Source organism: Apteryx mantelli, chromosome 3 (assembly GCF_036417845.1).
Source record: "Apteryx mantelli isolate bAptMan1 chromosome 3, bAptMan1.hap1, whole genome shotgun sequence".
Classification (NCBI taxonomy): domain Eukaryota; kingdom Metazoa; phylum Chordata; class Aves; order Apterygiformes; family Apterygidae; genus Apteryx; species Apteryx mantelli.
The window spans coordinates 44,025,876-44,166,693 of NC_089980.1; the positions used below are offsets into that span (position 1 = coordinate 44,025,876).

Sequence of the window (140,818 nt, forward strand, 5' to 3'; positions counted from 1 at the left end):
CAAAAGCATGGTCTGACAGTAGAGATGCAGCCTTGAAGAAAACAGCTTTGCAAAGAGGCGATTTGCCCCCACAGCCCTCAAGCCCTCCTTGGGGATATGAAGGGCAGTCAGGACCGCACACCATCTGTCCTACAGCTTATGTTTGGTATGCGGTAGTCTGCACCACCACTGGGAGAGCACAACGGTTGCTCCACAGGTCAAAACAGTTGAGAAACCACTGTTCGAGGTCTTCTCAGGAGCAAGAAGCATTGCCAGGAGTCAACGACTCTGCCAGACTGCAAAGGACTGAAAGGGGCTACTAGGAGAAGGAAAGACACTGCAGGGAAATAAGGTGATCTCTCCCTCTCAGCATCCACCCCAGTACATGCTTGGGGAACAGGGGAGTAAGGGAATGAGGCTATCCCAGGACCACTTTTTTTCAGGCAAAACAGACAAGGGACTGCAAAGGACTGAGAGGCTGAGAGAATAGGTGCAGGAGAAACCTAATGAATTCATAGACCAGGAAGGCACAGAGTCTCAGTGGTTTATCCAGGTCTTCTAATGCTTATGATATCTCATTAAAATAAGCCACTGTACTGAAGGAGGATTAGAGGGCAGTAAAATTATATCTATCTTTAAAAATGGCATTAGTGGTGATCCTGGGAATTACAGACCAATGAGCCTTACTCTGAATAGGCAAATTAGCTGAAAAGATCATTAAAATGCAAAAAATAAAACATCTAGCAGTGATATAACAGGAACAAATCAGCACTGCTTCTGCAAAAGTATTCAAGCCTCACACATCTACTAAGATGCTTTATGCATGTCAGCAAAACAGCAGATAAAGGAAAAGTGAGGTGGTTTACTTGGACTTTCAAAAAGCCTCCATCCACACTCCTTACACTGACTGGCACCATTTGAAAGCAAAGCAGTCAAAAATAAGATGTAAGCGGCTAATGATGATCAAAAGCTGCTTCAAAGAAATGCAAAAACACATTCAACGGTCAGTGACAAGCGAGTTGTAGCATGACAGTCAGTCTGGTAAAGGATTTCAAATGCTCCAGCACCTATATGGATAATAGAGTTAACAAATGATCAGAGAGGCAAGAAATATTTTGTTATCACCCCCTCTCTTTATGCTGCTCTATTATCAGAGTACCTGTGCAACCTCTTAAAATCACACGAGAGTGTCTGTGTTCATCAGTCTTGGAGAAAACTGTGTGGAAAGCCAGTGGAGCCTGTGTTATCAGTCTTCATCTTTCTTTCATAAATCTTATGCTATTTAATGGATATGAAAAGGGGGAGGCATGTTATTTCATGAGCATCTCAGCTTGCTTTCTCCCTAGAGATTTTCTAGCCACATGGTTACAGAAAAAAGCTGGAAGTTGCATTCACTAAAGTCTTTTAAATACCCACTTAAAAGGAAGCTCAACCAAAAAAAAAAAAAAAAAGGTCATAACAGCAACACGACCTTGAAGCCGATCTTGTTTTGGAGCTCACTCTTGCCTTGTGATCCGTTGGGGCAAGCCATCTGGGGACTTTAACAACTGTATGTGAGTGGGGAGCACAGAGCAGGCCCTGGCAGTGGCAAGCAATGCCGATAGGGAGTGTGTCTCTCCTTGCCAGATATGGCATCCCAAAGGGATGGGGAAAGGTCCATAAGGCCAGTGCAACCTGGCCTAAGTGTCGCCAAGGTCAACACAGTACCTGGCTACATAAAGGACAGGATAAAAATAATAGAAGACTGATAATGGCCTGTACCTACTTCATCGTTGTGTTATCACACTTCTGTCCCAGTTCAACCCTATTTGATTGCTGCAGCATTCGGTGGGATGAAGCCTGGGACACACAGAGGTGAGTCCCATCCTCTGGGTTTGACTGTAGCCACTCTGTCTCTAAAATGATACAGTAGAAATCGAAAGTGTAGCAAAAATGATTAGAAGTCAGTAGAGCCTTCTGAATGGAGAGATGGGGAAACTGAGGCAGGTAATACAGAGAGAAGATGAGTAAAAGGCATGTGAAAAACAGATAAAAAAAAAACACATGGAAGAATGGAAGTAAATCATTCCCTCATATACACTCTCCCATAATACAGGAACAGAGGACATGCAATTAGAGTGACAGGCAATGCATTTCAAAATGATAAAAGGAGAGACTATTTTTATACAATGAATAATTAACCTGTGAAGTTCACTGCCACAGGATTTTACCAGGGACAGAGGCTTAGCAGCACTCAGAACAGGAAAAGCCATTGATATGAATAATGAAAATATCCACTGTTACACTTGACAGAATAAAATCTCTCTGTAAGGGTTTTTAACTCCTCCTGGCCCAGTCTAGGACCTCTGCTTTTTGACTAGGAAGGGACAGAAGAAATGTCTCCTGGGCACATGCTATATTCCAGCCTATGGATTCCCACTGTAGCAGCTGCGGTATCCTTCTCTGCAGCATTTGGTACTGGGAACAGAAAGGGGGTGGCTACTGGTCTGAAGGGACAGCAGAGATGTTCTCACATGATGATTCTAATGTTCCCATAGAAGTGATTTTAATTGCTTTTCATTTCCATCTCCACATTGTTCAGCCATCTGCTAGGTACCGCGGCTAAGAAGCTTGATGTCTCTGGAGGAAAGGAGAATTCTGCCTGGTTTCTGCCACACAAGACTGTTGCTTCATCTCTTACAAATCTGACCAAAGTAAACCCTCTTTGACAGAAGAGTTGGCCAGTTTTTGGCTAGTTGTGTTGACCTCACCCATACCTTCAGCATTTTCATATTCAGGTAAGTCAAAGTTACAAAATACTTCAGTTATGTGAAGCTGCAGAATAAACACTTGCGTGCTAATGAATTTTGAAAGGACGTACAGAGCAGACTGGATTTGTTTCTGTGCCATTTTGCATTCAGTATTTACCCTCTGTCAGAAGACAAGTTGCATTATCCTTTCTTTCCAGAAGGAGAGAGTGTGGCAGAGCAAAGTGGCTTGCCAGCTATTCCAAAGAGCAGAGTTGGAATAGGTCTCCTAGATCTTCACCATAAGACCACCTTTCCCTGCCTAGGGCTAATAATATGTTAGCTCTTGCCTCTGTGGATAATCTTCTGTCTGAAGCATGCAAAACATTTCATCATTTCATCAAGATTACCCAGGCAGCCCACATCCCAAGGGAACAGGTGGGTGAATACCATCTCCATTTGGAACTGAAATATTAACAAGGGATTTAAACAGTACATGTGAGCACAAAATGCAGATCCTTAAAACATCCCTGCAGAACCTACAAGCTACAATTATTGCTCCATGAGCAACTAAGAGCTTTGCAATACATAAATGAAGCATCCCTCCACCTGCCTCATTGACTCTGCTTGGCATTTTCAGAGCACAGCTGCAGGAGCCAGTCACCGTGAAAAGCACAGACAGGAAAAAGTGTTGCCACCTTCTCTGTGATATTGTAGCTCAGTAGGTAACAGGCACAGCCATGACATGGTAAGTCCAAGTGTGGTTTCTACCTCAGCTCCAGCAGGACTGGGGAATGACCCATTGCCACCAAGTCTGGTGTGCAGCTTGGTGGTTCCTGTGAGATTTGAGCTTGACTCCCCTAATACGCCCCTGGGAATTCAGCCCAAATTTCCCCCAGTCAGGGCGAGGCCTCTAAGACATACCCTAAGACTGGCTTGGTGACACCAAAGCCCATCTAACCAATTATCTTGTCTTCATCAGGATTTAAAGTGGATGCATAGGACAGGAATAAAACAGGGTGAGCAAAAATGGTACTTTCTGTCAGTACTCTCTTAGCCTCCAATGCCTGAGGTTCAGGGATTTTCCTGGGCCAGACATGGTTTCTGCGTATTTAGTAAATATTTCTTCCATGAACCTATCCAACTTCCTCTTGAACAAATGTAAACTTTAAGCACACACAAAACCCTGTGGCAAGGACTTTTACAGCTGAGCTAGATGATGTGTGAACAGCAGCTGCTTTCTGTTTTGAACCTACCAGCTGTTAGCATGGTTCGATAAGCACCTGGTTCTTGCATTGGCTACATGAGAAGTGGAAGGCCAGTGTGAGAAGAGACTGTTTTGACCATTGCTTCCTGCTTTCAGGATAGGATTGCAGAGGCTCAAGGGGAAGGCAGTGTACAAGTCCTAGAGGAAGGCTGGATTAACTGTGAGCTACTCTCTCCCCATCAGAGAGCCAAGCTGCTTAATTCAGGGCACTGCGGGGCCAGGTGCATCTAGGTGAGGTATAAATCAGCTCATCTTTGCAGGTCCAGGCGAGTGGTGGGCTCTCACACAGTAAGCAAGATGGCACAACTGAACCCTGAACACCTGGCTCCCAGGTATTGCTGATGGATGTACCAACTAATATCACAGTGTCACCCACAGGGAACAAACCACCACTATGTGGCACTAGAGAAAAAAATTTAGGAAGAAACTAAGATCAGAATGTGAAGCAAATAGAAAGCAACTGTTTGCCATGGAGTGCTATTAAAATATCAGAAGAGATGCTGAACTTAGGCTCAAAGAACTGTACAGTATAAACCAGGCATGGGGAATAGTCCAACACCCATGGAGGTTGTGATAAACCCAGGAAATTATTAATCTGTCTAAAGAAAAAGGAAGAAAAAGATAAAAAATAATCTTCTTAAAGAGGATAAAGAGGCTTTTTATAACCCAAGCAGCAATGTATCAGTGCTGTTTTTGTGGATTACTACAGGTGATTATATACGCATATAAGTAGGATGAAGTCAGAAGAAGGTTGATCATTTTCTGGGAAAACACGAATTAAGGAGATTTTAGAAAATGAATAAAGAGCTCCAGATAAGGCTCTAATGGATCAGAGAATACTGCAGCCATGCTGCTTCTGCATTCAGGTAAAAGCTACCTGGGGGAAACATTTCATTGGCACTTAACCTGTTAGTCAGTTGATCTTTCTAAAACGTGCAGCAAAGGCATGGTGCCATCACACGGCCTACCGCTTGGGACTGCCAGCCCTTGAAATGCCACTTCTCGTGCTTTCTCGTGCAGCGCTGGGAAAGAAAGGAAAGAAAGCCCGTGGTTCATCCCAAAGCAGCTAGGGAAGAGCATTGCTGCGTGCGTGGTTTCCCCTATGCTGCCTTGCCTTGCATTGCATCTGGTCTTGATTCTTAAGGCTGCAGATCCCCAAAGTGGCTGGCTTCTTCACTGACTACAGGCCAGCAAGGGACAAGCACCTGGTTTCTGACAACTACACCCTACGATGTGGGCTGAGACCTTACCAAACTCATTTCACACAGAAGCTGCCATGCATTTGTCAGGCCTTACTAACTTTAGTTGATGAGGATTTTGTAAAATAGCAAATAGACTCCCAAGAGGAGTTAGAAGACCCGAGCTTATCCTCACCTGAATGAAGCAGAGTACAATTAACCTTTTATTGCATAAAAGGTTTCCTTTAGATGATAGTGGAAAAAAGGAAAGCAAATAACTTCCAGTCCTTATCCTGTGACCAAAGTCCCACTGTGTCCTTCACAGCAGGACTCACGCTGGGTTGCAGGGTGACTATTTGAGCAGAGTCTCTGGACAAAGGATCTTGCAAAAGTGGAGTTCAGCACAGGGGAAGGTTGGAAATACAGTGTCTGTCACTACAGAGGTGAGAAAACTAAGAATCAAAAGCCAGGAGCATTTCTGCAAGAGAGACATATCCTCCCAGTCAATAGTGAGGAACAGAGCTCAGGGGAGAGGAGCAGAGGGAGCTGCGTTTGACAGCTAATGTGTTTGAGCATCCCCTCAGCTGGGCTTGACACAAGGGAACAGCATGAAGTCCCATGGCCTGTTTTATGCAGACAGGATGAGCTAATGGTTTGTCTGGCCTATGAATCACTGGCTGTGCCTGTGAAGGTCTGAAAGACAGGCTCTAGAATGGCCATAAGAAAGCCGTTGCCTATCTCCTGCCCACAGGTCCCCCTCGCAACCAGGCCGAAGCACAGACCCATGTGCCTGAGGGACATACTCCAACCTCACCTGAAGACTAGTGCGTAGTCATCCTGGAAAGCGTGTTCCTTCTCCCAGCAATCTGCCAATTAAAAGCACAGATACGGCAACCTTTACATTTTAAAAAAAGAAAAAGAAAAAGAAAGGCCAGTCCCTGGCAGCAGCAGGGGGACACCTGAATTTGGTGTCTTAACTGGGCAGGACAAGGGGGTTTCTCTGTTGTTTCTTCTGCTGCTGTACATGCTGGGTTTGCAACCTGCCAGACGGAGGCATGTTGGTAAGTCCTGAGCTTGCAGCGAGAAGATTGAAGCTTGCACAAAGTATGCGCTAATTCTAGAGAGGCACCAGCTGCCCAGCAATGAAGGGTGTCTTCTCTTCCTCACTCCCACTTCCCCAGCAGAGGAGCTTTCAAAGCATTCTGGCATATCTTCAGTTCAGCCTGTGTTTCAATAGACAAAATATTTGTACTCACCTCTGCTTCCAGCTTTATGCCAGAAAAGGGGAGCCCGAGTATCCCAGTCCTACAAGCTAACACTACAAACTCTGGGACAGATGATGTCTCTGGAGATCACTGCAGATTGTCCCACATTATTGGCTTTCCCGCAATAGCCTGCTCTGAGAAAACAGGGCTGGTTGTTTTCCCCCACTTCTCCAGGCTCAACTGGGGACAGAGGGAGAACATCCCAGTGCTTCTGACCTATTTGTCTGCTGCTTTGTGCTCTCTTGGTGTCACGCAGGAAACTCATTGCCCTTGTGCCTCAGTTTCCCAAGGGGAAAATAAAAAGACCAGTACTTTTTTTGCTCTCTTTCCCAGAGAGCTGCAATCCTTTACTAATTAGCATGTGCAAAATGCTTTCAAGCTCCTCAAAAGGAAGGTGCAAAAGAAGGACTAAATATCATTAACAGCTTTAAGGAGAAAATTAATGAGGTGTTGGCTCTTCATGAACTGCAACTGCCACCCTGCTGAAAAAATTCTGCTTTCATAGCAGGTATCACCTGCATCTCTGTTTCTGGAACGCTGTTGTTGCTTGAGACATTAGTGTCCAAACAGAACTGCTACCAGCTCCTGGTGTTTGCTCTCTTGCCAAGGCCTTTGGATCTGCCACTCAAAGCCTTTCAGTACATTTTCCTGGAGCTGCCTGGGATGCTGGAGACAGGAGATGGAGATTGGAGGGGGAGAGCCAGGAAACATTTTAAAGGGTGAGTTCTCTGCTTCCAGGTTCCTAATAACAAACGGCAATGGGAGGCAAAAGTTAGCTAATGTCATCAGTCTCTGAATCGGATGGCTTTGAAGGCTTCTCCAAGCAGCTCATCCAGATTATGTCTGCTGCCAGGCGCCCGTTGCCGGGATTTTCAAATGGCAGTTTTGGGTCCCTGCTGCTTACAGGGCTGGCAGCCACTCAGGGCCTGCAAGAGAAGTCATAAAAAATTGCTCTCAATAATTTAAAAGTCAGCTCTCCTGCTGAGTACACTTGGATTTGGAAGGAGTCTTTCCTCAACGCAGACAATTCACCAAGTGGGTCTTGCCTCAGCTGGTGTACCTGCTGCCTTGATATGCCAAACGGATGCTGGGGGGGGGGGGGGGGGCAGCAGCATGTGTCACAAAGTGTTTCCCTCAGCTGAGACGAGGACATGGGAGGTCCTAGCTGTGCCCCAGGCTCCTCCAGGGCAATGCATTTGGGGCTGGATGCTGGGGATTGCCCCCACAGCCGGGCTCAGCAGCATCCTCTGTGCACTCCTATGGATCTGTGCGCAGGAAACCCCAGGAGAAGAAAGGAGATCCCTCGCTGCAGTCCTTGTCTCTAATTCACTGTGAGCTCTGCTGCTGGCTGCAGCCTGAAGCAGGGGAATGGCATGTTTTTTTAGAGAAGGATCCAAAGGACTTCCATCTGCAAATTTCCCCTCATGGGATGCAACCCACCTCACAGCAGCAGTGTGTCAGGAGGGAGTTCCTGTGTGGAAGAGCTATGGGAACCAATTCTTTCATGGTATTTCAGTGTCTTCAGTCCCCACCTGGTTCCTCCTTTAAAGGAAGTTACAGCAACTCTAACACATCGGAGACTGGTGCTCTGGCCCAAGGCCTCCTCACATTTCAGTGAGATACAGGCCAGTTTCTCGATAAAGGGCTCAAAAGAGCGTTCGCTAATATGTCTGTTGTTGGTAAAGCAGTGTGCCATAGCACGCTGGATTGCGTGTGAACCAAGGCAAAGCATTTCCCTCTGAGATAAGCAGCTGTGGTGAATGTGAACATAAAACACTGTGTGCTCTCCACCTGAGAGCAAAATATGGCTAAGCCATGTTTGTCTGTTTTAGCAGCAGCTGGTATACAAATTGTTTTTGTCTATTTGCTTCCCCTATTACTTTTAGACATCTCCTGTTTTATAACACCTCTCCAGCCTCTTCCAAGCCCCTGACAGCATCTCTGAAGCAGCATGCTTCATCTCATTTCAAGGACCGCCCACTGGAGGTTGAAGCTAAATAGTTTTACTTATCTCCTTCTCTTTCCAGGTTGTGAAATCTGGGAACAGTGGAGCCCTTTTGTAATGTCATTAAAATGCATTCAAATCCCACCTGCGTGTGCCACGCACAGTTCAAGTCCCAAATTAGAAAAGAAAATGCATGCCTTGTGCTGCAGCCTCTTTCCCCCAGCATTTGTCTTCCATGCTGTAGTCTCCCCACTGCCTGCAAATGCTGCACTCACAGCCAAGATGATGGCTGTAAGACGCAGCCTAGAGCAGCACAGCTAGTTGTATTTGGCCTCATCTTAGAGATGTACATGCTGTCCCAGTTTCAGAGCCATCAGAGGAGCATGGAGCAATCATATTCTTCCTGGAAAAGAAACAAGACCAGTCAGGGCAGCCACTATATTCCTAATCTGTGAGGCTGAAGAATCAGTTTCCCAGCTACTCTAGCTAGAAAAGACAGATGAGCTTTGGGGCCTTTAAACCTTTCCTCAGGTCTGAGGCAGAAGTAGAGAACATCAAGTTCTCCAGGTCATCGAGGACAGAATGGTGAAAATAGTACTGATTTTAACTTCTGTACACTAATCAGCCAGACAATCGGAGAGGAAAAGGCAATAAGGCTCTTAGCTTGCTGCACACAGCCACTGCCACTGCTGTCTGCAGAAGGAAAACTTGTAGCAAAGGGAACTCGCCTTTTACACGAGCATCCTGATGGTTGAGGTGTCACCCTTGAAACAAGCCACAGCATATCATACCATGCCTGAACTGCCTCCCAGCTGGGCTAAAAAGCCACCTGGACTGTATCCACATGGCTCTGTCAGAGCAGCCTCTGATAAAGCCATGAAAAGGACAGGTAGCTCCTGCATCCCCCCAGCACAGCTACCTCCCAGGAGACTGCAGAAGCAGGGCAGGGGTGTGCAGACATGTTGCCTATACACAGGGCCCTGAGTGCTTGGGAGGATGTTCTCTGGCCATGCCCAAAGCTGCCAATGGGGTGAAATTCTTCTGTCCTTTATGTTTAATCCTTCAAACCAGAGTTTCACCTCCAGAGTTGATATCCAGAAGACATTTATCATAGCAAACCATGACAAGACCTTGTGGGCCAAGATAACCCTTTTGGGACACTGCTGGCCTTTCTGTGGTGTGGTGTCCCAGGCTAGATTGGCACAGCTATGTTGGGCCCAGACAAAGGCGATATAGTATCAGCCACAACCTTCCCAAGCATAAATTGCAGAGAATTAGCACCAAATAACTGAAAGAATTACAGCCTCTACATGGGCTCCCACCAGTCTTTAGACTGTGTTTAACCTGTATACATGCCTCCTGGGGGATCCCATATTTGAACACAATGTGGATGGGCTAAAAAAATTATACTGTCAACCCTGAAGCAATGCCATAGGGCTGCCTATAAGGGGAGAGCTGGAAGGGGCTCTCTGCAAGGGCAGAGCCCCTTTAAGCATCACATCTGAGTGTGGGTCCCAAATCTTGCTCCCACAGTCAGGACTGCTCTGGCTCAGGGAAGGGCAACAGTGCCCCAGCTCAGTCACAGCTGGTTGCCTGAGCCCAGCTCCCCCAAAGGGTCTGAAACACTGCTGACACTTTGTGCATCAGCAACATAGCCTTTGTGGTTCACCCAGAGCTGGTTCACTCCAGCAGGAAAGGGAATCTAATGCTCAGCACTGATTTTAGCAAGATGCATATCCTGGGAAGCACAGTCGGCAGTCTTGCTTAGTTAAAGGAGAGATGGGGGGCACTCCCCCACAGGCTGCTCTGACACTTCTGCTCCAAGGACTTGCAAAAGCTGAAGGGGGTGTGAAGACTCTCTGAAAAGAGGACAGTGTTGCATTGCCAGCAAGTAGAAGGACGTGGGACTGTGCACCTGGTGGAAACACAGCCTTTACTTGCTAGCAATTTCACAAAAAGTATGTTCATGCTGTGTCAGAAGAATCCCATCAGCAATTGAAAGGGAGGATTTCAATCAGAAATCTATCACCTGTAAGGACTGCTTTTGGGGCTGAACTCAGAAAGCAACCTGCAATCTACTTTCTATTGCTGAGCAATAATGGGGCCAGCCCAGACAGAAAGCATGATGGAGAAAAAGTGAATAAGGCCCCCAAGCACTGGGGAGAGTGGAAACAATCGGAGCACTGACTACCGCAATATAGGCCAATGCCACTTCAACCTCCTCTGCAATAATGAGCCCCAGCTCTCTCTGCTCTCTCCATTTGCCTCACGACATTCAGCTAGTGAGCAAACATTTTCCTGACCACAGACTAGATTTAAAAACACTTTGGCTGCAGTTTATCTCAACAAATAGAGGACCAGGAGCTAGTCTGAGTGTGTGACTCTGCTCAGCTCTGCTGAAACACAGCTTGGTACACAGCTGCTTTTGGTCTCCCCGCAGGATTAGCATCCAGAGTACTCACAACTTGATGGATAAGGTGCTTTCTGACCATTGCTCTATATAGTGCCTAAACCAGAGCCACGGCAAGTTGGTCAGGCTGTTGCTGCCACTGACAAGAGGAAAGTCAAGGAAATATCTACAGGTGATTTGGGAAGGAGAGCAACAACTTAGTCACTGTGCACATCCCTCCTGTCACCAGATACAAGCAGTGAGTGTGGTTCTCCAAGGCTCTACCTCTCTGGCCTGGCCTTGACTCTCTCCCCACTCCTTCTCTCCTCCCAGGACTAGGCCAGCTCTGCTGTGACACCTCTACCAGCTGCCTACACTGCAGAGAAGCCCAGAGCTGCCTTTCAGTGTGTCAATTGGGGAGAGCATCACCACAGCTGGCTCTGCCCAGGCACTTTGAGATGAAGAGCCACATGCCAAAAGCTGCCTCACAGACAGACCCTTGCCCTAGAAGGAAGCTCAAAGGACACCACATCCAACACAGGACAACAACTCCCAGCTAGCACCTGCCAGCTTGGAAGAACATCTTTCTCAGGGTGCTGAAGTAGATGACTATTGTCTTTTACAATCAACTTTGTATTCAATGGAAATCCCCTGGAATTGATTAAATTCCCCAAATCCTTGTCCCAGTAGGTTCAGGGTTCTTTCCAGTGGCTTGGAAGGAAGAGAGGCCACAGTCAGTCTGGAGAAAGGCTGTAATGTATTTCAACTGAAATAACACAGGAATGGCTTCTTGGAGCCCAGAAGGATTTCTGGTGTCAAACCAAAAGGGACACAGACCAATTTAAGACTCTGGAGTGCCCCATGTGGGCAGGAAGTGGCATCCCGCTCTCCTCACTATGTGGCGCTCTTTCTCCATCCCCATTAGACACTGCACTTGCTGCTGGGTCCTCTTGAAGCCAGAGTACTGGTCTAGCTGGCCCCTTGATCTGGCCTGGTACCTCTGTTGTTCCTGAAAAGCTCTGGAAGGCCACAGTAACACCCCTGTGCAGGGAGGCAAAAGGGACTGTGAAATCTCAGAAAGTTTTATGTAACACTGGAACTGTTTCTCAGGCAGCTGTGTTTGTGCCATCTTTTTATATTTCAAGTCCATTCCAGTTCTTCTCTTTTTTTTTTTTTTTTTTTTTTCCCCAACAGTAGCAGCAGCAGTGTACTTAGCCTGGTAAATAATGCATACTGCTCTCGCTGCTATGCAGACAGACAAAGGCAGGTAGTGTATCAAAGAATAAAATTGTACAGCGAATTGCAGTGTAATAGCAGTAATTCAGTGCCCAGTGGGTGATCAGAGATTCAGAGAGTATCAGAGACCCATGCCCTCTGCTGACTGGCAAGGTAACTGGAGATACAGCACAGTGTTTGACCCTTGGATTGTTTCCAAGCTAAGTGGAGCCATAAAAAATTCAGGAGACCATGCTGTCTCCCAGCAAAATGGTTTGTGGGGTGGATAAATAGATGGATTTTGTGTCCATGCACACACAGTATATTTATGTGGACACATAGAGATAATCAAAGAAATACTGATCAAGACCCAGACTAGTTATATAACAGAATTGCCTGGGGAAGCTGGAGGTGTATCTGGGTTGTTTTTTATCCTCTGCTTCAGAAATGAAGGAAGTCTTCATTTCTGGACCCCAGCTCAGGAAATCTCAATTCATTTCACATGCAGGCTGGCGGCTAATGATGTGTGTGTGTGTGTGTGTGTGTGTGTGTGTCTGATTTCAGCTCTTTGGCTATCTCAGACTTGGGGGCATTCAGATTCCTTGCCAAGTTCCCATTTTGGGAGCATTTGCCTCCACCAATCACCCGAGAAGTCATTTGAGGAAGGAGAAATTATATCAGGAGAAACAATGTTATTTTCAGACTCCCTAGTAGACCCCTCGATCAGAGGCAGTGAGAAGCATTGAGCAGCATGTTCCCTTGGAGGTCAGTAGACACCTGGAAGGATATAATCACTGTCCTTCTACTTAAAGAATACAAACACATGCAGGGATGCAGAGGGCTGTTGCCTCCCATTTGCAGACATCTCAGAGTAGGAGCAAGCTCCTTTCTCCTGCCTGTTTGGAGGAGCCCCCAGCATCCTCCCATCCGCACAAGCCTCTGTCCCACCTTGCAGGGGAAAATAGAAACAGGCGGTCAGCAATATCTTCCCAGGAGCTCACCATTGCAAGGGGGCCTGCCCATAAGGCCCTGCAGTAAGCACCAATATAAGCAAGAGGGGGATCAAAGCAGGAGTGTGATTGGAAAGGACAGCACTTAGCGCTGTTACTATGCACTTTCTATTCAACAGCATCCTGTCATCTGGCAAACCACAGAATGCTTTACAGGGCAAGTCAGTCACAGGCCCTGCAGAAGGGGAAGGACACAGTCTGACTTCTCAGAGAGGTGTCTGAGCCAGGGAATATATTTACATGGCTGTCCTTTTTCATAACAAGTGACAGTTCTATTTGGATCAGCCAGGGCACTCAGCAGCCTTTTTGCCATATGACAGGCCTCTAGAAGAAACAGTGTAGTAAGAGGCACAGATTTGCCTTCTCCCCTCTCTGTCAGCAGTGCTACAAAATCCTAGAGCATTTCATTACTCTACCTGCACCTGGAGTCTTGTAGGACGAATACCCCGTAGGATCCTGATTGAAAACATGGGGCTTTTTATGAACAGTGGATCTGGCTCAGTTTCACCAACTGGGATGAAAGGAGTTAATAACCCTGGGACAAGGATCCGGAAAAATGCCACAATGAATGGGAATGTCAACAGGGAAACAGCAGACAATCAAGCACTGCCCCATTAACTCTTAAGGACTGCCAGGCAAGGGAGGCAAAACAGGTGAAAAGGAGGTGACTGGAGCCAGGAGCAGAGGCCGAGGGCATCAGATCACTGAGCCAGAAACCAGCTGCCCAGTGTGGGGTCAGAAATGCGATCCCAGCCTCTGCTGCCAACACAGATGCGTGGGTGAGCACTGCTTCAGCAAGCTAACCTTATGACTCTAAATCACTGCATCCCAGTTGCCTAGTAAGTACCTTCTGGCTCCAAGGAGCCCGTTCAAGGGGAAAAATCTCCAAGAAAGGGCTTAGGCTCTTCTGAATGTAGCTGTGGGCCCCAGTAAAACATGGTTATAAAGCCAGTCACCCTATTTTGAAGTGGCATGGAAGCCCAGGGAAGTCACCCCAAGAGACCCCACCCTCCCCCACACAGGTCAGAAGCAAATTCGTTCTGGGGAACTGTGATAGCCGTGCTTTTCCTCACCCAATACACACCAAGTATTAAAAGCAGGGCATACCATTGCACTCAGCCATGTCCACACAGCTCCTTGTGACTTCCCGGGCAGTCGGTGGGGCCCTGTGCTGTCTCTTTCCCACAGCTCCTGTCTCTGTGATGGATGCACCTCCACTGGACTGCAGAATAAGCTCAGCCCACAGGGTTGTGGCCCCGATAAGAGAACACTTCATAAAGCTGGTTAGGTTTCTCTCTCTGTTCTCAGATATTTACAAGGGAACCATCCCCACAATATATCTGAGTGGTTCATGCTCTACAATATATTTCTTTTTATAACTGTTCACCCTACTCTATAGATAGGAACTATGCCTACACAGCTTTTTAAGCACTTGAGGTGATGCCATATGCTCATGAGAGGCCAGGAATGCTTTCACAGAACAAATAATATAATTGACTGGGGCAGGCCTGGAAGAATGCCTCCAAACTGGCACCAGGCATAAGAAAATCTGGGCTGACTCGCCCTGGAGGAATGGGCAGAGACTAAAGTGGGGGGAATTCTCCAATTTTCCCTAATTCATTTATGTATATATGCAAATATGTACCCCAATTCCCAGGTTTGCAGAATGGGGTCCACCCTTTGGACCTTCAGATCCCTCTTGGAGCACATGTCTAAAGGCCTTTGTTTCTGTCCTCCCAGGTCCTCCAGACTAACACAGCGTGATTTGGAGTTCAGCATCATGCCACAGCAAAGCAAGATCTGTGACTGCACACTGTGTCTGCCTCTGTGAAAGGCAGGGCTCCATCTGTTCCCACTGAAATCACTGTCCTGTGAGGACAAGCCATGATCTTGCATAAGGCACACAACTCCACAGAGCCCTTCACATATGATCTAGGCATGTAGAACATGGGATTTTATCCAAACGAGATCTATCCATGAAAGCAGCCATCGGCCCTGGCTACAGAATTCCTTCTTGGCTGAACTGTGCACTTCAGTGATGCCAGTTTTGTCTCAAGGTAGGTTGTTCTGATTTTCATTTAATTAATTCCATAATCTCAAGCTGTTCCCAAAATCTGTATAGAGCCTGTCAAGGTGGGAGCAAAGAACATGATGCACACACATTGAAGATGCAGTCCGTTGCTTCTCTATATTTATCTTCCCAGAGGAAAAAAAAAACAACATCCAACAAGAGCATCTTTCATCTGTAGAAGTCTGATAGTGTTTTCTGTCACTCTTGTGTTCGCTGGTGGCATTTAAATCTGTAGTTGTCCCAGGTCTAGCTAGGGGCAGACATGACTGCATTGGAATTTGTGTCCTCTGGTCATCATCACAAAGATGCAATTTAATTCCTGCAGTTAGAGGGCAGGCACTGGGAGAAAAAAGGGAATGTATGTGTTGGTCCTATAGCAGGGAGATGGGGGGAAAACAAAACCCTTGACAACACAGGCAGCTTTAAGGACAAGTTATCTGCCCACTGTCTCAGTTCAACATGCCTTACAAGCCACTTATCAGGTGGCCTCCAGCTCCCCACCCTCCTGCTGCTCCATAGCTCAGATCTAGCTCAGTGCACCTCTTGACTTACCTTCTGCCCCTGGCATATTCAGCCCTTTCTTCCTCCAGAAAGCCAACACAGGACTTCTGCCCCAGCCCTGCTGACATTCCCTGCTTATTCCTGTATGCTGGGATTCGTTTCTGTCCCAGGGATCTCCCCTCCTTGGCCCTCACAGCAGCAAGACACTTCTCTCCATCTCTCACACAAGTGTCTGACCAGAGCACTGATGAGACAGTTCATGGAGCACAAGAGTCACTTCTGCCTGCTTTCACCTCTGCTTTCCCCTGCAGACAGCTTCTGTCTCCACACAGGGCAGTGATTTCCTTCCTTCTGTGATCCAGTGACTGGCTGCATTTGGTACAGCAGGGCTGGGATGGGAGAGGAAAGATGGGCTAAGCTGGAATCGTGCTACATTGGGGGCACTCTTTCTTGAAATGTCCCTGGAAGCTCCCCTCCGGTATCATGATTCATGAGGCATTGCCTGACAAGCTGAGAAAAAAGATGCTTGGGGGATGGAGGATGGCTACCCATGGTAGAAGGTGAGGGTTCAGGCCAACTGGATTCCATGCTAGCCCAGCTACGTACTCACTGTGGAGACTGGGCCAGATACTGCCTTGTTCTTTGCATCTATAAAATGAGATGTCCAGCCTGAGCTTCCTCTCAGACTTGTCAGAGGACTGATTCATTTATGTTTACAAAGTACAGCGAATCTTGCAAATGGGAAAGGGAAAAAGAGGTAGGAAGGTAGTAAATCAGGAGTGCCTGGGAACATGCTCTTGGACACATCCTGCAAACTAGCACAGAATGGCTCACATCCATATTATTAAACTCTCTTTACCTCCAGAACAGAGTGACCTCATGCAAAACCCTACTGAGAATGGTCCTTTGCCCATGATAGCTCCCAGGCTATCAGGCCTGGAAATTGTTTGGGACAGTCCTAGTGGGACTCAGTGAAAAACATGCCAAGGTGCATGCTGACACTTAACACAAATGATTGAGTTGCTGTTCTGGGAACATTCCCTGACATTGTTTAATTTGCTAGTAAAGACTTAATTACTAGCAAAGACCAAGTGCCTGTTCTAGTAAATTACCCTCCAAGTTAGCACTGCCCTGATAAAAATCAGCAAATGTCCCTAAACCTTCTTGAAAACTTTGATTCTTCAGCCCTCAGTCATTATCTTTCCATCTCCAGAACAATAGTGGAACAAATTATTAAATAATCAATTTGTTATCACCTAAAAGATAATCAGATGATAAGAAAAAGCCAGCAGAGAGAAAACCAAAACAAATCATGTAATTTAACTTTCTTTCTTTGCCACAGTAACTGAAATAGTGGAGAGAGCAGGTACAGCAAAACAAGCTATCTTGATAGTAAGGCTTTTTGAAACAATTCTGTATAATAACTTTTATGGGTATGCACTCTGAAAAGACCAGGAGGACATATTGAGATGGGTCCCAGGGATGCCTGACCACTTCTATCAAGGAGTTTCCTCAATGATTTAGATCACAGAATAAAGTATGTTTACTAAATACATTCCTGGCACCAAGTCTAGAAGACCTTGCAAGACTGAAGGCAGGACTGGAAATCAAATGATCTCGACAAGTTGGAGAATTGCTTCACAATCAGCCAGATAACATTCAGTAAGGACTAGTGCAAAATACTGCACTGAGAAGGAAAAAAAAAAAAAAAATGCACCAGTACAGAAATGGGGAGCAACTAGCTAGATAGCAGCACTGAGGAAATGGACTGAAGAGTTATAGAGACCATGAACTGAATATGAATTGACATTGTGAAGGTGTTGCATAAAAAGTTAAATTTAATTCTTGGCTGTATTACAAGGGTATACTGCATGTAAGACAAGGGAAGCACTTTCTTACTTCCTCCATACTCCCAAGGCCTTAGTTGGAAAAGCTTAGCCCAGATTTGGACTGGAGGAAACTAACAAACAGGTGTAGGAGGGGGGAAATGCATAGGGTTGAAAGATGGGGGTTTAGTCTAGAAGAGAGAAAACAGAAGGGGGGGCATAATAACAAACTTCAAATATGTAAGGTCGTTAGAAAGAAAATGCTGATCAATTGCTTCCCATGTCCCCTAAGAAAAGATGAGGATGTCACAAGTTTAATTACGTTATAAACAGGAGGGAAACCTTCCCACCTGTCAGTCAATGAGCAGTAGAACAGGTACCTAGGGTAGTGGTAGCATCCCCAGGATGTTTTAAGGGCAAGTAAGGCAAACACCTGCTTGGGTAGTGTCCACATATCTGACCCTGTCTCTGGGCATGTAGATGGACTAAGTGACCTTTGAATGTTCCTTTCAGCCTGATATTTATGTAATTTCTGTAGTCTCTAATGTCACTCCCTCACTCACTTTGTCTGCAGGGATGCTACCCCCATCTCAGTGGGAGATAGCCTAATCAGAGACCCTGAGCAGGGTCTCACCAGGGCCTTATTCAGTCTCATTACTGGTTGTGTTATTTGGCGTTCAACTGTAAGTCATCATAGCCAGTGCCCTCCTGTGTTAGACCATCCCATTCAAGTGCTTACTAAGTCTAAAAACTATTTCATTTTTTACCTTTTACCCTTCTTATGTGAAGAGTGTTCCAGAATCTGACTGCTCTCACAGCTAGAAACCTTCTGATTTCCAGCTTAAATATACTTGTGTCCAGTCAGCAGCCACTTGATATGGAGTAGTTTTAATTCATATTCATGTCTTTAGATATTTAAAATTACAAAAGCTGATGTCATTGCATACAACCAACTTTCAGATCTGTTCTTCAGGATTCAGAAAGGAAAAGATTATAAATTTGCTAAGGAAAAGGCACAAGTTTCTTTTCTTCTTACATCAGCACAGAGAAGGCGACCTAAACAACATTACAAAGGAAACAAAGATGTAACACAGGAATGGCTTGAAGAGGTGCCAGTTCAGGGCAGAACCAGGAGATCCATGACTGGGTGAATGGCATATTGAGGTCATCAGTTTGATGGATCCAAAGGGCCAGCAGAAGCAACGCTTGAATTAAAAACTGCTGCTTGTAGTGGTGGGAGTAGTGGCTTGCCTGTGAGGAAGGAACCAGCTCCCCTTTTCTGTCTTCCCAAAATATGGGACAACAACAGTCACACTCATCTGCCATAATACGTGTGTGTCTCTATGTGGAGAAGTATGCATGTGAGAACTGACAGTCCTCCCCTGAATCAATACTCAGCTTTGTAGAGTAGAAATGATTTCTGCTGAATTGATGGCTATTTCATCCCATTGCAAACCATAACAGATGGGTTTTCTTCAGACCTCTGTGCATTTTAAAATTGTATTTACACTCACTAAGTTAGTCTTCTGTCTAAGAGGGAAAAAATAACAGTCTCCTGCTTCATTTTTTCCCTTCCCTGGTGCTGTGCTTTCCTGGGGCTGCTGGCTGAGTCCGACTCACCTCCTTTCTTCCTTTTGATTGTTTTCTGTTTCAAAAAAAGTTATCTGGTCCTTGTCTTGGAGACAGGAGTTCAGGCTCCTTTGGATTCAGCAGAGTAAGCTCCATAACATAAGCAAGCACTGGACTGGGAAGTGGAGAGATATAGGTACTCTTCAGTTTCTCCACAGAGAAAAAGAGACTGATACTGCTACACCCCCCCCACACACACCTCCTATAGTAAAAAATGTAATTTTTTTTAAAGAAAAGTGAAACACATAAATAAGGTATTATCACTCCTTCTAAGACGGACATCTGCAGTCCTGCCACCCTGGCAACATTGCAGTCAGCCAAGGGTATTTAGCCAAAAAGAAAATTCAATGTGTTTCTAATAAATGCTTCTGCTGCCCAATTTCCCATTTTTTATCAGCAAATCATTCTGCTGTTCTCTGTCATGTAGCAGTCATGTCCCACCTCAGAGACAGATGCATTTCAGTGGCATTTTTTTTTTTTTTTTTTTAATACAAGATAGCAATGCTTCATAAAAAGCTTTCTGGGATCAGGACAAAAGCTGCCATGGGTACCTAACAGTATGCTTGCTATCTTGCAATGAACTGGCTAGCATGCACATATGACTAGCTCCTGGTAGATCAAATAGCTGGCTTTTCCTAGAGCTTCTTTAGCTTAAAGGTTTGGGAAGGAAGTCCCAAGAATAATCTAAAGTTCTCAATTGTTGTGGCATGCAACGAACAGTAGTCTCTTCTTTTTCAAAGAGATCATACTCTTTCTAGATGAGCCTCAACCCACAGCAATACAGGAGCAGGACTGGAACGGACTGAGCAATGCGAAAGTCCAAAATGGGATCTAGCTGGCTCCTCTGCGGGGGCAAAGTGACTGATCAGTCTGGATTTGCCCTCTGACAAACCCAGAGGGCATACCTTGCCAGACAGCAAACTGGCGACCAGCACCAGGACCTTCCCTGAGAGAGGAGGGTGCGGGGATCTTGAGGGATGGAAAGGCAGGACCAGGCTCAGCACTGAAAGGTCGCAATGGGACTTCGCTCCCTGCTGGTCCCTCTGCACCCCACATCCCCTTCCCCCCCCCCGTCACTAGAACCGGCAGAGCCAACTCCAGCCAGCACCGCCGAGCTGCGCCCCACTCTGCTCGCCACCGGCGACCCTGCCATACGTCCTACGGCTGTTCTCATCTTCCCCGATATCCCCGCGGGGTCCCTAAACCGCAGCTGCCCGCCCCTCTGCCGTTTCCCGCCGAGGCCTGCACCCATTGCGTGCCTGCCCCCCCTTCCCTGCCGCCACCCCCAGGGCGGCCGGGTCGGGCCGGGCCGGGCCGGGGACAGGCCAGGCCGCGTTGCCCTCTCCGGGGCAGGCAAGTGGAGGCCAGGCCGGTGCCTGTCCGAGCCCCCGGTGCGCCAACATCGGCGTGGCGGGCACCGCCCCCGGGACCCTGCTGGGCCAACGGCCCTGCCCAAGGGCCGGGGCGCAAACGCCCCTCACAAAGATGGCGGCTGCCCGAGAGCCCAGCCCCTCACAAAGATGGCGGCGGCGGCGCGGACGTGGCCGCGGCCAGGCTGCGGGGAAGGCACCGGGCGCATGCGCGGCGCCGCCGGGGCCCGGCACTATGGGCAAGAAACGAGAGGGGCTGAGTGTGGCCTGGGAGGTGAGGTGGCCGTGGGGTGGCTCTGGGGTGGCCTTGCTCTGGGATGGGCTGGTTACGGGGTGGCTGTGGAGTGGGGTGATGTGGCTCTCGGGTGGACTGGTTATGGGGTGGCTGTGCATTGGGGTGAGGTGGCCGTGGCGTGGCCTTGCTGTGGGGTGGGGTGGCTCTAGGGTGGCCTTGCTCTGGGATGGGCTGGTTACGGGGTGGCCGTGCTCTGGGGGTCGGGTGGCTGTGGAGTGGGGTGGCCATGGGGCAGGGTGGCCGTGCCAGGCAGAAGTGTTTCCCTGGAGCAGCAGTGGGAAGGGGGCCGCCCGGCCGGTGCCTGCCCCCCAGGTGGGGCAGGGACGGGGCATGGGGCAGCGCTGCCCTCCTTCCCGCTCTGGCCTTGCTCCACGTCACCACGGTTGGGTGCAGCTGCTGTTTTCCTGTGTGAAGGCCCTGTGTGGGGCTCTGCTGGGACCAACCTTTGCTGGGCTCTCCTGCGTGCAGAAAGCACAGCGCTGAGCTTAACTGTGACCATGGCCATTATTTTGGTCTTATTAAAATTCCCTGTTCAGAGGCTGTGATGTGTTGATTTAATAAAGCATCTGTTAATCGGCAGAGTGCAATGCAGCCCTCACCTGTGAGAAATTGTCTGATATGAAACCAGGCACCACAAATCAGCCTGCTCTATGGTTGTTTCCCATCAGTAGCAGCTGCTCTCTAGCCTTGCTCAGAGACAGGTTTGCTTCCCTGGAGAAGTGCTGGGTTCTTAGTCCCAAACACTGAACTGAGCAATTCCCTTTGATGCTTTTGCAGAAGTTTTGAGAACATTAAGAGGCGCTTGCCCACAGTGACCTGTATGGAGAGGCAGTTCAGCAGGTGTTTCAGTGCAGGGTGTTGGAGTAAGCTCTTGCTGCTTGCTACTGCATCCACGCACAGCCCAGTCTTTGAGGGCTGTGATTAAATGAACAGTGTGGTGTGCTCAAGCTGTCTCTTGAGCAACTCTACAATAGTAGGTAAACCAGTATGCAAGATGGAGGAGAGTGCCAATACATCACAAAAAGGAGAAAGGGAAAAGACTTACTTTTAAAAGTATGCCTTCCTTCTAAAACCATTTTTATTGCTACCCTTGGGTGTTTCATAATCTTCAGAGTGGCAGGAGGTCTGCTGTCATAGCAGTTAATTTGTATTGACAAATGGGGTACATTTGTTAAGGTCTCTCTGAAGCAGACTTCGTTCTGGCTCCTGCAGTGACCGGTGCTATCTTGACTGTTAAAGAGGTAGCAGGGGAGAGCCCACAGTTCAGGTCTGTGGGTTGTAAATGCTTTGGGGAGAACAAAAGTCAGAACCTTTCTAACAAATGGCAGAAATGGGGCAGAACCAATCCAATGAATCTTGTTGATTACCTCTCTGTCCCTAAGTCTTTCCAGTGAGCTTACACAAAACAGACAAATGCAACTGGGGCAGAAAGGCTGAGAAAAGGACCTGGGGCATGCTGTGTATGCTTCATGTGCTGCTAATGAAAAATGTGAGTGTCCTATTGTGCCATACGACTGGGAGTTCAGTTTATAGTAGTGTTATGCTCTACTTCATCTAATTAGGCCTTCATTGGAGAAGACAGACATTTCTGGGCACTCTAACCTAAATGCAGCAGCCAAAAGGTGTCCAGGGGGGAGTGTTCTGACAGTCCAAGCTTCTCCTCAGTAAGCCTAGCAGAAAGAACTGAAATAATGAATTTTTAGTTGTTGTTTCTGGAGATGTGACAGCCAAGGTGAGATGAGATGTTACCTTCCACAAAAAGAGGTGGTAAAAAGCATAAGCCCTTCTCTGAGATCTCCTGATCACAGAATGAAAAGGGACTGGTTTTAGTTGCCACAGAAAATTACTGAAAAATATTTGGGGACTTTTGTTATCTTTAGATTTTTGAAAGTTGTCATGATAGAACAAGCTGCTTTTGAAAGGACTGTAGAACTACTCATCTTGGGGGTGTTCTAGGTGAAAATTTAACCTCTGTACAAAATTACTACTAAAAGATAAAATCCTTTCGCTTGCAGTGAAGGGAAGATTACTGAATGGAAATTGGGGAGGAAGAAAACAAAATTACTTTAAGCCAGAGGAAGAGAAGTCTCTGTTTTAGGTATATCAAATGTCAGAATGCTTGACAACTATGATATTGATTTTATAATTTAAACTTTCTTTCAGTTCTTTATTACCTTCTGAGCTGTTATGATTGTAAAGAAAACTTTCCAAATGAGTCTTAATATGACATGATGCATGTCTATCTCTGAAAGGCCTAATCTACGCAGTGTCATGCTTGTTTAACTAAAGTCATGATGCTAAATGAATGCAATTTTCTACGTGGACGCTTATGTCTGTTTAAATCTGCATATCCATTTAGCTTGCACTTACAAATTACAGGTGCAATTAATATGACCTGGTTGAAACAGATATAAATGTGTCTCTGTAATATTGTGGTGGTTTAAACTCATGCCACTTTTGTATAGCTTTGTTGTCTTCTGACAAGTGGTCCCATTGACAATACTGAACTACCCAGAACTTCCTTGATGAAATCCATCAGGAGAATGAAATTAGGAAGACTCTGGTCAGTTCTGTGACAATGTAGGAAAAACTGGGAAGAGCTTAAAGAGTAACAAGGATGATCAAAGGTGTGAACAACTTGTGCAAGAAATGACTAAGTAGAGAATGTTCCTGTAAGCTTGAAAACAAATGACTGAAAGGGGATCTGATATAGGTCTATATTCTCTCTACACTACTTGTGATTTTAAACAAAAAATGAATGTTCATTGTCTCTTCAGTACAAAAATTAGGGCTATCAAATGAAACTAGCAGATGCAAACTCAAAGCAAACCTGTGCCATACCTGTGCAAACCTTCCCATAACTTGTGACTGTGATGTGAAACTCCTTGTCATGGGATGTTGTAGCCCTTAAAAATATACTTGGGCTTAGGCAGCACCTGAACATGTTAATGGAAGGAAAAAAATTGCGGGATTATTAAAGGCAAGGAGAACACCTTGTACTCAGGCAGTCCCTGACCTGCAAATGCTCAGTATGTATTTGGAGAAAGCATTGTTACATGTGTTGCCCAAGTCCTGTTTCTGACAGTGACTGATCAGTGTCTAGGCAAGAGTATTAAGAATAGGGGGAAAGGCGCATGTAGTCATTACTCAATAAAGCTGTTATAGAATTTTTCAAAACGCTGTGGATGGTGCTGTGTGGTCACATCTGTGTGACATCCTGCAATGCCTCTGATACAAGCTGAGACACAGAGTGCTAACTGGATAGGCTGTGAAGGAGAAGATGCAGGTGGGATCCAACCCTCTCTCCTTTACCTAAACAGAGGGTTGATCTGCCGGATTTATCTTAGACTTTGCTGATTGATTATCTTCTATTCTGTAGTAGCTTGCCTGGCAAATATTTCCAAGCATGCTGTGGGCACAGCATTTATGAAATGACTTGTCAGTATGCAGAATGGTTCTACGAGCATGGTGAAATGGAAGTGAGTCCATTAAGCACAAGTTAGCATGTGATTTTAAACAAAACTCATCTCTGTTGGACTGATTTTAATAATCCAGACAAATTTGTGGATGCAAGAACCACTAATTTCCTTGTGAAAAGAACTGCTCAGGTGTACTGGCAGGTGACAGGTAAGCATGAGGAGAATTCTCAGTGAAGGTTTTTTTTTCTTTTTCTTTGCCCCCACCTCTTCAGTTGGCTTTGATCTGTTTTATGTGAGGGTCAGGAGATGAAAACATCATTACCTAACGCTGCTGGATGTCAACGTATGTGTGATATGGCTCTTTGCCAGCATCTTAATTAGGGAATTCATAAAAGCGGAGGGAGGATGCCAGTTCTTGAAAAGTGCTTTTAGTCTTTCTGCTGGAAAGAAAGCTTTTATTAATTCATTACAAAATGAATTAAAAGGGATCCAGCTCAACTCTGTAAGCAAAGCTCCCTCCCTCCCTCTGTACTAACCATTTTGGATGGTCCCAGCAAATGAGATTTGTAATAAACATATAAGTCAGTTTGGACTGAAACCCACTCTGTGTTTCTCTGGTTTGAAGAGGCCTCTAGATTTTGTGCAAATGTTGTCAGAATTCAGTGAAATTGATTCTGTGCCTAGTCATACCTTTTGGAGTAAGGGAGGCACCTGGCCTTAGATCACTGTGTGTGTACAAGGCTGCTGGGACTTGATTTTCCAGAGTGTTTCATGGAGAGCGGAAGGGCAGTTCTATATGCCCTGAACTGCTATCTGGATGTTAAGCACCTGTTACACTTCCTCCTTTTAATGGGCACTACCTAAAGATGTTGCTGTGAGTAAAGTCCTTTATCCCTGCTACAGAGTGAGCTGACCCTGAAGAGTTGTAGTATGAGCTTTCCACATGCTGCGCTTGAGCTCTGTCCCAAAGGAACATCTTCATGGAAAGTGTGTGTGTGTGCACGGGGTGGGTGGGTAAGGAGAAGAGTTTGTTCTTCACAATTTATTCACAACTGTGCTGAGATTGCCACTAAAAAGATATGTTAATGTGAAGTGCAGTGATGGTTCAGCATCCTGCTAGAGAGCTCAGCTCTTCACTTTCATGCAGACCTCAGACAGGCCTAGGTTTGTACCCCAACTAACCTCTTAGTGCATTTGTTAGCATGAGGGAAAGGTTTCCATCCACAGTAAGCTCAGGTGTGCACCTGTATTTAGAACTGCTCTCTCTTGAAGAGCTGCCCCTGGGCATTTTGCCGAAGCTTTACAGGTTCCCTTGAGCTACAGCCGTACAGGCTGTGGGGCCCCTAGGAGATTCCTTGGCAGCCCTGAGAATAAGCAGCAGAATAATTCTCAGACAGGTTGCTCTGATTTCTCCTCTGTGTTTATTTTCTCTTTCTCTATTTCCTTTTGCCTTGCAGTGAAGAGTTGCTTGGATGGCTTAGCTGCTGAGAGACTCCTAGCATGCAGGAGCAGATCCCAAATCCCAAGTGAGGCAATGACACTGGCATATCAGGATACTGCTCTGCCCGTAGTTCGGGCTATTGTCTGGGGCTCTTCGTGTAGATAAACCACCTCCAGAAGGCAGATAGTGTTTTCTTAATTTGCAAGTAGGGAAACTGAGGCACAGTGAACGGAAAACATCTGGTAATCCTTTTGTATAACCCCCTTATGTCCCAGACCAGCCTGAAGAAAAGAAATAATGGGATGCCAGAGAGAAATGTTTTGTTCCTTCAGCAGTTAGTTCCTCCTTCCTTGCATTTGTTGTGATTATTTTCTGTCCCTTGTGTCCCCAGCTCAGCAAAGCTGATGGTGCATTCTAGGGCTTGTAGTTAGTTAGTGAATTACTGTTCTCTGGCAGGGGAGCCAAACTTTGGTTTTGATTTAAGAGCAGAAAAACAGCTGGAACTTTTAAAGTATTACGTGGAATCTGGAGGGTTTTAGTCAGCAGAAAGTAAGCATATTGGCAGAGCTGGGTAGAATATCCCCTTATTATGTCTCATGAAAGCATGGGCAGAGAGCGTACTATAGAGAGCGACTGCAAACCGAGTGGGAGACCCAGTTCTGGAGGAGAGGAGGAGGAATGCATTGACGTGGCTAATTTAGTGGTGGGACTGGCAGCTGACTAACCAAAGCTCTTGTTAAATTGTATTATTTAATATGATTTTTAAAAACTGTCCTGGAAAAGGCATGATGCTTTCTATAAGTTCACTGGCTAAGGAGGAGCCAGGTAACATGCTGAAGTACTTCTTGCTGTGTTTGTGAGGGTTTCCAACACATAAGGAAGCAGACATGCAGTCATTTGCAAATGGTAGGAACTGGTGATGGAGATAATCTGTTCAGGGGACTGAGCTTTGAGATTGATTGAATGAGCATGCCTCCTCCACTCTGCTGCACTTGGCCATTAAATTAACTTGCTGATAAATGTGGTTGGAGCTGACTTGGGTGAAGTCCTTGGTTTACCCTGAAGCAGATTGGGTTGTGGTCAAATAATGCATCCTGCTGACACAGAATGATGAGCAGCTGGGGTGAGTAATATTCTTAACTGGCACAGCTGGATATGGAGGAAAACTATCTTCATCCTGAGTCAATGTGTTTCAGGTAACATGTTCCAAAAATATCCCCGTTCCCAGCCAGGCAAACCCAAGCGTTGCCAACCACAGACAACATCTCTTCCCTCTACCTTGGGTTTGGGGAATGTGACTTGGTACCAGTCCTTGGGCTCAGGGGAAGCTGGGTGGGTTCCTCTGGGGGTCTTGGGATCTCAGCAGCCTTGGCAGAGTTATATAATAAATAACAAATGACTTTAAAACTGCAGTCTAGCAAGATGCAAAGATTTGAGCCTTGTTTTATGTGCCCCCCCCCCCCCCAGCTCTAATGTGATCCTTGCAGTGAGACAGTTCAGCTGGCTCAACTGCTCTTTGCAGTCTACCTTGCTCTCCCCTTTCCCTCTCCCATCCTGCTTATTTATAACTCTTGCCTGCTTTTTCTGAGTGTGTGTGCAATTGTGGATGAGCTGAGGACAGAGCTCATCCCCAAAGCAGTATGAATTAGGGATCAGGGCCTTTAATTTTGTTTCTTGTTTCACTGTTGCTGGGAATGTTCATGCTCTGGGCCATCTCAGGTTGATGTCCAGGCAGCTGGTGTGTCATTCCACCTAGTTGCTTTAACCAGGACCCTGCTGTCTCTTAGCTTCTGGCTTGTGAATGCTGCCACCATAGAGAGGCTGTGCTGCCAGCAACCTTGCTGGACTTGGCCTTGCTTGGCAAGCCAGACTCAGCAGGGGCATTGTGGTAAGTAGCTGAAAAGAGAGGTCATTGCCACCTCAGGACATCAGGGCCATTTTCTTCAGGCTGGGATGTTGTGTTCATATTATATGATTAGTCCCACTGTTTCCCTGCTGGAAGCAAGCCTAAAAGACAAAGTTTTCCTTGTGATGCCTACACTCTGGTTGCCAGACATAAAAGAGGAATGATTCCCAAGAGAACTGTTTGGCCACAGTACAATTCCCTCTTGTGCAAAGGCTCCCCACACCCAAGCAAGTAGATCAACTAGCCTGTGTTTATCCAGAATTACCCCCTCTCCATCCCACAGGAAAATACTCTAGTGTGTGTGTGTGGGGGGGGGGGGTAACCTGCCAGGAAGACAGCCAGTTTCTCTCTGCTGTAGCAACATGTTGCTGCCAAAACTTGGTGCAGGCTGGAGGTGTGTAGGCAGGGTGGAGGCCGTGGTGAACATGTCTTAAGGATTTTGTGCAGAGTGCTGCAGTGACCTTTCTGTCCAGCTCAATGTTGTCTGTGTGTAGCTCAGGATCTTTCACCCTGCAGGCCTTGTAGATTTAGCTGTGGAGGTAGGAGGTGGAGTGGCTGGACTGTGATCTTTCCCTTCTGAGCAGGGGTGGATCCATATCAGCTAGTAGAAACAATGAGGGTGATTGATGTGTTTTTCAGATCGATGGGCTGGAGGAGAAGCTGGCACTCTGCAGACAGAGTATAGAAGAGGTGGATCTTAAACTGCGCAGGGAGAAGCTCAGCCCTGAAGGAAGGTATTGATGATCGCCTCCTTTCAGAGCTATAGCTGTGCACTTCAGTTAGCTGCTGTCCCATTGTGGTACTCAGCAAGGGCTCCTGGATGGATTGGAATTTGTGTGGTTTCCCATGACAAAACTGTCTTCCTCCAACTTGGTGCTTAGTTGGGGAACTTACCTGTGTGAGAAGTTTAGTGATATATGGAGAGAGCTGATCTTACAGAGAGCCTCACTCAAACCTGCAGTGCACCCAGCCAGGCAGTGCATGGACCTCCCGGTTTATTTGCAGAACTAGCTCCAAGCCTGATAAGGAAACAGCTCTATAAGACAGGGAAAGGTTCCCTATGTGCTGCTACTCAAGCCTTGTGGGGGGCTGCCTAAGTTGAGACAGAGAAGATGGGTAGCAGCCACTACTCAAGGCCAAACCCAGACTGGGATGCATTTGGAGGAGGGCTGAGGGAAGTGACTCTTAACTCTGCCTGTGTTGCAAATATGCCTGGATGTAGGGATGCAATGATCCACTGCCTTTCCTTGGGAAAGGAAAGAGAGGCAATTCCCCTGACATCTGTTGCTGACATAGAAGAGGCAACTGTAGTCTTTTGAGCTGAGATTCAAGCAAGGACTTTAATCTGGACTTTTTCAGGAGACACAGGCAGAACCTGACATCTCTCTGGAGCGTGAAGCAATAGAGAAGTCTTCAATCCTTAACAGGGTGCAAAAGCCAGGGCTTTCCCCAACTGGAATCTCCAAGCTGATTCTCAAATCTGTGAGCCTGAGGACATGCCTTTCCTCCAGTCATCAACATCCTATTGCTCTGCTCCTAACAAAGAGTCTGGAAAGCTCAGTTGTAGACCCAGGAAGGGAGCGGTCTTGTTGGTCCCTGTTTTCTGCTCTACAGGAGCATGTCCTATAGAACTCATTTAGAAATGGCCCCAGCAGTGACTCACACACTGAGATTTTCCAGCCTCAATTTATGTTCTTTGCTCTCCCTTTCCCCTCTGTTATTTTGCTCTCCAACTGCCATGCCTTGAACCAGTGCATCGCTCTCTTTTCTCCTCCTTTACTGGAATTTTATATCCCCATTCCTATTTGGACAGGGGCCTCTCTCCTTTCCCTCATCTCTGTAGCTCCACATCTCACCAATCCTTTACCTAGGCCTAAATTTGTCCCCTTGTGTTACTTTCTGGACTCTTTGTCCACTGCTGAGGTGGCCAGCCAACCAGCCTCCTGTTGCAGTAACTTGACAGAATGGAACATACCCGTATGATTTCTCTGTGAAATGTTGGACCTAGAGCAGAGAATTAGGATTTGGGAATTCCTAGGGCCTTTTCTGAATTTCACAACTTGCGTGCAGATGGAAAGAGAAATCCTACTGCCCTAATTCAAATTATTCCTAAACCATGGAAGAAAGTCCTTGTCCCCTGATCAGAATCATTGATCTAGTGAGTACTACACAAAGGAGAGCTCTGCTTTCCCATTTTGAAGTTCAATTATCATGTTTTCTTCCTTGCTTTCCCCACCACCCCAAAGCCCCCCCCCTCCTAGATTCCCAGTAAGCTGCCCACTTGTTCTCTGGGCTCAGAGTCCTTGAGTCCTGCACACTTCACCGTGTTTTTTTAATAAGGTCTCAGTTCCTGAGTTCCTAAGTTATCAAACTTTCTCCCCTTGACTTCAGAAGGCAAGTTTCTAAGTAGCAGCTCAGTGATGTTGGCAAATCTCTCTTCTCACTTCCTCCTGGCCTGCACTGTGCATTTCTTTTCCTGTGGTAGTCTCTAAGAGCCCTTCTTTCCTCTCCTGCTGCCAACGTATCCTGCTTTCCTGCTGCCTGTCACTTAACCAGCTGTACGCTTACGTTTGGATCTCTTTCTATTACAGTTTCTTGCTTTACCCCAAGGGGAACAACAAACGCTATTACACTTACTGCCTTCCCTGTAATACTACCATCTGCTCTGAACAGGGAGATAATTTGTTAGTGCATGTTTGTTTATATGTACACTGTCTGAAAGGAGTGACAGTGCCCTCATTGCTGTAATGGAAATGCTGCTTTCAGACAATTTGTTTTGCTTTTATATTTTAAACTGTGAATTAATTAATCATCTTGTGCAGTTGAAGACACAGGCTGGGTACGTGGTGGCATTGACCTGATTTACTTCTTATCCTGAATCTTCAGTCTAGTAACAGGTTGTTTAACTATTTTGTTACTGGGCCTGGGTTCAGGAATTTGTATAAATCAGGTATCCCTGAGAAAGGGATCTCAGCTTCAAAGGGTCAGAAGAGTTACAGTCTTTCAGCACAGAGCCAAGATATGCTGGAAGGGCAGGATCCAGCAGAAAGCATGTATGCACCATACCCTGTCCCATATCTACTGCAGAACTTCTTACTCCACCCAGGGGAACAGGATAGGGGGATCTCTGACTGACAGAGACCTTTCTAGCCTGCTTGCATACAGTGGCACTGTCCTGAAATGAGATACAACCTTTTCCTTCCCCAAAACTATGTCATTTAACTGCTGCATCTCTCCTCCTGCTCAGCTGGGGGTTTCTAAACTGTCATCTCTTTGCAATGAAGGGTGAGGGGCTCATTCTGCAAGCAACTATCCCTGCTGGTGGGGCAGAGTTTCTCTTCCATCATATAAGCAGAGAAATAGGCTGTGTTGTGCCTCATAGGTAATAAACTCCTCTTCTCATTACAGAAAGTCACTGGAGAGAGAGAGAAACTTACTAATGACCAAAGCTGACAACTATGGTAAGAGCTTCATTAAAAATGGTCCCTCTGGGCTGGATGGGATCAGTGCTGCAGCTTAGCTTCCTGTTCAAGCTCTTGCCACCTCTGACTTCTGCCTTTGAATTTGGGCTCAACCAAACAGGGCAAGGCTGAGGGAAATCTGGTCAGCATTTATAAAAGGAATCCAGATCCTCTGTATCCCTCTTGAGCTGGAAAAAAAAAATTAGGTATCAGCTGATGGAGGGGAGTGGGGCAGGGGTAAGAGGTCTTTCAGGTCTACTTCCTGCACAGCACTTCCCATAATTATCAGCTCTGCATACTGATCCCAAGAGAACAGCCCCTGGGTTAAGGTAGCCTTGTTCCTATAAGACAGCTTTGAAAGGAGAGGTGAAATTTCTTTGGTGCTGCAGCTACAAGCAAGGCTTTTGTTTGTTTCCCAGAAAAAGAACTGAGTGTGCTTCGTAAGGAAAATCGCAAGAATGCTGCCCTTGCTGTGGCTATGGGCTTACTGATTGCTCTTATTTATGCCTGCTGGATGATGTGATTGCACTCCAGAATTCTCCCTGCTGACCAGATGGCTCTCCTGCAAGGAGTTCTTCCTTCTCTCACCAACGTGCCTCCCCGCCATGGGTGTGAACGAGCATTTCACATTGCTGTTCTTGTTTATCCTCCCCAAGCCTCGTTGCAGGGATGCTTTCTCTCCAGGAACTGAGGGGTTGGGAGGCAAACTAGAAATCAAAGCACACTTGCAATAAGAAAGGAGGTCAAGCAGGGTTCAAGGTGGAGCCCTCTTACCCAATATGCAGTCAAGACCCTCCTGGCTGATGCAGGAAAGCAGTACGTTCTCCCTTTTGAAGGCCTCTGGGTTGCAGACAAGTGCTCTCTGGGTCACCTTGTTGGTTGCTGTGCCTCAGCAATAAGCTGAGGAGACCAAGCTCTCTGGATCAAAAGGGAAACATGGCTATTGTGCCCTCAAACACAAATACATCCCCTGAGCTGATGCTAAATAGAGATCCTCTCTTCCTCCACACAAACTTACAGGACCAGAGGAATCCTACCTTCACAAAATCAGATGGGAGGTGGGTATCTCTCTTTCTGCAAGCAGGTAGCAGCCAACTTGAGATCTTGGTGCTTGGACTTTGAAAGATCTGCCTACCTCTCATGTACATCAGAGCTTGTTAACCATTCTGTGCCTCCGAGAATCAGCATCTGTATAAAAGAGTTTGCTATCAACTCCCAGGTATGGAAGTGCCTCTGTAGGCTTTTAAATAAAGTAATTAAATCTAGTAGCTTCCAGCTTTTCCTTTTTGTCCCCTCCTCTCCCCTCCCACCCGTATTTTGTGACAGGCTTCTCAGTCACTGTTCTGCTCTGTTCTTGTCCTACCACTCCCTGCTGGCATGCAGTCCACCCCAGTAAGCCTAGAGAGGACTACGTACTTGACATTCCTGGGTGGCAGCTCTCAGTAATGGGCTATTGGCTTATTGTGGCCTGGAATCTGCTTGAGCATTTGCTGTCACGTGTGCTTCCTTTGAGTGGAAAAGCAGCCTAGTGCAAGGCAGAGGAATGCCAAAGGCTGTAGACGGTGTCCTGCATTCCCTTCTCATTCTGATCTAGTAACATACAAAGGGGAGCCCTGAGGAAGCTCTTATTTGTCAGGAAAGCCTTTAAAAGAAAGGACTACCTTCAAAATTTAACTATGCAAGGCATTTTTCTCCCTGCACTAACACAAACTGCTGGCTAGGATTTTGTGGGAAACAAAGTAAACAAGCACCTTTGAGAACTAAAGGGGCTGTATTGATAATAGACAGCAAAAGCAGAAAAGTCAACACAAAATGATACATGGCCAATACATTGTGCAATTAATGTACGTAAACATTCCCTTCAGCAAGACCTTCCTCATCCCCCTTCCCAGCATGCTCCCTCCATATTCAACCTGCAGCAGGGAAGCAAGTAGCTTGGTGGCTCATGCTGCCTTCTTGAAAGGGAGTTGAGAGTTAAGGTTCAGTGCGTCAAAAAATAAAAGCAAATTAAAATTAAGAGGAGCTAGAGACAACAGGGCAAATAGGAAGCATCTGTTCATAAAAGCTAGCCTGCAGGAAAATTGGGTTTCTTTTATGCCCTCCAAGGCCTACACTTACCATGGTGTACTCCCTAGTTACCCTCCTGTCTGCCAGCCCAAAGGGGAGACCAAAGCCCTGAGCAGAGGACAAAACATTTAGCAAAGGAGCCTGGTAAAGGGAACAGCTTGCTTTGCTGGCATTATAACAGCCTCAAGGCAGTCAGCAGAAGTGCCAAAACTCAAATTACTGATTTAAAAAGCCAACCGTACACAGGCCTGGAAACCACTCAGCTGGAGGTGCTTTCTTGCCCACTGGGAGAAGTTCCTCCCTGTCCCTCATGGAAGTGCCTTTGCTAAAACTGCCAGTGACAGGGTCTTGTCCTCTGAGGGGAAGGCCACAATCTCTCTCATGTTTTACCAGGGCTTGAGAGCACAGGGGGTTGCAGTTCAGTAACAGCACACAGTCCCACAACTGCTCGGGTAGACCTACTGGTGTTTGGGGATTAATAATTATCAAGGGAGAGAGGGGGAACTAAAAAAAAAACAAAAAACAAAAAACAAAAAAAACAACACTTCGGCCCACTTCACTACTTTTGGCTGGAGTTTGAACAGAAATATTCTGCGCACTATTCAGGGCTACCTATTTGTAACCTAACCTCCCACCAATGCCCAGCTTTGCCTCCTCCAGTTTCCATACACCAACAGACCATGCCAGCTTCTGTGCTGCTCCCCTAGCCAGGGTTTGTGGTTCTGCAGTGTTGAAGCCTGTATACAAGTTTCCCTAGTACAACGAACTGTAGCAGCTAAATTCATTTATGCCAAACAGTAGAGAACTAATGCACAGGTACATGGACAAAATTTGCTTGTGAAGACATGGAAGTGCTCCAGACTCAGAGAGCAGAGCCCACTCACATTGACAGGATGACATTCAGTGCATGTGGAGATTCAGCACAAAACCTATGCACAACATTGGGCCTTAGAGAGTGGAGGTGGGACTTTACAACATTCTGTCCTTGTTCTGGCCTCTTTGTGAGGGGTGCAATGCACCCGTGCACCTGTACTCCTGCAAGAGCCAAACTTTCCATGTCTCATTATACACAGCTTGTTCAAATCCTACATGTGGGGATGGGGAGAAAGAAATAAGAATCTAAACAACTGCTATAGTTTCTGGGAGAACTATAGTTTTCTTTAAGGCACAGTTCAGGCAACCCCTAAATAAGTTTCTTCCCTACTGCCAACCTGTGTTTAAAGACAGAAAAAGAAAAAAAAAAAGAGAGAGAAAGAAAGAAACTGCTGTCTGGCCATAAGCAGTCAACTGTGTGTTATCTTCTGATTTATATGGAAGACCTGGCAAAAGCCACATGGAAGCCAGAAGTGAAGGTAAAACATGCAACAGAAGACAACTTTGAGCCCAGCACAGAGTGCATGGAGAAGTCTGTTGACACACAATCATGCTGAGAGTCACAGCTCTGTGCCTTCACACTCCAGGTGCAGCTCCAGGGTCAGATCAGACATGGAGGGTTTCAAAGACCACGCTGTCATTTAAAAAGGAAAGTCTAATATCCTTTCCAGTGGATATACTCAGGCGATAGGATTTCTTCTGAAAAACCAACATGGTCAAAGTCAAGATCTCACTTCATCAAAGCCCTGGGTCTTTGTTAAAGTCAGATGTTCCCATCATTTCCTCTAAAGACCTCCAGCGTCACAAACTTCCTGTGTCTTCCCTCCCGCATCTGCTTTCCTCCCTGAAGAAATGGGTAACAGTACCAAGTACTGAGTACCAAGAAAATCAAAGCACCTTGGTCTCAGAAGTACCATGAGGCATAGACACATTCACAAATTAACACCAGGCTGGTGGCTCAGGGTCAGTCACAGACCCGGAGAGGGGAAATCCTTGTCACAGCATCTTCTAGAGGTCCGAGAAAACCCTGGCACTTTACACATCAAAACTGTGCCAGGAACTCTCCTCTTATCACCTGGATTGACTTTTGTTCACCAGAATACCATCACATAGGAATTGCCAGTGGTCAGCCAAGTGCCTTGACAGCACAAGTGCTGGAGACACCAGCAAGAATACATACTTGTGTCCCAAAGCTAGCGTTCCCTAATGAGTTATACCCACCACTGGGTAGCAAAGGCCCTTGAGAAGGCCAAGGATACAGACAGCTGCTAGGAACAATGCAGGGCTACTTGAATGTGCTGTTCCCCAGCTCTGTCACCATCTGCTCCTTCCCACACTGCCAAGGAAGCACATGCCACCTCCGAAGAGTTCTGGCACACACAGAGCTCCACAAACCTAGCTGAATGTTTGAACAGGAACAAGGAAAGCTGCCAGCCCCTTGGCCTTATGCATGCAGTAGGTCAGGACAAAAGGGCATTAGGCCTTGGCTCCAGGAGTCTCCATGGGTACTCCTGCAGCAGGCACTACCTGGGCCACACACTTACATACACTGCCATCCCAGGCTAGAGCCTTGTCCTATGCCTTCTGCATACCGCCCCTGGTTAGATCACCTCCAGGAAATCAGCTCTAGAGAAGACCAGGGATAGCAGTTGTGGAGTCTCCCCAGTCCAGCCAGTCCTGAAGAATCCAAGCGAGGTTCAGCACACCCCTACACCCCTCCTGAGTGCAGGGGTCAGGGGTAGTGCGCTTGGATGAAAGATAGGACATCCTCCTTTGATAGCTTCTCTGGATCTTGCCTTTTCTGAGAGTCATGCACTTTGACACCTTCCCCCCACTCCCAGAAGAGGCGGCTGTAATGGCAGACACTGTGGGCAGAGAGGAGAGCAAGATTAGTATGGCAAAGGGAAGGGAATAGGAAAACACTGTCACTGTAGCCCCAAAGTGCACTACAAAGACAGTTGCCCTGGCAATGGGAGGTACACAGACATGGTCTAAGGGGTACCTTAAAGGCCAGTACATTCATTCACCTGATAAACTCTAGAGCATTTAAGGTACAGAAACTTCCAAGCCTAAAGATTTCCATGGAAACAAACAAGCTCCATTCAAGATGGTCAGTTTAGTATTTGCTGGAAGGAAACAGGTCATTAGGGAAAACCTACCTCCCCCCAAAGGTTTTCAGAGGATGAAATTCAAAGAATGTTGTTGCAGGCAATGAAAAGACCTTAGAAAGTCTGACAGCAGCAGCAAACAGCAGTCTGATCACTTACTCACCACAATCCTACTATAGTCCAGTAATACCTGTCTTACGGAGTTTAGCAAATGAACAGAACTTCATGCTGTAGAAAAGCACCTGGGATCACCCCTTCTTTCCCCAAGTGATATAACCAAGCCCCACCTGGCTGATAAGACTTTGGTCCTATAACACCACCTCTCACTCCATCCATCAAGCACAGCCTTCCCTCAGTGCATCAGCATAGTCCCAACCACAACAAAAACAGCTGCTAATTGCTGCTGACACAGCAGGCTTTAGTTTTGTACAATTACTGACACTTAATATTCACATAGCTTATTTAATGCTACTGTTCTAAGAAAGCAGTATTAGCATAGCGACAAGAGCACATGTCAATGGCTAATTGCACACACATTAGCACTCAGTAATGACAATACAACACATCCCTTCTGGAGTCCCACACAAGCTTTCCCCATCCTCATCCATTCATGCTGGTCTACTTTTGAGAAGATGAGTGTATAGGCAGAACTAACCCCATCCTGAGGCAGGGAGAGAAAAAGCACCATGTACCACTGCTTTTGCAGTTTTAAGCCTCTTCTATTTAGCTGGTTAAAGGAAGCTTACAGATTCCTAAGAGCACTGCTGTAAGCTAGATAAGGAGATTCAGAGTGGGAGATCAGGACCTCTGTTTCATGTGAACATATACCTCGGAGGCACAGTCAGGGAGGGAAGGAAAGGGGGGAAAATCTTTGGAGACCACCTGAGGCAAGGTGTCCAGAGCGTCTCCACCCACAAGCCCTGAGCTGCCAAACAGACTCAGAATTTGCTGTCCTTAGGTGGCCTTGGCCTAGCACACAATAGATACAGACTAGTTTCAGCAGCCACAGCGTTAATGACTGTCTAATGACAACCCATTTCCATCCTCTCCCAAGGAGCTGCTGCTACTTTTTTCTCACTTTCTCATTAAACAACTCCCAGCTAGCTATAACTTGCTCCAGAGCCCAGCCTAAATGAACTGGGATTTGCTTTTAAATTAGCAACTTCCAACCAAGGATCTTAAGATACTTTACAGTTGCTGGACTCAACTTCCATTTCTGTGGATGCAGAGAGGTTCAATAACTTGCTGCAGACAGGGAAATTAAAAGGGAAATGGAAGTTGCGAGAAGGTGTGTTATTCATAGCAATCAATGGCAAAATCCACCACAGATCAACAGTGTCCTAAAACGTGAAGATACCAGCTTCTGCAGCACACCCTGCTGGTGACCAAGCTGTGCTTGCACTACAATTGACTGTAAGAACAGAGCACAGGCAGCCTGGACCCCCTTCTCAGTCCCCAGAAACAAGGTCTAGAGAAGCACCAACAGTCAGGACTTTTTCACCACTTGACACTACTACCTTAAGACCTAAGCACTGGCCTGTTAGAGAGAACAAGGCAGTATACATGGGATGCATGAACCCTTGTGCAGTATCCTTCCATAGCCTCAGCTCTGGCAAATACTGAGGCTCGTACTCACTGAAAGGGTGCAATAGATTCAGAAGGGAGATCGTATGTTGAATTCTTGGTTATCTTGTTGAAGAAGAATTTTCTCCTGGATTTTTTGCTGTATGCCATTGTCCAGGGATCTCGGGGAAAAAACACAGGAACAAGACAGAAAATGGAATGGGGGAAAAAGCACAACATAAACGCGTATAGTGAGAGCAGGGAGCAGCAATCTGTAAGAATATATTACGATCCCTCCCTTACTACCTTTCCCTTCCCTCCCCAACAAAGAACCTGTTGTGCAAGTTGTTCTCTATTCACTGAGAAAGTTCCCTACTCCCTGCATTTAAAAATGGACATTCTAAGCAGGATATTTCCATGTACTATTACTTTGGAAAATACCTTCTTGGTGAAAGAATATGAACTCAAAAAAAAAAAGTCATCAGTCATGTAAACAAATGGAACTCCCCACACAGTAACTAATCAAACCACAACAGAAAATCTTATCACAAAAAAACCTAAATCTTATCCCAATCCAAGCTACTCTCATTTCAAACAGATGTAACCAGTCTCTAACTACTGGAATACTCCCATTAATTTTTATCAAGTTACAACAAGAGCAAGCCTGGTCACTACTTTTCACTTGAAGATAAGGAGAAAAGGAAAATGAGAGCAGGGGACTCTCTCTTCCTACCATTCACTGTCCGTACAATGTAGAGTCCCGTGGGCACAAAGTGCCGGTCATCTCGGCCCGTGTAGGATAGCCGGGGTATTCCCCCTGAACTCTTGATGACTTTCATCTCTAACCTGAACGTTGAGAAAAGACAGTGATAGAGATTGCCAAATGCAGTATCTCTTGTTTCTTCCTTCACTGTCCTCTTGCACACAAAATGCACCTGCACACCCTCTCCAGAATGTCACAGGGAAAACTGACAGCACCGCACGTGACAGGACAAATCATCACATCTCTGGAGAACTCAGTCTCTTGCCTCACCCCCACGTCTAGAAAAACCAGCCAGAAATCTCCATATAAACAGGCAGCAAGTCAAGTGCTGGAATGAAGGATCTATGATGATTTACCATACTTAATCCAAATGGGGCTGCCATTTCAGGTGAAAACTCTTAATCTTTCAAGCCACTGGCACTTCTGCACACAAACTCAAGTGAAGCTTTCTTCTCTCACACATCAAGGGAAAAGGCAAAGGATCCCCGGTGACAAGAGCTAAAAAAGATGCTGCTCCTACTACTGTTAAGCACACTGGTCACATCTGTGCATTAGAATTCAGCAGGATGGTTCTCTGAATAACCAACACCCCAGAAACAGCAGCTATCAGCTGCAAGAGCTCTTCCCCCAGGGATTTGCAAGCAGACAAGCACATCCCTCCCACTCCTGTGCTGCCACACATGGTGGCTGATGTCTTCAATACGCCCTGAAGTGTCTCCCTTGCGCTGGTCACTTACCTCACAAAAATCTTCTCCATCTCCTCCAATCTGTAAACTTCCTTCACTCTGGAGAAAGCAAAAGCATGATGAAGCATGGTTAAAAAGTCTGAATTGTCCTCTTTTTCTCTCCCAGCTACTGGGAGCAGCCAAACAATACATTTTGTACAGCATAAGGTGGTCAAGCTTGACTAAGATTCACCTTCCTCCTCAGTCTTATGCCCCAGTGCCTTGTTTCTCCTGGCTTTCTTCCTTTCAGAAAACCTGACACCTGCACACTCACAGCTGGGTTGCTGTAGGCAGTATACAAATGTCCTCACTGCTAAAGCAGCTATGTATTTTTACCTCAGGCTAAGCATACAGATGAATAACAATGAAAGCCAATCACTTTTGCTTTCTCACAAAGTAAATCCACCAATACCAGCCCCAGACAGGAGATACAGTTCTGGCTTTGGCATGCTGGCCTTGCAGTAAAACTAAACAGCCTAATCTTTGCTGTGATTATCCTCAGGGACACCTCAAACTCATTAGTAACCCTGGGGTATAAAAACACAGCTTTATTTTTTTTAAATCATGAAAGATAAGTTGGAATCATCATTCTATGACAATGTCAATCTGCTTTTATTTTTATTGTTCTGAGACACACAAAGATAATCAGAAAATTTCAGAAGCACTGCCTCTGACCAGACATGCCAACCACCTATTTCCCACACACACCTACGAGCACCAGGCTTCCAAGGCACAGTTTGAACAGAAGAGCAGCAAGAGGCCCCTCTGTAACCATTTCTACAGCCCTCTTTCTCAGTTCCCCTTTGGCCCTCCCCAACGCTTTTGACTCCAAGTGCTGTGACTGTCTGTCTTGAGGTTGAGATCCTACTCATGATCTATAATTAAGCCATTAAGCAGTGGTTCCACTTCCCCTCCCTCCAGCTTATTTCACAGTATCACAGCACTTCTAGCTAGACTGATAGCCTTCTGAGACAAAAATTGTTTTGTAAGCAATATCTATGTGATATCCACCACAACAATGCTCTGATGCTCCACCATAGCAAAATTAACAAGATGGAAAGTCAGAAGGCAACCAAAGCTGAAGCCTCTTGTCAGGAACTTTCTTGGGATTATAACTAAAGCCTTCTCCTCAGATTAACCCTTTGGAGATTGCAAGCGCTGGGGAACATTTCATTTATCTACTAACAGCGATTAAGCCAACTGAGTGTTAGACCTACTATAGCATTCATTTGAGATCGGCACCAGCCACTGCACCTATGATGAAGGCATGACTGCCTGATATCTGAAAGGAGGGGACAACTCCTCTTCTATAAACCTTATCTCGGCTTTCTAAAGGGCCTTTAGCCTCTTCCCAGTGAAGAGGCTGAAATTCATCATTCTGTTATGAAGTTCAACTGAGGAAAAGAGGAGTCACTCACCGAATGGGGTTCATATCTGGCCGGCTAGGTTTAGAAACAGCTTTGACAAACTTCTCCGCAAGTTGAATCCTGAACCAAAATGAAAAGAGAATCCTGCAGTTTATCTAGACTTTTGGGCACAATAGGGAGGTACTGGATCCAGCAAAACAACTGATAAGACACCCTCATACGTGCAGATAGACTGACTCCACCAGGAACCAAAAGGGTATTGAACAACACCTTTCTCACCCTGCCCTCCCAGTGCAGTGCCCAGTGAAAATGGCTATTATTCAGTAAAAATAGGTTTCCATAGCTCCTCCGCAAAACCATGTGCTGCTGAACACATTACATTCACGCACCAGCAGGAAAGCAGGACTGGCAGAGACATCATGCCACTGAGAAAGGAAAGACAGGGGCTCCTCCCTTCTCCTCAGCCAGTCACCAGCTGTGTTCATTCATATTCCCAGGATGATCAGTTCACCCAGACTCTGCCTGGCTCACCCCAGACCCCAGGGAACTAGACCTGCCCTGATACACAGAGAAGGTACAGAAGCTCCACAAGAAAGAAGCTTCTCCAGAGCCTACATACCTCTGGTTGAAGTGCTGCTTTCGAACATCATTGCCATTCAGCACCAAGACATCCAGGATGTGGATGGCACTGATTTTTCTCTGAGCTTTCCCCTAGGAGAGCAATACAGAGACTTACTGCTCAGACTGTCTGTTGCTATTTCAGCTTTGCTTTGTAGTCCATTTTTTGTCAGCACATCATTCTCCTCTAGCAAGAAAGCACCTCTTCAGATATTAGAAGTACAGCAAATTCCCTGCAGCCTGTGGTACAGTAACATGTCATCCTCCAAGAACCGTTATAGTTCATCTACACAGTTCCAGCTCAGGGAAGGGAAAGAAGGCAGGGCCACAATTGCCTGAAGGTGCTATCACCAGCTCTCTGGCCCAAGTGCCTCATCAGGTATCACAGCGCAAAACTCAATGCAGTGCAGCATCCTCACCTGAGGTGCCAGAGGACAGTAAACACTCTGGCAGCAATGCCTTACACTCCAGGATCTTTTCCTAAAGCCTATAATCACTACCTAGCAGTTATGCACCCAAAAAGTCAGAGAACACATTAACTCTTGGTAACAATGCCATCTCTTGCTGCACTTAGGACAAAAGCAAGTCATCTCCAAAGGGGGGGGGGGGGTTTCGAAATGTTGTTAAAAGATCATCTTCTATAGCCCTAGATAGAAAGAAGGGAACTTAATCCAAAATAGTTTCTCTAAAAATCACACACAAGTGTTGCACCTGCACAGATGGAACATTTATTCTGCAGTACCCTATAGAGAATGAGTGAAAGTGTTAATTATATTTTCAGACCCTTGGCAAAGCAGAGAATAACTTCCTACCTCTCCTTTCAGTTCATGAACAATCTCCACAGAGAGAAGGGTATCTCGTGGCAGCTCAGTTTTCAAGTCCAGCTTTGTCCAGCGATCTGACTGGCGACCATCCCAGGTGTAGATCTGTGATTTCTGTGTGCAGAAGGCAGAGTCAGATTCAGCCAAGGCCTGATGGGGAGAGTGGAGGAGGAGAGACCTACAAATTTAAAATTAAACCTAGAGCAGAATTTTCTTGTCCTAGGCTGTCAGAGGTAGTTTCTTTGTGGGAAGTTTTAAGGAAGAGCCTTAATCTCTACAGCAAAGGAACGAAACCCTGATTCTAATCTGTCAGTGACTTTTCATACCCAGAACCAGAAATAGAGAATTTTTAAAAGGACAGTAAAGACAATTAGAGATACTAGTGAGCATACAGCTTTCCCTGTAGGCTGGGATTAGAAAAACAGGGTTAATTAGTGTGAAAAGCAGTGATGGGATGGATCTGCAAGGCAGAATAATAGCATTGAAATGAACCAGCAAAACTCCCCGGTGTAAAGTCTGACTGTTCTCAGTACTTACCCCTAGCCCCAAGAGGAACTTCTGTTCACTTCCAGACACCATACACCGGTAATCTAACACTTGGCGGATCTTTTCCAGTGTACTGGAATTGAGAGGAGTAGGTTTGTAACTGAAGATATCAATATCTGTGCCCTGAAGAGCAAAGTATGAGAGAGGCAAGTTAGACACAGTCCATTAACAAGTAGGTAAATGGAATTTCTACATAAACTGGTAATACAGGTCTAACTTCTTCATCTCTTAATTGCTAGAGGGGAAAGGTCTATTTGTATGAAAGGATTCAGAACAAGCTTCTGGGTAAGGTCTCACCTGGATCAGCTCAAAGAACTTGGACTTGGGATCTGAAGAAGAGGGAGCAACACGGGCCTGATCAGGAATCTGGAAAAAAAACATCCAAAGGATTGACAATAAGTTTTACATGTTCATAGGAACTTTTCTGGTTTCACTACAAGGCAGTAGTGCCTTCTGCCCCCTGAAACTCCTGTTCTTAGGACTCCAGGTGTTGGAAGGCTCACCTGGCAAAGGAAAGGCCTAACACATACTGCAAACATAATACAGTTATACCATGTCACAGGAAACAACAGGCAATTTCAAAAGGGTTCAGGTTAAATATTTGATTCCATGCGTGTTTTGGAAAGTGTCACATGCTATGTGAAGAAAACATGTACTAATTGAAACAGCACCTCCATAGTGATGAAATACTCTTTCATCCAAGACATAAAATTAGCCCATGAGACTGACTGCTATATGATCTCACTGCAGTCAAAGGCTGAGAAATGAAAAACTGCAGACCCACGAAGCTACTAGCTGCTGAGTTCACTGTGTGTACGATAAAATATCCTCAACTGCAGTACAACAGAATAATCAGAAGGCTGCTCACTTAAGCCATTTACATAACCTGTAAGCAACATGATGTTTACTTACTTGAACAACTTCAAGTGATCTCTGATTTTTCCAAAGGACAACATTAAACATATCAAACCCCTGGCTAGAAATTCCTATCTGTACCCCAGCTCCTTCCTTATTTCACCATAGCAAGGATACCTTCACAACCTCCCTGCTTAGCAGCCTACTTACCCCCCATAGCTGGAGACACTCCTTTCGGATTTCAGCCTGTCGTGGCTCAATCAGCGTCCTTGAGAGAAAGCCAGCACACAGTTAAAATGGTGAAACCTCTTTGGTCTTGCAGCGTTAACATATCCCAGCCCTACCCAGTCTGCATCTTAGAGTTTCTGGCTTGGCCAGACACATGCAGTGTTCCTCAACAGGTTATATTCAAAAGAGGATGTTTCCCCACCCCGAGTCTAGCTTTGTTTCATGGTTTGTGCTACCGATTAGCGGCCACTCCTCTATCTCAGGAATGTACTATGGAGACATCAATGTCTTCACAAAGTGATGTATTAGTATGAACTTACTTTAATCTCCAAGAGCTTGGAAGCTGGGTACATAGCCCTATTTACAAATAACAATGAAGTCTTTGCTGAAAGGCTCACACAGAATGGTCTCAGTGTTAGGATTAACTCTTAGATAGGACTCCTGGCTCCCAGGCTCATTCAGTTTTCTACTACATATTCTCTCTGAATGACACCTGAACAGTAAGTCATGCTAGGAAAATGCCTATATATTGCAATGACTTAGGTAACTCCTGGTACGTAACTTAGATGCTCTGAATTGCCCCTGGAAAATGACGAGCTATGAAACACACCTAACTTAGATGGTTAGAGTAGAATTGAGAATACCAGCCAGGAGTTGCTTTTCTGCTCAGATTCCCGCAAAGAAGCAGGCCCCCTTTTGGTAACTGGAAAGCATGCAATCCACACAAGCCTTCTCAGCAAAGGTGGTACTAGACCATCAACTTTCAAGATCCCTTCAGCTACCCACATATTTCAGGGAGCAACTCAGACAGAGACAAACTGACCTACTTAAAAGCACTATTCATTTTCCTGGCTCCAAACACCAAGTCAAGTACCTGCTCAAATCAAAAGCACATAAAGAAGGACAAAGCAATTCATTTATAGCAGGTTAACTCAATCCTCACCCAAAGTCAGAGGAATATACTCACGTGTCTTGAACAAAGGCACGAATTTTGGCTAGTGCCTTGATCTGAACTTTGCAGTGGCTGAAAGAGAGGACAATTTTCAGTCAGGCAACAAGCTAATCACCACCAAGATTGCTTTACTGTTCAAAACAAGGAACAGTGTTGGGGCACCAGGAGGAGGTCTGACTGATCCTCAAAGCAGTATTGGATCATCGTGGCCCAGTATTAATCAAAGTGACTGGAAGGCCATACTAAAGAACTAGGCAATAGCCTCCTTTCCATTCTGTACAAGAGGACAGCACTCAGAGGCCAACCAGTCACTACAGTATAAAGCATTTCTCTCTGCAGAGGGTCAGGCTCTGCTCTGCAAGCCTCTCAGAGAGCAAAACCAGGGCCATCTAGCAGCAATCAATGAGTACCTCCAAGAGCGTAAACAGCTATAAGTGAAAGCCATGTTGGCTGACCTGCTACAGCCAGTGGCCCTACTTGCCCACAGACACTCACTTTTCATTAGAGTGAACAATGTAATCATAGAAATCCTGGTCGCCTTTGATCACGTTCACCGGGACAACAAGATTTACATCCACGTCTGAGTTGCGCAGCTGGTTGAGTCTGATGTTCACCATGAAAAGGTAGTCCCGCACATCATCAATCCCTAGCTTTAATCCTTTGCATATCACATACCTGTGGAGCAAGTCAGAAAGATCATGTGGGTTCAGTCCTGCTACACAGCCAACTTTCCTGCCACACTCCGACTGTTAGGGTAGCTTTGGTTTCCCAAATCCCAGAAATTCTTTGCCCCTGGGTTCCCCCAGTAAGGGGTAGTCTCACCTATCACAAAATCCTTATACATCATTTTCTACTCTCTGAAAAGACTAGGAAACTCAACCCTATTCAAAAACCCAACAGATCTTCCTAAAGTGAAGTAGTAAATCAACTCAGCTAAACTCAACAATAAAAAGAGGTACAATAACATACATAACATGCTCTAGCTTCTCTGAAAACTTAGTTGTTTCATGCAAAACATGATTTGTTACATATTCAGGTCCATTGCTTTTCCCCCAGAAGGAAGTCAGCAGAGGCAGGAAAAGACCATGATAATCTGGTGAATATCTTCTTTACCTTGTGAACCGCCATCATTTGCTAAACATCTAAAATGTTTCCTCCTCCAAGAGGAAATGAGTGAGGTCACAGAGTTTCCACTAAACTTACCCAAATCCAACTATCACTGTATAAAACAAAAACAAAAACAACAGGGTTTCTTTAGTAATCCCTCATGCTCTACAGTCTCACCTCTCTGAGTTCGCAGGACGGCTCGTCACAGGTTTAAAGATACAAACTCGCTCAAAGCAGCAGTACAGCAGATAAACAAGCCCCACACTGAATGGGGTAAAGAGGTCAAAGGTTTTGCAGACAAAATGTCCTCCTGGAGTGAAGAGAGGAAGCACATCAACACCAGCAGATTATGAGGAAACAGGGATATACCAGGCACCTCAACAACTTTCCCTCAGAAATGGGGGGAAAAAAAAAAGTTTTTGTACAGTACAATTAAACAGTATCTAAAACACTTTCATAAAGTGGATCAGTGGGGCTGCATGAACCGTCTTCTCCATATTTCTGCAGTAAAGAGAAAAGTAGTTCCCTGACCAGGATCAAATCAGTCCACTTACTGTCTCAAGAGCAACCCTTCTGCCCTCCCCAATGAGACCAAACTGTGCAGTATGGCAGAGCAGCATGCTAAGCAAAAGCCCTGACAGAAGAAGAGCTCTGATCTGTCCAATGAGAAGCTTCAGGATGGAAGAGAAAAACCAACAATTTTTATCTAAGCAAAATAATTTGTCATCTAGAGAGAAAGTGTCTATGCCCTCCGTCTATAGACAAGGCTTCCAATTTCCCTAAGGGAAAAGAGGGCTGTGTCTACCCAAAGAGGAAAGACTTACAGAAGGTGGCTCCCTTTACCATATCAACTTTGAGATGCTACTGCTAAGCAGATCACTGCCTCAGATACTTTTGAGCATAGCACAAGGTAAACAATAACTTGATGAGATTTTTTTCTCTTCTGCTCTTGTGCCTCAGTGCCAAATGCTAACTAAATTCAGCACAAGAGAGGAGCCATCAAAAGCAGATACAGCTGTTGTGTCCATCATTTGGCAGCAGAAGTAGTACAACTAGGACAACAGGAGACATCATCTTGTTCTGAGCCTAGAGATGAAAGATTCAAGGGAGAAAAGCCACAAGTTAAAAGGAAGGATGAATTGCATAAACATCGCTGCCTGTTCCAAACAGCCCGCTGAAATATTCAGGAAGCAGCTGGTTTAGCTGAAACCATAAGCTCAGATTTACTGTCCAGTCATTGTACCAGCGACCTTAGTCCAAGACAACTACAAAACATAACACATCAAAAGAACTTTAAACTAATGTATTTTACCTCATGTTTGTAATTAAAACAGACATAAATAATCTTATTTTTTCTTTTCTCTGAACTTTGTGATAACCATCTCGGGATGAATGGGAACACACTTACTAAATTCTGTGCAACTCACCCTCACAGCAGAGGGGACTTCATGGCATGTTAATAAAATTCTAAAGCATCCATCTGCAAAGCCACCCATGCCTTAAAGAAGGAGGAAGATCAACAGATAAAACATACCTGTCCGGACAACAGACAGTGCTGTAAGGAATTGGCAAAGCATCAGTTGTTTGCTTAGGATTTCTTGCAGATTCTCCTGACCCTCCACAGAGAAGCCCTGCAATGCACATAGGATGTGATTAGCATCTCCACAAATCTGTTGCTCAAGCAAAGGATTCTGTACAACTGCATCATGGAATCATGACAATTTCTGCTTTTTAAGATAGAAAGCACTGCCACCAGGAATTTTAGTGGCAAGCATTGATAAATCTCACTTTGTAAGTATGGACTGATGTTAAGTTGCCTACTATATACAGACAGATGTATCAGTTTCAGTCATTAGTGCAGGAAGAAAAAGAAAGGGACCAACCCCATCAGCCATTAAGAAATGCACTCCCTTCCGATCAGTATTGTCCAAAACAAAATTCCGGAAAGCAGTGATGTTCTCTGGGCGGGTGATGTCTCCATCTCCATCAATCCCTCCTTCTCCTAAGAGGAGAAGAGGAGGCGGTTACTAACATGTTTGCAGAGTACTGACAAAAGACTAGTACATACAGGTGATCTATTTACAGGCATTTAGTCTGCAACTACACAGACCTTGGTAAACGACTAAGCATTAACACATTCTCTTGTTCACCAAAGATGTTCGTTAACTTAAGCAAATTATGCAGATTGTGTGGTCAGAGCTAAACAAAGCCATGTTTTGAGCATGGTTATTACATGAGTTGTACAGTAGCCTCAGCAAATGACAAATCATTCGCTGCCCCCCCGAGACAGGAACTGACTACATTACAACATAACATTCTCTCATCCAAGTAGGAATGACACAGAGCTGAATCTACTAAAAATGTAAGAATCAATCTCATTGCACAGCTCACCTGTAAGTAACACATTTTACAGGCAAAGCAAAATTATTTGTATTGTGCATTGGTAACCTTCTATTAAGAATTAGCATCATTCCAAAGAAACATAATGATCTATTTCCAAACATAGTGTAAACTAGAATTAAAAAAGCACCAAAAAAACCCAAAACAAAAAACTGTCCACATGCAAACCAGTTTATAATGGGAGTAGAGAAAGGAAAATAGGGTTTGTACATGAAGGGAGTATTTCAGTTTTCTGATATGGCTCTTTAAAATCAGATGTATGTACTCATCCAGGTTGGCATTTTAGAAAATTAGTCTAAGTTGTATTCTAGAGCTCACCAATTCTGACTTTTGAGAAGTCTGAACCTCTAGTGGGTATTAGTCCCTATAAATCTTCTGCAACAACAGCTTCTATTAACTGAACAACTGGATGACTAGGAAGTAGCAGAGATCAGGATGCATGATAGTGCTTTGAAAACTAAATTCCTCATCAATTATCCTGTCACTAAGTGAAGTGACGCTAGAATTTGTTGCCATTCTTCACAGCACAAATATCAAGGCAGTCTGCTTCCTTTCCATTGCTGGAAGAAAGTTTGTACATGCCTCACTAGACTTTATAGCATAATAGACAGAGAGAGAAAGGGAATCAAGAAAATGCATCAAAATCATTGGGCTATTCATTTCTGCAGGTATCTCCTCTCTCCTTAAGAGCACCAGTCTACATTGAGTTATGAAGATCCAAATGCTGCAACCGCTAGAACAATGTGTTTATCTGCCTCGCTGCCCTTGTCATGAACTTCGTCTTTAATTGATCTAATCCTCAACTGCTAACCACTCTCTAAGAGTTCACGACCAGGTGTCAGAAGCAGCAGTTGGCAAGAGTAACAGTGATGGGGAAAAATAAAAGTGTGACTAAGTGGAAAAGCAAGCTGGCTATTGCCTTCTCTGCAAGATAGTCACACTTGACTTCCCTTTACACAGTCTGAAAGAAAAAGCAGGAAGACTAGCCATCCTTCTTGTATTTCCCTTCCTACAGACAGGCTACACAGACAGAGGGCTCAGGCATATCAGCAAGTTTAGCAAATTACCATCCATAAGGTGAGATGCAGTAATTGTCTGTTTACATGTACTTAGTCTGTCACAAATGCAAGGTATAATATGTCAGTTTAAACCTCTTTGGATTAAAAAGTTCAGTAAGACAGAGATTCAGTCATGGCTTCAAGCCCAAATCTGATTTATTGGTCTTTACTAAGAATCCAGAATCAATTATCAAAGCAGAGTTAGAGACACCTGATACAGAAGCAGACTGCGAGTCAGGCAAGTAAGGTTTCTATTTCTGGCTCTGCTCACAGATCTTTAGGCAAGTCACCTCACCCACTATGCTTCAGGCCAACAGCAGTAAAGTGGGAGAAGTATCAGCAAGCAACCTTAAAGCATACTATAATTTTCAAATAGTAACTCAAATACAAAATATTACAGTGGGACACATTCCCAGGGCAAACTGGAAATAACTGTGGAAACATGACAGTTTGCAGGCTTGCCAATCTCAACCCCTTTCTCAGGCAACAGCCCCCTTCTATCTCGCAAAGTGGTTTCCAGGAACAGATTTCTTAGATCCCCACACTGGTATCAGTACCAGCCCCACTCCTGATACAGAGGTTGCAGCACAAGCAAAAATATGAGGCAACACTCACGTGCGTGCTACATACCATAGTAAGGTTCAAAGAGCTCACTGGAGGCAGAATAGAAATCCTCTAGTTTAAAGTCATTTGGTCCTTTCAAGGTCATGCCAAATCCTTTTGCATGCCACTTCCGCCTCCACAGGACGTACTCAGAGAAGCCCCCGGGGCCAGCACACACGTCAGCAAAGTAAAGCAGCTCTGCATCTCGCTCCTTTATCAAGGGCCTCTGCAAAAAGGAAGCTGAGGAAATTCTACTGACCCAGTAACAGCTCACATCAGTCAAACCAGATATACCATCAACTGCACCACCAAGACTGTCTCTTTTAAGCACCTGCTTTCTCAGCTAATATCCTATGGACTCTCCTTTCTCCCCATCTTCTCCATTCTCTGAGAGAGCACTGTTGTTTAAAAGTTAAATAGAAGCCCTCACCCCATGGAAGTCCTTAGGATTTGTAAACATGTAGTCAAAGACATGGTCCATATTTGCCATCTTCATTGCAGCTCTGTGAACACACAAAAAGGGACCTATTAAGTTTCAACCTTGGTTCCCAAGGCTGAAAGTGGACATAAATAGGAATGGGGCTATACAACCGTAAGTTCTGCAAACCTGTTCAGGAAGAAGACTCCACGAATCATCTCATAGGGATTAGATCTCGTCCGGGCTCGACGCATTTCTTCTCCATCCAGTTCATCAAATACACTCTGCACAAACAGAAATAAAACTGAGCTGGTGTTTGCTACAGGCTTGAGGGACAGCTAAGCATGAGCATTTCCTACCCTCACACTTCTCTCTTCTTGGACAGCTAATTCCATACTAGGTTTGGTCTTCATAATACAGAATGTTTTTCAGTCACATAATATCCAGGCTTCTAAACCACCTAATCTCTCAACTGAATTTAGCAATACTGCAGAATTCTGTACTGACAGCTCCACAGCCTGATGGCCTGGTTAGCCACCTAAAAAGCAGTCACAGCCCAAGGGTTTTCTCAGACACATACACACACACTATCTGCCTTTCTACCGCAATTCATATGGGCATGATCAAATCTAGGAGGGGAGATGGAACACACAAGAAAGGAAAGGAAGTTTAGTTCCTTAGCTCATTCAAGTATTCAGGCTTCCAGTTGAACTGGCTAAAAAAAGGGAGACCACTGGTTTCATTCATCTCTTTGAATGCTGAGATGCAAAGCAGGTCACAGAAGAAACAGTAACCACTAGGATTCTAGGTCATACCAGTGGCACAGAGGTGAGAGAGGATGTCCTGAGCACTTACTAATCACCTAAGTACATTACTCAATCCCCTCCAATTATTTATTTCACTTGTTTCCCCAAAGTCTAAATTCCTCTCTAGAGAAGGGAACTCACCTTGCACTGCAGGACATTACGTAAAAGCTCTTCACCACAGAACTCCGTTTCATCTTCAATCACCATCTTCCTCTGGAGCAGAATGAGAACACACAGACAGCACTTAGCACACATGATATCAGTCATTTCAGAACGCAACATGCACAGGGATGGATGAAGCCTGCCAACCACATACTGGGCTATATTAGCAAGAGTGTACCGAGCAGGATCAGGGACTATTCCCCTCTATTCAGCATCTTGAAACCGTATCTGGAATACTGCATCCAGTTTAGGATTCCCCAGTACAAAACAGACATTGATATACTGGAGTGAGTCCAGCAAAAGGGCCACCAAGACGCTGAGGGAGCAGAAGCACATGACATATGAAGAAGCACTGAGAGAACAGTTTGTTCAGACTGGAGAAGCAAAAAGGGAGATCTTGTTGTCTACTACCTAATGGCAGGTTACAGAGAAGATGAACCTAGGCTCTTCTCAGAGGTGCACAATGATAGGACAAAAGGCAATGGACACAAGCTGCAAAACAAAATATGCTATATAGATTTTTTTTTTTTTTTTTTTGCCAAGATAGTAGTCAAACACTGAAACAGATGCCCAGATAGGCTGTGAGATCTCCATCTTTGGAGATATACAAAACTCAATCAAACAAGGCCCTGAGAAACCTGATCCAGCTGGACCTGCTTTAAGCAGGAGGTTGCACTAGTTACCTCCAGAAGTTCCCTCTAGACTAAAGTATTCTATGATTCTTTGACAAGGCAACCATTCCAGGCTGAGCACTCCTGCATCTTCTTAGGCTGGTAAGTACTGGGATCTAGAAAATTACCTTCCCCACGGTCATCCATTCCTTCAGCTCCTGGGCATCAGGGATTTCCGTGGTGCATCCTCGGCACCAGTCCACCTCCTCATAGGCACTGGGCTGCAAACACAAGACATGGGAAAGGTGAGAGAATTTTTTGCTAATAAAATATAATAACTAAGTGCTCCCAAAAAGCCTGCCACTTAATCTTGCCATAAAGGGCTTATACCATGACTTCTGGGCCAACCACTATTTTCTCTCCTAGCCTGTAACATGTAATTTCTTTGGGGAAAAAATGAAATAACTTTCCTCTGATCAGAGTTCTACAAATAATCAGGGCATAAAGCTAAAGCCTAGTACTCTCAAGGTGAATTTTAGAGATATTGCAAAGGAGATAGTTACAGATGGGGGAAAAAAAAAACACACAAAAAAAACCAGAAAAACCCACATCTTAGTGATGCTTTACATGTCCTTTCTCCCCAGTTCTTGCTGAAAGGCTCTCACAACACTGCTAGTTCAGGCTTCAACCAGCTTTTGTCAATCTTGGGAAGGAATTGTTACAGCAATAAATATTAAAGTGACTCCACTCCTCCACAAAGAGAGACTGCTAACACCTATTCACCTTCTCCTTATAATTTAATTGTATTTATTAATGCTATTATAGTAGCATCATCTACAAAGAAGAATCACAGAACACTTAACTGTGCTGTGAGCTATAGAAACACACTGGAGAATGAGCCCTAACCCAAAGAGCCAACAGAAGAGGTCTCAAACTCCTAGCTTTCAGTGGATAACCTCTGATGTTATTTTTAACTGCTGAAAATAAAACAATTCAAAGAAAGGAGGTGAAGTACTATAATGTGCACCGTATTTCACTTGATAAGCATTATTGTCCTTGGCTAATGTCAGCTGGGACATTTTGGCTTATTCTTCAGAGGACTAAATCCCTAGGATTTTTTTTTTTTTTTTTTTTTTTTTAAGTACAACACATACCAGCTATTTCACACCAACAGTATCAAAGCTGGGCTTTACTTTCTTGATGACACCCATTTCTATTTCTCAATTTTCTTCCCTGTTGAAGAGCTTGACAAGATGCAGGAATACAGCAGTTCAGTATTTTATTTGAAACTATTAAGCATAGCCAGAAATTATACTAAAAAAACAAAACAAAACAAAAACAAAACAAAAAAACACCTACAGAGGCATGAAAAACACTGATATACAGAATAAAAATGGTAAACAGAAATCAGCTTGATCTCAATCTTCAATCACATTCACTCCTACAAACACAGAAACAAACTGTACAGAGATCACAGCAACAATCTGAGACTGATTTTGCACCAGACCATTAATACATGTGACCGAAAACAAGTTTTGATGTGCTTTTCTGGGACAAAATGAGACCTGGATCTACCCAGCAAAGACATTTGACAACAGCCAGTTATATCACACAGCAGTAAAAAGCATTCCCAGAGAGTGAATCCTGAAAACATCAACAGAAAAGGGATTCAAAACAGGACATACTTACCTCCGGTTCATCCCGCCAGTCAATATTCAGCTCCCCATCAAACCCTTTGAGGGTCAGTCCAAAGCCTCTCCTTCCCTTCTGACTGGAGGCCTCAACAATATCCTTTCTGCCTTGGCCATATTTTCCCAGACCTTCTCCTTCACGAAAGCCCATCTTGGCCTATAAAGAAAGCAAAGGGACATGAGTTTATGTACTGCTGGAGTCAAAGACTAGCAAGGAAAATGACACATCACACTGAAGTGACTTGAAGGCATTGAACATTCTTAATCTCAGCTGCAGCTTTCAAGACTTAATATCAAGTTCACTCCACTGAGGCAGGAAGGAGAGAACTAAATCCAGAAAATGATGTTTGAAAAGATAACACATTACAAAAGGTTCGGTAATGCAGGAACAGCCTGCTCAAAAGGAAAAGTAGTGAGGAGCCAGGAGCCATTTGTCACCAAGTTCAGTGAGTGTGGATTGTTCATAAACGAGAAGATACTGGCACAGGAAAAAATTCGTGTTGTGATGATATTTTTTGTTATGAAAATGTAGTCACACATATACACAGACATCTGCAAGCACCAGTTAAAACTTCACCTAAAATTCAGAGGAGGAATGCAAGACTGCTCCAGAAACACAGTCCTATCTCTTAGCTTAAAAGGAAGATCTTCATTAACTGCAACTTTTTAAGGCTTTTCTCTTCATAAATCTTAGCAACAAGAGCACAACAACATGAGCATGAACAGAGTCAATTCCACTTCTTCCAATATGCATCCACAAGACAGTAAGTAAACAAAAGACCTAGAAAAGTGTCACTTTGATGAATAAATTATCTGTACATTCTAACCTGTGTAAAGCAGCAATGACATTGTTTATTGCCAGTCTGTATGAGAAGAGATGCAAAAATATTATACAAGTTTTATACAAAGGTACATAGTGTTCCAACAATGCCTTTGCTATCTGGCTCTGAATTTTCTGAGTTATCACACCTTGAAATGATGTACATCAAGCGTGACAGCCACTGAGCCTGTTACACACTAATTTTCTGAGAACAGAATTCTGAACATCTTTTACTTACCTAATGCTACTAAGAGATTCAGCTGGAGTTGAGAACAATCTTTATACCCAAGTCTATGAAGCTGTACAAACAAAAGCCTTCTGAATTCAGCCATACAGAGTCCCCACACTGTGGTGATTGAAAGCACATACCCTGCTTGGCTCTGGAGACAGCTCTACATGTTAAGGACAATCTGGTGCTAGAATCGGCAAACTGCAGCCCAGGTGCCAGAAAACGCATGTGGACAGATTCTGAATGATCAGCAGCAGGATTTACCCACAAAGGAGCACCTTAACAATCAGCAAATCAGCCTCCGGCTCCCGCTGAGTTTTAATTTCATCAAGAGCTGAAAGTTCCTGTTTCATAAAGGTATGATCCTGCTGATCAGCAACAGTTCAACTCTTTGAAAAGCTGTGTTGCCCAATTCCCATAAACAGTAACACCTATAAGTGGAAATCTGGTGGTGAAAGGACATATCACACAGCATCAAACTAGGAATCTTCCCAAATCAGCATCTACTTTGTAAGAGATTTTGGGAGCAAAACATCGCACTTACCACCACTAATAGCCACAGCACAATTAATTTGCCAAGTCTTCCATTTGATGTAGGACTATCTGTGTATATGCAAGTCAAAATTCACATGATACCAGATGCACCAATATGTCCCAGTTAATCCTGTGTCACTTTGAAAAAAATCTCTGTCTTCACGCTTTTTGTTTCAATATACTTGATTCAGTCACACTGATTCTCAAAGGCAAAAACAGGGGGAAAGAAGGGTCTGGTGCTATAAAAGGTTAAATTATTAAATGCCAGTCTTTGGAAGGCAAATCTGAAACCACGGCAAAGCCAAGAACACAGTTATTATGCTGGAGGCTTCTATGACCTCCTTCAAGAAAACATCCCCACTTGGAAAAAGCATTACAAACTTCACAAGTCAGAACTTCATTAACAATTTTACAGCAGGGCAAAACACAAGCAGAACTACAGCTCAAGTTAACAGTTGCATTTAAATCAACCTCAAAGATTAACTGAAATAGGAATCTTCCAAAATTCTAAATGCCTGGGAATAGCAGGAATAAGTTTCTGTGCAGAAGGTATGTGCAGTGAAAGGCAGACTTGGACTTGAATAGAAAATACAGTTATAAGCACAGAGGTCTCCCTTGTGATAAGGAACGGTTATATTCACCGCAGTTTCAGGCTAGTAATTAACAAGGTATAAATTATGACTGATTGGCCTTGCTGCAGCCAGAACTGCTAATGAAAGACATTATGGGCATGAAAAGTTCAAGGGTAAACATAGGGAAAAATCTCTTAAAACAGACTGTTTTTTTCCACTTTGCCCTCACATACTCATCAGGTCTTAATAGTCTCATACAAAATTATTTTGACCTACCATGAGCTTTTGGGAGACACTGTTATACATAGAGTAGCGGGATGAAGTACCCTCCACGAGAGAATCTTGCTTGAACTCATTGCTGAAGACTGGTCTTTTTTCATCGCTCTCGCTATCAGACCCACTGCTGCTACTGGAAGACTCTAAAAATAAAAGAGTAGGAGAAGTGAATATGAAAATAAAAAGAAAATGGAAGCAAGGCATCTCAGTAACCACATCAAGAACTTTGAAGTGCGACTTATTCAATCCTCTCAACAAACTAAAGTGTCCTGTCTGACCCTGTATATCTCAGATGTGTTACAGGAAGCATGCAGGTGCAGTATAAAATATCATCTGGAACCAATACTTGGTTACCTACTTTATTCTACTGAATGGTTAACACTCCTTTGTCTCAGAGATGCATACGATCTCTCAGCCAGTAACAAGCATTTTAGACACCTGATTTCAGACACTCCAAAAGGCCTGGCAAACACCACTACAGCAGCAGAAAAAGTCACAGCACGGTCATCGTGGCACACTACAGTGTGTCTGACCTTTCAAATGATCCCAGGCAGCTGAGAAAGTCCATGAAGATTCCCTCCTGAGCATAACAATAATTACTGACGCCTTGGTAAGTCATACTGGATTCTCCTCATTTCCCTACCCAGCTACAGGAGTGAACACATTCCCTGACCTAACCACAAATTCACATCACGCAACACGGACATGCACCAAATGGCCAGTACTGCAGAAAGAAGAGAAGATTGAAGACCTTTTAGTCACCATAAACTTCACTTTTACTCAATTACCCACTTCAGTAGTGTGATCCACAAGTTCACTATGGAAAATGAGACAGTTTTTCACCTCCAGAGAAGTTTACTGATGCATATAAATCCTAGTGAAAGGCAAGATTAGAAGATACCAATTTTGCATAAGCAGTACTGGTCCTGTAAGTCTCTCAGGCAGAGATTTAACCTACAAATAGCGTAAAAGGATACAGACTAGAACACAGCCAATTTCTCATTAACATTGTGGGTCTACCAGTACACTAAGCCAGTGTTTCCCAAACTCAACTGGCTATCCCCAACATCCCTTTTGGCAAGCTCTTAACTGAAAACGGTTTAATACAGCAACATGGATCTGCTATGGACCACTAATGATCCAAGTGATACAGTTTAGAAACACTAAGTAAATAACCACTTCTTTGCTACATTCTGGAGCAAAACCATGCTATTAAGCTTTCTCAAAAGTTACTCTGAAAGGGCTAACCTTAAAGCTTCTGGTTTCCTTCTATCACAACAGCAGGTCAGTAAATGTCTGATTCTTTACCCTGCACGTGTGCTGCATAGGACCGCAGCTTCAAGCAGCACAGGTACCTTAGCTGGCTAGATTCTACTGATACACCCAGGTGTGGTATCATCTTCAGTAATATGAAGGAAGCAGGGTAAAGTTACAGTGTCCCAATCAAATGAATGCGGTATTAAAGAAAAGCAAGAAGCCTAAAACCCAGGACCTTTTTTTTAAAAAAAAAAAAAAAAAAAAAAAAAAAAAAAAAAAAACTGTGGTCTGATTCAAATCAAACCAAAGGCAATTGCTGTAAACACTGCTGAATGAAATTATTTGGCCAGGTCTACAGAAGGAATAGCTATTATTGTAAAAAATAATATCAAATCCAAAAGTCTTGACATAGTCAGTCATTCACTAAAATAAATGCTATGCCACTGTGATTTTTGGCTGATCCTGTCTTATTACATTTTAAGAATGGGAGGAACAAGTCATATTAAACCATTAATTAATTAACACTTTTTTTCCCTCCTTGCAACAAAATAAAGCTAAGGAAGGAAAAGGCCATGCTTGATAAAATCCCTTAAAAGCTGTAACAGACAATGGTGTAATTAGAATGCAATTAAATAGACTAATATGATCACCCTCCTAAGATCATAACTCAATTTAAGAATTACTTTGCCAAAGCTAAGTGACAACCATAACTGCTTCCATGAGAACCTTATGAGACAAACTGCTAAACTTTTACTACTGAGAATGCAGAAAGTTATTCTGGATTTTTGTTGAAGACAGTTTCTCACCTGGACTAGTGAGGCAATTACTTATGGATTTGGGAGAAAGAGAACATAGATCTGGAGAAAGAGATATAATACACCAATGAAAGAGTTGCAACATTTCTGTTATCGAAAAACAGAGTAATAACTCACAGGCTAGCTTCTTGCTTTGAATATCAAACATCAGTTGAATAGAAAAACAAAACCATATATGATAGATTTTACAGAACACAAGCTAGCATACTCATTTTTGTCAGTTACCAACAAATGGTGACTTATTCAAGCAGGTTAAATATCAGTCTAGTTTAAAAAAATTGATGGAGATGAAGGTTTGAGGAAGAAGTTAATCAAGTCAATGGGTCCCATCAAGGTAAAAATGTAATATCATACACAGCAGGCACTTGAAATAAGTTCGATCAAAGTCACCTGAACTGCTGCAGCAGAGTCTACATGGGCACAAAACAATGAGCTGCCCAACACAACATCTACTACATAAATCTCAAAAAAGTCCCCTCACAATTCTTGTTTCTTTTAACATTTGCTAGGCCATGCTAGGCAAACACCGAGATTGGATCTCGAACCACTTCTCTTTGCCAACCTACATTCTTTCATCTGAAACCTCAATGAGTGTAACATAATACCAAAGAATTTACACTATCCAAAATGTTTTCATTGAGCAGTATCAACTTGTTTCATAAACATTAAGACTCACAGCCTATTTTGACCCATAACTGAACTAAATGGCCAAATAAGGGGAAAAAAGAGGAAAACAAATATTGGTTTGAAATTTTTAGCCCAGCCCTGAGTGCACACAGCATTCCCTACCAACTCTCACACCCTACAACTCTAACTTCCACATTCACCTCCAGTTTTGCCAGACGCATACATGACAGACCCTCTCTGTCACTGTGCCTACTCCCAGTCAAACTGACCCACTCATCTTCCATGCCTGTCCCCCTTCCATTTTCACAAGATCCTGGGCCCAGAACGCATCTCGCTAACACTTTATTACCATGGGAAATCCCAAGACTCAAAAGTAACAGGTGTGAGCGTGAGGCAGCATGAAGTGCCATCCTGGGAGTGTTTATAGCACCCTTCAACAGGGGTAGCAATTGTGGAGGGTGCTCTCCCTGTCTTTGGCATATTCCAAGCCCCTGGTGAGAAAGCACGCCCAGCTTGAGAAAAGGTAGAAAAACGATGTAGTTAATTCTAAACCATTTTTAATTTGTGAAATCAAATGCCTGTGAGCCCTCACAACTCTTACAGAAAAGTCACATTGAATTAGCAAGAGAGATGGTGTTACAACCTAGGAATCCCAATCAACCAACCCTTTGTACACACCTGAATTTGTCCCATCTGCAAAAACTGGAATATTACTGAATTGTTCTTACAAAGGGAGATTATGATGTTTTATTACTACACACAACTACTTACTAGTGAAAGCTTCCAAAACAGAAAAATCCACTGAGATTGAAAAGACTGATATGGCTAATTTATAATCAGAATCTTTACAGATATTGGACCATGTCTTTGATCATCTATCTCCAAGTTTTGTTTTCTATGTCTGAATTCATATAATTCCCAGATTAAAGTGTCTGCATGAGACTTTAGAGGGGGGAAAAAAAAAGTTCAAAAAAGTTTTTAAAAGATTTAAAAAAAAAACAAAAAACCCACAGCTCAAGCTTGTGAACAGAAATAATGCATTTTTTCTCCTAAAGAGAAAGTATGCCCTTGAAGCTCAGGCCCTTAATTAGGATTTAGGAGATGCAGGTTCAACTCCTAGCTATTATTTGGATCCCCTGCAGTGATACACACAATACCTCCAACCTTACCTTGAGTCATATGATTACTAAATTGAGTTTCATCATCTGAAGTAGAACTGAGGGTTAATCCCAAATCTTCTATCCTCTTCTTCTGCTTCTTTTGTGGGCTGCTAAACTCTGGCTCTGCCCTTCTCTTCATTTTTACTGAAAGAAAAAAAAAAAAACACCACACTTGGTAAACATTAAGCAACTTTCTCCTGCTTGCTGAACAGTAAGGTGCAGGTCTCATACCAGCAGCACTGTGGCACAGATCATTTTATGGACTATTCAGTGATATGCTTCTCAACTTAAGTTTTCTTTAGGTAATTGTATTGGATTCTTTTGAGATCACCTACTCAACAGTTGGTCTACAGGAAAACTATATAGAAATTTCCCTATTGCCCATGACTTGAATTCAAAATCACTTCTACAACCTACTTACCATTAAACACTGGTAGCTGATGAGAACCAAGGTTTCAGCACTTACCTAACTTAAATATACAATAGTCAGTTATTACTAATGAATCAAAGATTCACTTCATCCAAACACAAAAAGAGAAGAAGTAAGATCAATCTAATGGGGAACACACAAGGCAGAATCAATTTCTGATAAAAGAATCACAACACCTCTGACCTTACCCCTGCAAATATTAATTACAAAATGAGCTTTTCTACATTAATTCTACAGCAGAACTTTATTAAATACAAAGACTCAAGGTTCTTGGGGAGGTTTTGGTTGATGTTTTCTATTAGTTTGTTTGTTTGTTTTTATCACCAGACATCACTGGCAAGACATTAAGTTTCTGGATGTGCCAGATAAATTTTACATAAATTCAGGGAAAGGAATAACATTCAAGGACGAGTTAATAGGACCTAGGTGGAAAGGCTTGCAGAGAAGTGCCAATAAACAGGAAAACAGTGAAAATAAAAAGGCATAGATCACTGGAGCACTAGCTAAACTTTCTTGCTATCAGTGACAAGTGATAAAAACCAATCAATACTTATTATTCTACAAATGAATGCTGGACTAGAAAAAGCGCCCTGAGTTTCTGATTCTAACCCTGTCACCAAAATTGTTTCCACAAACTTATAGAGCTCCATCTTAAAATCAGTTCCGTTATTTACCCCTATGACTGACTGGAAGACCATCCCAGAACTTCACTGCACTGTGGCTAAGAAATCTTTTTCACCTCCACCAAAAGTTCATTCACAGCCAACTCATGCTTATCTGTTTCGGTGCAAATACAGACCTCTGACTTAATAAACAGGGCAAGAAGAAAGCTAAATATCTCCAATGTATTAAGAAACAGCAATTCTATTTCTCCTCAGATGTTGTCTTGCTTGATTAACAAACTCTTAGCTCATCCCTTCTAGCTTCCTCTCAAGATCTCTGCCCTCCCAATCATACTAATGCTCCATCAGTACCCCTGTTTTCCTCCTGGATTTCAAACCATGCAAAACTAACTGAAAGCTAAACTACAGCACACATGCAAGGTGACATTACCCCATCCAATTTGAGTCAATGCCACAAGACTTGCACCTGTTCCTAAGAACAGCGTAAGCTAGAAAAAGCAGAGCTGAATTCAGCCACCAGACACTTACACACCTATGCCCTGTAACCCGTAAAAACTGATGCTTTAATTCAAACCGAAGGTATATCTTACCCATTACTCTCTCTCTGCAGTGTAGAATGGGGCTAGCCAACAAAACCAAGCCCTCAGACTCACCAAACTCCTCTTGAAAGGAAGCACCTCCTTATTGCTACTCACTGTTGCCAGTTCTTGAAAATTTCAAACACCACCATTAATTCCCCTCACTAGGCAATGTGGAGCACCCTTTCAGGCACGGAAATCGCTAGCTCAAAAACCCCTCCGGTGCCTAATCCTGCCGCTCACCGGGGATGTCAAGATCTGCCCTCAGCAGCGGTGCAGCACCTGTTTCATAGTCAGTCGCGCCACTGACTTTACATAACGCGTCCTGGGTTGCTCCCGGCGCTTCCAGGGGCTGCCGCCACTTACATAACGCAGCTTCCCGCAGACGACCGTAGGGAACCGCAAGCGGACCCGCGGGAGGAGCCGCAGCGGCCCGCGCCCGTGCGACGCCCCCGGTGCCTAACGGCGGCGGCGGCTCCTCGCTAACTGTCGGCAGCCGCTGGCGCTTCCCGGGCCGGCTGCCCGGCGCCCCCCGCTGCCCTCGGGGGGCTGCGGCAGCCGCGGGCCGCGCCCGGCGGAGCCGCTAGCGAGAAGCGCGCCGAGACCGGCGGAGGCGGCGGCCCGAGCCGGGGGGCCGCGGCGGCCCCGCTCCCCGGCGGCACTCACGGAGGAGGGAGGAGAGAGGGGAGCGGGCCGGCCGCGCCGTCCCCCGCGGGCCCCTCGGCGGCGGCGGCGGCAGAGGAAGGGGGGGGGGGGGAAGCCCGGCGCGGCCCGGCGCCGCCGCCCGCAGTTTCGTTTCCCCGCTCTGAGGCGCCGCCGCCGCCCCGCCCCCTCCCGCGGGTCCTCCCCCGCCCGCGGGCGCGCGCCAGTGACGTAACCGCCGGCCGCGCCGCCGCCACCGAGGGGCCCGTCCCGCAGGCGCGCCGCGGGCAGCCGGCAACGCGGAAGTAGGCCCAGCTCCCGCACCTCCTCGAAAAGGACCCCGGTCGCTAAGCAACGCCCGCTGCCGGGCCGTGTGGCAGGGAGCAGCGCCGCGGTCCCCCCCCCCCCCCTTTTAAGCGGTGGGAGGGAATTTTTTTTTATATATATTTATATATATTTATATATTACTTATAAATTTAACATTTATCTAATTTGCTTAATCTTCAGTTTAATGTAATGTATCTAATCTAATATTTATAAATTTATATGGATTGTAAATGTATACAAATTGTACGGATTAATATAAATTGTACCTATATACAACGCTGGCTGTTGGTTAGACGCACGCGTAGTTCGTGCCGCCTGCAGAGAAAGCGGCCCTGCTTTTCGCACTCGTGAAGGAGCGGTGACGGGCGGCGCGTCCCGGCTGCGGGCACCACTGCGCACGGCGGCTCCGCTCCCGCCGCCGAGCTGCAGGCTGGAAATGTCATTGCTGCTGTGAACTCCTCCGCAGGGGCAGGCTGCTAAGCCCCCTCACCTCACGGTACTTCGTCATTAGCTAACTACAGCTCAGTTAGTTGAACAGATTTTGAAAGGCCTGTGATGATAAAAGCTTTTCACACAACAGAAGGCTAGCACGTGTTTATAGATTATTTGTCATGAAGATTTTGGACACTAATGGAGCTGCCTTCTCCTCAAGGCTGAAACCCAGGGGCACACAGCTTGCTGTACAGACACAAATGCAGAATCTTAAGCTCAAAACAAACAGGGTACCACCAAGAGACAGGAATATTGTTAAGTGTAGTTTATAATTACCCAGTTGCTGTAAGGTATGTATATACATATATGAAGTTACAGCTAAAGGGACTGGGAGGAGGAAAGAATATGAACAGGAAACAAAACACTGACTATACAGAGGATCTTTTGGAAAAAGCACTTAAGTTGGGTAGGAGGTGGGGGGGAGGGGAAGGGCTGAACTATTACCTTGGCATTTACACATCTGCAAAGTTAAATGATGGTTGTTGCCAAGACTCACCAGGCACTAAGAAGCTACATGGTATGTGCAAGAGAAAAGCATTCGTCAGACTCCTCTTGGAATCAACAGCACCTGCAGCAGGAGATCTAAGCAAAGCACCATCTTACCCCTCATAGTCCCATTCCTGAGTGCATTAAAGGTCTTTCCCAGTTATTCTTGCTTCATGTCAATAAGCAATACATTGCTCTGAAAATGTTTTTATCATCACACTGCATAACAACTATCTCCCCAAAATACTTGAACCGGCATCAAGCCTGCTGTGGATCAACTGTGATTAGCTCAGAGTTGTAATGTAATCTTGGATGTGGGACAAGTGTTTGATGCCATCTCAAGACAGGTAACAATTCAGGGCATGACATCTGCAAGTGGGCATTCAGAAGAAGGAAAAAACTACAATGCAGCTAACCCAGGACTCAGGACTGTTTTTCATGCACTCAAGGAGTCTTTCCTAAGAGGTTCATTACATTTCATTGTACATTTCTTTTTATAAAGCAAGAGCTAGATATCTGGATTCCCTTAATCTAGCCCAAGTAACAATAAGAACGGTTCTTAGATTGTTGGGATATATCAGACATTGCTATCTTATTCATACACCATTTATAGCGACTCAAGTTTGATTCTCTTCCAAATCTATTTACAAGTTAAAGTTCTTTAGCTTTTTGTAAAGGAAGAATTTGTGCTCGGTTTGCATGCTCTACTAGAAGTTCATGCTTATCCCATCATCATACAAGGAAGTACTATTGTGTCTTTCAATAGCAATTCCCATCCAAGGACTTCGCCACTCTTTAATGTGAATTTAGGACTCACCTCACAAAACAAGTTCCATATATATCCATCTTCCTCACAGAACTCAGAGAAGCAGGATCAATCAAAGTCGCAGCAGTAGCACCACCAAAAAAAAAGAACTGAATCTCTCCTGGTAACCCCCATCCTTCTCTAGAGGCTGTGTCCACCTTAAACTATGTTTAGAGTCTGTAGAGGTTGCAAGCGCACACAACTGATACTAGTGAAGGTCCAACAGACCTGATAGTATCACTTACTCAAAAGGAGCAAGCCAACCAAGTGACTTGAGGCAGTGAATTCAAGAACAGCCCTTTTACCGGGCCTTCCTTCTTAGGGAAGAAAATGGTCTGCTCCAAAGAATCAAAGAAAAAGAGACTTACAGAAGTCATCTGCTATTTCCCTCTTTCCCAAAACTATGTCAACTATATCCAAACCCAGCATTTCTCAGTTCATGGATCCCCAAAAAGTTTCCAGTGGAGTAAAGACAGCACCTTTAGAAATTGTGTAGTACACTGCAGAGCACAGACTGAACTTCTTTGAAAGCAAAGTACTTCACACACTACATTTTTTTTGCAGGGTGGGAGGAAAACTCTTGATACTACAGATGTTTGCCTGATCTGTTCATACAGGCTTTTGGGGAAAAACGAACAAGCAAAAAACACACTTTCAGGAAGTCTTGTTACTGCAATTTTAAAATTCCATTACTTCTTGTCCTAGTCCCTTCCTCTTTGAAACAGCTTTTGATTTATTTGGAGACTCATGACTTCCTCAGTTTGTTTTTTTTTTGAAAGACAACTGGAATTGCTTAAATCTTTCCCACATGGGTGATGTTTCTTGGACCTCAGATTTTTTTGTTTTGTTTTGTTTTGCCAGTTGGTCTAAATCCATTTTGAGACACAGTCCTTTAGATCAGGCACAGCACTACTGCTGTTGAGTCTTACCAGTGCTGAGCAGACATGAAGAAACACCTAACACTACATATGACTTATCCTCATTTATGTATATAGATACCTACTTTTTTGCAGCAGCAGCGTATTGTCAGTGTAACACACTTTCCCATCCCTTTCTGTGTAACTGCTATCTGGCAAATTTGTTCACAGTCTGTATTTGACTGCTGTTACACAAGCATAGCAACTTATGTTTGTTCATACTGAATTGTATGGGGGGAGGGAAGAGAAAGACACATCTCCACTTTAAATCCTTTTACCACTACTGATTTGTGGTTGGTACAAAGTTTTGAACAGACCTTAGAGTAGTCTCACTTAGATTACCTTTCCACAGCTTCCTTATGAGAGACTATCAAAAAGTATACAAAAAGTTAAGATACCTACATTTTCTCCTAACTTCTCTATCAAAGTAACATTATTTTAGCATGTTTTGTTACTGACAAATAGAGCAGTGGAGTACTTTTATCATTCATCATCTTGTCTTCTACATGCTTATAAAAAGTTTTTTTAATGTGTGGATGGTGGAGAGTAAGAGAAAGAACTCAAGTTAAGCTCACAGGTCTACAATTCCTCATCTCTACCTTTCCCTTCTTTTCAAAGATACTAGAATACTGAAAATAGATGCTGTATCTTACTTGTCCTCTAATTCTCAGAGAATTGCAATAAATCTGAGATCACTCAAAGTATTCTAGGATTGATTTCACCTAGCCTAGTTATTTGAAAACATCTAATCTAAGTACTCTCTGATCCATTCTTTCAAAACTCTAGCCAGTGGCCTACTGTTTTGCTCCTTGGTCACCAGCATTGTATAAGCCATTTGATTAATATCAACCTTAATGAAGATTTAGGTAAAAAAACAGCACTGGTTTTCTTAGCTCATTTGCAGGTTACTGATATGCTATCCAATGGAAAATTAATTCTTTCCTGATCTTCCTCTGATTAGAGATGCACTGACTGAATGGTTGTTACCTTTAGTCTTACTTCATTTCATATATGTATGTACACATATAAACACACATCCTGAGTATGAAGGAACTGAATAATCTAGACTCATTCCCACTTTCTACATGCTCCCTGTGTTTAACTTGGAAGTCAATTAAAAGCTTGCAATTCAATTCATTTTCAGTCCTCTGTTATATTTTGTTATTTGTCTTCCAAATCTTCCTTTGCTTTTGGTCTGCCCCAAGAGGAAAGATCTGATTTAGGGCCAAACAGCTAGCACAATCATTTTAGACCCTATGAGGTTGATTTCTAGTCATTCACTGTGCAAGTAAATACCAGAAAGGATCCAGACCTTAGACCTCAGGAGACCACAGTATGAGAGGTATGGGTGTCCAGAAGGGCAACAGTTGGAACTTCACCTAACACTTTTGCATGTCTAGTCAGCAGCTCTGTATTCAATAATGGTTTTCCTGAGGAAGTCTACTTTTATCAGTGAAATGCTATGGCAAGTAAACAGTGTTACTACTTAGCATCTCTTCTTGGACCTTTACACCCTATACACCCACTGATAACAGTGGAAAAGTTTTAGTATACTGCTTATGTTCTTTATATTCTAGTGAAAAGGGGACACACTTAGCAGGCACACTGAAGAACTACTCTAACTAGGAGAAGCATTATTCTTTTCTACAGTATGTATAAACGCTGACATAACAAAATAAATATATTTAGCAAAACGAAAGAAGCAAAAAAGCACTGCAACATGGAAGAGATACACAGTAGAAGAATTTGCAGTCCTAGGTAACCAGAGTATTTTCCCCCCTACTCCACTTCAACAGAAAGGCCTTACACCAATGCCAGGATATTTCACAAACATTTTGTGGAACCCTCTTCTCACAGACACTCTAGAGAGCATATATTCACTAACAGAAAGACCCCATGTAGAAAATGGGTATTAAAAGGAGAAAAGGAAACCTCAAGATGTAATAGCTCCTTCACAAAAGAAACCTTACGCTAAGATTTTAAGAAAGTTGCCTAGCCCACAGATCAGATATTTCTTCATTCTTTAAGTCCTACCAATCAAAAAAAAAAAAAAAAAAAAAAAACACCACACTATCAGAATGTGCTGCTTTCTTAGGACAGCATCCTCCTTCATTTATCTCACTGCATTTTTAATGAGATCTTTCTTTAGAGGAAGAAAATAAAGAGGTGTGATTGTATCTACTGAATTACTGTTAGGGTAGCCACTGCTAACACAGGGCTGAAGAACTGGAATGTCTTTTATCAATTCTTGAACACACAAGTCTTTCAAATAAATTAAAAACAGTTAAACACTAAAACTGCTTAGAGCAATCAAAACATTAAGCAAACAGAGCCATTAAAATGAGGCAATCTGGGTTTTCTCGAAAATTCTAAGATAAATAGGAGAAAGACATTTGTCTCAGCGGTTGCACCAAGGAAGACTAATGCAGAAATGGGTTTATATTTTCCTCCTTAAACAGGAGAAACATAAAAACATGAAAGTACACATAAATGGCCAAAGTAATTACAGACCAGAAGGGTTTCCCCCATCCCATTTTCGCAGTGGCAAAACAGTCCTTTCCGTGTAACAGCCAAGTCAAAAGTATAGGCCACTGAAAACAGAACTTCATAGGCAATCCTTGATAGCGTGAGGCAAGTCTTGCTCAGCCTCTTAGGGATGACTGATTTGCTGTGAGGGTAGTATACACCACAGCTCAACAGCAATATTTTGTAAACAATAAAACAAAATGCTTCCCTCTGTGCCTTGTGGTTGCCTACAAATGCTGCCTTCCCACCCTGTCAACAGGACATTTCATTAATTCAAATAGCAGTACTTCTGAAGAGACCAAGGTTCTTCCCTGCTGCTGGCAAGAACTAAATGTGTAACTAAAGTCATTGCTAATAATTTCTGGATGTGCTGCTTCCCATTTCTAAAACATTTTATGCAAAAGCCTGAAGAAGGAACAAACTAAAGATGCTACATGAAAACAGCACTAGCTAGGAACTTCTAGATGATTTAATCTTCTCCATCCGTACCTAACAAAAAATGAGTCACGTTCTCATTTTCATTTCGCAGAAGCTCAGCTTACAATGCATTCAAGCACTGAAGGCTGACAGGGTCCATAACCACCCTTTGAAACAAGTGTTACCTCTACTGCCAGGGAAGCCTGGGATGGCTCCAGCTGCCATACAAAATTCAAGAGGAAAACGCACAATGGCATTTTTTTCTGGTATACCTCTACTGTCTGCTGGTGGAGATGACCAAGTTCTCAAATAGCTTGGGCCATTCTCTCTGCTGGCTGAAATATGGGAAAGCTGATGCACACACTTAAACATGTCATTCACCCAGGAAAGGGCAGCGATGCATACAAACTAATACATTATACGAACTGAGTAGGTCCCAAATGATCATGGAAACCTAGGTTTTGTATGTTAACCACCTAGCATGACACAAGTTTTTTTCTCCTGCAATCCCAGTTTTGCTTTGGAGATCAAGTTTCTGTACATTCATTTAAAGAATAAGATCCTTCTTTCAAATGCTGCTAGTTCGCAGCTCCAGCCTCCTCACAGAATCTCTCCTTCCAGATGTCCAGTCCACTCATCCAGCAGTAGTAAACCAAACACCATTAGGTTTGTTCTAGGCAGCGTACAGGCAAACCAGTCTGCAGTAGCAGTGTTTAGATAATATACTAGTTATCATCATAGTAAGAATCCTCCTCAGAGTTCTCGTTGTCACAACTGCTCATCGACAAGATGGAGTAGATGGAGGAAATGACAGTGTTGTCATTGTCCGTGGCTAGGTTCACCAACACATTCTGTTTCTCTGCATTCAAAACACATGGATAGAAAAATTAGCAGATGGCCACTCTACCCACACATACTGCTAAATTACTAGTTCTCTTTGAGACTTAAAGTCTCCTATTGTCACTTTGCAATAGGTTTTTCAAGCTGCATTGCATGTTTTTTTATTTTCAAATTTCAGCTTAAAAAAATTCCCAAGTTTTAATTTCCTACATGTCTTTTCCTGTTAAAATAGCCCCGGTGAGGAGACATTCTCCATCCCTTCACTGGTTGCACAATTAGTAATGGAAGTGGCTGGCTAATACAAGGGCCTTGCCAGTTAAGAAAGGGGGAAGGAACAAAAAGTGATAAGGGGCCCTCAAATTAGCAGTGTTTTTTTCAGGACACCCTTAAGGCCCCATCAAAACCTCCATACAGAGAACGCAAATTATCCCATGGTGTCTGTTATACTAAAGCTCATTATCTGACTGTGCTTCCCTAGTGCTACCTGCCTCATTGTTTCCTTTCCAGCCCATCTTACAGCTGGTTTCTTCTTAGGAATTCATGTCTAACTAGACATATGGCTACCCTTCACCTTAATCAAGAAGTTTCCATCACTGAATAAGACAACCACATGGAAGCAATTCATCCTTCCCCCTGAAGTGTATCATTGTGAAACTATATGATTTCCTATTAATAATCATTTTATATAATTAGAGCATCTATCACAAACAAGCAGGAAGACCACTGGTTTACCATATGGAAATGAAGTGGGTTCTAATGAAGGCACTACTTCATCCAACCACATTAGCTACCTGATGAGACACTTCAATAGTGCTATGGCATACTCTGCAGATGTGCATATTATGCAAGAGCAGTGTCAGTTCTGCAGAGGTGAAAGCAATCCATGAAGCAGTGCCGGACAGCCTCTGAGAAGTGTAGCATTTCCTGAGGGAATCAGACTGAGTTGGTTAAATAGGTGATGATTTCAGGTTAGAACTGACACTGTCTAGAGGTGTCATTCTATGTCACCATGGAGGATCTGAAATATTTCAAAAGCACCTTTCATTAGGAAGAACTTCAAAAGGCTTGACTTCGCAAATGAAAGAACATGCACTCACCTCTACAGGGGGAAAACACTGCAATTACTTAAGGGAACACAGTAATAGAAATTTGTTAGGGAGGGTATTAGGGAAAAACTTCTACATTTCAGCACCTAGATACCAGCGTTGAGTGCTCTAGAAACAAATTTGCAAGAGGGAAGGACACCAGGAATACCCCATATTGGAATTCTGCTTAGAGCCCTTACAGTCATGCAGTCTTTTAGCTACAACTAGGCAAGAGGTTGTGTGTAAGAGCCACAGTGGTGAATTCAACAACAGCTCACAAGGGAGATCAATGACCAGTTCAGCCATACACTTACATGACAGACCAGTGTTCCCTTTAGAGCTCTCCTACGTATATCTAACCCATGCAAGAGAATTCGGAGTTTCTCACTAGGCACTGCTCTGCTAAGTTTTCATACTGATGTAGTCAATGTTTCCATACTGATGTAGTCGATTGATTAAACTATCAGAAGGCATTTGGTAAATTTTTCAAGGCCCACTCCGTATAGTTTTACTTTTCTTTAGAGATCTCTTCAAAACAGCATAAACTTCAGCATAGTTAAGTCATCCCACTAGACTGTGGAATTCATACCAAAGCCTTTTTCCAGACTTTAAATTTACTGTTAAGCTAGTTGTACAGTATACCTTAAAATTATTTCCCAATCTTAATTTCTGATGAATCTACCAATAATGGATATTGAACCTCATACACAAATACAAGGACATTTTCCAATACTACTTCTTCATTCCTTGAGCATCTCCTTAGTATATAGGTGCCAAAGAAACTTCTACAAAATAAATGGAAAGAGAGATTGTACTCATCATGCCACATCCACCCACCTCTCACCTTTCCGCTCTCTGATAAGGGTGAGGCGACGGTCTTTCATTTCTACATCTAGTTTTTCTACCATCCTGTCAATGCAGTTGTCCAGCACCAGAGAGCGTGTCTTTGATGTAATCTCCTGCCTGCAGATAGGGCACTCCACTTTACGTTTCGTCCACTCATTAATACAGTAGGAGCAGAAGCTGTGTGCACAGTTCAGAGTGACTGCCTGTGAAATTCAAGGGAGGGATACTTATCAGAGCACACTCATGCTAGCACTGTAATGAAAAAAAAAAAGAAGTCAGAAAAGCATCATGAATACTTCCTATGAGGGAAAGGGTGGGGTGGGGGGGGGGGGGAGGGAGGGCAGGGGGAAGAAATGAAAGCCTCCTTCTTTAGCCTTCCTAAAATGAAAACCTCTGTCTTTAGCCTTCCTAGGAGTTAGACATGGCTACATAGAACAAACCTCCCAGGCCAGAGTACAGACAAATTTTACAGGCTAGTTAATGGATTCATAGCAACTTTGTGGGGAAGACAGGAAGAATACCATTATAAGGTTCCCCAGTTTGAGAAAGACAAATTATGGAAAAACTTAGATACTGCAGAACAACATCTTAAATTACTGAGAAAACAAAAAATAAAAATGCCAGATAGTTCTTAAGCCAACAGAACAAAGCTAACATGTCAGGTTTCCAGTAGTAGAAATGAATGCAATGAAACTGAAGTTCTAGCAAAACAGGAACAAAAATAGCAGCCTACATTTCAGGCATAGCCTGCACAATACTTCTAGAATCAACTGACAACAACTCTCTTTCTCAAGAAACAGAATTTATCTGAACAACACAGGTGGTTCAGAACTTGACTGAACATTGCATCTCCCTTCCTTTACTAACCTCTTCCTATATCTAGACCAGAAGCAGTCTAATCTCAGCCAACATAAAGCAAGGTCTACTACAAAATGACTTTTCCCAGAGCAGGCTATCGGCAACAACTCAGAGCACCAGTTCAAAGTACACACTTAACTGCTGCAAGCCTGCATACGACTTAGGAGTAAGCAGTCATCTCTGTGTAGGTAGAGACATTAAAGCAGAACTTGCTACCCAGAAGAGGAGTTAGGGTAGAGGGACTGGGATTCTGGGCCAGACCTTACCCAAGGGTCACCTGTTGAGATTGTTAATCTATCGAACTAAAGGAACGAGTCTGACTATTGCTTTAACAGAGCTAATGAAAGATTCTTAAGTTTTTTCCTTCCTTTACTGGCAAAGCCATACTGGTTTAAACATACCTCGATAAAGTGCTCAGAACAGATTGTGCACTGTAGCTCATTCTCCAACACGTCATTCATCTGATTCAACACCTCTTCTTTCTGAGCTCTCACCTTTTCCTTCTCCTCCTAGAGGAAAAGCACATATAGCCACATATTGACAAAGAACAAGGTTTTACTTAACATAATATTGGGGTTGAGGGAAAAAGGTAGTGCAAGGAGAAAAGCACACAACTGCAAGTCCTCTCATGTCAAGTCTGCATCTATTATACATGCAGATCTGAAACCTTTCTCCTCTTTGCAATCACAGGCAGTACTGAGAATACCCCCATCCATTGTAGAGAACTTACAAGCAAAAGCAGCAACCATTACCAAAGTTCCCTTTAGCCTAAAGGAGCTACAAATCGGATTAATCTTTTCAAAATCTCTTTCAGCCTCTTACTGGGATGAGTATGGCTTAAGTCAAAAGAACAATTTGTTTGATGTCTGATGTAAAGAGCAGAATACTCAACTAGCCAAAATACCTTAAAAATAATTTTAAAAAGTAACCCTGAGAATTTAAAATGTTTCTTTGCATTTAACTGCCTAATAAAATCTCGTTTGGAGTTAAATTAGGCTTCTAGAGACCTGCTCTACCTTCTAAAAATAATGAAGGAATTCTTCCAACTGAAGCTATACTTGAAACAACAATATAGTTGCAAAGGAGATAAAACCCAAAGCAAACCACCAGAGATGGGAAACGAGATAATTTTCAAGAGTAAGACACAGCAAAGCATCCCCTTAATTATTTTCCACTCATCACCTTGTGCCAAGGGCAGGAAGAAGCATGGCTTATTTCATTCATTATTGAAATTCCATGTTTCAGTCCCTTTTAGGACTGCTGGAACAAACTAGTTTTAATAGAGTGCGCACTAACTGAAAATGAAGCACCCCACATTTCAAATACACTCAGCTTATCTATTTTTAAAGGGGGGGTGGAATGGGTCCACTTCTCTTGCACAATACACAGTTTAGGTGCTCTGTGCTTTCTTTGAGATTGAGAAATATCTGATCATGACTGTTTAGTACTACTTTATAAACAGATCTTTAGTGCAAGGTATTATCCCCCTGCCCAGCCCCGGCAAACACACACACCTGTGGAAACCAGACAGTTGCCATCTCAAAATATCAATAGGACTTTTTCACTACAGGAGGCAATCCACAGCCAAGGCAAATGTCAAATAAACCATTTCCTCTGCTGCAGCATACTGATTTTCACTTATGAATGAAACTGAGAATTCAATTTTATTCCTTACCTTGGTTTCTTCCAGTTCTTTATTCTTGGCTCGAATTATCTCCTCAAAGTCTTTTTTACTACGGCTCAGTTCTTCCATCAAAGCACGATGCTGTAACAATACCATCCGAGAAATAAGAATGTGATTATAAGCTATCCTATTAAATATATATAGCTTTAATCATGAGGCTCCGCATACTCATTTCTGCTAATCCTCCCCTAAAAAAAGCAATGTACGCCTGTACAAATTGGGGTGTTAAGTTAGAAGTACTTTAGCCTTCACTTAAAAGCAGACAGTTATTTATGACCTTCCCAATGCCATGGCACTTTACACTCCCTCTCCTAGGTCATTCTTTTTCTGTGCAACATCGGTAATCTCCTCTTTTGCTGTGCCACAAAAGAAGAGTAAACTCCCACAGTTCTACAAGATAAATTAAGCAAGACATATATGCCATGCAATCATGCATGAAGGGAAAAAGGCATAAAGCATACAGCAAATAAGCTCACACTGTTAATGATAAAACTCATTATGGAACACAAGAGTAAAAAATCAAATTTGACAATGAGTGGCACGTATGAGGCACTGTCAATGCCATTGAAGAACTAACCTGTCTACCAGTGGGATAATGATTTCTCTTACCAGCATTTCCAAACTTCTGATATAACAGTTCCCTAAGGATAATCAGGATAGACTTACTGTATTTTGTGTACCTTTAATTAGAGTTGGAGCTTACACAACACTGGGCTCTACCAGAAACACTAATAATTAGAAACTAGTTTAACTAGTTGAGAGAAATCTTAAAAAAATGATAGGAAATTTGGATTCTGCTTTTAGTACTCAAATAACCTAAGAGTTTTGATCTGGCAACATTGCCATACTTAGTCTCTATGTGCCAAGGCAACCTCAGTTTCATGAGCATGTAAGACATCTATAATGAAAACAGGCAGATACATATGGAAACTCTGAAGATCCTCATCCTCAACCCCACTGGAGATTATTCCTCATTACCACACACACACTACGGCATTAGGGAAAATCTGCAAAGACGAAGCAGACAACCAATCCATAACCATCAGAGCCACATGCAGAAGCACTCAAAGCACAAAAGGCTTTTGGCTATAAGGAGAACTTAAGAATGTTCTACCCAGACCCAGGATGTTCCAAGCGCTACCCATCCTGCAATCTCTGCCTTGCCTTCACTCCATGCCTTGCTCTGACCTCCTTTCTTCCGAGCACTGCCTTTCACTTCCCCCTTTACTTTTCTTTTTTAAGCACCACCCTACAACTGCAGAATTAATGACACTGGCTGCTATCGCTATGTTCTGGCTGCAAGCGTTCTCTCATCTTGGCATATCTACCTAAATTGTAAACATCTCAAAACAAGGCTTGAGCCCCTGATACTGTGTACAGTAACACAATAAGTTTGCAAAAATCAGTGTACTTATTACTCTAGTCATTCAGTACAAACCTTTCAGTATTAATGAACAGCTAACTGCAGCGCTTAACCCCACTTTCAGAGCCTGTCTTAGCAGGCCACTCTGCTTTGAGAGACATGTTAAAAGTCAGGCTAGCAACTCTACTTGTTGGAGAACATCTGCAGTTTGTTTTGCCTTTCAGTTATGTTTTACTGTCACCATTTTGAGTGCATCCGATACGCTTGAGTATCAAGGGGTATTTGATACATATGGACCACAAAAACCTGACACTGTAGGCAGAGTTGGCTGAAATTCTTTTAGAATTAGATTTCCAAAATGAAACCTAGGAAACCTACGTATGTGGCAATCTTTCAAAAATGCTCCTAACCAAGAGTGAAAAATTTTCCTTTGATTAAAAATACCAACATAAGCTCTCCAAAACAGGTACCCAGCATACAGACTTCACCATGAAAAACACACCAGCATAAGGAGCAAATTCAAATAAACGTCATTACAGCTACTTAATGCTGTCAATCTGAGTACATGCTCTCGTGTTATTTGCTGGCAAATAGCGATTCCCAAAAAGAAAGGTCTGCCACTTTCACAGAAATTTGCTCTGTAGATGAAAACCATGCCAGTCTGCAGCTGAGGCACATTCCTAGTGTTCTACCAAGAGGGCACAACAGTAGGAAAGAGTTAAGCATCTCAGCTTACACAGCTAGACCAAGCCTAGACTTGTAACTACTTGCCTCCTGTAGGACCTGGGCCAGTTGCTCCTTCAGATTCTCTTCCCCATGTTGCCACTTTACTCCCTGAAAAAACAAAATAAGACTTCTTTTGCTGGAAGAAAGTTTTTGAATTAAAAAAATAAACAAAAAATAAAAAAGACTTGCAGAAGGCAATGGATAGAAAATGACTACTTTACACTCTCTCTTTGGAGGATATGCTTAAAGAAACACCACTAGCATTCAGTGAACTCCTAAGAAGTCCCACTCTAGTCTTTCATGGGTGCTATAGAAATTAGGGATATCATTTATTGCAATGAGTTAAAATGGATATATCATACAGAATTGCATACTTGGAACACCTCCAAATTATTCTAATAATAATTAGCACACTAAGCACACTACTCCAGACTTCCTTTACTTCTGATACAGCTACCTTACCTTAAGCAGCAGGCTTCAACAGAAGCAACTGATAACTCCAAGACAAATTCCTCACTACTTTTAAACTGTTTTGAATAAACTCAAATAGAAAGGTAAACTTTTAGTTTGTTCTCCCGAAGAGTTAGTTATCAGTATATACATGCTGCTTGAAGACACTTGCAGATTGTAAACGAGGAGTTTTTGCAAGTAAGAAAAAAATTCCTTCCCCTAAGCAATTTGAATTAAAAGATTAAGCATATAGTGATTCACTTGCTTGTAAAGAGAATGAATTTCCCATGTGGATTTTGCCTTGATACTTGTCTTCTCTGTAAACACAGGAAACCAGTCAGATTTTTAATTTGATACAGAAGACTAGCTTTCTGACTAAAAGAAATCTTTTACAATCCTGCTGTAATGAAACTCTTTTAAAGCTGAGAAGTTTTGCACCTTTGTCCTGATCGCTTGCGCAGCCCCATCCTTCCTGCCTCTACACATTCTTTTGGTACACATGCTTGGAAGTGCAATACTTCTATAACGGTTTTAACAGGAATAATTCACACCAACATTATTAAATTTATTACTGTACTGTTCAAGAACTCATTTTGGATCAAAGCCTTATATTAGTCATTCCATAAAAGACAGAACACACGGACTGAAAAGATTATCACCGTTATACCTCTAGTTTCTGCTGCTCTTTAGAGAATGTCTTCTCCAGCTCTTCCACCTGTTGCTGATGCTGCTCTTGTTCTAGGCACAACTGGTCCTGCAGCTCCTGCAGCTCCTGTTCCATTGCCAGGATCTCCTTCCGAGCACATTTCCTGCGCTTCTGCTTCACATTCAGAACTGCTGTCTGCTTCTCCTGCACTTTGACTTTCAGCTTCATTATATCTACCAGAGTTTTCCTCAGCATTTCCAAGCCAGTCCAAGACTGTGCAAGACCACAGCCTTTCTGGTCCTTATGGGTGACAGATACAGCTTTCTCAGAGTGCACAGGACCACTACGCTCCTCACTTGGTCCAGGAGAAGGTAGCTTGACATCCATCTTCCCTGTTATCTGTTTGGCCTGTTCTACCCTTTCCCATGACTTACCCAAAGGTTCACTGTCACAAGATACTCTGTCTCTCTTGGATCTGGAATCCGAAGGGCCTTCTGATCCAGATATTTCCGACTCTTCCAAACTAAATTTACGTTTAGTTCTCAAACTCTTAGTTTTCCCCAGGTCATTTCTTTGGGCTAGGAAGGGTCTGATTTTCTCCCATTCCTCCTTGATTACTTCATACTCATATTCAGCAGTCTCTCTGTTTTCCAAAGGCACTCCTAACTGGATATGGTCTCCTTCAGCTATAGGATAGGCTTTTAAGGGATCCAGGCGCTGTTTATTAAGCCAGACTCCATTTAGACTCTGCAAATGGACAGAAACCAACAAGATTCAACATACAGTTATACAGAGTCCTCAACAAGTTATTTCTGACTGCTGTGAACATATCTGGTCTCTTCAGTGTTGCAGTCAGAACAAGATACCTCTTTAAACAGTTCTTGGAATATCCAATTTGTTGACTTAGTGTCCCATTTCTTACAGTCATTACATTATATTATTTACTATGTATTATTACTGCATTACAGATTTTGTGTACAGCCACTAAGAATAAGATGAACATAAGCAGTTGCGCAGAAGGAAAAGAATGAACTCTAAGGGGAAAAAAAAACACCCAAAAGCTTCAGGGAAAATATTAACTAAACAACAAAAAAGACTCCACAATAGATCATTGACAAGAATATAGAACACTGCAGTAATTATTCTTGACAATTAATGTCACCTGAAATCCAAGAAGAAACTAGAAAAGAAAATGGAACACAGTTTACACTGCTCAAAGAAAAAAAAAGGGGGGGGGGATGAAACAGTGCTCCATAAATACAAGGAGAATGTAAAAAAGAAGGGAAAAAGGTCTTCTGGATACAACGTTCAAAGCAGAAAAGAGGTTGTTACATTAGGCACTAGAAGAAATAGTTTCAAAAAAACAGTAAAACTGAACTGTGCTCAAGATGAACTACAGAACCATTAGCAACTGACATATTCCAAATATATTCAGTAAGACAACTTGGTAAAATGGTAGCTGCGATAATCCAGAAACACTGATAGTTAATCTACCATAGATGTTTCCGATCATGTAAAAACCGAAAGTTTTCAAGTTTCATACATCTACTGGAACAGACCCTTGTTTAAGAGAAGTGTAATTGTGTAATTTTAATAGTAGCCACTCTATTCCTTCTGGACTTATCTGTTGTTGACCCACAAATGCTTTAAAAGCTGGATGACTTGTTCAACACTGACTGTTCTTTCAGTGTTCTTTTCAAGTAAGTTAATGGATTTTTTTGTTTTGTTTCGTTTTTTTACATTTTCTGCCTGAATGAGAAAGTGGAAAGACCATGATATAAAAATCAGATCACTACTGAAGTCAAAATGAAAGCTAGTTGAGGACTCTTGATCTCAACACCTGGCTCTAATCAGCTGAAAAGAAATTCCAGAAGAAACTCCTTTGACTGAACAGTGCATGAAGCATGGTTTTTCTAACATTAGATTCTCATGATAATTCCTGCCAAAATTCTTTTTCTTTCTTTTTTCTTTTTCAAGAATGTAACACAAAGCAGGTTCACAGACTGCAAAATGCCCTGGGCAAGACTGTAATTGCCTGAAAACCACTAGACCAAGAGATAAATTTACATATGGAAAGCAGTAAGCTTTGTATCCCAATTGCAGCAGACTGAAGTTTCCTGCTACAAGCACACAACAGGAGAGACATTCTCAAGGGACTTCTATCATTTTTATACCCTATTATATCATAACTCATACATCGTTTGAACTCAAACAAGACATTCTCTTTAATACATCTCAGAATACAAAGTCTCCAATACATCTCTGTACCTTGTTATCCTTAACAGTCCACTGCCCTTCTGCATTTTGCTGGAAAACACAGTGCTTACGAGAGATCATCAAGGGACAGGTTTTTGACACCAGCTGGTAGGTGAGATCTAATCCTCGGCCTACAGATACCTAAAAATAAAGTAGTTTAGTAATTGCAATCAGCAACAGCACAGTAAATTCAGCCTATATGGTCTGAATTTAAGTATAGCAGAAATCTTTCTTTTATAGCTGCTTCCCTATAGAGTTAGGATAATATGATGATTTATCAGAGTTCTTCACAAAACCTCCTACATTTTTTCATTTAAATTCAAGAGCAGATAGAAAATGGGAAACCTCCAAAGAAGTCTGAAGAATTCTCATTCTTTCCCCTTGAGGAACATTTGCTAGCTCTAAGGCAGATTTCAGCCTTGGTTTCATGGAAATTTTTCTCAGCAGCAAAGCCAGTCAAAGCAGTTCTCACTCCATCCATCCTCCCATCATATTCATTACCTAATGAAACACCATTTCTTCAAACCAGTACAATTGTTTGTTGGCCTCACAGAGCAACAAACTAATCAAGATTACTTCTTACTCTCTTTCACTAGTTGCATCTGTTCAACTGTTGTAAACAGTACAGAAGCAGAAAAAGCAGCCTAGAATACTGCTACCAAAAAGTGTACATGTAACCATGCCCTAAGCTTGCAATACCTTTTTAAATCACACCATCAATCTTAGGGCTTAGAAACTAAGCCACATGCAATTCATAACCACTAGCGAGAGTGATTTAAATAATCTGATTAGAATCTCATAGTATCTCCCAGAAGAAGAATGGACAGAATTTGTAATGGTACAGCTTCACAATATTTTATTAAAAAATATGATCTAATTACAGGTTGCCGTTTAAAGCATGGCTCTGCTCACCCTTCTCCTCTGCCTCCTTTGCATGATCTGATAGTCACACACACATTTCTTATTCATTTGTGTGTTGCAAGGAAGTAATTTATTTTAAAAAGGACAAGTTTTCAGTCAGCTTACCGTGTAATTAGACAACTGCACGAATCCAATGCAATAGATACAACAAGAACATGCAGCCAGAAAGAACATGGCAATATACCATTTAACAGAAGCCCACAGCTAAATCAGACTAGGCATATTATAAAAGTACACCCTAGTTTGTATGTCTTAGATGAAGACTGCTCCATTTTCCCCCCTGCAGTCCCAACCCATTTACATCACACCTTCCAATTCTTACAAGATGACAAGATCCTGCAGCCAAGGAAAGTTAATTTACTACATGTTACCTGAAACAGTCCCATCCTTTGAGTTTAAAGCAAGGACTCAAATTCCCACATCATAACTAAATGCAAGGAAGCAAACTAAGGTTATGAAAGCAAACTGAACCATGGAATTCCCTACCTCTTAAATGCTTCATATCTATTAATGTTCTGTTAACGTGGATCACGTTAGTAAGATGAAGACCTTCCCCTCTGCCCCATGCAGCTCCCTCCATGACAGCAAGAACTTCAGGTGGATTCACTTATACACTCAGCTTTGCTTTTGTCTGTGCAGTTATAACAGAAATGCCTAACCCACATCAACTATTTTTAGTGCTTGGTCATGCACATCTTGTGGCCTAAAGTGCCAATACAACCAAGACGGCCTAGGGCCAATCACAAAACTTCCCCTTGCTAAAGTTCATTGAGCAAACAGCCATGGGGGGTTCAGACATTACCACTCGTCTGCTGGAGTTCATCACTGTCACAACATAATGCACCCTCCCACCTCAGCAATATAGCTTGACACCACCATTTACATCCCTAGGGAAAGCAATTTGTGCTAACATGCCAGACTGCAAGCTGGTAAGCCTTAAGCACCAGCCAAACATTTCCTCTATTGCCTGTGAGAGGGATAGCAACACTATGCCAATAACCAGGGTAAAAACACCTTGAACAAGATCTCCACACAATTACCAGAACTCTTATTGCAAGTTTTGCATCTCTACTACTCAATTCCTTAGCTGAGCATACTGACACCCTTGCTGGCTTCAAATCCAAGAGCGAAAGTAACAGATCTATACATCTGCTTAAAGACTTGCCTAGCACTGACAGATGAATTGGCAAGGATACCTTTTGCAATGCATAAGCACAAAGGAATTGAGTGTAGTTTGAACCCACAACATTTAACTGCCTGCCTTCGACCATTAGACCCGCAATCCTCTTGTAGCACCCAATCCTCAATACAGTAATTTGCCATCTGAGTTTAAGGGTAAAAAGACCTGCTTGGGCTTTTTAATTAGAAAAAAATATGATAACAGAAGAAAAGCTTATACCTATACCGTTCTGAAATATAACTGAAATGGCTGAAAGTACTAGCCTTGTTTACACTTGAATAACTTAGCCACAAAAACTAAGTATGTTACATACTGTTAACTTTGCCAGAGCATCACAGTATTAATTAGGCTAAGGACTTCTTTTTTTTTTCTTACATTACCATCATCACACAAACAACTTCTACTTAAATATGACATCATGTTAAAAAAAGATAGTATCCGAAGGCATAGCAAATCAAGTTTAAACAGCTGATCTCAAAAGCAGCACCCTGCTTTCTGCACCCTTGAAAGTTACTAGCATTGGAATAAACTGGCTGTAATCTGGGCGGGGGGAGGCTGGTCTTTAAGAAAGCAGGGGAATACTGAGCAATGCTTCATCAAGCCTGCTTTAGGGGAAATAATTTATAAATTCGGATTAATGGCCTGCTCTTCTGAATATTAATTAACAACTGCCGCTCATTAACCGAGGTAACTTTTTTTTCCTCCCCCCTAGAAAGAGCATTAACGAGTTACAAGGCTCCCAAACCGGCGCACGACCCCAGCCGGCCACCCGCCCCCAGCCGGGGCTCAGCGAGAGGCGGCCGCGGCGGGGTCCAAGGAAGCGGGGCCGTTACCACCCCTCGCCCCGGCGGCGCAGCGCTGGCGAGGGCCGTGCCTCGGGCGCCGTCCGCCCCCGCGGCGGAGCCCAAGGACGGGGCGGGCCCCGCGGCCCGGCGCCCCGACTGACCTCGGTGCCGGCCTCCAGCAGGAGCCAGTCGCCGCTCGCCCCCACCCGGCGGAGGCACCAGGCCAGGCGCGAGGCCCCGCGCGCCGCCATGGCGCCCGCCCTCCCGCCGCGGCAGGCAGGAGCAATCGCTACTGAGGCGGCGGCGGCGTCTACCCGCTCCCGGCCGCGGCGCTCTCGCGAGACACGAACCCTCCCAGAGCCATGGCGGCGGCGCGCCGCCCAGCAGCCCGGCTAATCGAGCCCAGAGAGCGAGGGGGGGGTAATGCGCATGCGCCCTGAGGGCGGTGGCGGTTGGGGCGGTGTTGCTGGGGGGATGGCGGTTCCTTGTGGGGCTGGAGGCCCGGCGCTATTGCGGTGTGCCGTTCGCGCGGGTTGAGGCGCGGATCCTCCCGCAGAGCGCCCCATGGGCTTGGGAGGGGGAATCGTTACAGTCGGGGTCTTTCGAGGCCCGGGTGGCGGGCCTGCAGCGGTCCCGAGCTGCTCCCGGCGTACACACACTGAGCGGAGCTGCGAAGCGACCCCCGCTCCCCCTCAGTGGTCGGGCCCAGCTGCGGCCCTCCTCGATCCCATCGGCCCCTGCAGCGTGCGCTGTTTTGCTTCTTCCGCCCTTTTCTATGCTCTTCCCGAAGCCGCCCACGCCCTCCTTCCGCTCTCGGCCAAGATGGCGGCGGCCGGGCGGTTGCGGCGCCGCCTGCTGCTGGTAGTGCCCTGGCGCTGGGGCTGCAGCCCCCGCCGCTGGGGCACCGGCGGTCCGGCGGCGGGGCAGGTCCGCGTCGCCTTCCTCCGCTTCTTCCAGGAGCGCCACGGCCACCGCCGCCTGCCCTCGGCCCCCGTGCGGCCCCGCGGGGACCCGCGCCTCCTTTTCGTCAACGCGGGCATGAACCAGGTGCGCCCCCCACCGCGCCCCGCGGACCGGTTGCGAGGGGCGATGCGGCCCCCGGCTCTCTGCGCTGCCGGGGCCGGTGTTCGACCGGGGGCCAAGGGCTCCGGCTGGGGCCCTTCCATGCAGGTCCCCTGGGCGGGCTTCCCGGGAACTCCTCTTCCTCAGCGGTTTATCTTTAGCAGGAAAGCCCTTTTCACAGAGGTCTTCTGTGGCGTGATCGGCTCCTGTATGTCCTTGTCACCTCACACCTCTGCCATCTCCTCATGCATCTCTTCTGCTGGTAGCTCCGTATCTGTATTTCAGGAGCCCCAGTCATAAGCCTGCTGAGCTGGGTGGTATCCAGAAACTGGAGATGTCTCTCTGCCTTGATTTCTAGTTTAAGCCCATTTTCCTGGGCACAGTGCATCCCCGGAGTGAGCTCGCACAGTACAAGCGGGTGGTGAACAGCCAGAAGTGCGTGCGTGCTGGAGGGAAGCACAATGACTTGGAGGATGTGGGCCGAGATACTTACCATCACACCTTCTTTGAGATGTTGGGGAACTGGTCCTTTGGAGATTACTTTAAGGTGAGGCAATATGAGTCAACCCTCTCGAGGGGGAGATATGGCTTTTTTTTTACAGCAACATGTCTGTGCTGTAGCACCATACAGGTATCTGTACAAGGCTTTGGCAAGCCCTGAATTCCTTGTTGGAAGATCTGTGGCCTGAAGCAGAGGTAGGCAGTTGGTGTGCTGAATCACTAAATGTGCCCTGTAGAGAACTTATTTCTCTCAAAGTGCTCAAACTTTCCAAAGCTGCCACACATGCACAAACCAAAGCTCCCTGTGTAAGCACCAGTGTTGACCATTTCATATGGATGAAAAAAGGTTTCCAGTTCATTTTGTGCTTGTTATTAGAAAGTTTGAAACGGAGAGAAAGATAAAGAATGCTAGTTGTTTTGCTAGTAAGTGCATTTCTTCCTGGAAAAGAAAATAATCCATGTAGCTCTGCTGGTAAACAGGTGAGTGTAGATCATGCTGTGATTCTGAAGCTCTCCCAAGGATTTAGGAAGGTCATAGTTTTCCACAGCTATTTGAAGAACTATCTCATTGGCCTGACCGTCATCATGCTCTCTGGCATACGTCTTAAAATTGTAAAGGGACAGAAAAACTGAAATTAGGTTCTTTGGTGTTTGAATCCCATTGTAAAGAACCTTCATGTCTCCTTTCATGCCCTGGATTACTGTGCTTCCTCTGTGTTCCCTGCCTACTCAGGAGGAAGCATGTAGCATGGCCTGGGAGCTCTTGACAGAGGTCTATGAGATCCCCAGAGATCGTCTGTATGTCACCTATTTTGGCGGAGACTCTTCGCTGGGGCTGAACGCAGATGAGGAGTGCAGGGACATATGGCTTTGCCTGGGGTAAGTTGTGTTAGAGAAGAGGTTCTGAGCAGCAAGCAGTGATGCTTCAGTCTCTGAAGTCTCTCATTTGCCCTTCAGTTCATGGGAATCAGATGTAGGCACCAAAAATTGAGCTTTAAACTCATTTGTTTTCTGCTTTGTTTGGGCTGCTAAAAGTCAGCTGAACTCTGAGCACTCTGGTGCTGCACTTCATCTTTAAGCTGTTGTTCAGATGCAGTCAGCCTCAGGGGCTGCATACCTAAGGCTGTCTGACCTGGATGAAGTGAGGTGGTCACCTCTGTTCCGTGTGCAGTAATGCTACTCCCACTATCCTCCTTTTCTTTGTGTGATCCTTTACATCCTCTCCATCGTGAGCTGTGGAGATTGCATTCTCTTCTGAAAGCTAGCAATGGCCACCTCCGCATGAGGATGAAGCCACTGTGGAAAGCACTGATGTACTTTGGGAGCTTGTTCCAGGCTGTACGTGGACTTTGGGCCGAAGGCTGTTAGTTCTATGCCGTGTTGGTGTCCAGCTCTGCTGAAATAACCTCCAGGGAGAAAAGTGGCTCCATAGACCCAAGAGAGAGCAAGTTGTCCTTCAAGCAGGAGCCAGACTGAGCTTGCTAGCCCTGCTGAGCAGTGAGTAGGATCTGTCTGGCTTGGTTTAGCTTATCCCTGCTAAGGAAGTTAATTTCTTGTGAACAGAAGCAAGTGAATCCTGATGTGTTCACATACTGAGTTTAGTCGGAAAGGATCCTGTCTCCAACTTTCTCTGTAATGTAGGCTAGTCTGTATTTTGTGTGCATGCCCCAGTCCTGCCATCCCTGTTGTTTGCCTTTCCAGGGTGCCTGCCAGCCACGTGCTTCCTTTCCCATTGAAGGATAACTTCTGGGAGATGGGGGACACAGGTCCCTGTGGTCCCTGCACAGAGATCCACTATGACCACGTGGGTGGTGGCAGAAACGCTGCGGCACTGGTGAACCAGGGCAGCCCCGATGTAGTGGAGATCTGGAACCTGGTCTTCATGCAGTATAGCAGGTACTAGCCATCCAGTCCAAGCCCCAGAGCCTTTCCCTCCTCTGACATCAAAACTGCAGTCGCTTTCTCAGAAATCTCACTGCTTTCCAGGAGGTGGCAATACAGGATCAAAGGGGAAGCAGTGGAGATGTGTTCACTGTGGCCCGTGGGCCCCCTTTGCCATGTTTTTCCTGTCCTTCCTCAACCTGTGCTGCCTCTTTTCCTTCACTGCTGCATCCCAGATGTTCCTTTAGGTCTGCAGCAGCACAGAAAAACTTCTAGAAGGAGGAAAAGGACTTAGTCCCTTGTTCAGGGCAGGCCTTTTTCTGTACATTGCACTATGTCCTGACTATCTGATGGTCAGAGCTTGGCTACCTAGCAGTGCCTCCCCAGACTGCTGTTAGTCCTGTCTCTGAGATTCCTTCTTTTGGTCACCTGCCCCAGCACTATTTCCACCCCCTGTCTCTCTCCCATCCCCTATGACTCGCCCACTCCTGTTCTTTGGCCCTGGACTGACCCCTGCTTGTCTTTTGCCTTTTATTTTTTCTGGCATGCTAACAGAGAAGTGGAGGGGAATTTAATTCCCTTGCCCCAGCACCATGTGGATACAGGAATGGGCTTAGAAAGGCTGGTGACAGTTCTGCAGAACAAGCATTCCAACTATGACACAGATCTCTTCACTCCCATCCTGGATGCCATTCACAAGGTGATGATGCTCCTGCTCAGAGTTGCAGCTAAATCAAAGCCCCATGAATGCAGACTGCTTGCCTGGTACCATAATACAGCCTTCTCTATACGCATTACTGTACAGTATTTCAAGACAAGAGGTATGTCCAGCCAGGCCCACAGCAGCATTCTAGAGAAGCTGGGGAAAATTCCAGGTTGGGAATCCACTGGGATAACAGTGCTGCTGATCTGTGTTTCTCCCAGGGTCTGTTGAATACCTCAGGGCCAGGGCATTGGTTGACATCTCTTAGGCACAGAAGTCTGTAATGTTCTCAAAAGGTTTTATGAGTACATCTTACATCGTAGGTTCAGAGGCAGTTGACAAGCATGAAGTAAAGTGTGTAGCTGGCTGTCTTACATTGCAATTTTTCTACAGCCATTCACCGCTGCTAATCTGTCTTCCTGCTTTCTCTTCTAGGGCTGTGGTGGGCCCAGATACCAAGGTCTGGTTGGGGAGGCTGACATTGGGGCTGTGAATATGGCCTACCGTGTGGTGGCAGATCATGTGCGTACTTTGTGCGTGTGCATCACTGATGGCATCTACCCAGGCCTGTCTGGAGCAGAGTAAGGACTTGCAGAAACGGCACAGGGCAGATGGAGTTAAATCCAGAAAGGAAAGGGAATATGAGCAACCATATGGGAGAGGTTCTGGAGGGGGTCAAAGACACGGAGTGGGTGAGCTGTGTAGAGACAGGAAGGAGAGGACCTGGAGGCATTCAAGATCAGCAGGGTCACCCTCAGATAGATGTGATGTGTAGGATGCAGCTGGCCTATATGGATAGATCAGGCCAGAGAGGAGCTGCGTGTGGGGTGTACTGGATGTGGGAGTGGGACCGGGATGCTCACGTGGCTGTCTGGGGAATCCTGCCCTGCTTTCAGACTAGTGCTGCGTCGGATCCTGCGCAGGGCTGTCCGCTTTTGCTCTGAAGTCCTTCATGCCCCACCTGGGCTCCTGGCCTCCCTGGTACCTACTGTAGTGGACGTGCTGGTGAGTAAGAACTGCTGCCTCAGGGAGGAAGAGTATCACACAAGACATTCAACCCCATGTGCCTTTCCTGTGCACTGTCAGGAGACAATCTTGGGTGGGAAGGAGCTCTAGGAGAGTGTCTGTGGTGCTGTGTGTTGCCACAGTAAAACTCTCTCTTGTATCCTGATCGCTTGTGATTGGAGGGAGGGGGTCTAGTGTGACCTGTGACACACTCAGCACAAGTATGTGTGTAAGTGTGTGCGCTGTTGTTTCCCAAAGGTAGTGGTTTCCACACAGTCATATTTGGTTACAGCCACCTGAAATTGGTCCCTGTGATTACTAACAGCCTCCTAAAAGAAACTGCTTCCTTGTCCTTTGTAAATTGATGTGGTTGCCACAGAGATGCTGTGCAGGGGCTAGCAGGGGAGGGTCACAGGGAGACAGCCAGGAGATGGCAGCTATAATTCCACTTGTGATTCTCCCCCTGTGATGCTGTCCCTGAGGCTGTGCAGCAGTGCTCAGAATGCATTTGCACTTGCCTGAGAAACCTCTCTAATGCATGTGGCATGCTGTGAGATCCCCTGATGAATCTGCTGTCGATGTTGTTATCACTAACTGTGAGGCTGACTCCACAGGGAGATGCCTATCCAGAGCTGAGGAAGAACACGGACCAGGTGAGCAGTGTGGAATGCCCTGGAGAGAAACCCCCCTCTTGTCGTCTTTCTTAGATGCTGCTTTTGGAGGCAGGAGTGGACCCCTCTTTGGGACTTAGTTGGAGGGGTCTGCACTGCCTCTTCCATTGCTGGGTTCTCATGGGTAGGCTGAGATGTGCTGGGCACATGTGTGTATCTTGCACTGCCTGGGACTGAGAAGTACCTGTGGCAGACTTCCCCACGTGGGAGCTGTATGAGATCCTTACAGGGGCTTCTTGTCCTGGTATAAGAGCTGTTGTTCTGACAAAACTAGGGCAGCTCTTCTGTCGAATGGACGTACAACCTGTCTTAGCATGGGTACCCTTTGTCCCAAGTGGATTGGAGGTTTAAAGCTGGTCAGAGTAACTAATTTACAGGCTGCTCCGTGCTTGCTCTGCTGACAGCAACTGTGATGAGCAATTTCTCTGGCTGTTCTAGTCTTGCAATTTTAAATGGGTTGCAGGCAAGAATTTCTGACGGGGCACATTAGTCAGCATCCAGCTTCCCCCAGGTAGATGGTCAGTATTTCCTTAACAGGAAGGGTGATAGGGTGACAGAAGATACAATGAGTTTAGCACTGTCTTATAATGCATCAGAACCATATTGTGATGGATGCTTACAGAACAAAAAGGCTGCTTCAAATAGACACAGGACCTGTTAGACACACACTTGGCTGCTTTGAGCTCAACTTGGCAAGTAGCCTAGTGATAGCAGGGCTGAGCTGAGGAGCTCTCTGAGGTGTTATGGCTAACCCTTCTTCTGTTCCTTGGGGAGATCGCAGATATCATCAATGAGAATGAGGCTGCTTTTCTGTCCTCCCTTGAGCGTGGGAGGCGCATCATCGAGCGGACAGTGCAGCAGATGGAGCCCTCCATGGATTTCCCAGGTGAGTCTCCTTCTTCTGCCTGGCTGTACTTGAAGATGGTTTGATCCAGGTCCTTGCAAGCATCACAGTCAAAACTCTGGTGTATGTCTGCCTGCCTCCCTCACATGTTTTCAATGATGTTCCGGTAGTGAACATTCCAATGCCAAATTTAAAAGCAGATGTTGCTCCAGTCTCCTGATAGTGATTGTTTCCAAGTACTTTGTTCTCACAACCAATTAGGCACCAAAGAGCTAGAAACATCCCTCTCTGCTTTATCTACTGATAACAGGCTCCTTACAAGTACAGAGCTGAAAGAAGTAGCTCAGGACCCAGCCAGAGCAGCTGCTTATCCAGATGCGCTGCACTGAATTTTATCAGAGATGGGGCTGTGGTGCACAATTGAGTGTGGTACGCTCAATCCCATGTGAGCAGGACTGCATGGCTCCTCTTCACTTTCCCATTACTGGTGCAGTTGTGCATAGCACAGGTGAACCTGGTTACCAGGACATACACCAGATTGGTCCCATATGAACAACTCTGGAGATACCTTTGCTTTCAATAACCAAACAGAGTTCATGTGCTCCTTTCTGTCCTGCAGCTGAAGTAGCCTGGTCTCTCTATGGGAATTTGGGGTTCCCTCTGGATTTGATTGACTTGATGCTTGAAGAAAAGGGGATCCGTTTGGATTCAGCTGCTTTTGATGAACTTGCTCTGGAAGATGCCAAGGTAAGAGGGACACTGTGCTCGTTTGAGTGATTTGGAGCCTGCCCTCTGTCCTGTGGGCAAAGAGGCAGAATTCCTCTCACTGCTGGGGCTCTTCAAATGCACCCCAGAGCCGGGGCACCCTTTCCCTGAAGTGGAAGTGGGTCTGATCACAGTGACTGGAATACACTGCTTTCACTTTTGGGCTTGGGGCTGAAAGCATTGGCTGGTGATTCCTCCACAGATCTTAGAAGTGTGTTACGATTTTTACCGTTGCTGGAGTGGGGATTATTACAGAACAGTATCAATTGGGAGGAATCTCTTGCAGTTATCTGGTCTAGCTCCCCACTCAAAGCAGGGCCAGTTTAGACAGACAAAACAGCAAGTGGTTTATCAAGAGTTAATGTACTCCCCTCAGTCTCTTTAGTGCTGGGAGACTCACACTGGCAGACCCTGTTGAGTGATCAGATCAAGGCCTTGCTGTCCTGGAAGTTTCAGAGCTATATAGCGATCTGTGCAGGGACAGTTGGTTGTGTTAGCAGTTGCTTATGGCCTGCCTCAAGGCTAGCACAGGATGACATTGAGTGCTTGTGGATTTGAGGGAATGGGGTTGGTTTAACAGTAGCCTGCAGCAGCACAGATATAAATGAGCCTTATCCAGGAAGGTGGAAGGACTTTCTAGCCTTAAAGCTCCAGCTATTGGTTGGGTGCCCCTAAGATACCTCTCATCTTAACTGTGCCTTTGCTCTGCTGTAGCGGAAGGCTCATGGCCTGCAGGCAAGACAGCTGGAGGGTGAAAATGTGTATCTCGATGTGCACTCACTGGCTCAGCTGCATAGCAACAACGTGCCTGTTACTGACGACTCACCAAAATACGCCTACACGCTTGGGCAGCATGGGCAATATGGTAAGTGGCCAGTCCCATCCGTAGGCAGGGTCTGCCTTAGGGCACTGGAAGAGACTCCCAAGAAACTGCTCTTACTTCCTAACCTCATGCCTGCAGGAGAGCATGTGCCCTGTGGTTCAAACCAGTCCACCTTGCTGCTGCGTCTTTTCTCTGCCCTGCCTGTGATCTGAAGGTAGATGCTGATCTTGCTGCCGGTGGTGTGCCCCCAGGAAGGCCCTGGGTTGGTGGTGAGGCTGTGATCTCTGAGTTGGTGCTACTGTGCAATGCTGAACTGTGCACTGTTGATTTCTGCTGGAAATGAGTGCCCAGCCTGTCCCTGACGATCAGGAGTGTGAGTGCTAGGGAGAATGAAGAGGCTGTGGAGTATTTGAGTAGTTGTCTAAGGCCTTGCACTTGCTATTTCTCTGGCAGGCCAGTAGATGCCAGTGCAGGTTTTTTATCACTTCGGGTAATGGGTTATTGATGCTCTAGGGAAAGTATAAAGCTAAACCACAGAGAATAAGAGGTGGTGTGGCTGTCACAAACAATTAGAGATAGCTGTGTACAGCCAGCTCTCCCTTACCCAGTGTGCTGGTGGCAACCCACATTAAACAGAAAGCAAGGTAGCTCAAACTGTATGTATTACAGCAAGAACATAATGGAAAAAAAAGTCCAGCAGTGACATTGGCTGAAATCTGCAAGCTAGCACTGTTTCACCTGCTCAGTCATTGAATCATAGAATAATTCAGGTTGGAGGGGATCTCTGGAGATTTGATCTCCTGCTTCCCAGTCAGATCAGGTTGCTCAGGGCTTTGTCCAGTTAAGTTTTCTGTTTCTCCAAGGATGGAGATCCCACAGCCTCTCTGGACCCTGTTTCAGCTTGTTATCACTCTTACTGTGAAAAGTTTTTTGCTTGCGTTCAAGCATAATTTCCTGTGTGGGGACTTGACTCTATTGCCCGTCAACCTTTTGCTGCGCATCTCTGAGAGAGTCTGGCTCCAGTTTCTCTATATTCTCCCATTAACATTACTAAGATCTTCCCTTTGCTTTCTCTTCTTCAGGCTGAACAAGCCTTGTTCTCTCAGTCTCTCTTTGTATGTCATGTGCTCCAGCCTCCTGACCATCTTGGTGGCCATCTGCTGGATTCACTTCTGTATTTCAATGTCTTTCTTTGTCTGTCATGTACTGAAGAGCCAAGAACTGCCCAGTACTGCAGTATCACAAATGGCAAACAGAGGGGTGTAATCACTCTCCTTGACCTGCTGGCTACACTTTTATTCATACACTCCAGTATGCAGTCAGCATTCCTTGCTGCAAGGCCACGCTGTTGACTTGTGTTCAACTTGTTCCTGAGGACCCCTGGGTCCATTTCTGCAAAGCTGCTTTTGATCCAGTTGACATCCATGTAGCCTTTGTTGAACATCACATGGTTTTTGTCAGCCCATTTCTGTAGACTGTTGAGGTCCCTCTGAAAGGCAGCTCTACTCTCCAGTCTATCAACCTATCTCCACCAGTTTGTTGACATCCACAAACAGGAGGAGGGTGCATTCCATCCTGTCATGGATGGTCATTAATGAAGATGTTAAACAGTGTTGGCCCCAATATCAGCTCTTGAGTAGCTCTACTGGTAACTGAATATCAGTTGAACTTTGAACCACTGAGCACTTCCAAGTCTTTGAGCCCAGTTGTCCAGCCAGTTTTTCAGCCGCCTTAGGAATGATCCACCTGCCCAGTTCATATTTCCCCAATTTGGCTACAAGGATACTACAGGAGGGTGTGGTGTGTCAAAACCTTGCTAAGTCAGGGAAGGTGACATCCCTTGTTCACCAAGCCAGTCATCTCATTGTAGAAGGGAGTCAAGGTGGCCAAGCATGTGGTGTAGCACCATGCAGACATGTCTGTGCTGCATCTTTCTCAAGTGGACTTGTGTGGAGCCAGATTGGGCATCCCTGCTTTGGCGTCCTGGTTAACCACTACCCAGCAGGTCTGTCCCTGGATAAGCAAGAGATGACTGTGCTGTTTGGGACTTGATTCCAAATAATAGATCCTTTGTCCTTTCTGCTGATAATGTGCCTATCCTACCAAGGCAAAGGAAAGTGCTGGCTTTCAGTGTAGACTGGATATTGACAGGTTTGGCACATGGAAGTGGTGCCTCCCTTCTTGTTGTGATCTGATGGGATGCATATGCTGATTGCTGGTATCTTCTTACCCTCGGCAGAGTTCAGCCCATGCCAGGCCACCATCCTGATGCTGTACAGAGATCAGTCTCTCCAGGAGGAGGTTGGGGCAGGGCAACATTGTGGTGTCATCCTGGATCGGACTAACTTCTATGCAGAGCAGGGCGGGCAAGCCTCCGACCGGGGCTACCTGATGCGCTTGGGACAGCAGGTGAGGCCCTTTGATGACTAAATCCAAGGTAGCCATGGTTACTGAGGCCAGGTAAACTTTCCAAAATGATGGACTATTTTGCTGTGTTAATTTGCAAGCTGCAGTGTCCTGGCAATTCCTTTGGCTTTGCCTCAGGGTTGGTAGGGGCAAGGGAAAGCAGCGACGCCTTCTCAGAGGTGGATCTGCTGCTCTGGTTGTCTCTCTCAGCCCTTTGCAATTTTTTCTTACTGGAGAAGGCTTGAAACAGTCTTCTTGAGCCTCCTTTCAATATGTTGCCCTCCTTCCAGCCAGGGTGATAATGCAGAGAAAAGGCAATCAGTGATCAGAAAGTCTACCAGATAAGTAACTTGTATCTGGCCAGTCCTGCAGAACTGCAAGAGATGCCCAACCTGAGACCTAGTGCAAAAGTTCTTATCCTTCCCAAAGGCATCAGGGAGGACTCCCAGCTCTGCAGCATGTTTCTTCTACCCTACCAGAGGGAGAGCTTTGACCCTCCTCTAGGAAGTTACATGAGATGCAGTTTTAGCTCCCTCCCACACCCTGTCTCTTGAGAATCACATCTGGGCATTGATGCTGCCGTTTTAGCCTTGTAAAATGGAATAGTGCCTTGCTTAGAACTTCTCCCAAGCTGAAGAGGGGAGCAAGTTTCTCTTGCCAGCCCAATGAGGCAGAAGTGATTCCTCAGATACCAGGACAGGTGCGTTGGTGGTTGCTGTCCATTTTCTCATGGACAAGTATCCCTGTCCAGAAAATTCATTGGCATGGTTAGTGTTGCTGCCCCTGCACTGAAAGCTGGCAGCCTTGACAGGTTGTGCAGTGAGTGGCTGGACACTAGGAACGGCTGAAGAACTGTGGTTGCATTGACAAGAAGCTTGTCCTTGCTTTTCCCACCCCATCCCTGTCTCCTAGGGACCAGTGGGGGTTGTGTTTCCCAGTGGGGTGATGCAGGCACTAGCACTGCTCTTTGGATGCTCCCTGTGTCCTAACTCGCCCTTCTGTGTCTCTTTGTCCAGGACACGCTCTTTCCTGTAGAGTCGGTTCATCTCTGTGGTGGCTATGTGATCCATGAGGTCACTGCCGTGGAAACCCTGCGTGCTGGGGACCAAGTGCAGCTCTTTGTGGATGAGGTGATGGCTCATTTGCTCTTAAGCCTTTTCCAGCCTTGCTTTGAAAGTCTTGTGGTGTCCTGAGTAACCTGGGCACAGCAGAGCTTTGTCCCTTGTGCTGCTGAGACTGCTCTTCATTGCAATGTGAGGCGGGGGAGAGAGCTCACAAGTGTCCCTGTCTATAATCTTCTAGGAGCCTTGGATCTGTTGCAAGGTATATGGCCTGCCCTTTGCTGTTTTACAGAGCTGATGCCATGGGGAAAGAAGCTAGATGAACTTTTGTCACAGGACAGATCTGTCTACTAGCTGTGCTGCCTATTCTTCTTCCTTGTCTCCTCCCATCCCCTCACATGCGGCCTTTCCCTTACCTCTCCAACCCATCCCCTGCTCCCCACAGCTATGGAGACCTTCCAGCACTCACTGTCAACCTGTCTGTGCTTTCAGGCCCAGCGGCTGGCCTGCATGATCAACCACACTGCTACCCACTTGCTGAGTTTTGCACTGCGCCACATTCTGGGAGACAACACAGAGCAACAAGGGTCCCATGTGACAGCGGAGCGGCTGCGCTTCGACTTCAACACCAAGGTGACCCTGGACTTCTGGTGGGCCTTGGCAGAACCAGCATCCTGGGACTGGCCATCTTCTCAGGGATTTTTCTCCACTCACCTCTTTTGAGACAAGTCAAGTTTTGTCTGAGAATTGAAACTTGGTCCTCTAGAGGTGATGGACTCAGCTTTGTACTGACCTAGCTCTGAGGAGGGCCTGCTGAGGGAAAGGATGGGGGACAGAGAGGAAGGGACTTAGCAGGGCTAGTGGACGTGGAGCTGACCTGGGTAGTGTAAAGGAGATCTCTGAGACACTCACAGTTTGAATATGGCACGTGCTAGGATGTGTCTGGTATTTGTGCTGGTCATCCAGGTGGGAGGGCTTGGGAACTGAAAGTTGCCAGGGCAGGCTGAGCACTGGCCTTGCTAACCTGTCACTTAATGGCATCATCTGTCTTGAAGAATTTGGTTGATGCTCTTGGGTTAATAATCCTTATTGCTATCCCTATTGCAGGGGGGAGTGGGAGGGCCATGATGCTCACAATTCCTTTTTACAGGTAGGGAAGATGAGACACGGAGGGTAAGTAGTTTGTCCAAGATGAGTTGCCTGGGGGCCGTAGCCCCAGTTCTCCCTCCTTGGTTCTGTGCCTCTCCAGAGACTTTCCCTGAAGGCAGCCAATTTCCTTCCCCAGGGCCCTGTGACCATGGAGCACCTGCAGCAAGTGGAGCAGGTGGTCCAGGAGGTGATTAAACGAAATGAGGTTGTGCACATGGCTGAGGTCCCTCTCACACTGGCAAGAAGAGTTCAGGGACTCCGTACTGTGGATGAGGTATGACAGGAGGGCAGGGCATATCTTTCTGACCCTTCTCCCTCAGCAGAAATCAGCTGCATCCTAAGAGATGTTGAAGCAACAGGTTTCTGTAAAGGAATTGACTTCTAAAGCTCAGGAGGGGAAATAGGAGGGAGACGAGACTCTCAGGAGCACTATTGTAATATGTGGATGCTGATGATACACAGGCTTTCTGCTCATTTCTCTGGATTAAGAGCTTGTAGTGTCACCTGGTTGTTTCTTTCTCCCCGCAGTGGTTGTTTGTGGGGGGAGCAGAGGTGCTGCCCCTGTCTCTTGGGGAGGGCCCAAAATAGGGGTAGAGTGAGGGAGGGTCTTGAAGCCATGGGGTTAGTCTTTAAGTGCCTCTGAAGAACTATGTTGTTTGCTGCTGATCCCTGTCTCCTCTGTCAGGAGTATCCAGATCCAGTAAGAATAGTATCCCTGGGTGTTCCTGTGGAGAGTGTGCTGATCCACGACTCTGAGGCTGCAATGCACACCTCTGTGGAGCTCTGCTGTGGGACGTAAGTGACTTTCCCTACTTATAGTCAGAAGGCATGTTTGTGTGTGACTGCATCCTTATGATTCTCTAGTGTTGCCTCCCACCCTGATCCCAGGACCAGGCTTGCATGAAGATTTCTGTACACCCTACAAGGCCTGTATGCAAGCTGAGGAAGAAGAATGATCACTGATGGCTGAGGCAGAGACATTATTCCAAGCTTCAGTCCCTGTTCCTGTGCCACTTGGTTTCCTCACCTGAAAGATTTAGTGGTGATAGGGTAGGCTGGTTGTGAAGCTTTGGAAATTCCAGGATGAAAAAGCATGAGAGAAATGAAAACATTATTCCTTGCTTCATTGTCTGAAACCTACTGTTGTGGATGAGTGATGCACTTCACTCATAGGAGAGAAGCAGCGATATGTTTTATTGAGATAAGACAGCGATTTAACAAAGTTCAATGGTAAATAAGATAGTGATTTAACAAGATTCAATGGCAAGGTACACTTGGTTATTTACTGCATGGAGGACAGGATCAGACAAAAGTGTCAAGGAGGCCCTCTTGTTGAGTCATGAGGTTCAGAATGGACCCCCTTGCTTTCCAAACTCCTTCTCAGAGGAGTCTGGGTGCAGCTGGATCCAGTCTTAGTCCCAGATTTGGTCAATGGTTTATGTCTAAAGGATTATGTGCACAATCAATCAGAGATGTAACTTAGCAAAGTTTGCAAAGTTTCGGTGCACTATTAGTCACTTACCAAGGCTCTGTCACGGGTAAGCAATCTCTCAACCTCAAGTAGTGCCCTTGAGAGGCATCCCTGCTCAAGAGGAGATTCTGCTGTGCAGCCTGCTGCCATGCAGGAGAGCTCAACAGGCTCTGGGCTGCCTCCTATTTATGGGGTAAGATGGTTGACTCCTAGTCATATTTGCATACCAGCCATATTTGGGTGGCATGCTTAATTAGCCCCTGGCTATGTGCTGTTTATGGAGACATCAGGCTGGGGGGAGAAGGAGCACACTGTCACACCTACCTGGAGCCAGGAGGACTCCGGCAGAGTGTGAAAAGGGATGTGTGCCCCGTCACACCAAATGGAGTTACAGGGCTTTTGTTTTGGGATTGCAGGAGACTGTGGAACAGTTGATATGAGAACTTGAAACCAGTTTGACTGATTATTTTAATTAATGATCTTAGCTCTTCTCTGCTTTTAGCATTAATGAGAGTAGAAGAAGAGTGAATCAATCTTAAGAAAATGCTGGCACAAGAAAAAACAGGAACAAATTGGCCTCAAAGCAGATGTAGCTGGAAATGAGCAGGTTTCTAATCATGAGTGCTGTCTTCTTGTGGGAGTAGTGGAACAAGGAACCGCATGGGAGTGGGGATGATCAATTTTAGTGAAGCTGTCTGCGATCTTTACTTGTGGTAACAGAGGACCTGAGACACTGTAGTTTTTTCATATCCAGTGTTAGATAACCAAGAAGGAAGGTTGTCAGTCACGTCTTCTGCCCTGTGACTGAATTCCACTGGCCAGTCTGTGAGCTGGCCTGACAAGGAGGGATGGAGTTGGAGAAAAAATGACTTTCTACAAGTTTCAGCAGCAGCTGAGTAGAAGAGAGAAATCACAATCCATATCACTACTGAAGGAAAGGAATGCAAAGCAGAACTTGGCTGTTATGTGCTGTTTGACAGCAGCCTACTGGGCAGGTAGCACAGCTCCTCTGGACTAGCCTCAACTCTGCTATCTCTTGCCTGACAGGGTTCCCTCAGGATTTTAGGGATAGGAAATAATTGAAGCTATTGTGATTGGGGAGGGGGTGCTGAACTTGGGACATGTCTAAAAGGAAAGCAGGTTTGCTGATTTCTCTTCCCACAGAAGAGAAATCTTCTCCCCCCTTTCCTGTTCTCTGCCCACTTTGCAGGCATCTGCTACAAACAGGAGCTGTGGAGGATCTGGCCATTATCAGTGAGCGCCAGCTGGCTAAAGGGATTAGCCGTGTCATTGCAGTGACAGGGGGACAAGCCAAACAGGTGAGAAAAAAGGACTGAGATTTCCTCCATATCAGGGTTACGCCAGTAGGACCCAACTTCGCAGGTTCCTGCTTAGGCAGTTTGTATCCCCTCCCCCTAGCTAGAGTACTCCTTGCAACATCTTGTCCAGCTTTCTCCTTTATCCCTGGGCCCAGCTCTGCTGATGTACCTTGCTATTCACCTCCAGTCCCCCCTGCCCTGGACTCCTGGCTCCTTGCCCTGTCATTCTTCCCTTCAGACCCTCTTTTCTAAGATGAGAACTTGACACAAAATATCAGGAAGCCTCTGGGCTATAAATTGCAGTCCCCAGGTAGGTGTTTAAAGGCATGATCCTTTGTGCCTTGGTTTCACCTTCTGCTTATCGCAGTTGGATTTGCCTTTTATTCTGACAGGGCTCTGGCCTCATTCTTACAGCCCTTTTGCTTCTTTCTTTAGTCTTTTTTTCCTGCTAAACTGTGGTCCTGGTCTGGCTGTATTTGTATAAAGAGTAAGCTACCTATTATTGTGTCTGTGTGATGTCTGTCCTTGAATATCTGGAAGTGTTGGGGGCCCTGCAGCCTTGCCTGCTTCCTTTGGGGCTGCAGTCAGAGGAGAGTGACCCACTGCCCAGTGGAACTGAGGGCTTTGGCCTACCCCAGCAATCATGTTGCCCTTTGGCTGGCTGTCTCCTGTGCATCTGTGTTCCTCGCAAGGCCCCTCTTGCTGCAGAGGAATGAAAGGCTGCAGGGCACATCTGCCTGCTTTGCTGGAAGTGCTGACCTGAAAAGCCCCCAAGAATGTGCAAATCAGATAAGAGAGGTTGCAGGTACAAGGGAGTGATTTGGAGCTAGGGATGTGTATCCTGGCTAGGCAGAGCAGTCCTCTCCATTCTCAAAATCTTTTCTTTCACACACTCTGCTCTTCCGGTATAAAATCTCCCAGGACCATCATGGGCACAAAGGTCTGACAGGAAGGAAATGCTCCAAAGTATAAGGGCTATCATGGAGGAAAAATTGCATTTACTTTTTTATTAATGGTAGCAGTGGTGTTGGGGAGAACAATCTTTCTTTAGTTTCAAGAGTGCATTTGCTAATGAAATAGAGCACTGATAAGTAAATGGGGCTCCTAACTTTTTCTCACTGAATTACTGATGATTTGGTGTGAGATAGATACTGAGTAAACGTAACTGCCAGGCAACTTGGTCCATGGGGTGTGACTGTCTAGCAATGGTTACAAATCTAGAGAGGAACTTTTTATGCTGGCTTCTCTCGGGGACAGTCATTCTTAAAGCCTCTGTTTCTAGGTGTCTTCCTGTTGGATACTGAGCAGTGCTTGAATGGTTATGACCCTGCAGTCTCTCCAGTCCCTCCATCCCTGCTCATTTTTTCCATTGCTGCATTTGAAGCATTCTCTGTCTCTCACTCTCTCCAGGCCCGGGAAGTAGGCCAGTACTTGGCTATGGAAGTGGACTCTCTCTCCATAAGACTGAAGCAGGGGAGCACCTCTATCCCTGAGGTGCAAAACCTCTCCAGAGAAGTGGGCCAGTTGACCAAAGTAAGGATTATGTTCCTGTGCAGAAAGATCCCAACATGGGCTCTATAAGCCACATCCCTTCTTCCCTACTAAGTTCACATCTCGCCATGGTCGCTAGCAAGAGGAAGTTACTACCTGCCAGTGTCTCTTTGGCCGGAAAGATTTCAACCTGCATCTAGGTGCCTCTGTTACAGATGTCCTACTGCCAGAGGAACCACGGGAGGAAGCAGTGCTGGGGAGGGTAACACAGTAAAGAAAGGTTCCCAGGTTTTTCTCCAGGCTTTAGATGCCCAGCTGAAAAGAGAAAGCCACATGCAGCAGTGGCTGGCTAGACAGATCGTGTAGGGCTAAAGGAGGGTCTGGGAAGAGGTCAGGCTCCAGTCGGACCTCCCAGAGAACTAGCAGTTTATTTCTAGGTACAGTTTAGTGTCCTTACGTGGCAGATTGTCTTTCAGGTGGTGGCTAGCACTGCAATGCCCCAGTGGCAAAGAAAAGAACTACAGACCATTCTCAAAGCGCTTCAACGAACAGCCAACACAGCCATCAAGAAACTGGAGATGCAGCAGGTATTGTGGCAGCAGCACACTCACTGCAGCCTGCTAATAGCAGTGTGCGGCTTACACCAGGGAACCTGGTGTCTCTGTCACACTTCACAGCAACTCAGTCACTCTGAGCCCATTGGAAAGCAAGGGAAATCAGCTGTAATCACACACAGTGTAACGCAGGCCCTGGCTGGGTTGGGTTGATTTAACTGGCCTTAACTCAGACTGTTGTTTAAAGTACAATGAATGACTGATTGGCCTTTCATAACCTGCAAAATCCCCGTCTCTCTGCCTGTGAAGATGAAGAGCCCTGTATCAGGACTTTTGGCAGACAGGCAGATAAGCATCACTTCCCTGTTTATAGATGAGAAGATCAGGTACAATCCTGAGAAAATGGGCTTTACAAGGTAATGCAGTAAGACAGGTCTGCAGAACAGAGCCTTTCTCCCAACTCTGTGGATATTGCTTTGGCTTCCCACTACATTTCTGTGTCTTGCCAATTGCATGATTATATTTAAATGCCTTTGAGAATGCTTATTGGTGATTTAGTGTTCTCAGTAAGAACTAGCTTTTCTTTAAAGTAGACACATCTTTTCTCAGAAGCCTGCTTGAGATATGTGGCAATGTGTAGGTGCAGGAGAGAGGCCAAGGACCAAATGGGCCACTGTCTATTCCACTTTTGAAAGGGGTTTATCAGGGTTTGCTTTTGAGGAAGGAGGGTTGTACAGGTCTCCATGTGGAGATTTCAGTCTGCAGTTTTACTCTGGCCTCTGCTAACACACGTCTCCCCTCTGTCCCCCAGAGCAGCACTTCCATTCCCTCTGTACATATGTTGCCTGCATATATCCCCATCCAGCCCACCCTATGCCATGTGTAGTCCCTGAAGTGCTGTTTCCTCCTCCAGGCTGCAGAGAAGGCTCAAAGCCTGCTGGCAAAACATTGCAACCAACCTGTCATCATTGATACTGTCCCAGCTGACTCCCCTTCTGTGAGTAACTTTTTGGCCCAGCAGAACTTCAGGAGCTCCATATGGTAAAAAGGAGCTGCTGGGCACATTTTCTGCTGCACATAGGGATCTGCCTGACCCTTCCTATCCATGTCTCTCCTAGATCCTAATGAAGGTAGTGAACCATCTATGTGACAAGTCTCCTGGCACATCAGTCCTGCTGCTCAGCCCTCAGGCTTCTGGTGAGGTGCTCTGTGCATGTCAGGTGTCCAAGGTAAGCACAGCCCTGGCAGAGACGTGGGGAACCTGCCTGCAAAGGGGGACCAGGCCCACTTCTCTTTCTTGGAAAGAGAGGTCCCAGTTGAGGTTTTTCCTGGGATTCTTTCAAGTGTTGCTGGTTAATCATGTAGAGGTAGGACCTGAGATGACCATACTGGAAGCAGATATGCTTTCAGTCTCTGCTGGGCGCAGATATCCCTGGATCCTCCAGGACATGTTTGCCCAGGGGCAGGACACAGCATTAACACGTAAGTTCAGTTTTTGCAGTCCTGCCAGTCATGACTGCCTCATGCAGCAAGGACCCAGGCTGGGTGAGAAGAGAAAGCAGTTACCTTTCTTCGTCTGGGCTGCAGTGACCCACAGTCCAAATGACTTTGCTCTGTGTTTCTCCACAGAATTGCCTCCCCATGTTCTCCGCTGCTGACTGGGCCACAGCTGTCTGCACGCAGATGGAAGGCAAGGCAGGAGGTTCTTGTGTCGTTGCTAAGGGCAGTGGAAATGCCAAAGGCATGCAAGGAGCCCTGACTACTGCACTGGCGTTTGCTCAGAGTAAACTCTGAAATAAGTGTGATGCATTGGTGGCAGGACAGCTATATGCAATGAGCTGCAAGCTACATGGACATTTGATGCAGGGCACACATTGTACTCCACTGAGCTGGAAGGTTTAGCAGCTTCCCTACTGAAGGTTGCTGCACCACTGCATTGGGGCACTTGGCTTGCGGCCAGTAGGGATCAGCAGAGCACCTGCTCCTTCCTGATCCCACTGACTAAATGATGCTGCCTGTTCTTATCACATGTTGGAATTGAGCCTTGGAAAGGATCAGCTGCCAGAGCAGATCCTAATTCTTCTGAAACAGTGTGGCTCCTGCCATAAGAGCAGCACTAGGAGGCTCCATGAGGACATTGAGAGCTGGCCCAGTGCTGTCCCAAAGCTATTAAAGGGTAGAGAGTGGTCGATTCACTGATGTTTCTTGTCTGCTGCATCTTCCTTTCTGCTCTATTCTGGCAGAGGAGCTCCTTCCCTGCAGCCCCATCAGTCAGCACCCGCTCTTGTCTAAGCAGTCCCATCCTGCTGCAGAACTCAGGACCACCCCTCTCTGATAAAAATGCTATTATAATTTAGAAATGGGAAGAGAAGTCCCCCTGTCTGTGGCCTTAGCCTTTTCAGTATGTGCTTGTTAGGCTATGCAGTGGTTAGTGCTAAAGCCATCCTTGGTACTGGAGCACAGGGGGAACAAAATCATCCCAGCCTTCACCTCTTATCCTTCTTTCTCCCTTCTTCTCACTCATAACTCTTTCCTTTTCATACTGCCTCCTGACTTCTTTCACAGTGGATTTTAGGTAGGTGTTGATACATATCTGGTGAGTTTTGGGAGTGAGGACTGTTGTTGTCACTGCGTTCCAGCATGGAACTCCCCACAGCAGGACACTGGTAACCTAGAGGGGAACAGATCTCACTCCTAAACTGGTTACTTTTCATGAGCAGTAGCAGCCCCAGCAAACTCAATTGATGAAGACATTTCAGGATGATGTCTAGAGCTCCTGGCCAAATCTCCATTATTTTAGTTACTATATTGACCTAAATAAAGAGATGCTGTCTGGCCTGCACCGATCACAAATAGTAGCTGATCTGAAGGTGCAGCAGGTAGTGACATGAGCAGGTTTCACCATGGGAGCAGTAACAGTGGCTGGGTAAGGACCGATTTCATCAGTGGGTAGGTTTGCCTAGCACTGTGAAGGAGGCAGTAGCTGCATGCTTTTAGAGAGGGGGGGAAGAAGAGGGGAAGTACAGTGGTGCTGATGGTTGGGGGCAGGAAATGGGCAACAAAGAGTCAGAAGATAAGCTAGCAGTGTGCAAAGGGAAGTGGTTTGATAATAGGCAGAAGGCAACCCCTCTGTGGTGAGAGTGATGAGCCAGGAAGGTGATTTTTGAGTGGCCTTGGCAGACTGATGAGAGGCGCTTTTGGTAGCTCAGAACAGACTGGAAGTAACTGAAGGAGAGAGGGTTCAAACAAATGCCATGTAGCCAGGACAGAACTGAGCCTTACATACAGGCCTCAGGAATAATCAGCCCTTCAGCCAGTGGGACACAGCACTGCTTCCACATGTCCTCACTACGTGCAGCATGGGTTTGTAAGGCAGGCTCTGCAGGCTAAGGTGTTTGCCTATTGCTTGATCTAGCTTGATCTTCATATAGATATGGATTGATGGCATCAGTCAAGAGGATGTAGTAGGAAATGGTCCAATCTGCTAATTGGAGGCCTGCCATTCCTCTTAGCTGTCTGCATGAGGGGTAGAAGGTGAATAATTGCTGTGAACAGAGCCTCCTTTCCATTATCTCTTCACTGAGCTGCCCACTTGGGGAAAATGGGAGGTGAACATACAGTCCTGATTAGGGAAAATGAGTTTTCTTCCCTGTCTCAGTGGCGGTCTAGCCCCAAACTTCCCATGTGATCCCTAAAGCTTAATGCTGCTCCTACACCTCTTTGCTAAATGCCAGGAAGTTGGTTCTGCAGAGGGCAGGATCTTGCACTTGTATAAGTGTCTGATGGTAACAGGAGGACTTGAGAGAAGAAGGAATGGAGTGAGCCTTCAAGGGCTGGCAATGCTCTCAACTATCTGCCTGTGCTTCCCCAAAGCACCGACAGTTTCTATAATTGCAGCAAGGATGCAGGCAGTTGCCTCAGGCTGTCGGTTCAGTAAAATTTCCTTCCATCCAGGGAGGTTAAAACAGGGCTTATTGCAAAGGGGATTGTGAGTTGAGGTGCCTTGGTATTTGCCCTTGCTGCCAAGAGGCAGCACAGGCCATTTCATCACTCTCCAGTAGTTCAGGCTGCTGCTCACCACAGACTGCCCTTCAGCCTGTTTCCTTACCCTGTGGTAGAGCAGCTCCGCGCTTTCTCAGAGCTTTTCCATTCCTGCAGCCACCATCTCATTGCCTTTCCCCTTGCTAGCATTAACAAAGAGTCTCTAGTGCTGGAATACAGAGCATTTGCTGTCCTCTTCAAAAGAGCACTGGCACTGTGGGAAGAGGTGGGAGCTGCGATGTCAGTGGCCTCTTTCCATTTCTGGATGCGGAGGTGGTGCTGGTGCTTGTAACGTCTCTGCTGGGAACCTGTGCAAAGGGGAGAGAGTTGGAACCTTTGGAGGAGCACTTAAGGGATCTTGTGACAAGGCCATAGGACTGTTGGAGATGGTGCACGAATAACAAGGCAGGGCTGAGTAGGACACTTCATGCCATTGTTCAAAAGCACTGTTAGTGTCCAGCGTTAAATGGCTGCTGTGTTTCACCCCAGTCATAGCGGTACTGGATGGGGGAAGGGAAAGGGATGTTATATCCTACTGAGAAAGTGCTTTCCCAAAGTGCTTTTGTGTATATTCATATTACTGTATTAATAGTTGCTACTGAGATTATGTCTCCTTTCAGTATTGGAGAGTAGGTGTGAGGAGGAGGAGACAAATGTTGGGTTGAGCTGCTCCTGCATCATTTTCCAAAAGCAGATCCTGAGCTTGCCAGCAGCAGCCTTACAGAATGTCACACTACAACACAGAATTAACCCCCTTTGGCCTGTTTTTTAGCTTAAAAGCCACTGACCCCCTTGTAAACTTCTGCCCAGCCCCTTTAGATGAATGGGTCCATGCACTGACCTTCAGGGTAATGCCTTTACTGATGGAGAAGGTGTAAGTCAAGCTCCCAATGTTCCTCTGGATGGCCAAGGGCTGCTGCAACAGAGGCAACTGGACTGGTGGCAGAGGGCCTTGGGGCCTTTCAAAGGAGACCCGTCTCTGCTGCAGGAGCCGTTGGACTCTCAGCACTGTGGGAGGAGACTGGTGCAATGAGTGAGTAACACAGACCTGGCTTCTTGTTTTCCCTTGCCCATCGTGAACACACCAGCTCTCCTCTCCCCTCCTGTCTCCCATGAGGGAAGTGGCCATTCTGAGTGTGCTCCCCACTTTGAGGGTGACAGACTCAGCCCTACAGGGAGAAATAAGCCCCCTGTCTGCCCTCACCTCCCCTAAGCAGAAGCATTAAGGGAAGGCTGAAGGATCCTGCAGCCAATTCCAGGCAATTTGGGGAACCAAAAGATATCAGTTGTATGACAGCTGTAACTGAAGATGGGCCCACCACAACCTTCACTGTATGCACCCCAGCTAGCAAGGGTTATAGGGCTCCCGAAGCAGAGTAGGGGTGTCTGTGTGACGATCCTACCAGGGGGTCTGTGGGCACTCTTGGGTGACCTCTGCAGCCAGGCTTTCTGGAAGGCGGCCCAGTATGGCAGCAGGCTGCTGAGGACTGAGTCCCACAGCTCGTCAAACAGCCCTGGAGGTGGTAGAGGCACATCCTTGAGCAGGGAGTGCTCAATTGCTCGCACAGCCCTCTCTAGCTTCTCCGCATCCACGGCCACCTGCAGGATCAGCCAAAAGACATGCTCAGGCGGGGGAGACTCACTTTGCAACAGCCAAATGCCATGGGGGATGAGGCCAGTCCTCAGCAGCCCAGCTGTCTCCAGGCCAGTTTGGCCTCCACTGCTGCATCAGTAGCTGCTTGGATTTCTTGGAAGTGAAGGTGCAACAGCTCAGGATGCTACCCCAGACTAAGCCAACAAGCAAGGCAGTCTGATTACTCCTGTTCACTGCAGTGTCTCATTCAGTGGGAAATGGCCCTCTTCCCCCATCCTACTAACTGCTGCCATCAGAGAGCAAAGCAAGACCCTCTTTTCTGCACACCCCTCTTTTACCCCTAGCTTGATCACTGATGGTCTCTCCAGCAAGCCCCATGCCCTGTCACCCTCTCCGCCCTTGCCCAAGGCATACCTGCAGCTTGGGCTCCAGCTGGGAGAGGAGGAAGCAGTCCCGGATCACCCAAACCTTCCTCCTCAGGAAGGCCCTGTTGGGACCACTGCAATGAGCATTCTTGAACTTCTGCACCTCCAACTGGAACCGCAGACCATTCTCCAGCATGGCAGGTCCATGCACCTGCAGGTGGTTGAGGAAATGGAGCATCTCCAGGGTTGGCCAGCCCTTGGCAGCAGCCTGAAGGGAGCGACTGAGAGTGTCTTTGTCATCCAGGTTGGGCTGGGCCACAGCAGCTGATGTGACCTTGGTTTCCCTCTTCTTGAGGTGTTTGAAGGCCACTTTGGAAGCCAGTGTGTGCAAAAGGGGCTCAAGGCTGGACCAGCCATCCCCCTGGATCTGGGAGGGCTGTACACCATGCCTGCTCAATCCCTTGCTCACCTCAGCCCAGAATTGCTCAAAAGCTGGAGCAACATGTGAAAATAAGGCCACTTTGATTTCTTCCAGGCTTGAGTTGCTCACCACTCCCTTGGTCATCTCTGCTTTCAGCCTCTTCTCCAGCTCTACAGGGAGCCGAGGATTGGCTGGCCCCATCCCTTGCTGCTTCCAAAGGTCCAGGAGTGTCCGTGTGCAGCTGAGTCGCTTCCTATCCTCCAAGGCTGTGAGGCACGACTGCAGTGTCTGCAGCAGCCCCAGGACCCTCTGCACACAGGAAAGCTGCATCTCCTCCACTGCCTTCCTATAAACCTTAAAAACTACTTTGTTAGTGAGCAGGGCTGCAGCCTGCTGCCATGGCACTGGCTCTTCTCCTCCTCTGGTCAGGGCAGTGCTGGGGGGACTTCCCAGTTTGGACCCCATTTTTTTTCTCGTTCTTTGCCGCTCATGACCCTCATGGGCATGAAATTCAGTATTCCCTTTGCTCTTTCTGAGCCTGCAAGGATATAAGTGGGTCAGCAATGAGGTCACAGCATAACCAAGTCATGATCTTATTTGATCTCATGAGATCAGTAGCACTAACACTGCTCTGTAATTGAAGGAAAAAAATGTGTCTCAGCCTACCAAAGAGTAGCTTTGTGGAGACATCTGTGTTGCCCATATGACCCCAGGTTGGTGCTATGGGTTGCTGCACTTACAGAAATGCTGTTTTTCGAGACCTGCCATGGCAGACTATTACTGATTCTAGGAGACAGCATTTCATGCTGTTCTCCTGGCCAAATCCCAGTCCAAAGAGTTGCATTGCACCTTCCCCTTTTCCTGCCACAGAAGGAGAACACGTTCATGTCCCATGCTACAGACACAATAGCTGCCACATTTCTGCCTGAAACCCTCTGTTTTTCAGTGATAGGTAAAGCAATGCTCAGATGGGAGGGCTTGGGGGAACAAGACAAGTTTTAAATACAGTTCTCTGGCCAAAATAGCGATCTGCCTTCTCTTTCATTCGTCAGGGATCTAAAGAGCAAGCAGTACCCTGGACACACATTTACAAGTCTAAACAGTGAAGACTGCGCGCATACAGAAGGGACAGTGGGAAGCAGGAACCTAATTAAGAGATGATGGTTTTTTAGCTGTGAACAGGTGCTGTCAAGTTGGCAACAACTCTGTTAGTCCAGATGGACCCCTGAGGTCCTTTAAGGGCATGTGCAATGCAGGGCTTGCCAGCCTGAATCCCAACAGCTATCTGACTTTGGCAAAAGGGGAACAGAAAGTACATACTTGTGCCTTTTCACCTTCTTTGCTCCATGAGCTTTACTCTTGGCTACCTGGGCTTCAGAGTGAGAGACTGGCACACAGCATCTGCAAGACAGGGGCCATGAACAAGCAGAGCGTGTGTGTCACCAAGAGCCTTCTCCCAAGTGTGCCTGCCAATCAGAATTACTTTCCTGGTGCAACATAAAGGGGCGACTGACTGAAAGCCAGCATAATCATCCCCTCCCACTGGGAGCTGTGGCCAGCTGGCAGCGAAGAGTGAGTACCAGTTCTGCAGAAGTTCCTTGCCCTGCCAAATTAAGCCTTTCCCAGCTGCAAGAGCTGTACAGATGGGCTGAGAGCTCAGGCTCTGCAGGAGCTATGCAGGTAACCCCTGAGCAAATCCCAGCTCTCCCTAGGTGCTCCCCCTGCCACCCAGCCCAGGGCCTGCTGCCTTGGGGACCTGCAGTGCCACACCCATGTTCCTTAGGACTCACTCATCTCATAGCGGCAGTAGCGGAGCCAAGCCACGTGGAGGATGGCAAACACACACTGAGCCACAGGCTCAAAAAGCATGGGGCCCACCTGTCCGCAGCGGGAGCTGAGCATCTCCCGGAGGTGCTGAATGTAAGGCAGCATGTCAGAGCTGAACCCTGCAGGGAGGGGAAAGCAGCTTGGAGTTTGGTTCTGGAGGCTGTCTGCGAGCAGAAAGGTCAGGAAGGGCACTGGGAAGCTATTTCTGTCCATGGGGACTAGCACTCTTCCAGTGCACATCAGAAACTTGGTTCCCCACATAATGCAAAAGACAGTCCCACAGACACTAGCTCACATAAGCAGGACATAACCCAATACATCCAGGAGCTAAAGACTTCTACTTGCCCTATGCCAACATGCCATAATCCTCCCTCACTCCCCCTGCAGCCGTGGCTGTGCCAGGTGAGCAAGGAGGGTTTGGCCAGTGCAGAATCCGGCTGTGGGGCCTCACCAGCACTGCAGGGAGCCCCAGATGCCAGGTACGTGTGGAAGATGTGCCAGGCCATGCAGTACCACTGCGTCTCGTCTGCCTGCTGCTCCCGTGCCAGCCGGTGCTGTTCCAGTGCCTGCCACAGCAGCAGGCTCTGGACTGTCTGAGCATCGGTATACCTGGTTGTGGGGGGAAGCAGGAAAGCGGTGAACCCTTGGTGACCCTGGTCTGTCTCCTCGGGAGTAGCTGATTGAGGCAGAGCCACCCTGTTTACTCGAGGGTTTCACAGAGAGAAACAACATGACCAAGGTTGCCCCTGGGAGCGCTGGCTGTCACAGCCGGAGGAGCACAGCAGCAAATCCCAACAGTGCAGCCATCCCCTGGGCTGCTCAGGGGCGCTGGGAGGAGGCAGGGGCGCAAGGCTGCCTCACCTGGTCAGGTAGTAAAGGAAGCCCCCGCCGTCCCTCAGGTCACACTGCAGTGCATGGAGGATGCGGGAGGTCCGGGGTGTCTTGGGAATGTGCCATGGGATGCTCGGCTGCCAGCATGGCTCTGCGCTGCCTCTCCCACTCCCTGCAGAGCGCCGAACCTGCGTCAAACACAGCACAGCATGACTGTAATGGCATCTTGCCTTTGGTGAAAGATGCACCTGGGGAAACAGGAGAGCTCTGCCAACAGGCATGGCCAGAGACCAAGCTTATTGGGAGGGGAAATAACCAGTGGCAAAACCCAGCAGCCATTAACAGTCACCCTCAGCCAGGGCCCAGGGTGTCTCAAATGGCAGAGGGAAAGTGGAGGTCATATTTTTGGCTCTTCTCATCCATGCTCACCATGCTCCACCCTCTCCCAAGTCCTTCCAGTCCCTGCGGATCCTCGGGGGTGGATCAGCTTGCATTTCCTCCCTATTATCTGACTGCAGATCTCTGAAGCAAGGGCTGAATAGTAAGCCCCAGGCTAGCAAAGCACTGAGGGAACCAGAGATTGTGTTGGTACTATTTTAACTGGACCCTTGCTCCCAGCATGGCTTCAGTCACGTTGGGTAGAAGTTTCTCATCACCCCAGGCTGCTGAGTAGCTGTTAGCATTGGATTTGGCCACTGTGGGACCTGTGCACCTGCCCAGCAAGGATACCTACACAGAGCCAGCCCGTGCTTCTGTCTGCACCATCCTCACATTGGTCTTCCACAGGAGGAAGAAGCTCAAACACCTGCAGTGAAGGCAGGAAGGTGGCGGGCAGGGAAGTCTTGGGCTTGTAGTCCGGCTTGGGTGTGAGCCTACAACAGAGGTAAACTAAACCAAGGAGAACACCTGACTTCTTCAAACATTTCTTTTTTTCTTTTTTCTTTTTTTTTTTAAATCATGAAAGGGGAAAACTGGGCCAGAGGGAAAAGATGGGATTGAATGATTCATGCAGTGAGTCAGTGGCAGAGGGAGGAAGCCAAGTCACATCCTTCTGGGGAAGATGGCTCTCCCTCACGTGCTCTCCTGACCCCTGTACCCCTCTCCTGCCACCAGGGAGAAAGCTGCTGAGTCCTGGGCCAAGGTGAGTCTGAGTCCCTCCTTCCTTGCCCATGGCATCTTCAGTCAGCAAGGGGATGAGGAACACAGTAGCCCAATGCAAGCTGCTGTTTGTCCAGTACCACAAGGAATCCTAGCCCTCCTGCAGCAGATACACATAAGCAGTACAGAAACTGCCCTGAGACAACACAGGGCACCAACCTGAGGCGAGCAGCTCGCCAACGGTGGATGAGAAACCTGGGAACCCAGTAGGAGCGCAGGCGCCTCAGGGCATCGTACCGGGTCCTGCTGAGGATGGCAAACGTCGCTGCCGCTCTGTCCTGGCTCTGGTACGGCTGCCCACACCAGGAAAGAGAGAAGAGGGAGCTGCAGCTGCATCACCCACTGGGCTTGGGCAACCATGCTTCAGGAGGGTCCTTCCTGTCCTCAGCCACTGCTCTGGGCTGTGGCTACTGTCTTCACCAGCTCAGAGGCCAGGGGTGTGGGGCAAAACCCAGTGCCCTGCTCCTGCCCACCACCCCTGCAGTGACTACAGTAACAATGCCAGCAGCCTGGATGCCGCACTGGCCCTGGGCACCACAGCAGTATGAGCTAGGGCTGGTTTCAGGGCTAGGGAAGGCAGCCCCAAGCTGGGGGGGGGGGGGGGGGGGGGGGGGCTCAGGCCCTGCTCTCTCATGCCCACCAGTGGCTGTGGAACACCAAACAGAGCCACAGCATGCAGCCACCCATGCAGCGGGGTGGGAAAGCCTTCCCAGGCATGCCTGCTCACCGGGGAGGTGGAAAACAGGTTCAGTGCGTACTTCTCCTGAATGTGCCTGGGGGAAGATAACCAGCTTCAGGCTGGGAGTGTGGCACAGGGGTGGCTGAGCACGCGGACCACAGTCCCCATTGTGCTCAGGGAGGAGCTGCACCATCCCTCCGGACACCCACGCTTACCACAGGAGGTTGGTGCGGAAGAGCTGAGCCTCCCAGTCGGTGGCGTTGACCTCTAGGCACTGGGTGCACTCCTTGAAATCCTCGCAGTCCAGCCACAGGTGAAGGAGCCGGAGCCCCAGCGTGCCACGGAGAAACTCCTGGAAGAGGTCCATGCCCGCCCTCTGCAGCACAGGCGGCAGGTGAGGGGGTGCCAGGCTCCAGGGCCCTCCTGCGAGCTCCCCGAGTAGCCTGGCTGGCTCTGAGGGGCTTTTGGGGAGCAGCAAGGTGTCCGAGGGCTGGCACCCTGCTGCTGCAGGGTGACCAGATGCAGCTGCTCTGTGCTGCTCTTGCGGTTGCTGCCGCAGCGCTGGGCAGCTTGGCTGGGGTCCCCAGGCCCTCAGCCCGGGGAGCTCAGCTTCTTCTCCACACATCCGCCGCCTGCAGGAGCTCAGAGATCCCTGAGCATATATACCTTTGGGGAAACCCTTGGTTTCAAGGGTGTCTTTGGGAGTCTCTGTGACTTTTTTCCCCTGTCAGACACAAGTCTCTCAGCCATCCTTGCAATGCTATACCACCTTCAACTTCTCCATCTGCTTCATATCTGGCTGGCAGAGCCCTGGGGACCCCACTGAGGTTTTCTCCAGGGGCAAGGCTGACAATACCCCATCACATCCACGCCACACGCCTCACCGTGCCCAGAACGTCCTCCTTCAGGCATTGCAGGGCAGAGGTGGGGAGGTCCCCAAGGAGCCAGGATTCCCCTTCCCCCTCAGAGTCGCTCGCCTTGGCCATGTCCAACTGTAGCCCAGTCCTGGCTCCTGAAGATAGCTCCCTGCCACACCTGCCATGAGAAGAAGGGACACAGCTGGGGCACTGCTGGGGCAGGAGATAGACTACCCATGACGCCTGGACATGGCCTGGCTGGAAGCACCGCATCTTCCAGCATTTCCCACATCCCTCCCCGGATTTGTACACTGGCCTTGCCCTATGCCACCTCCCCCCCCCCCAAGACACTCTCTTTGCAGGATCTCATCTGCGGCTCTGCATCGCTTCCTGCTGGGCCCTCCTCCCTGCCACAGTGGGAAAACTGCCCTGGAGGCTTGCAGGACAGTCCATACCAAAGCAGCTACCAGAAATCAAGGAATAACCTCCAAATCAGGAGCATATACCACATCCCAAGAGTCAGCAACACAGTCTTCCGGGAGCCCAAGAGCGTGACACCCCTTGCTCCCGGTGTCACACACACCACACACTTACAACATGCATCACATTGATGCCAGCGCACATGTGCGTCAATGCTTCCGTATGAAAGGCAATATATATGCTGCTGCTTGGATTTTTTTTTAACAGAGTTTAAAAAAAAAAAAAAAAGAGGGGCAGGTTGTATTCAGGCTTGTGTTCAGATCCCCAGATCCTGGGGTTGCAAACAGTCCAACCTCTGGCATACCCCAATGTAATGTAATGTATTTCCCGTTATTTGGTACAAGAAGACCCCCAAGAGGAGTCATGCAATGCCCAGCTGCATCACACCAGACAGATCCAAAGTAATAGTTCTTGCTAAATCACAGAATCACAGAATCACGGAATGGTTGAGGTTGGAAGGGACCTCTGGAGATCATCTAGTCCAACCCCCCTGCTCAAGCAGGGTCACCTAGAGTACGTTGCACAGGATCGCATCCAGGTGGGTTTTGAATATCCCCAGAGAAGGAGACTCCACAAAGCCAAAGAAGGATTAAGACCTGGCACAAGACTTAAAGGGCCAAGCCCAGAGCAGAACAGATGATTAAACTACATCCTTTCCTTCCCATAAACGCACAACTCATACTGGACAAGTCATGGACTAAGAGATGGAGGCATCTCCTTCCTCACCCTCCACTGAGCTCCCCAGACCCATTGCCCCTGCTGTGTGCTGCCTCACAGCCCACCACTGAGTGGCTAGGACCCCATCCCCAGTCCTCAGGAGGGAGTGTGCAGCCGCTGCCAGCTCTCAGGGCTAGTTTCAGCCCAGCCCTGGCACATAGTGGTTTTACGTGGGCACTCACCCAAAGGGGCTTTTCCAGCACTGGGAGTCCCCTCCCCAGCACGCACTGACCCCTTTAGTCCTTACCTGCCTGGGTGAGAGGCAGTGCCCCCAGCATGACAGGCAGCTCTGCTCAGGCCTTCTGCATTGCTGGCATGGGTCCAACCTATTTGGGGTCCTCCTGTTGCCACGACACCAGGGACATCAGAAATGAGTCCAAATCTTGCAGAATATATCCTTACCGGCAGCTCTGGTGGCTAAAGCTCCCCTGTGACTATGCATGGAGATGCAGGAGGCTGTAGTCACTGGAGGAATAACCTCCTGCAATTGAAACCAGAAGTAAAACCCACCCTATGCCCCACAGAGCTATTCTCCATTCTGCAAAGTTTCCTCTGCCCACAGCATCTGTGATTGTGCCATTGATGGCAAGATCACTTCCCCAGACACCCAACGCAGCTACTTCTGGGGCAGAGCACAGCAGCTGTTTGACAGCCATGCGACACAGGGGTTCAGGGCAGGAAGTGCCCCAAAATGCTGTCCTCCAACAATGCTACACAGCACCAGGGAGGCAGGATGCACCACTGGAGTGTGGCCAGGATGCCACAGTGAATATGCTGATTCTTGGCAAAGCTGCTATGGGATATCCTACAGTTACAGAGGGAGGCCAGAAACTCTGCTTTACGTGTCTTGTGGGTGACGGTAGCCTCTCTCCTCCAAGCAGGACCATGCTGCTCTGAACACCATGCCCCAGAAAGTGTGACTGCACAGGCAGCAAACTCTCAGAGGGGCTTCTAGCACATGCCCAGAGCCTGGTGTGCACCTCTGCCTGCCTCTCTGCGCACACAGCAATCTCACCATGGGGCCATCCAGTGCTGGAGCTGGAGAGGAGGGCCCAGCACTGCAGACTGCTTGGCCATGCTGCAGAAGGAGCCTGGCCCAGGCCCACGGCAGTGAGGACCTCTGAGGAGGGCTCCCTGGGCAAGGAGTCAGGAATATCTGAAAGGCAGCCTGCAAGGAGAGATCACAGGGAAAGTTTGTCAGGAGAAGCTGTGTTGAGGTGGAGAGGGACTGGAAAGCCCCAGGGGCCAGGCAGACCCAGAGCTACCTGAATCCCAGCCCTGCAGAAGCTGGCAGAGTAGGAGCAGCGAACACAAGCTGTGCTTCTCCAGCTCTGTGCATGCCAATACCATGAGGGCCACCCCCATCATGTGTCTCAGGGACATCCCCAAGACTCCTGGCATTGCTGCAGGCCCATATTTTGCATGGTTCGTCAAGCCAATAGGAAGATCCAAGCTGCATGTTGCCTGCCCATGGTGTATTGCTAGCTGGTACTGCTGCCCTGGGACGAGCAGAGGCTGAGGCCCACTGCCACACAGCAAAGCTAGACGGTCACCTCTTACAAACTGCCTCACTGGTGCCCTTCCCTAAGCATCAGCTGCTGAAGGGAGGAAAAGCTGAAGGAAACATTCTCAGCCGGGCTGGGGAGTTCCCTGGTCAGCAAAACCTGCAGGGAAGGAGACTTGTACTGCCAGCAGCCAGATTGTGCCGTGGGTCAGAGAGGGGCTTGCACGCCCGGTGAGCACAGCACAGCTGAGGTGGGCTCACGGAGGGTCAGTGGGCTGGGCAGATAACTGGCACAGCCAGGGCGTTTTCATCCTTCCGGACGTCTTCTGACTTTCCTGCTCCGCAATGGGCTTCAAACAAGGCAGAGCCCCCGAGCAGGAATCCTGCATTTACACGGACCCACGGCTGGGGTGGGGGGACCATGGGGTGGCTGCGCAGGCACTCACCTAGACGGGCTGGGGTGCTGTGCGTCTGCCTCAGAGGCCTTGGCAGCTCACAGCTGGGGACTGCTGTCGGCCACCCTGCTGCAGAGGTGCGACCGGGGATGCTGGAGGCAACGGTGCCGTTGGACTGTCGGCTGCATCCACGAGCCCCGTGCCAGCTCTCCACAGGGCCTTCATCCAGCGGGCAGCTCAGCAGCTCAGCAGCTTCGCCAGCTTGTATTCCAGGTACAGGGCTGTCCTGGAGCCAGAGAGTCCATCGGGGATGGTGCCATGTGCAGCCCAAAACCAAGGACTCGGCAGTGATCCCCACTCCCCCACCACCAAGGACACTCACAGACATGAATGTGTCACAGCAAGGCAAGGGAGCAAATGCAAAGCCCGAGGCTTGGGCCACGCTAGCAGGGGCCGTGGGGCAGGAGCGAGAGGCAGGGGCAGAGCTGGGAGGGGAAAGCAGGAAGCGAAACATCTCTCAGGACAGCAATATCTGACCCACACCAGCTCACCCCAAGGTACTTAATAAATAAGTATGTGAACTTAGCAAATTTTGTGATTTGTTTCAGCCCAGCTTACAGCCCAGCTTCCCAACACAGGCCCTCAGCTGTCCAAAAGGGACAGTTTTCTCACTGCTCCCTAAAACCCCCATCTACTCCTCCTGCCCCGCAGGCTGCTCCAGGTCTTGGCATCAGGCCCAGAAAGGCAGTTTGGAGCCCAATCTGCTGAAAGCAGCAACATGTGTACACACACACACACACACCTTTGAAACAGCTGGGCACGCTCCCTTATCAGCCAGCCCAGGCTCCTTTCCCTCTCTTCGTCCGTCGCCCCATAGCGTGGGGAGCAGGGACTCACATGGGCTAAGCCAGGCAATTCTTGGGGAAAGTCCCCCAGCTCTCGTAGCTGCCCCCTTAGCCGGTCGTATCGCAGTCGCAGAGGGAAGGCCTGCACCGACAGTGCCTCATTAGCCCCACGAGCAGCACCCTGCAGGTGCTGGCAGCCTGCAGCAGCGCCCACCTGCGCCAGGGCTGCTGGCGAGGGTGCTGCAACGCATCGGCCAAAATAGCCCTGGCTCGGCCCCTGCCCGCACCCCCGACGCCAGCCCAGGGCAGACAGGTCCATCTGAGGACACAGGTGTAACCATGAGCATCCCAGGCTGAGGGCTGGGCTCTGCTCTCCCATGCTGTACCCCACAGCCCAGGGTAGCGCCTGCGGGCTGGAGAGGTGGGAGGAGGGGGAGCAGCCGCAGACACGGGGAGCAGGAGGAGGGGAACTCACAGGCAACGCCAGGAAGGCATTGAAATACTCCAGGAAAAAATCATCATAGGTCAGGAGCTCCTCCAGATCCGCGGTGAGAGACAGAGAGGCCAGGGGGCTCAAGAGCAGCCAGGATGGCACCAAGCACTGCCATCCCTCTGTTACCCAGGGAGCTCCCCCTGCTCAGCTCAGGTCTCCTAGAGGGGAGCCCTGGGCAGATTCCCTCCAGGAGTGGGCTGGGAGGGCTCAGGAGCACCCAGCCCTGGCTTCGCAGTATTTGCCGGGCAGGCACCCTCAGCAGGTGTCTCAACTCTCCCACTGAACTGCCAGCTCTGGGCACTGCTGGGCTTGGGGTGGGACAGGACAGGATGGGACGGGATGGGATGGGCTCCAGACCCATCTGCTCTGGAGAACACAAGTGGTCCCAGGCCCAGAGGTGCTGTGGAGGGATGTCAGGTCCCCAGCCAGCAATGCCCAGCATTGGTTTGTCCCCCATACCCTACGGCTGTTTGGTGGCACACCAAGCAAAACATTTGGGAGGTCTTGACTCAGTTCTCAAATGTCATGGGAGGTCCCATGCATTTCCCACAGTCTAAGCAAAGGGGCTGAAAAATGCGGAGGCAGGTTGCCATCATCTCTTGCTCCTGTGGGACCGAGCAGACTGGGGCAAAGCTGGCCCTGAATGCACTCTTTCTGTGGCAAAACAGAAGCTCCCAGGGGAAGTGCAGGCAAATTGTCTGGGTCCAACCCTCCTGCCAGGATTTTGCCCCTAGGGACTGACCTACTGGGGAAGACGGTGCTCTGGTCCCTTCTTCCGCAGCAGCCATGGTGGGCCAGGCAGCTCCTGGGGAAGCTGAATGCCTTCTGCTCCTTGCAACCTGTGTTTACATTGCCCTTGTTTACCAGGAAAGTATGTACAGTTGGTGGCAACTGAGTCACCAGGTGGGGCAGGACCTGCTGGTTGCTCCCTCTGTTCTGTGCATCCTGCCCTCACAGTGCCTGTAGGGCTGCATCAGTCACATGTGAGACGATCTGCCCAGTCCTCAGCTCTCTGTAATCAGCAAGGCAAGTTAAAGATAGCAGCTCTCACTTTCTCTAGCTTCCTTCATGGGCTGGTGCTGCTCAGCTGATCTATTTTACTCTTCTCCCACCAGTACAGCGTTCATCTCTGCCAAAGACAAAAGAAGGGACTTTCTGAAGTGCAGGACTCCAAAACCCAACTGTCTGTGTGTTCCCTGCCCAGCAATGCCAGGTCCCTGAGAACCAGCATAAGCCCCCAGACGACACTATATGTAAGCTGACACCAAGTATTTCCCAGCTCTGTGGGCAGGTGAGTGAGGGCTCAGCTTCCCCAGGGACCCCCAGCCCTGGGGGTGTTGGCATAAGCCAGCATGAAGAGGAGGGCCTGCTTGCTCGCCCCCAAGAGGGCTCCCGTTGCTGTGCTCCCAGAAAAGGCAGAGAGCCCCTGAGAGGGAGCCCAGTTCAGGCTGCGGGGTGCTAGTCTTGGCATTTAGGTGGTTTGGAACAAGGGGCCTGGAACTGCCCACGGCCCTTGCATTTTTGGAGCTGAGATCCAGCAGGAGGGGCAGCTGCATTGCCGGAGCACAGTCCCCATGTGGGAGAGGAGAGTTCAGCTTCATGCAGAATCAGGCCCTGATGGGGGGCCCAGCAGTCCAGACTGGGACTGCATTGCCTTAGTGCTGCAGGCAGCTCTGCACCCAAACTCAGCTGGGTGAGGATGTGCCCTCCCACCACTGGTGCCTGGCCTTTAGCAAGTCATAGCCCCTCCATGTGCCTCAGTTTCCCCATCTGCTTTTCCCCTTGGCAGCTCCAGCAGGGCATACTTAACACTTACTCAGGGCTTTTCTTCCCCTGAAGACTTTCGGACAAGCCATTTCCTGTTTCACGGTGGGGAGCCTAAGACACAGAGAAAAGTCATGCAGTGTGAGGACCCCACTTTCTGCCCACTAGGCCACAGAGCCTCTCGTCCAGGGCCAGGCTCTGAGGAATTAGCTGTCCCCTGGTGCAGTGACATGAGGGACCTGGGGCACCCCAGCACAAAGCTCAGTAGTACAGAGCCGATCCAGCCACAAGTGAAGCACTAGAGATGGTCTCTGTGTTGGCACTGCCACGAAGTGCCAGGGCCAGGTACATACATGGGTGTACAGCTCCACCAGGGTTAGCTGGGGATCTGTGTGTGCACATGTCTGTACAGGCATGAATGTGTGTGTTCCCACAGAAAGGTATTTGAGGGGGCACTTCTCTTGCCATTGGCATGGCAAAGTTACCCCAGAAGTGCCAGGGGGTGAAAAGGGGCAGAGTCCCCCTGGTTTCCATCAAGGCAGAGGACAAACAGCACAAGGAGGCTACACATTTCAAATCTAAGTGTGAGTGTGCATGTGTGTGTGCCCATCCCTATGCACAGGCAGGTGAGTCTGTATTCTGACTCTAGCTTAATGCTCTAAAACCCACCAGTGTCACCAGCTGCCCCATCCTTCTGGTGTGTCTGTGCTCACTCCAGCTGGACAAACTCCTCAGCAGGTCTCTGTTGAGAGCAGGATGAGTCTGCAGGAGCAAACTGCAAACTAAATGTGGTTCCTGCTAGCAGTGGGGGCCCACTTTAAGCTAAATGCATGCAGCTGCTTAACCAAAGACACCTCTGCTCCCAAATCACCTTTAAAAGCTTGATTGCATCCATCCTTGCTGCCTCTCCAAGCAGCAGCCAGAGCTGAGTCGGAGACCCACCATCAGCCTGGTCCTGGTCTGCAGGGTGCCTTAAGGCTGGGCTTCACACCAGCACTTAAAAAGAGAGCTAGTGTGAGCTCAGGCTCAAGGCTGGAGCCTAGCTGCCAGGCAGAGCCCAGATGCTGCCACCACCTGCAATATGCAGAAACGGAAGCAGAGGTGAGGGGAGGTGTCCCCCAAGCAGCAGTGCTCCTACTGTGCTGAGGGGCATGTCTGCCCCACTGCCCAGCAGCTGTGCCACATTCCCACTGGCACAGACAGCTTGGAGGACACAGGAGAGCCGCAGGGAACAACTAGCATCCCCTGCATGACCGCTGAGTAGCAAGGCATTGCTGCCTAAGCAAGTGGAGGGAGTTCAAAGTTTTTAAGTGGCAGGTTAGTCAAGCCCAGAGGCCGAAGGCAACAAGCGTGCGGCAGTAGCATGCACTGAGATAGTCACACATCATCCACATGCACACATGTTCATGCACAACCCAGAAACTCACATATCCATGAGCACCTCTTGCTCACATGCACGCACAGAGGCAATACTCATGCTTCCACCGGCTCTTATTTTCACACAGCACTCCCACACGCAGACTCACTGCTCACACAGCAGCTTGACGCGCACAGAGCAGCACACACGTTCATATAGTCGCACACACAAGGCAACAGTCCTGAACCCACAGACCCAGCCTGTCTGTGCCTCCATCCCCCACGCAGCAGCTCCCATGGTCCAACCACAGGCTCATGCAAGGGCTGTCCAGGTCCTGGCTGCCTCATGGACGCACAAATCGCTGGCATAACTCAGGAGTGCTTTCCGTATGGTTGGTGCACTGTTTTAATCCCATTGGCTTAGGAACTTGAACTCTGTTTAAAAACAGCTCTATTAGTTTCCTCGAAGAGTTTTGTTCCTTTCCCATCTTAGGCTAAGCTGATACCAATACCCACACAAGACAGCTGCAGTAATTTAACCAAACAGCTTTCCTGGCTCTGTGCCTCAGGTCAACTGGAGCACTGGCTGCATAAAGGCGGCATCAGCAGCTGGCAGGACTCTGGCTGCCACTGTCTCTGATCCTGCATTTGTTCCACTGCCCAGGCCAGGCAAGGAGAAGGACCAGCCAGTCACTGACCCACTGAGGAGGCAGGACCCCCCAAGACCAGCTCAGGGATAGGGGAGGGCTGGGCTGATGCTGGTGCTGTCTCTTACCTTATGTCTCACTGCTTCAGCTGGCTCAAAAAGCTCCTCTGAGGAGCAGAAGGTGGGCTTTGCACTAGAGGCGTTCAGCTAAGGAAGAGGCAGTGTCGAGGGTGTGCTGGGCAGGACAGCACCAGTCCCTGGTGCAGGTCACCCTCTAGCCCTGCTGCACTGTCCCTGGGCCAGGGAGGCTCTGCCCTGGACAGATGAGCCCTCGGCTACGGTGGAGCATTATCAGGGCACTCACTGAAAAGGACCAGGCTTATGCTGAAGCAGAACAGTGTCCTCAGTGCTGAACCAAGTGTCGAGGAGGCAGGAAAGGCATTTCACAGGGAATCCCGGCAGCTTGCCTTTGCAGCGTGTCCTTCACGGTCAGCCAGTTCGCTGTGTGAGAGCAATCACTCTTTGCAATCAGCTCCTGAGCTTGAATTACAGCTGGCGTTTCTGTGCCACTTGCTGAGAGGAGCAATTTACTTGGCTGCAACACAAGCTCCTCTCTCCTCCTGAAAGTGCAGGGAAAACCTCTGAGGCTGAGAGAAGGGCTCCTCTCCTGCCCTACTCCCTCCTCCTCAGCACCACCACCACCCTCACAACCACCTCTGGGAGCACCCTGACATTCAGCCCACCTTCCTGACTGGGGTAAAGCCCACTGGAGGGAAACTGAGGTTTGGACTTCCATGGGTTTCTGTGTGAGTCCCACTGCCTTTCTGGGCCTCAGTCTACCAAAAAGTTAGGAGGTCTTTCCCATGCACTGCTGTGATCCTCAGCAATGGGTGAAGTGCCTGTGTTGGAGTCACAGAGGGTGGCTTTGCTGGGCCCTTCTGAACACCCTGGGAAGCCCACAGTGCTGCCTCTCATCTGGGAGGCCCACAGCATTGCCAGCAGATGATGGGCTATATGGATAAAGCAGGCCAGCAGTGCCTTGCTGCTCCCTGCCAGCTGTGGGAGCTCCAGGCATTTCTTGGCAGTGAGTTGAAAATGAGATTATTGTGGTTGGAAGAGAGGCAAAGAGTAGTTTTTCAAACAGCCAAGGCAGAGAGAGCACAGTCCAGCAGCAAGGAGTTGCACAGCCTGGCCTGCTATACCAGCGGTCAGGCTCACACTGGGCCTCCACATCCAGATCCGCCATCCAGTGAGCTAGGCACTGCTTTATTTGGCCAGCTCTGCAGAGACACTCACCCTGCAATCATACAACCAGAGTGGGACCCCCATCAGGGAAGTGAGCACAGCTACTTCTGTGACCAGCCGCAGGCATTAGGTGCTGCCACCCCCCTGCATTAGTGTGCAATGTCTCCCCTGAGATTGGAAAGGGGATACAAGGAGCCCCTACTTGACAGGGACCGCTGTGGGTGAGTCCAGAAGGAGATGTCTCCCCTGGGTCCATGTTGCACCCAGTGCCTCTATGTACCTCTTGCAATCCCTGCTGCTGGAGGGCTTTGGGATGAGTTGTGAAGTCCTACCACATGCAACCATTTATGACTCCCATGGAGGTTTTGAACCTCAAAGTCCTGCTGCAATTCCAGTCCAAATCCCTTCCTGCAGTTTCAGATGGCTGTGGGATCCCTCTGCCTGAGCTATTGCCATCATATATTTTGTTCTTTCAAATGGCTGTGACAGTCCACCCTGAGCCTGCTGCGAAGGTCCCTAAGGCTACATGGACACTGGGTTACTATTCTAATCCCCAGTCAAGATTCCCACATCTCCTTCTAGTCCTTGCCCAGCCTTTTATTTCATTCACTTTTCTATTGCTTTGCAGCAGAGGTTGCACAGGTCTGAGCTCCAGGAACAGGAGAATAAATCTGAGTCTACGTAGACCTTCTTTTCACATGGTAAGAAATTATTCACACTTGGGTTGGGATTTGCTGCTCTACTAATTTTGTTGTCTCCTTGTTTGCCCATTTGTCCCACATTTGAGATGCTGTTTCCTCCCTCCCTCCCTCCTTCCTTCCCTCGCTCCCCCCATGTGTGTGTTTCTTTCCTCCCTCCTCCTCACATTTGGCCTGGTCAGGCAGGTGCAAGAAGAAGACACACAGGAAGATAATCTATCAACTCAAATATCACTGAGTTTTATGGAGAAAGGGGGAAAGAGATACAAAACTAAATGACCTTTAAAACAACTGAGTTCTTAGGTTCCCTCCCCCGTCTAGAAGCTGCTCTTGTGCTCTGCTGTAACCTTCTCTTTTCTGTCCCAGCATTTATTTATAAGCACTATCAATAATTAAGAAGCTGCCAGCCTGCCTGCCTGCCTGCTTTCCTCGGCTGCAGCGTTGACAGAGGCATCTCTGACATTTCCTGGCTCACCCTAGCTGCTTTGCTCATTTGGGCTTTTAATTTTCTTCCTCTGTCATGTTAGAAACATAGGAATCACCGGCCTGGAATGGTCCAAAGGTCTGCCTGGTCTCCCCTTGCCAGAAAAGCTCCCTGCAGCCTGCTAGTTGCACCTGACAGAAGTGACCTGCAACCTGTGCGCTCACACCCTGCAGCAGCAGCGCAGCACAGTCTGTCTAGGGTTTCCCTGCTGAATTGCAGCACTTCTCCCCGCCAGAGCCAGTCCCCGAGAGAAGAGACACTCTTGCTTTGGGTCAGGCTGGGATGTGTGGCTGTTGGTCTTGTAATACTGACATGTGCAGCTCTGCTGTGGCTCTGCAGCCGTTCTAGTCCCGTGGGCTACCTCGGACACCAGGTAGTTCAGAGAAAGGCACTAGCAGCTTGTTAGATGCTCTTCCCCCTCCAGCTTTGTGTCACAGGGGCCCTCCCGATTCCTTACTTGTGTCTCAGCAGGACAGGGGGGCTACAAGGAAGGGCCAACTAGGCACCCAGGAAGGGGCTGTTGTCACCTGCAGCCCTGCTGGGACCCCGAGGCTCATGCAGGGCAGCTTGGCTTGTCCACATCCAAGGGCCAGAGAGCTCCACACACAAAGCTCTCTTGTTGCTGAGATCATCATGGCTGTGGCTGCTTGCAGTGAGCAAGCAAGGACTTTGCCAGCTGGGCCCCTGCCTCTGGCACTGGGGGCTCACCATGAGCCCTGCCTTGTGCCTGGGCACCCAGTCTCTGGCACACAGTGAGGCAGATGGAAGAAGCAGAGACACGACAAGCAGTGCAGCCAAAAAGCACAGCTAAGGGGGGTGAGCTGGCCCCTAGCAGGCTGAGCTGGAGAAGGCCTTATGGTAAAGGGGGAAGGGTACACGTGGGCTTAGAAATCAGGGATCCTCTCCTGTCCACCACAGCCAAGAGCAGCTAGAAAGGTGGAAAGAGATGGAAGGTTTAAAAACAACCTGGAAGAGGCACCACAGGGAATAACCCCGCTGTGGCCCTCAGGACTGCCCCCCCCTACCCCCCCGCCCCAGTCCCTCAGAGAGCCTGGGGATGGTGCTCTGAAGACCAGCCTCACCCCAGAGACAGGCCGCGCAGAGAGACTGCAGGCCAGGCCTGGCACATTCCCAACACTCTGGAAGTCCTTGGGAACGCTCTGGGGTCACTCCTCTTGGGTTCAAAGGCACCCTGCAGCCATCAGGTAAGCTTTGGCCCTTGAACAATCCCTTGGTCATGCTGTTTCCAGGCAGACGTGCTCAGCAGCTTCAAGCAGAGCCTGCAGCATCCCAGGCTGAGCCCTGGTCCCCTTCCAACATGAATCCTGGTGCTGTGATGGGCTGTACAGGGAAGCCTGGTGATTTTCCCTGAGCAGGCCAGACAAGCTGTGGCAGATAGCTGCAGCTGGGTGCATTCAGCAGTGTGCACCCGGCTCCCTCCGAGCACACAGTACTGTGCCTCAAGTTTGCTTTCTCTGCCAGCTGGCCCCTAAAGGGAACAGGAATGGGGCCGGAGCTCTCCCATGGTCCCAGCACCCTGGTGCAAGGTGGCGGAGTGCTCTGCAGGACCTGGGAACCGGGTGCAGCAGCAGCAGGAAGTGGATCTGTCACAGAACATCTCTGAAAGGACAGTGATGGGTAGCTGGCAGCTCCCCAGCCCTGCCAGTGCTGGTCTCCGCTGCCCTGGGAGTGCCGAGGTGCACAGGGGGGAACAGGGCACCAAAGGACAGTGTCAACTCAGCAGCCCTCAGAGCACAAACTCCCAGGCTGTCCTATCCCATCAGTGGCTGATTCCCACCACAGCGACCATGCTGACGTTGTCCTTGACAGGACGGTGTGGATGGGGTCTGCTCCCAGCCCCCCCGGCTGTCTTGCACCAGACCCTGCAACCACTGATAAAGTACGTGTGGAGCTGCTGAGAGATACCGGGGTCCAAGAGCAGGAAAAGGCACCTCTGTCACCAGGTGCCCCCTACCTCCCGAGCCTACACAGCCCAGCCTGCCCAGGGGCTGTTGGAAGAGCTCGTCCCCTGCCCACTGAGGGCAACAGGGGACAGTACCCTCATTTGAAGTGTGACAAAGCCCTTGGACCTCTCAGCTACTTTCTGTCAAGCACACAAAGGAAAGATGCTGCACCTCCCTGCCTTTATGCTTTTCAAAATCTGCCTGTGCACAACCTGTGCTGTAAGATCTGATTCCCCCCCCGCCTTTCCCTGTAGAGCGTTTACTCCTGTTGCAGACACCCTGGGTTTATCAAACCACAGCACAGCAGGGAGAGGTGGAAATCAGTGTGTGTGTGTGGAGGGGGAATGAAGCACATTCACAGGCTAAAATGCAAAGCATGCACTACCTCAGGGGAAAAAAAAAAAAGACTATGCGAAATGAACAGAGAATTTCTGAAAGTGCTGGCAAATTGCCTTCATCTAGCACCCATCCCCAGCCAGGCAAGGGAAGAGCTTCACACCTGCTCTGAATCCCATGAAGAGTTCAACAAGCTAAGCCAGGAATAGAAGTCACTAACTAGATCCTTCTCCTCCAAGTGAAAATCCAGCCAATCTTTCTTCACCTCCCTCGCCTGCACCCATAGCAGTCTTGGTGCTATTGCAGAGCTGCAGCAGCATGTATGCGATCCCAGCTTGGCTCACATAGTTGGTGCCAAGTTTGTTGGGCTGCGGATAACTTGCCAGGCTGTCAGGTTCCCACAGTGCAGTAAAAGAAAACAAAAATGAGCTCACGCTGGGGCAGGCTCAGATGATGACCCCAGCCCCCACTACAAGGGGGAAGCATGAACAGATTAAAGTCTCTTCACGGACACCACTAGCAAGAAGACACACAAAAGCATACCCACAGTAGCCAGACTCTGCCCCAGCCAGAAGCTGCTTTCCTACGCCCAGATGCACTGAGACAACATCTATCTGGCCCGTGTCTCACACTTGGCTATAAATCTGTCTCCTCCTGACACTGTCCAGGTGTACTTCTTGCCTTAAGCAGCCCACTGAGAAAAGCCCACTTAGCTCTGGTGAAAACAGAGGTCCTGCAACAGGGAGCAGATGCTGCAGGGAGTGGATGCCATGGCTGATGCTGGAAGGTCACATCAGTCCCACCGGGTCCATCCATGCCTTAGAGCCCTGCTGCCAGGGGCCAAGCGTGTAGGACAATCACAAACATGGCTAGCGCAGACGAGGGGAGCTGGCCTGCATCCAGCACCCTCAGCCAGGACACGACTCTGTCCCATTTCACATAAACAGAAATGCAGAGGAAGAGGGCTATTAAAAATGTTCAGTGACCAGTGTTATCCTATTAATTGTCTCCTTTATGGCCTGAGCTGCCATGGCCAGCCCTATTTCTGAGCCCATCCCCTCCTGGACTCTACTAAGGAGCATGTCTTCCCATCCCCTTGAAGGAGCTGGGGGGCAGTGACCTGGCAAAGAGGACACACATGCTCCAGGGCCAGGAGCTGTGGGGACTGCTGTGACACAGCAGTGATCTCAGGCAGTGGAGACCCCAGAGCTCAGACAGTGCTAATGGGAGCCACCTAGGTCCCATGGAGATCTCTATCCCTGGGTATCAAGAAAAGTCGGCAGAAGGTGTCAAAATCCCTTTAGGAAGGGGGGGATTGTTGGGATTGTTCAAGTTGCACCCAGTTTCTAAGCCAGAAGCAGCAGGCACTGTGTTAACACTGCCATCTGAAGTAAAAAGGCCAGGGTATTTGAGCAAATCCTCCCTGAATCCCTTCCACAATCCAAACACAGCTCCATGCTCCCAGCAGGGCTCAGAGATGGGACATTTCTGCTGCCCACAGGGTCTGAGATACTTTCTGGCAGGATGCTTGCTTTGTTTTATCCCTCCTTGTTCTAATCTCAATAAGTAGGAATTTGGGATTTGTCCTGCCTGAGAGAAGCCTGTTAGATTTTCAGATCTCTGCTTTCCAGACAGGGAACTACTCAATGGCCGTGAGCAACCCCATCTGACCGAGAAATTTTCCAGCCAGTAAGGAAGGAAGCAGGGGCAAGGGAGCAAGAGGAAGCAGCAGCTGTGGTCACATTTTAGGCATTGTGTATTAATTATAACATAGCCTGGGAGCTGGGCACAGTGAAGAGCTGCCAGCCAGGACCCTTCTTCCCTGGCACCTCTTTATCTGAAGTTTTGCCAGTCTTTTCCACTTGAATCCCACTGTGGCTGGGGCTAAAGACTAGTGAGGCTGGGAAAAACATGGCAGCCTTAAATCTGCATTCACTCGGAGAGCTGGACCTGTTCTTCATCTCTTCTCTGTGGATTGAAAGGTGGAGAGAAAGGGAGGGGAGCCTGGCACAGCTCCTGCCAGAGTCTAGTTTGTCATCTGGCACTTGGATGCAATGGAAGAGGCTGCGTGGGAGTCAGTGGAGGGGCCTGAAACTTCTGGCCTGAGACGTTAAAGAGATCTCAGAGAGAGGGAAGGAGAGGGTTCTCCAGCAGCAAGGGAAGAGGGGGTTGCAGACAAGAGCCAGTAGGTCCTTGGGCACAGATCCTGAAGGTTTTCATCATTCATCATTCAGTCAAGAAAAAGTACAATCTGAAAAATACACTTTAAGTGCCAATTAAACTGTCTAACTTTGGGAGTTTCAGCTGGGCAGGATCAGGCAGTGAGTCTACCCTTTTTCTCCCACTCTGCTAAAAGCAGCAAGGGACTGTGAGTGAAAGGGGTCTCCATGGTGGAAAGTGTTGCTAACCACTGAACTGAACCAAACAGGGACATATCCAGCTCTGTGGGAAAAAGCAAGGATTTTGCTGGCTATTGAGACACTGTGGCTGTTCAGATTGGCACAGAGATGGGCCTGCAGAGGTGGGGTAAGCTAAGTGCAGTTTCCCCAAGCATCTTGGGCATACACCAGGTCTGAGGATGTCCTGCTCCAGGGCCAGAATCTGGGAGGCACAGGAAAGACTTAAGAGCTACCTTTGCTCCTGTTTTTCCTGGGCTGTGCTTCCTCGGAGGCACAGCCTCAATGGATAAGGAAAATCTCCGGCACTATTTTTGCATATGAGCTAAAGTAACCTGGGTGAAAGAAACCTTCCTGCTTCAGAGTTCAGACCAGACTTGGAGTGGTGGAAGTAGGAAAAAAACTCCTCCTTGGGCAGCTGCTGTGCCACATATTAAAGGCCAGGATGAGATCAACTTTAGCAGCCTGTCTGCTGGCTGACTCTCCCTCCTCCAGGGCGCTCAGCATTCACAGGCGAAGGCCTGCAGGATGTCCTAGGGAGATAAGCCTAAGCCTCCGTTCACACTGCCGAGCCTTGCTCCCCGCAGAGCTGGCACAGGCAGCAGATGGGCTGATTCCTATGCTACCATCTTTCCCTGGAAGCACAGGGAAGGGGGGCTGGAAGGTAGGAGGTGGAACCAAATCTAGTCTAATTAAAGGTAATTACCATTCATCCCAGGAAACAGTAGGAGACAGAACCCACATTCTCCCAGCCTATTAATAGCTGTCAGCAGCTGCACAGATCCTGCTGGTACCCAGGTAGAGTGGAAAGTTTTGAAAGGAGATGCAGCACTGAGACACATCATGTTCCCCTGTCCCTTTCAGTGCTGGCTTTGCAGGGGGTTATTTCCTCCTTCCAGGATGCCGTTTCTTTCGCCGATTCCTCCAGGACTGCAGGAGATGTAGACTGCTTTTAGGCAATGTTTTCAAGCAGGAACTGTAGGAAGCCACAGGACAAGGGATCCTGAGCAGGAGCAGTGACCCCGTCCCACAGGGCTTTGGAACCTGTCCCTGGTCTTCAGTGTCCTGAATTTGCTGAGCCTCCACCAGTTTGGCAACTTTCTGTGCTCCTCTGAACTTTTCACTGAAAGCATAAAAGCCCTTTAGAGGACTCCCCCCGGAGCCAAGGACAAACTGCACTGGCTCCTGCCCTAGTGAATCCTCTTTGTGTCAGGCACACACCAAACAACAAATGCCTCCTCCCAAACATAATCTTCAACTGTATCCACAGTTCTTCCCCCAGGAGAGTGCCAGAGACAGAACGAACCGCGTCTGACAGATTGGGGGTGTCTCATTTAAGGCATTGACTAGAGAAGCTGCCCCGCCTGGCATAAAGGACTTGAATAAAATCATGTCCTAAACCTGTGTGGTGACTTCTGGCCATCACAGTGTGATCTGAGGACAAAGGGGGCTGCAGAAGCTGCAACAGCAGAGCTGACTGGGAGGACACGTGCGCAGATTTTTTCTCCTTCCCCTCCTGCTACCTCCAGATGCCACTGCAAACAAACAGTCTGCTGCTTGTCACGGGCAGAAACCTCACCAGATGCATTTGTGCAGTCCCCAAGGAGACAGCTGGTGCTAGTGCCATCCCATCAGGGAGAAACCAAGAAGCAGATTAGCAGAGAGAAGGGCCTCTTTGCTGCGGGGTGTCTTAGCGGCTTGGAAAAGCAGGCCAGAAGAGAGAAACACACCTGGGCACCTGAGCCACTTTCTCTGTCTGGGCACTGCTATCTCACACTTTGCTGCTAGTTAATGACTGGCAATAGTACCAGTCCCAGCGAAATCCAGCATGGATTCATTGCCATTGCTACATGGCTTCCAGCAATCCTGTGCTCTCTGCTACTGGACCAAGGATTCCCCTTGTGATGCTGGGCTGTCTCATGCAGCAACCCTGAAGCGGAAGATGGGCTGCATCCAACATCTTCTTTCAGAGAGGAGAAAGGCTGTGCATCTTGCTGGAGCCTGTCCATAGAAGAAATGTGCAGAAGAGCTTTGCAATGACAGGGGCTGGACTGGAGGGGGAAGGGGAAGCACAAGGCCAAAAGGGAAAACCAGGACAGCAGCGGAGAAGGGAAACTTAAGAGGAGAGGCCCAGAACAAAAGGGGGAGCTCCTCAGGCCAGATGTATACAGGAAATTTGGTCTTTAACCTCTGCAGGTCCCTGCAGCATGTAAGCTGTACACAGGCCACCAATCTCTTTCTCTGATTGTTCTTCAGCAACAGCAGCCCGCAGTGCCTTGTGAAAGATTATTTGGGGATGAAGCAGAAGGTTTGGAGATCTCTGACAAAGTCTGGGCTTTTGGTGTCACAACCACCGAAATCACACCCAACTGTGAGCTTAAGCCTTGTGCAGATAAAGCTAGAAGTACTCCTTCCCTCCTCTCATCTTCCCAGGACTTCCTGGTGTTGCCTTCATCCTTACATGACTCCTCTATCAGCAAGTCCTTACAAATATCCTCAAAGAGACAAAGAAATTAGAGCCGGGGAAGCAAGGTAGGATAATATCTTTCCAGTCTACCATGCCTAGGACGCTAACAAAGATTATTGCCTTAAAGCCATAACCCCATCTCCTGAAAGGGATCTGAAACTTTACATAAGCAGCAGAGGATACCCTGCGGAATACATTCCCACGCATGGAGCGCACAGCAGAACCTGGCTGCTCTCCTATTTATTGTTTTGATATTAAGTCCTACTAATGTTACATTGTCCTCAAACTCCAGGCAAAGATGTTTGAGTGGATAATGCATAACAGCACCATAAAACTGGAAGGGGGAAATTTGAGATCCAGCAGCTGGAAGGGGGGCAAATGGGTTTTCTAGGAGGATGATGCTCTAGTCATTAGGATGGGAAAACAGTGTCTTTTCCCACCCCCCTGTTTAGATGTGAACAGGGGGAACAGGAATGGGTGTCTTACTCTGTGCTTAGCTGCTCCATGGCATTTGAGGAACAACAGTGTCTGCCACTGCACACCCTGCTGGAAATGTATGCATGCACAGAAATAAATGCTAAGCTAGAGTTAGCATGGACATTTTTAAGGTACCACTGTTTGTTTTCAGCGTGTGATTCAACACCTGATTGCAATACTTGGGCAATATTCTTTCTGGAATCTGATGACTCTGGGCAGACACAGCTGGACTCCCCTGGACTGTTAGTCTTCAAAACATGACATTCACATCACATTAGCCATGAGATGGGCTAAAGACTTTATTGTTGCTGGCTTGTTGAACACTCAGCTCAGAAACTGAGCACAGTTGTGGAGAAAACTCAGAGGGACTGTTCCTGTGGGTCCAGTTCTGCTGCCTGTGTTTACATGAGGAGTCAAACTAAATTCATGAATAAGTGCATGGAAATCAATGCAGGAGAAAATATTTATGGTTATATATTGCCCTCATTCCTGCTTTCGAAGATCTCAAAAGCTGAAGAAGTGCTCCTGGAATTAATATTCAGTGCGAGACCAGTGTTTGGAAAGGGCCTGGAAAGGATGCTGACACTCTCACTATGTTAAACACAAGCTTAAATCACAAGCTGTGTCACTATCTTCTCTGCAACTGAAGGAGTGACAGAATCAGGCCACACCTAGAAAAGAAGTAAATTACTACTAAGGTCTCAGCCCTTTGAAACTCACAAGACAGGCCTCAAAATCTTGATTTTTTTTAAATCCTAAGTGTCTTTCCATTTATTGTTTTCTTGCTGAGCCTTTAGGGTAACCTCGGATCACATTTGTAACACTTTCTTGAGGACTAGAAGATATATTTTAAATGAAAGTCAGTGCAGCTTCCCAAAAATACCAACTATCATGGGACTTGCAAAAAAAATCATGAGAGTTGGCAACAATATCATACAGGCTCCCACGGGGCACATGCTGGCTAGGTTTGTGATGTACTCACCACTGAGCGCATCAGCATTTTGAAAGAACAAAAGAAAGTCACATTTCAATCTGAAAATGTGCTGGTAAATACTGACATGCTTAGATCTGAGAAATGGAAAAAAGGAGATACATGCTTTGTTCCCTTTGTTTATTTTGTGTCTTCCACAGTATTAGGTGGGTAGCTACTATTTTGCTTAGGATTCAGGTCTTCCCCATACCCTACAAGAGGGTGCTTACTAGCAGAATGAAAAAAAGAGCAGACCAGGGAGAACAGAGGTGGGCACAACGCAGATGGACTGAGATGTCGGTGCAAATTGGCTTGATCTTGGGGGGGTTCTCAGATCTGCACCCCTCCCAAAACCATTTAAACATCAGTGACGGAGAAAAACAAGATGTTCAACGAGGCAGTCCCATACCTATGGCCTGTCATTCACAAGTAACTGCCCCAAAACGGGAGGTCTTGAAGCAAGCCAGTTTCAGGAGCTGCTGGCATATCTTTAGCAAACAAGTAATTGCAAATAAGGATGAGCTTTAAAATAAAAATGTGCAACAAAGCAAGTATCTTCCATGCAGCAAAGAATTCATCATTTGGACATCGGTGTCTAACCACTGAAGGGGAACGGTTTGCCCCGCTCTCTCCATGCTGCCCGGGGGCCGTGGCGGATGTCCCAGCGGCACCCCAGGAGGAACCCCCCGAGCCCGCGTTGGGGTCACCCGCTCGGCGAGGAGCGACGCAGGCGAGCAACCCGGCTGCAGCCACCTCAGGGCCTCCCGCTCCTCCGCACGCGGGACGGAAGCGCTTCCCCGAGGAGCCGGCGGCCTTCGCTCGGGGCGCCAGGCCGGCGCCCGCCGGGCGGGGGGAGACGCGTCTCTCCGGGTACCCGCCTCTGCGAAGCACCGCGGCGCGCGCACACGCACACACGCGCGTGGGGCCCCCCCCGGCCCCCGGCCCCCGACCCCCCGGCCCCCCGGCCCCCCGACTCCCCGGCCCTGCTTCCGCCCGCACCCCGGCTGCCCCTAGCAACGGCGCGTCCCCAGCGCCGCCGCCGCCGCCGCCGCCGCGGAGGCAGGCCGCAGCCGCCCAGGTGAGGGGCTGGCGGCCGGGCAGCGGGGCAGGCCGGCGCCAGGGGCCGGAGACCCTCCGGGGCCGCCGTGGAGGCCGGTTCTGGGAGGGCAAGCGGCCCCGCGGGGCCGGCGAGGAGCTGCCCGGCCTCCCGGGGGGCTCTGGGGGGAGAGGCGGGGGGCCGGGGGCGGATGGGTGCGCTGGGCTGCCAGCTCGCCTCCCCACCCGCGATTTCTGCCCCCCCGCCTAAGTTACGCGGGTTCGTAAAGGTCTTGGGACAGGAGCTGTCTGTTTTGGTGCTTATCTCTTATTTTATGACAGGAACGGCTGGGGCTAGCTAGGCCCTGGTGCTTTCAGCCTGGCTGCTAGGCAGAGCTTAGTGAAAGTTGTGTTTTAAGGAGGTCTCTATTAATAGGATCTTATTCAGCTAACAGAGCGTATTACTAGCATGTTCCAGTGTGTAAGCTTGACTTTTTATTAAAAAAAGAGAAAGAGCCTGTCTGCTTGCTAAAATATCATGGACTTGCTGGTCATCACTACAAATTAGCCTAGTGCTGGTATAAATGAGGAGTCTGTAGTTGTGACTCACTCCCTACCAGGGACCAACTCAGTAGAGTGCTTTTTAAAGCCAGTCAATTTGGAGATTAGATCTGCCTTCACTTATTTGCCAAGATCTGAGCTCAGGCCTCTATTTTTCTTTTCCTTCCCTGCAGGAGCTGATTATTACCCTGGGAACCTTCCGGCAAGTGCCCGCCTGTGCTGCATGCTGGTACTGCTCTCCGCGGGTCTGGGAGAGGAGAGAAGCGAGACCAGACCTCCGCAGAGAAACGCTGTCCTCCTTTGGGACCCTGACACCCGCAGGGTAAGGAGCAACTCTGGAAGGGGATCAATGGGGAGAAAGAAGGAACATGCTCTGCTTGTTAAAAGCACAGACCTACGATTTTGGATCTTGGCTCTGTTCATAGCATTATCACAGGCTCCCAGCATCCTCCAGCTAGTCTCAATAACCTTGTGTTTCCTCAGTGAACACCCCTTTACCCCCTTACAGTTCACAGATAGTTGGAGAGGGCAAACTGGAGAAAAACACTGTTCTTCATAATTATTATTAATAAACTGACCAATCTAGTGAGGTTTTTTTTCCCCTCTTCGGGATTCTGTAGAGGAGCCTTGCTGGGAGGAGACAGTATAAGGTCCCTGTCATCAGGCATTTCAGAGAGCCGGACTAGTGCCTTTGACTGAGGGCTGAGCTTTTGGAAGCAGCCAGAGGTTTTCCTTACCTTTCAGCAGATACCTCCTTTCTGGGTCTCCAAGGGTTGGCATGATGTCACCAGCTGTGCAGAGTAGCAAGGGCTATAATGGACAATGCTAAATTCCTCAACTGTTTTCATGTTTCAGAAAGGTCCTTTCTGAACAGGACCCTTGCCTGGACAGCGTGTCTGGTATGTTGACAGTTATCTAGGACCAGATTGTTGGCCCTTGACACCTGTCATATTACAGTGACAACACTAACTATATTCCCAAATGGCTGGCTAACCCAGTTCTGCTTGATCTCCACTTACAGACAATTTCCAGTATATTTGAAACTAGATAGGTCCCTCATTTGGCATGCATTTTTTCCTTTACTTAAGGCCCAGTCCAGAGACTCAGGCTCTTTAGGAGTCTGGAATATGCTTTCCTAATGCATACTTAGTATCAGCCTTTCTATATAAGCAAAAGAGAGCATCACATGTCACTGTTGGTGGTAGCGGGAGATCTTTTGCTGATGTCTCAGCTAGCCTATGCAGAGTAGCTGTAACAACAGAATGACAAAGACACCTGTAGTTCAGCTAGCATTTCCAGAATACTGCAGCAATGATGTGAGGACTTCCTCAGTTTCTGGGCAGACCAAGCTTCAGTGTGAATGCAATCTCAGCTAGGGCAAATTTCCCCTACATTTACAAACTCTCCAGTTAACAGGGTTACAGTCATTCAGATTCTTGGATCAACATATTCTGGTAGGGGTCATCAGCCAAATGTCACCAATTTCCACATGACTCTTCTTAGTGGCCTCTCTGGGCTTTGATGTTGATCAAAAAAGTGGAAAACTTTTTTGTTTGAGCAAATGTCCTATTTCCAAAACAAAACAGGTGGGACTGAACAGCCAAAATGTTAGGTAGCAATGTAAGTTGGCTACATGAATGGAATCCTGAAAGACTTGCTTCTTTGGGGGAAAGGAAGTGTGATTTTTTTTAGAAATTTCAGTATAATTTACCTTTCAGCCTAATCCATGTGTTAAATTATATAAACTGGGAATTTACTACATGTCCCCATTCATTGTATATTATTTCATAAAGTCTTTGTAGTGTGGGTGACTTAAGTGTAGAGTGGGTGGGAAGGAGTGTGTGTTAATGCTGTTGACTTGGCTTATTGATAGTCAGTGAATTACAACACTTCTCTAGTGTTTAAATACATGCTCAGCAAATCCAGCCATGGGAACTGGCTTAGCATATTAGCTCTGGCTTTATGAGGTTCCTAAAGCCAAGGCAGAGGGGATGCAACAGTGAAAGCAATGTTTCCTCTCCCAGATTGCATATCTGGACACCTAGACCCACAGAGGCTCACAGAAAACTAAGATGCTGAAGGCAAGCAGTGGCATGTGGTTACCGTGCTGAAGGTGGTGTGAATTGATTCAGCGTGATCAATGACTCAGTGTCAGACTCAACCCTCCCCAACACCTCGGTCGTGGGGTTGATTCAGACACCTTGTGGGCTAGTTATCATACACTAACAGCCTTCCTCCTGCTAGATTCGTGTTCACACTGAATGCTGAGTGGGAACGGCAGAGTTAGAGGAGCTGGCTTGGTGCAGAGCTCAGATACAGATGAAAGTCCTCAGCAGCTGGGCCACAAATACCCTGAGCTGTGTTCTGCAACCTCACATTTGGGATCAGCCTACATTGAGATTAGTCCCCATCTAGGTAACCTCTCACACTGAGCAACCAGCACTAAACTTCATCCAACATACCGAGGGGTTGCACTGATTTCTAGAGCTGGGTTTATGCTCTGCCTGAGGACAGTTGTATCTCCCACTTGGCCTGTGGGAGGCCATTTGGCAGTCTTGTATGCACCATGGGTTACTTTCTAAAAATTGATCTACCATCGGTATACTGGCAATCAGATTATTTGCTGGAACACAACCATGAAATAATACTAGGCCATCAATGTTGCACTAGCTTTTCCTAACAGCTGGTTTTTAAAGATTGCTCCCAGAAGGTCAGAAAAGTCACCAGAAGCTCCAATCAGCTGTGACTGGGGGACACAGTGACAGAGATGCTTTTTGAATAGGATGAAGGACTGAGCAAGGAGAAAGCATTTTTCCCAAGCACCTCTCCTCTTTTAATGCCACCTCACTGCCATCCAGCTGTGCTTTCCCTTTCCACTAAAGACTACCAGCATTAAGAGCTGGGTTTTCAGCTGGGTCAGTGTGTTGTGTTCTCTTTCCCCTCAGTGGTAGCTTGCCGTCACAGCATCTTCCTTTGGGGGACAGGAAGCTCTTCAAACAAATGTTTTTCACTTCTCATTTTGGAACAGTCACATTGCACATCATCCATTCCTTCCCCTTCCACATTCCTCCTTCTTCAGAACAAGCACCCTTTTTCTATGGCCTTTGCCATCCTTTCACCAATACCTGCCGGGAGACATAACCTCCCTGCTCTGGCACCCTTCATCAACCTGCTTTGTGATGGAGGAACCCCTGCCACTGCCATCTCCCTCGTCCCCATTTCCTGACTCTCGTTATGAAAAGATTATTCTCTTCTAGGACCTGCTGAAAATGCATTTAAAGAAGCCTTTGCTGACACACTTGCTGCAGTATGATATGAATCATTGTGCTTTGCTCTTCTAGTTCCTGGCATTTCACAGGTCTTTTGCGCATTCCTTTGTAGGCCCTTTCATCAGATGTCTTTTGGAGGAGAAAGGAGCAAAGGGAGGAAAGCTAGCAAAGCCTGCTACAAAGCTTTCAGGAAAAGAGGGGCTTGTGCTGACTGAGGCAGCACAAACTGGGACTTCAGGGGAAAAGGAAGCAGCCTTGTGCAGGGGAAGGAAATGAGGCATTTGATCTGGGGAGCACCATCTGGCTCTTGTCCTCCGTAAAGGAAGAGCTGTTTGCAATCAGAGCACTGTTCAGCTGAGGGATGTTGTGGCACAAGATACTGTGTGGCTGTCAGCCTCTATGTAGGATGTTGTCACAGGATCCCTTGACTCTGTCATAGTGCAGGGCCCCTGCTGCCCCAAGGCATCCCCTTGGTCTTGTAGGAAGCTGCCCTTGCCTCTGACACTGCCAACCATCGTTCTGCCTCATGCTGTTTTCATGTGCCCTGGAGACGCTAACTGTCCTTCTCCCTTTCAAGCAGCTCCCTCAAAATTCAGTTCTTCACAATGACTCTCTTGTTTTTATGAGCCTCTTTCATCTTTCACTGAACTGCAGCCCTGTTATGTGCAGTTAACCCCAAGAAAGATTTAGCCTAGGTCTGGGTGTCCTGTCACAGACTTGCCAAGTCTGGACAATGCTACAGAACCCAGGACTCGGAAGGCAAAAGAAGAGCCTTCTCCTTCCTAATGTCTCCTCAGACTCTTTCAGACTGGTGGAGTTAGTGAGGGAACCATTAGGACTTTCAGAGAATAATCGTACATGTGTGATAATGAAGGCCGAGAGTGCTGGTCTTGAAGCTGGGGTAGGAAATAGCAAATGGGAAGATTTGGTCTGGGAAAGCTTTGCAGAACTAATAAGACTTGGGCATCCTGCCTTTTACTCTAGCCTGGTTCTTTTAGCTCATATATGCTTATGCTCAATGTGGGTCTGAACAAATCTGACCCACCTCATCAGTTAATGGATGTTTGGAAGGAGTTCAGCTGGTAAGTAATTGGGAAAGGCAGAAAAAATGAATACATGTATAGTAAGTAACTGTCTTTAAAGAGTCATAAGAGCATGCATATTGGATCAGATGGGAGCTATCTGGCCCAGTATCCCATTTCTGACAGTGGCCAGATGCAAGCATACATATTGCTTCCCTCCAGCACTCTCCCCACCTCCAACCATTTTCAACTCATATTGAGCCAGATGTGGTTTCTGTGTGCTTAATCATTCTCAAGGGATTTATCTTCCATGAACTTGTCCAGTCTCTACTGAAACCTCCACAGATTTTCAAAATCCACAACATCCTGTGGCAAAAAACTCCCCAGCGTTAACTACAGATGGTGTGAAGAGCCATCTCTTTTTTGTGTTTTGAACCCAGCTCCTGCTGGCTTCACTTAAGGCCTCTATTCTTTTATTGGAGAAGACAGTATGCAACCAATTCCTGTCCACCCTCTTCAACAGCACTTTAAATTAACACCACATTATCATCTGTTTATTACATGTGGTACCTAGAGACGTCTTTGTGCAGGGCGCTATATAAAGATAAAACTAAATAATAGTTGCTGTGCTGCAGTGCTTCCAGTCCAAGCAGAGGAAGCAGGCAAAGGGCAGGGGAAAAGTGCATTACAAAAGAGCAATGTGAGCAAAGTATTCATATTCCTGGCCTTTTACTAAAATTATCTTTTTCTGTTCCAGGCAGCCCAGCTGGAAAACGTGGTGGTGACTTCTGATCTCAAGCAGTTTTCTTCCAGCTTCTCCTGAAGGAGAAGTGGGACCCAAGCAGGATGCAGGAGCCAGTGGCTGGTGATGTGAGCACAGCCCTTCCCTCATTCCCATCCCAGGCCAGCCTCGCTGCTGATTCGTACTGTATACAGCGCATCATTGCTGAGGATCCTGAGTGGTCCCTCGCCATTGTCCCACAGCTCACTGAGCTCTGTCTCCAGCACATCATTCGCAATTTTGAAAGTAAGCAGGAGTGCCTCTCCCCCAGGACACACAGGGAGACAGCGTCTGTCTTGGGGAGCAGAGGGTCAACAGAGCAGGCAGATGCATCTGAAAGGCACAGAGGGTGGTACCCAGCCCTGCCAGAGAAACAGATGGAGAAAAACATCTCCTCAAGCAGCTAGTTAAGCAAACTGTTTAGTTGCTAAGCATGTACTTGCACACTCCAGGAATGTTTTAGTCCTCTGGGCTCCTATCCAGGATGTGACTCTGCCCTAATCTTGTCCTATCATTTCTTCTTCCTTCCATGGTCTGCTGGACTCACTACCTCAGCTGTGACCAGGACTGTGAAGTTGCTATTTCCTTCTCTTGATTCATACATACGTTACGGTAGCACTCAAGGGTGGAGCCCCCATTGTGCTGAGTGCTGTACAAAGAGATGTAGAAATACTCCCTGCTCCAAGGAGCCCCCATCTCAGAATTCATACTGTACTCACAGTTTCAGGCCTTCTCCACAGCTTTTGGTGGTGATGTGACAAGTCATGTTCCCAGGCAGGGAAGGTGCTTTTGAGGCAGGTGGACTGATGAAACACAGCAAAACATAGAAAGGGTGACTCATCTGGAAAGTGAGTGGGAAGGGGAAAAGACAGGACCTACCTGTGTTTTTGGCTGACTCAGTGAAGTTGTAGCAAAGACCAAAGATAGGGTATGTCAACACTGGAACTGTAACACAGTACAGAGAAGCTCAGTGCTGCCTTAGACCAGGAACTGGTGCTTGGGGGTCCCAGCTGGGAGACCTTCCAAGTCCTATCAGTTTGATCAGTCAGCCTGATGCCAAATGGATTGGACCTACAGTGCATGCAAGTAAGCGTGCTCAGTCTCTTGGAGTCCCTCATACCAGCATCTGACCTGTGCAGTTGCATCTTGCCCACTGCTGTTGCCTGAGTGAGCCAGACTGCAGCTAGTTCAGTTATGCCAATGTGTGTCTCACCTCTGCTTGCATTGTGAGTCTTTGCAGAGAAGGTCACTGCAGTGCCAGCTGTAGGACACTGGAGAAGAGACTCCTGGAGAAGCCTCTGGTAAAACTCTGGGTGTCCTTAGGAAGGAAATGCCCCAGAGAGAGAAAAAATATAAGACTAACCCCACTTTTTGTCTAAGAATCTGATTTCCCATGTGCAGATAGGCCTCTTCACTGATAAGCTCTGTTATTCAACACACATCTACTTGTCACCAAGTATTCACAGTGTATATACACGTAGCTTTTCTCTGCCATCTCTTACCACAAAGAACTTCCACCAAAGAGAAGTCAGCTGACACTTCAGGGAAGGGACTGAGGAGAGAAAGTGCCTGGGAAAAGAGAACCTTTATTTAAACAGGGTAGATCTGAAGGCTAAGATAAAATGTGTTTTAGTGGGAAGGAATCAGGAATCAGGAATCAGGAATCAGTTTGGGGTAAGACAGACACCTGAGTTAAGATAAAAAGACAAGAGGACTTGTATGAAAAGCGCACAGACAGTTCACTTCTCAAATATCACCCTTTAATATGATTAGAATCCAAAGGTAGAAAGTTCAGCAAATGACAAGACAAATTCTGCCATCAGTATAAGCCTAGAATAGTTGTGTTAGTGGCAGCAGTCTTCCTCTGAATATAAGCCGAATTAAAACCAAATTTAAACTGATGATCTGGATTTAGAGTGCTTGAAAGCAGATACTTTCAAGATCTGTTCAAAACTATGCAAATTTCCAACTACAGGTCAATAACCTTAGTCAGGACCATATTTGTGGTACCCAGCTTTGGTGGTTACAGAGATGGGAGCTAAGTTTCTGATGCAATTTCCAAATATTATGAGAGTAAATTCAATTACACTGATATTGTATAGTGAAAGATAGAAATGAGTCATTTTCTGCCAGCTTAGTTCCCTGCACCAGCTAATGACAACTGAGAAGGGAGCCAGTGTCAGTAGAGGGGAGGGCATTGACACACAGTTGAGGGTCTGGACAGAACCCTGGCCTACAGGTGCCTTGGGCCTACAGCCCAGAGCAACCTCTCCTCTTCTCCATCCCCTCCAGAGAACCCTATTATGGACCATCTTCTGCCTGAGCACCAAAGGAAAGTGCTGGACAAGCTCTCCACTGGACTTCCACTCACTGTGACTGCCAACCTAATACACGATGAGGACTACTGGAAGAGGTGCTGCACTCAGCACTGGCAAGTGTGCGACGTCTCCAACTATGGAGACAGCTGGAAGCGGATGTTCTTTGAACGTCACCTGGAGAACATCCTGAAAAGTTTCATCCCTAACATCACGGACCCCAACCAGGTCCTGGAGCTCATCCCGCTCTGCAAAGAGTACGTGTGGAAACTGGAGGTTGATCAGTTCCTGCCACCAGTGAAGCTGGATCAAAAGGAGGAGGAAGATGACTTCTCTGATTCAGGGAGAGATTTTGGGCTCAGTGAAGTCTCCATGCATCACTATGACCTGGGAGTCCTCATTACTGCTCTCCCTCATCTTGAACAGCTTAATCTTACTTATGGTGTGAAGGACTGTGGTATGAACTTCGAGTGGAACCTCTTTAACTTCACCCACCAGGACTGTTACAACCTAGCTGTCGCCTTGAAGAAGTGCCACAACTTGAAAGTAATGTATCCCAAACTGAACCTTTATTCCTCAGCTAGATCTTCAAATTGCCTGGGGGGAGAAACCTAGGGACCAGTTTTGCTTGCTGGACACTTTTAGTCTTGCCACCCTAGTGGGCCATTTGTAAGCATCTGGCTCAAATACTCTGCCTCTCTGGGACAAGTCTGCATTAGTCAGTAGAGAGCAGTGTCATCCAAGTGTTAACCTTCAGTACTGTTCTAGTCAGGTCCATAGCTGCTGCAGTCCCTAGAGCTGCACCAGCCTTGATTGAGCTGAGTGAAATGTCAGGGCATGAAGATTCATTCCCCTTTAGACACCCTGTCTTGTAGCAGGGCAGCACCTTTCCTTTTGATAGTTCCAGTCTGCCAGAGTGAAGAGAAGTTGACTTGCTGGCCTAGTGCTGAGTATCTTGTCTGGTATATGTTCTTGTTAGAACAGGTTGTCTGAGGGTCAGTAAGCAAAACATTTGCTCTTTCAAAAAATGTTCCCTGTAGCCAGAAAGAAAGCAGCATTCCTGTTTTAACTCCCCACACAGTTCTGGGAGGGAGGAGAGGAGAAGCCCAGAGACGGTTTTTCATAAGGACAGTTTTTGGTGGTTTATGCTCAGTAAATACATATCAGAATGCCCCAGAGCAGCCGAGACCCCCAAGAAGAGCATGGGAGAAATATTCGCATTTTCCCTAGAGTGATGAGGCTTATTCTTTCTGGGCACTAACATAGTCTTGAGTTCTGTGATGATTACAGCACAGAAATTCAGCCCCACCAAATGTCCATGGACGTTGCTGTTCAGAGAACACCCAGAGAGAGCTTGCTGCACGCTTCCCCCACATATTGGCATGCTTTGGGAAACATCCTTCCGCTTGGCTTCCAGAAGAGAAATCAATTCTCATGTAACTATTAAGGTGCCCTGGCCATGTAGGGCATTGCCCTTAACAAAGAGCACTGCAGGTTATTACCAGTGCATGTGAAGGTGGTCCATGCTAGTTCGGAGAGCGAATATTTGATTGCGGTGTGGGGCGAGTTCTGCTATTGGGGTGAGTTCTGCTGTTGCTCTCTGCAGAAGTTTGGGCAGCTTTATCTCATTTAATTCAGCTCTCTGTGTCCAAGATCCTGTGGGTTCAGAAAACAGGGGCAGGCATTTCCAGAAGATGAACCATTTCACCCT

At 47.1% G+C, this 140,818-nt stretch overlaps 5 protein-coding genes across 12 annotated transcripts in view; 3 read left to right on the forward strand and 2 right to left on the reverse strand.

Annotated features, from left to right (window-relative positions):
- The first annotated feature begins 20,542 nt into the window (after positions 1–20,542).
- CCDC167 (coiled-coil domain containing 167) lies at positions 20,543–32,161 on the forward strand. Its single transcript, XM_067293199.1, has 4 exons — positions 20,543–20,645; positions 28,072–28,166; positions 30,841–30,893; positions 31,313–32,161. The coding sequence occupies exons 1-4, from the start codon at positions 20,607–20,609 to the stop codon at positions 31,414–31,416; spliced, it is 291 nt and encodes a 96-aa protein (XP_067149300.1). The 5' UTR covers positions 20,543–20,606; the 3' UTR covers positions 31,417–32,161.
- A 14-nt stretch (positions 32,162–32,175) lies between these two features.
- CMTR1 (cap methyltransferase 1) lies at positions 32,176–61,876 on the reverse strand. 5 transcript variants are annotated; one of them, XM_067293198.1, is made up of 24 exons: positions 61,823–61,876; positions 59,535–59,669; positions 55,667–55,809; positions 53,234–53,392; positions 51,733–51,825; positions 50,913–50,984; positions 50,155–50,249; positions 49,978–50,050; positions 49,575–49,773; positions 47,370–47,488; positions 47,021–47,117; positions 45,664–45,796; positions 44,875–45,054; positions 44,395–44,451; positions 43,410–43,467; positions 42,642–42,710; positions 42,336–42,467; positions 41,790–41,912; positions 40,979–41,070; positions 40,411–40,479; positions 39,005–39,052; positions 38,238–38,350; positions 37,578–37,686; positions 32,176–35,698 (listed from the first exon to the last, which is right to left on the reverse strand). In XM_067293198.1, exons 2-24 carry the CDS (start codon positions 59,662–59,664, stop codon positions 35,566–35,568), a joined length of 2,496 nt encoding a protein of 831 aa, XP_067149299.1. In that variant the 5' UTR covers positions 59,665–59,669; positions 61,823–61,876; the 3' UTR covers positions 32,176–35,565. The 5 variants fall into 5 exon arrangements, with proteins under 5 accessions (XP_067149299.1, XP_067149298.1, XP_067149296.1 ...); XM_067293197.1 differs by lacking the exon at positions 61,823–61,876 and adding an exon at positions 61,523–61,596; XM_067293195.1 differs by lacking the exon at positions 61,823–61,876 and adding an exon at positions 61,439–61,596.
- A 991-nt stretch (positions 61,877–62,867) lies between these two features.
- RNF8 (ring finger protein 8) lies at positions 62,868–81,671 on the reverse strand. Of its 3 annotated transcripts, none has more exons than XM_067293201.1 (8): positions 81,570–81,671; positions 78,535–78,663; positions 76,288–77,013; positions 75,216–75,278; positions 73,073–73,162; positions 71,799–71,906; positions 70,538–70,742; positions 62,868–68,627 (listed from the first exon to the last, which is right to left on the reverse strand). In XM_067293201.1, the coding sequence occupies exons 1-8, from the start codon at positions 81,657–81,659 to the stop codon at positions 68,494–68,496; spliced, it is 1,545 nt and encodes a 514-aa protein (XP_067149302.1). In that variant the 5' UTR covers positions 81,660–81,671; the 3' UTR covers positions 62,868–68,493. The 3 variants fall into 3 exon arrangements, with proteins under 3 accessions (XP_067149302.1, XP_067149303.1, XP_067149304.1); XM_067293203.1 differs by having other exon boundaries at positions 68,508–68,627; positions 70,531–70,742; XM_067293202.1 differs by lacking the exon at positions 75,216–75,278.
- A 559-nt stretch (positions 81,672–82,230) lies between these two features.
- On the forward strand, positions 82,231–101,969 carry AARS2 (alanyl-tRNA synthetase 2, mitochondrial). Of its 2 annotated transcripts, XM_067293204.1 has the most exons (22): positions 82,231–82,455; positions 82,829–83,017; positions 83,705–83,850; positions 84,673–84,867; positions 85,408–85,552; positions 85,991–86,136; positions 86,452–86,560; positions 87,175–87,213; positions 88,006–88,117; positions 88,695–88,822; positions 89,555–89,705; positions 91,903–92,072; positions 93,086–93,199; positions 93,623–93,763; positions 94,416–94,553; positions 94,965–95,074; positions 96,961–97,069; positions 98,480–98,602; positions 99,037–99,147; positions 100,028–100,111; positions 100,233–100,343; positions 100,744–101,969. In XM_067293204.1, exons 1-22 carry the CDS (start codon positions 82,231–82,233, stop codon positions 100,906–100,908), a joined length of 2,961 nt encoding a protein of 986 aa, XP_067149305.1. In that variant the 3' UTR covers positions 100,909–101,969. The 2 variants fall into 2 exon arrangements, with proteins under 2 accessions (XP_067149305.1, XP_067149306.1); XM_067293205.1 differs by lacking the exons at positions 82,231–82,455; positions 83,705–83,850 and having other exon boundaries at positions 82,853–83,017.
- A 34,888-nt stretch (positions 101,970–136,857) lies between these two features.
- TCTE1 (t-complex-associated-testis-expressed 1) overlaps positions 136,858–140,818 on the forward strand; it is an 8,076-nt gene continuing 4,115 nt past the window's right edge. The window contains exons 1-2 of the mRNA XM_013943806.1: positions 136,858–137,038; positions 139,085–139,653. Coding sequence (XP_013799260.1) covers positions 136,858–137,038; positions 139,085–139,653 — 750 coding nt within the window. The remainder of the gene's footprint in view (positions 137,039–139,084; positions 139,654–140,818) is intronic.

What these genes read in the sequence shown, in the direction of transcription:
- CCDC167 (XM_067293199.1), top strand. Translation starts at nt 20,607, where the DNA reads ATGGGCAAGAAACGAGAGGGGCTGAGTGTGGCCTGGGAG. An exon ending in GGCTGAGTGTGGCCTGGGAG is followed by an intron (nt 20,646 to 28,071) that starts GTGAGGTGGCCG and finishes TGTGTTTTTCAG; the next exon opens with ATCGATGGGCTGGAGGAGAA. An exon ending in AAGCTCAGCCCTGAAGGAAG is followed by an intron (nt 28,167 to 30,840) that starts GTATTGATGATC and finishes TTCTCATTACAG; the next exon opens with AAAGTCACTGGAGAGAGAGA.
- CMTR1 (XM_067293198.1), bottom strand. Translation starts at nt 59,664, where the DNA reads ATGAAGAGAAGGGCAGAGCCAGAGTTTAGCAGCCCACAAAAGAAGCAG. An exon ending in TTCATGAACTGAAAGGAGAG is followed by an intron (nt 41,071 to 41,789) that starts GTAGGAAGTTAT and finishes TTGCTCTCCTAG; the next exon opens with GGGAAAGCTCAGAGAAAAAT. An exon ending in CATTGTACGGACAGTGAATG is followed by an intron (nt 37,687 to 38,237) that starts GTAGGAAGAGAG and finishes TTTTTCCCCGAG; the next exon opens with ATCCCTGGACAATGGCATAC.
- RNF8 (XM_067293201.1), bottom strand. Translation starts at nt 81,659, where the DNA reads ATGGCGGCGCGCGGGGCCTCGCGCCTGGCCTGGTGCCTCCGCCGGGTG. An exon ending in AAGAACTGGAAGAAACCAAG is followed by an intron (nt 71,907 to 73,072) that starts GTAAGGAATAAA and finishes CTTTTCCTCTAG; the next exon opens with GAGGAGAAGGAAAAGGTGAG. An exon ending in CCTTATCAGAGAGCGGAAAG is followed by an intron (nt 68,628 to 70,537) that starts GTGAGAGGTGGG and finishes TTTTGAATGCAG; the next exon opens with AGAAACAGAATGTGTTGGTG.
- AARS2 (XM_067293204.1), top strand. Translation starts at nt 82,231, where the DNA reads ATGGCGGCGGCCGGGCGGTTGCGGCGCCGCCTGCTGCTGGTAGTGCCC. An exon ending in TGAGGAAGAACACGGACCAG is followed by an intron (nt 87,214 to 88,005) that starts GTGAGCAGTGTG and finishes TTCCTTGGGGAG; the next exon opens with ATCGCAGATATCATCAATGA. An exon ending in TCCCAGCTGACTCCCCTTCT is followed by an intron (nt 100,112 to 100,232) that starts GTGAGTAACTTT and finishes TGTCTCTCCTAG; the next exon opens with ATCCTAATGAAGGTAGTGAA.